We start from the raw sequence: 141,272 nt of genomic DNA, 5'->3' as shown, positions 1-141,272 counted from the left end.
TTTTTTTTTTTTTTTTTTTGAGAGGGAGTCTCACTCTGTTGCCCAGGCCAGAGTGCAATGGTGCAATCTCAGCTCACTGCAAGTTCTGCCACCCGGGTTCATGCCATTCTCCTGCCTCAGCTTCCCAAGTAGCTGGGACTACAGGTGCCCGCCACCATGCCCAGCTAATTTTTTGTATTTTTAGTAGAGACGGGGTTTCACTGTTAGCTGGTATGGTCTCAATCTCCTGACCTCGTGATCCACCCGCCTCAGCCTCCCAAAGTGCTGGGATTACAGGCATGTGCCACAGCGCCCGGCCTCTCTTTTGTTTTTAATTGAATAGATAGGGTCTTGCTATGTTGCCCAGGCTGGTATTGAACTCTTAGCCTCAAGGGATCCTGCAGCCTCAGTCTCCCAAATTGGGATTACAGGTGTGAGCTACCACATCTGGCCCACGAACAAGGTTTTATTATAACATTGTCTCATTGTAACTTAGAAAGAAAGTCAACCACGGAAAAACCTACGATGTGCTCCTGAGTTACCCATTGCTGGGGCTTTACAGATACATAAAAAATGGAACACCTGAAAAATGGTCTGCTTTTATTTACTATAATGAAAATAGGTATACTTCCCTAGGTGCTGCACAGAAGTTGACAAGCAGTCTTTGTTTTCCTTATTATAATGAGGCTATTCACATAAGGTAAATTCGTAAGAGCTTACAGAGCCTTAGGAACATTCTTTTGTTGTTTATTATCCAGGAGAGATGTGGGATAGTGATGATCTCATCTAACACATTGAGTCTTTCTTTGAACTTGACAGCTGTTAAATGGGTTCATTAAGAAAAAAGGCCCATTACTCAGGACATAATCCCATTGGCAGTATCCTGACACAACTGTTAGGGTTAATATCCACCTAGATGCTAGGGTTCAAGGTTAGAATATTTGTCTTGTATCTATCTTTTTGTATAGAGCAGATAACTTCTTCAGTTAGGATTTCAAAATGCAAAGTGACCTGTCTTAGCAGTTGGTTAGATATTTTATCTCTTTCTAATGTTACAAACTATGAGGTCCTCCATGTTTTTGGCACATGGTTTTATAACAGGATTTTACAAGGAAACTGGAGGGGAATCCATCATTCTACTCCTGTGGCATCAGAAGCTACATTCTGGGGCACTTCGAATATTCTCAGAGTTTCTGTTCTGTCCTGGCTGACAGTGTTTGATTAATTGAGAAAATTTCACTTGAGGCTGGGCACGGTGGCTCATGCCTGTAATCCTAGCACTTTGGGAGGCTGAGGCAAGAAGATTGCTTGAGGCCAGGAGTTTGAGAAAATATTTCAGTTGATAAGAGCCAGAACAGAATTGTTAAATCAAGATTTTTCTTATAATATTGAGTATAAAAATCACAGAATATGCACACATACACGCATACCCATGCTACAGAAAACAAAACAAGAATTGCTTTTAATGAGTATTTCTGGGATTTTACTCCATGAGACTAATTTCAATGACTTCTAGTATCACTGGTCTTACATATACTATATTATACTATTGCTACAATTGACTTTCAGTTAACCATAAATTGCAGCTTAGCTTATAGGTAAGGTAAGCTGCAATTTCATTTATTTGTATATATAAAACATTATGTGTATAGTATATGTGCATGTATCTATGTGTATATATAAAATACATATCTTGCTGTTAACCTTATTACATCCTGTCTTTGGCATCACAGTGAATTGCGATCTGGGTCCCTGCGGAGCTGTGTTTGGATGCTAGTAAAAGACATTCCAGGCCTGGTGTGGTGGCTCATGTTTGTAATCCCAGCACTTTGGGAGGCCGAGGAGGGTAGATTGTGAGATCAGAAGATCGAGACCATCCTGGCTAACATGGTGAAACCCCGTCTGTACTAAAAATACAAAAAATTAGCCAGGCACAGTGGCGGGCACCTGTAAGTCCCAGCTATTCAGGAGGCTGAGGCAGGAGAATGGCGTGAACCCAGGAGGAGGAGCTTGCAGTGAGCTGAGATCGCACCACTGCACTCCAGCCTGGGCGACAGAGTGAGACTCTCAAAAATAAAAAGACACTCCAAACATAAGAACTTAAATCACATGGGAGGTCATGTTCTGCTGTGTGGAAGAAGTCAGGAGGCAAGCTGTTGAGGGTTTGTATGGCATCTTTGTGGGCCTCAGGACCCAGGATCCTGTCTCTTTCTGCCCTGTCACCTTTGTCTCTGGCCCCCACTCTCGTGGCATCTCACCATCCCAAGATGCTGCTGGATCTTTCTGCATTCTGAACAGAAAGAGGGAAGAAGATGGCAAGGGCAAAGAGTGGGCCTCCTAGCCAAGCCAGCCCCCTTAAGTTATTTAGGGGAGTGGCAAGGGGACCAGTGGAAGGTGGAGAGCATTTTTAAAATTGTATTTATTAACAATTAAAACGCATGCCAGTTGGGCAGCCTAGTGTACTAATATGAGATGTAACCATTGTTTCTGTTTCTTAGGACCTGACAATATAAAATTTGGAAGATACTTGATGTACGTATATTTAATATGAGTTCACAAAAAAATAACACTTGGTAGTATACTAATACTGGAGTTAACTGGCAGAGAATGATGCTGAAACATTCTCTGCATAGATCAGGGTGGTAGTTCCAGTGTTTGCCACTGAGGAATGAAGCCTTCATTTATTACATCCATCACCCTTCATACCACTGGACCCAATGTTTCTAAAGAAGGGACAACCACAGAAATTGCTTTCATAAGAAGATTTAATGTTCTCCAATTTTGTCTTAGCCTAAGATCTGTATATCTTTTGTTGAGTGAGTTTACATATTAATTTTATATATTGTAATGATGTATTATGCATAATCATATGATATAATATATACCAATATAATATTATATTCAATGAATATATTTACAGTGAAAAGCAAAGAGACTATATTATTGTAACTTATGAAACCTAATGCTGGGTAAACTCATGATTTCCACTGAGAGTTTTCAAAAATTATTAGTATCAGTCCTCACATCATTAACTTATGTTGGTCACGCTGAACATTTGCTACTAATGGTCCCAAAGCAGATAAAAGAAACAGTCCTGCCAAACAATCTCTCCGTAATAATAAAGTAGAAGATAAACATTGTTTTCCTTTTTTTTTTTTTTGAGACAGAGTCTCACTCTGTTGCCCAGGCTGGAGTGCAATGGCATGATCTCAGCTCACTGCAACCTCTGCCTCCCGGTTCAAGCAATTCTCCAGCCTCAGCCTCCCGAGTAGCTGGGATTATAGGCACCCACCACCATGCCCAGCTAATTTTTTTTATTTAGTAGAGACAGGGTTTCACCATGTTGGCAAGGCTGGTTTCAAACTCCTGACCTCAGGTGATCCACCCACCTCGGCCTCCCAAAGTGCTGGGATTACAGGCATGAGCCACCACACCTGGCCAAATATTATTTTCTTATTATGCTATTCTTTGTGAATAGGCAACTATCTTTGCTTACCACAAAGGATATTTCCAGCAATTGAGCTGAAGTATCAGAATGTTTTTGAAACCATTTTACGTATCTTAAAAGACTGAGTTTTTTATTTTTTACATTTATGGACAAAATGAGGAGAGAAGGGGTAAAAATTCATTCAGTGTGCTCCTTTTCCCACGTCCATTTGCTTATAATACATTTGTATGGCTCCCACACATATTTCACATAACAATATACTCTTTTTTTTTTTATTTTACTCTAAGTTCTAGGGTACATGTGCACAACGTGCAGGTTTGTTACATATGTATACATGTGCCATGCTGGTGTGCTGCACCCGTTAACTTGTCATTTACGTTAGGTATATCTCCTAATGCTACCCCTCCCCTCTCCCCCCACTGCCTAGCAGGCCCTGGTGTGTGATGTTCCCCACCCTGTGTCCATGTGTTCTCATTGTTCAATTCCCACCTATAAGTGACAACATGCGGTGTTTGGTTTGCTGTCCTTGCGATAGTTTGCTCAGAATGATGGTTTCCAGCTTCATCCATGTTCCTATAAAGGACATGAACTCATCCTTTTTTATGGCTGCACAGTATTCCATGGTGTATATGTGCCACATTTTCTTAATCCAGTCTATCATTGATGGACATTTGGGTTGGTTCCAAGTCTTCTATTGTGAATAGTGCTGCAATAAACATACATGTGCATATGTCTTTATAGCAGCGTGATTTATAATCCTTTGGGAATATGCCCAGTAGTGGGATGGCTGGGTCAAATGGTATTTCTAGTTCTAGATCCTTGAGGAATCACCACACTGTCTTCCACAATGTCTGAACTAGTTTACAGTCCAACCAACAGTGTAAAAGTGTTCCTATTTCTCTACATCCTCTCCAGCACCTGTTGTTTCCTGACTTTTTAATGATTGCCATTCTAACTGGTGTGAGATGGTATCTAATTGTAGTTTTGATTTTCATTTATCTGAGGGCCAGTGATGATGAGCATTTTTTTCATGTGTCTATTGGCTGCATAAATGTCTTCTTTTGAGAAGTGTCTGTCCATATCCTTTGCCCACTTTTTGATGGGGTTGTTTGATTTTTTTTCTTTCAAATTTGTTTAAGTTCTTTGTAGATTCTGGATATTAGCCCTTTGTCAGATGGGTAGATTGTAAAAATTTTCTCCCATTTTGTAGGTTGCCTTTTCACTCTGATGGTAGTTTCTTTTGCTGTGCAGAAGCTCTTTAGTTTAATTAGATCCCATTTGTCAATTTTGGCTTTTGTTGCCATTGCTTTTGGTGTTTTAGTCATGAAGTTCTATACTCTTTTTTAGTAATTTCCAAAAGAAATTGGTCCTAATGATTTTCTAATTTTCTAACATGCTTCAATATGACTGTCAGCATTTAGTTATCAGAAATAATTTACAAATATTTTTAAATGTTATATTTATAAATATGCTATTAATAGTCATCTGTAAAGGCTGAGGTGAGAGGACTGCTTGAGGCCAGGAGTTCCAGACCAGCCCGGGCAACATAGTGAGACCCAATCTCAGTCTCTACAATTTTTTTTTTAATTAGCTGGGCAGTGGGCATGTGGCAGGGCAGGGGTGTGATGTGGTCCTAGCTACTCGGGAGGCTGAGGCTGGAGGATCACTTGAGCCCAGGAGTTCAAGGCTGTTAGCCATGATCATACCACTGCACTCCAGCTTAGATGACAGAGTGAGACCCCATATCAAAAAACAAAAACAAAAAGAGTCATCAATAATATTCGTAAAAGGGTTAAATAATTCAATACCTGTAGGAAGACCGCACACATCCGTGTCTCATCCTCTAAGACAAGCAGCCTGCAGGATGAGAACCTATTCCAGGATGAGCCTCCAACTGCAGTGACTTCCTTTCAGCATCACCTTTCAGGTAAAGCTACCCTTCCTCTCTAAATTCAAATTATCTACCTGAAGAAATTGTCCCATTTTAAATATTGGGAACTTTTCCTCCTAGCAGAAGACTACCGTTTAAACAAAACTGTACTGTTTAAGGTCATTTCAATTTGGATTCCTCATCTCTCAAATCAAAGCATGACATCCCATTAGCAGCCTACTCTCGCTCACTGGTTCCAATTACAACCGTGTTTTAGAAATAGCCTCCTTTGGAGATTTCTGCATGCTGCTTACAGAAAGCATAATTTCTAGCATCCATTATCCATCTTATTTCATCATTAATCTTGAAAATGTGTTTATGTCTACATGGGAAATGTTTTTTTGATTAACCAAAACCTAATGTTTTTGGTTATATTCATGGTATGAAATATTCTGTCTTAACAAGTATCATTAAATGAATGGAGAAAGATGGGCTGTTCACTCAGTGAGGGTGAGATAATTGGTTACTTATTTGGAAAAATAAATTAATTCTTATCTTGGGCCTTATGTATATTGGTAAGACTAGGATACACTATGTGACTTTGGATGCCAAAGATACAATTTTTGGCATTCAAAGTCACATACTATTTGCCAGTCGTGTATTGCCTGGGGCTCTTCTCATTTTCACCCAGGCTGACAAAGCAGCTACCATTAGAATAGAGCTCGCTGATCTGCCAAGGAAAAGAGAGCTAAGACAGGTCTTGCACTGGCAATTAAATGCTTCAACCCCAATTTGATGATCATCAGACATTAACAATTCATTGGCCAGAACTGGTCATATGGCCCAGAACCAACATGGCCCTATCCACAAGGAAACCAGAACATGCAATTTCACTATGTGCCTTGAAGGAAAGAGCTGGATATATTTGTTAAATCAAATATTTGGCCCACTTTGCTAACAGAAATAAAATAGTGATTACATAGTGCACAAAGATCAGCTCCAGATGGAAGAAAACATGAGAAAATGTTTTTAAGACTGCAGAAGGAGGCCGGGCGCGGTGGCTCAAGCCTGTAATCCCAGCACTTTGGGAGGCCGAGACGGGTGGATCACGAGGTCAGGAGATCGAGACCATCCTGGCTAACACGGTGAAACCCCGTCTCTACTAAAAAATACAAAAAACTAGCCGGGCGAGGTGGCGGGCGCCTGTAGTCCCAGCTACTCGGGAGGCTGAGGCAGGAGAATGGCGTAAACCCGGGAGGCGGAGCTTGCAGTGAGCTGAGATCCGGCCACTGCACTCCAGCCCGGACAACAGAGCGAGACTCCGTCTCAAGAGAAAAAAAAAAAAAAAAAAAAGACTGCAGAAGGATTTTCCAAACAAGACTAAAAAGCCCAGATCCTCAGCAGCACTATTGATATCTTTGACTAAAATAAACACTTACATTTCTGTACAACAGGTTCATAATTAAAACCATAATTATAATGTTTAGAAATATGTGGACTAGTTTTCCTGAAGTGAAGTCTTTTATAAAACACCTACAGATGTGAGATAAAATGTTATAAGCATATTTTACAATGTGTGGCTGAAATGGCAAGAAAGTAATGGATATTCTCAAGAACCCAAATATAAAAAAAAAAAACAAAAAGAACTACCAAAAGCAAGTAAAACCTCAACAGGCAGGTAAATGGCACTGAAGCATAAGATTTCCTCAAGGTCATTTAATAAGCCCTTATAGAGCACCTGTGTGTAGCTACATGTGGATGTGGAGACTAAGGCATAGAGACTACCATATAAAGATGGAAACCTGGAAGACGATATCCTCAGTGGAAGGATAGTAGGGGAAAATGCTTCAATGCAGGTGGCGATCCAAGAGAAGATTTCCATACTGGGTATGGGATAATGAACTAAAACAAAACTAAACTAATAATTTATGACCAGTAGTTAGTAGTCAAATGATTTGTTTCCCATATTCATACTGATTGATCTAAAATATACCAGTTCAATCATCCTGCTAAAAACAGTAGTTATTTTAGATATAACAAATTGTATTTCTGAAGATATCAAAATGCTCATAAAATAATAATGAATAAACAGACCAAAATCTGTGAGAATAAGAACCTGGAGAAGAAAGCAGAGTCCTAAAGCTGCTTTTCCGCCAAGGGCATGTGCTGAACCCAATCCTGCATTAGAGCTCTATTTTTAATGGCCTCATGGTTGTTGGGGGAAGTGCAGGCAAACCACATTACTTTAAAGGTGAGTACTGAAAAGGTTGTTAACTAGAGCTAATGGAGCAATACCTGCAACCACTTCTTACTCTTACTTCTATCTTCACTCCACCCCCAGGCAACAGCTTGCCAGGTTCTATTGTTGTTATAGAGTATGAAAGAGGGAGGTCTTTCCCAGAAGCTTATCACCACTGGCATACCTATTCAGCCTACCTTAAAGCCAGGACCTCAAAGGGACCACATTTAGAGGGTGAACCAGAAAAACAAAACAAAACAAAACAAAAACAAAGCCCCAAAAAATCTATCTAAAGGCAACTTGCCTATCTAGGACTAGGTTATAATTGCAACATGGAAAGACAGAGTGACAGAGAAAGAAGAAAAAGAAGAAGAAAATAGGCCGGGCGTGGTGGCTCAAGCCTGTAATCCCAGCACTTTGGGAGGCCGAGAAGGGCAGATCACGAGGTCAGGAGATCGAGACCATCCTGGCTAACACAGTGAAACCCCGTCTCTACTAAAAAATACAAAAATCTAGCCGGGTGAGGTGGCGGACGCCTGTAGTCCCAGCTACTTGGGAGGCTGAGGCAGGAGAATTGCATGAACCCGGGAGGTGGAGCTTGCAGTGAGCTAAGATCTGGCCACTGCACTCCAGCCTGGGCGACACAGCGAGACTCCGTCTCAAAAAAAAAAAAAAAAAAAAAAAGAAAATAAAAATGAGGAGGCAGAGAAAAGGGAAGAAGAAAGAAAAGAAGACAACATTAAGTTAAAGATGAAGAGTAGGGGGCACATTGGTACATGCTTGTAATCCCAGTACTTTGGAAGGCAGAGGTGGGAAGATCTCTTGAGGCCAAGAGTTTGAGACCAGGTTGGCCAGGCAACATAGCAAGGCCCTGTGTCTACCAAAAAAAAAAAAAAAATTAAAGCCAAGTGTGGTGGCCTGTGCCTTTAGTCCTAGCTACTCAGGAGGCTGAGGTGGGAGAGTGGCTTGAACAAAGGAGTTTGAGGCTGTAGTGAGCTCTGACTGTGCCACTGCACTCCCGCCTGGGTGACAGTGTGAGACCCTGTCTTTAAAATTAAATTAGTGAATAAGTAAATATGAAAACAAGGAGAGAAAAACTAAGGAAAGAAAAAAATAGAAAGGAAGGAAGGGAGGGAGGGAGGAAAAAAGAGAAAAAACCCAGAGTATCCAACCACATGCTCTCAATTATGCAGGTTTGTGGCTGACATTGGCATTATTTATGTGTGAAAACAAGTAAACTTAGGAAAAACGTAACTCATACGCATATAATCTGAAGGATCTATGTTCAAAAAAGCATAAAGAAAGTCAACCAATCAATAACCACAAAAGGTCAATAAACACATAAAAATATATAAAGTAAAACCACAACGAAATAGTTTTTATACTTGTAAGGGCCACTCTTTCCAACTGTCCAGGATACCCGTTTCTCCCAAGCCATTAGTGCTTGAGACAACTTAACTTCTTCTAATGTCTAGAAGGATGGAAATAACTAAGACTCAACCAAACTCTATTCCTCATTTAAAATAAAATGCCTCTTAAAAGGATAAAAACAGGAAATATGACATTTCTCCAAACAATGTAATAGTAATAGATGTAATAGTCTAAATTACATCTATGACAAATAATGAAAAAATTCCAGTTGAGAAGTACTTATTGCTTCCTTCTAGGTTGTGATTAGTTACCCTTGAGAGAAAGGAACAGGAGAGAGTTCCTCAAGATGACCCTGTGGGTTGGAAAATATCCAAAGGTTGTGGAGATGTCAGGACATTATTCTGCAGATTTTTTTTTTTTTTTTTTTTTTTTTGAGACGGGGTTTCACTCCTGTTGCACAGACTGGAGTGCAATCGTGCTGTCTTGGCTCACCACAACTTCCGCCTCCCAGGTTCAAGCAATTCTCCTGCCTCAGCCTCCTGAGTAGCTGGGATTACAGGTATATGATGCCACGCCCAAATAATTTTTTTTTTCTTTTAAATTTTAGTGGAGATGAGATTTCGCCATGTTGGTCAGGCTGGTCTCGAACTCCTGACCTCAGGTGATCCGCCTGCCTCAGCCTCCCAAAGTGCTGGGATTACAGGGATGAGCCACCAAGCCTGGCCTATTCTGCAGATTTTATTGGGATATTAGGGGGGATTGGAAGTTAAGATTTTTATTAAGTCCAGTGGCAAGAAAACACAAAAAAACACCAAAGCCTATTCTTCTGGCCACAGTGAAGGAGGGGGCCTGAACCCAGCAGATGCCATTTGCATTGGTGTTTACCATTCTGATTCCCAAACTTGCGGGGAGGGTGGGGGTGATGAGTGTGCAAATGTAACATTTAGCATCTTGAACAAGACCTGAACTTGTTTTGCTGTGCTGTGCCTCTTTTAGCATCTGACTTCACAGGAGACCTGGAGAGAAGTTTTAAAGAATGTATTGTCTCTGAAAGAATGTAAGATATTTTAACAATGCACTCATTGCAAATTAACAAAAGCTGTTCTAATCTCCAACCACTGCTTTTCATTCTATCCACCAAGAGATTAAGCCATGTGGGGACTGCATTTCAGAATTTACCTACTAAGATGGTACTCCAAATCAACTGTTGGGCTGCAGTAGTACAAAAAGAAAGTGGATTTTTTTTTCATATTTAATCTTCTTATGTGTGTATGTGTCTTATCTAATTCAACTCAAGACAAAAAACCTGGTGTTCCTCCATTCATCGAAGCTGTATTATTTACAATAATTCAACAACAAGACCCTGTACAGAGCATTAGCCCTCTGAAAACTTCCAGAAATGAAGCCAATGGACTATACTCAATGCATAATACAGTCAAAGGAACATCAACTCTCCCAGATACAAAAGAATCAGTGTAAGAACTCTGGCGGTTAAAAAAGCCAGTGTTTAAATGAGCCCACTAGCTTTCCAGCAATGGTTCTTAACCAGTGTGAAAGTCTGAAAAGACAGACATAGAATTCAGAATCTGGATGGCAAGGGAACTCATTGAGATCCAGGAATAAGTTAAAACTGAATCCAAGGAAACCAAGCAATCCAGTAAAATGATTCAGGAGTTGAAAGACAAAGTAGCCATTTTAAGAAAGACCTAAACTAAATTCCTTGAACTGCAAAATTCAGTACAAGAATTCATAAAACAGTTGTCAAGTATTAACAGCAGAAAAGAACAAGATGAGGAAAGAATCTCAGAGCTCAAAGACCAGTTCTTGAAATCAACTCAGTCAGACAAAAAAATAAAGAAAAAGGAAATAAGAAAGAGGAACAAAACCTCCAAGAAATATGGGATTATGTAAAGAGACCAAATCTACAGCTTGTTAGCATTCCTGAGAGAGAAAGAGAGGAAATGAATAACCTGGAAAATATATTTAATGAAGAGAGAATTCATGAAAATGTTCCTAATCTCTCTAAAGAAGCTGATATGCAAACCCAAGAAATACAGAGAACCCCAGCTAGATACTATTCAAGATGACCATTCCCAAGGCACACAGTCATCAGATTCACCAATGCCAATGCAAAAGAAAAAAATCTTAAAGGCAGCTGGGAGAAGGGGCAGGTCACTTATGAAAGGAACCCCATCAGGCTAGAAGCAGGCCTCTCAGAAGAAACCTTACCACCCAGAAGAGGTTAGGGGTCTATTTTCAGTGCCCTAAAAGAAAAGACATTTCAAACAAGAATTTCATATCCAACCAAGCTAAGCTTCATAAATGAAGAAAAAATAAAATACTTCTTAGATAAGCAAATGCTGAAGGAGTACATTTCATTAGAGCAGTCTTACAAGAGGCCCTTACGGAGTGCAAAATATGGAACCAAAAGAATGACACCTGCTGCCACAAAAACATGTGTAAGCACATAGCCCACAGACACTATAAAAAAACTGTACAATTAAGTCTATGTAACAACCCGCTAACCACATGATGACAGGATTAAAACCACACGTATCAATACTAACCTTAAATGCAAATGTGCCTCACTTAAAATACATAGAGTGGCAGGCTGGATAAAAAGATAAGACCTAATCATCTGTTGTCCTTTAAGAGACCCATTGCACATGTAATGACACCAAAGACTCAAAGTAAAAGGAAGAAGAAATGTTTACCATGCAAATGGAAAACAAAAAAGAGTAGGATTCACTATTCTTATATCAGATAAAACAGACATTATTCCAATAAATATTAAGGACAGTGAAGAACATTACATAAAGATAAAGGGTACAATCCAATAAGAAGCCTTAACTATCATACATATAGAAGCACCCAGTCTGGAGTCCCCGGTTTAATTAAGCAAGTTCTTCTTGGCCTAAGAAAAGATTTACCAACCCCACACTAATAGGGGAGAATTCAATACCCCACTGAGAGTGTTAGACAGATTATCAAGGGAGAAAACCAACAAAGAAACTCTGGAAAAAGTCAGCTCTTCACCAGTTGGACCTAATAGACATCTACAAAACACTCCACCCAACAACCACAGAATATATATTTTTCTCATCTGCACACGGAGCATGATCTAAGGTTGACCACATACTCAGTCATAAAGCCAGTCTCAATAAATTGAAAGAATTGAAATCATACCATGCACACTCTCAGACCACAGTGCAATAAAAACAGAAATCAATATCAAAATAATCTCTCAAAACCACCCAAATACATATTGGTTAAATAACTTGCTCCTGAATAACTCCTGAGTAAACACTGAAATTAAGGCAGAAATAAAAAAATTCTTTGAAATTAATGAAAATAGGGACACAACTTAGCAAAATCTCTGGGGTGCAGCCAACACATTGTTAAGAGGAAGGTTCATAGCTCTAAGTGCCTTCATCAAGAAGTTAGAAAGATTTCAAATTAACAGACTAGCTCTACACCTAAAGGAATTAGAAAAAAGAATAAACTAGCCTCAAATCTAGCAGAAGAAAAGAAGAGTTAATTAGAGAAGAGCTTAAAGAAATTGAGATGCAAAAATACAAACAAACATCGATGAAACCAAGAGTTGGTTGTTCAAAAAAAAAAATTAAAAAAAAAAAAGATTGATAGACTACTAGCTAGACTAACAAAGAAAAAGAGAAGATCCAAATAAGCATAACCAGAAATAACAGAGGCAATATTACAACTACAGAAATACAAAATACAAAAATACAGAGATACAAAAGATCCTCAGAGACTACTAGGAACAACTCTGGGATACAAATTAGAAAATCTAAAGGAAATGGATAAATTCGTGAAAGTGCACAATTTCCTGAGATTGAATTAGGAAGATACTGAAACCCTGAGCAGACCAATATCAACTTCTGAATGAGTAATAAACAACATACCAAGAAAAAAATAGACCTGAACCAGATGGTTTCACAGCCAAATTCTGCCAGATGTGCAAAGAAGAACTGATACCAATCCTACTGAAACTATTCAAAAAAAAATTGAGGAGGGGCTCCTCACTCGTTGTATGAAGCCACAATCAGCCTGATACCAAAATCTGGGGAGTCACAACAGAGAAAAAAAAAGCTTCAGGCCAATATTACTGATGAACATAGATGTGAAAATTCTCAAAGAAATTTTAGCAAACTATACCCAACAGCACATTGAAAAGTTCATACACCACAATCAAGTAGGAAATACATTCAAAATCAATACATGTGATTCACCACATTTATTATTTTAATAATTTAAATTAAATTAAATTAAATTATTCACCACATTTTAATTTTAATAAATATAATTAAAAGCAAAATCTATATGATTATCTCAATAGATGTAGAAAAGCATGAGATAAAATGTAACATCTCTTTATGACAAAAACCCTTAACAGATTGGGTATTGAAGGAACATACCTCAAAATAATAACAGCCATCTATGACAAACACACAGCCAACCTTATACTGAATGGGCAAAAGTTCAAACCATTCCCCATGAAAACTGGAACAAGACAAAGATTCTGCACTCTCACATTGTCTATTTAACATAGCATTGGAAGTCCTAGCCAGAGGAATCAAACAAGAGAAAAAAACTAAAAGGCATCCAAATAGGAAAAGAAGTAGTCAAACTATCTCTGTTCACTGATGATATAATTCTATGCCTAGAAAATCCTATAAGCTGTGCCAAAAGACTCCTAGAACTCATAAGTGACTTCAGCAAGGTTTCAGGATACAAAATCAATGTACAAAAATAAGTCACATTTCTATACATCAACAATGTCCAGGATGACAGTGAAAGCAAGAACACAATTCAACTTACAACAGCCACAAAAGAAATGAAATACCTAGTAACACAGCTAATCAGGGAGGTGAAATTGCTCTACAAGGAAACTATAAACCCTGCTGAAGGAAATCAAAGATGACCCAAATAAAAGGAAAAACATTCCATGCTCATGGATTGGAAGAATTAATATCATAAAAACAGCCATACTGCCAAAAGCAATCTACAAATTCAACACTATTCCTATCAAACTACCAATGTCATGCTTCACAGAATTAGAAAAAACAACAGCAACAACAACAACAACAACAAAAAGAACTAAAATTCACATGGAACCAAAAAAGAGCTCAAATAGCAAAAGCAATCCTAAGCAAAAAGAACGAAGCTGGACGCATCACACCACCCAACTTCAAAGTATACTATAAAGCTGCAGTAATCAAAATAATACGGTACTAGTACAAAAACAGACACATAGACCAATGGAACAGAAAAGAAAACTCAGAAATATGCCACATACCTACAACCATTTGACCCTTGGCAAGGCTGACAAAAGCAAGCAATGGGGAAAGGACTCTCTATTTAATAGATTGTCCTGGGATAGCTGCCCAGTCATATGCCAAAGACTGAAGCTGGACCCCTTTCACCATATACAAAAATTAACTAAACATGGATCACAGATTTAAATGTAAGACCTCAAACTATAAAATGACTAGAAGACAACCTAGGAAACACTCTTCTTGACATTGGCCCTGGCAAGGAATTTTTGGCTAAGTTCCCAAATCAATTTCAATAAAAACAAAAAATAGTAAAGTGGGACCTAATTAAACCAAAAAGCTTCTGCACAGTAAAAGAAACTATTAACAGGGTAAACAGACAATCTACAGAATGGGAGAAGATATTTGCAAATTATGCATCCAATAAAGGCCTAATATCCAGAATTTATAGGGGATATAAACAAATTAAGAAGCAAGAAACAAATAACCTCATTAAAAAATGGGCAAAGGATATGAGCAGACACTTCTCAAAAGAAGACAGACAAGCAGCCAAGAAACATAAAAAAATTATCAGCATCACCAATCATCAGAAAAATGCAAATCAAAATCACAATGAGATACCATTTTATACCAGTCAGAATGGCTATCATTAAAAGGTCAAAAAAGCAACAGATGTTTGAGAGTCTGTGAAGAAAAGAGAATGTTTATACATTGTTGGTGGGAATGTAAATTAGTACAGCCACTGTGGAAAGCAGTCTGGAGATTTCTCAAAGGACTTAGATAGAGCTGCCATTCCACCCAGAAATATCATTACTGGTATATACCCAAGGGAAAATAAATCATTCTACTGAAAGGACACATACACTCATATGTTCACTGCTGCAGTATTCACAATAGCAAATACATGGAATCACCCCAGGTGCTCTTCAATGGTAGATTGGATAAAGAAAATGTGGTACATATATACCATGGAATGCTGTACAGCCATAAAAAAGAATGGAACAATGTCCTTCACAGCAACAATCCAACATGGATTATTGGAGGCCATAATCCTAAGTGAATTAATCCAGGAGTAGAACACCAAATACTGCATGTTCTCACTTAGAAGTGGAAGCTAAACATTGAGTACACATGGACATAATATGAGAACAACAGACACTGCAGGCTACTACAGTGGGGAGGGAGGGAAGGGAGCATGGATTGAAAAACTACTTATCGAGTACTGTGATCACTACCTAGGTGACAGGATTTGTACCCCAAACCTCAGCATCATGCAATGTCCCCAGGTAACAAAGTTGTATATGTATCCCGGTATCTAAGATAAAAGTTGAAATCATAAAAATGAATAAGCCTCTTAAGAAAAAAATCCCCCTTTACATTCCGTCTCGCATAAACCATGGTCCTCAAACAATATTTGGCATCATATCACCTGGAAGGCTTGTTACAGCACAAATAGCTGTAGAATCTCTGATTCAGTAGGACTAGGATGACACCTGGAATTTGCATTTCTAATAACTTCCTAGGTGATACTGATGCTGCTGGTTCAAAGCCACACTTGGAGAACCACTGGCCCTTATGTGTCTTCTTTAGTTTCACCAGGACTTGACCTGATAAAGAATATTAGATTGCCTCCTCATTCTAATTACATTAGTTGCAGGATGCTAATTGTTTTGATAAATGCTAAATTTGCACATAAATATGCAAATAAAAGGTCATGCCTTAATCTTTAAATTTTGAATCGGTTATAAGCCATAATTAAGATCCCTTTGACCACATTTTCATAATAATTTTGTTAACTATGAGACTGAGTTATTTAGAACTTGCTTATCCTATTAGCACATTTTCCACATCCTAATAGCAATTTTAATATGTCATTTTATCTGTCACTACACTGATGCAAAAAGTAAGCATTTGTGAACTTTGAGAATAAACCTATTACTATAAAATTCAATGTCAATTTTAACAGCATATAACCCTTTGATTAATTTAAACCCTTTATTTTTTATATACTATATCTATCATTACTTCTGGGAAAGACCTAATGGCTTATATTTTTGGTTCTGGTTTCATTCCCAGTTTGCCCAATAGGCTGCTATGGAGTCTGCATCTTTCGTTTCTTGTTGCTTTGTCAGTAGGAAAAATAGATTTAATCCATATCCTCTCTCCTGCTCCTTTTGGTGACCCACAGCATGGGAATTTCATATAACTGGTGACTGTGCTCTGTGTTCACTCTGTGACCACAGGTCAAAACTAAGTCACAGATTACATACTGAACCCCTTAGTATTGTTCTTCATCTTAGATGATTTTCCTTCTCCAAAATAAACTCAAAGGGTCCTTACCCACTGTAAGATATGATTTTACATCCTATCCTTTCTACCATATAAAGCCTCCTGAAGCATGGGATAAGGCAATTTTCAAAAAGGTCTGATTATATAAATATACATTATTTATGAAAGGCACTTCTCTTGAGGGTGTAGAAAATAAATTGGACTAATTGCAAATCTAGCAAAGAAATACTTGAAGGGAGGCCGGGCGCGGTGGCTCATGCCTGTAATGCCAGCACTTTGGGAGGCTGAGGCAGGCAGATCACGAGGTCAGGAGATCGAGACCATCCTGGCTAACAGAGTGAAACCCTGTCTCCACTAAAAATACACAAAAAATTAGCCAGGCATGGTGGTGGGCGCCTGTAGTCCCAGCTACTCGGGAGGCTGAGGTAGGAGAATGGCGGGAACCCGGTAGGCAGAGTTTGCAGTGAGCCGAGATAGCACCACTGCACTCCAGCCTGGGCGACAGAGCGAGATTCTGTCTCAAAAAAAAAAAAGAAAAAGAAAAAAGAAATACTCCAAGGGATTAACTTACTTAAGAAAAATGGCAATGGCCTTCCAGAAGCCCGAGAATCCCTTTGTCCAATTTCTTGTACATTAGGGAATTGTCCTTATATAATTGACATTAAACAAATGTCTTTTGGAAAAATGTGTTGGTAAAGTATATTGAGAAGATGAGAGTGAGTACTATTAATGAAATACAGTTTACCATTGAACAATATGGGGGTTAGAGGTACCGACCCACTGTGTATAACTTTCAGCTCCCCCAAAACTTAACAACTAGTAGCCTGCTCTTGACAGGAAGCCTTACCAATAACAAAATCAACTTACACATACTTTATATGTTACATGTGTTATGTACTGTATTCTCACACTAAAGCAAGCTAGAGAAAAGAAAATGTTATTAAGAAAATCATAAGGAAGGGAAAATATATTTACTATTCATAAAGTGTAAGTGGAACATCAAAACTCTTCATCCTTGTCATCTTCACATTGTGTAGAATGAGGAGCCAGAGGAAGAAAAGAAGTTGTTTTTGCCATCTCAGGGGTGGAAGAATCTAAGGAAAATCTACATATAAGTGGACTCTTTGTTTTTTGTTCAAAGGTCAGCTGTGCCTACTGTATGCCAAGTGTTTCATCAACGATATATCCTTTGTCCTCACAGTCACTCCTCAGGGTAGGGATGACTATTTCTCTTTGTCTTGGTTTAAGTTTCACCAAAAGGAGACTGAGAGGCAAGCATTCAAACACAAGGAGTTTATCTGGGAGGTGAAGGAAGCACCAATGAGGAGTAAGAAAGTCTGACTGGAAGGGAAGGCAGCCAGGCAGGGCGCAGTGGTTCATGCTTGTAATCCCAGCACTTTGGGAGGTTGAGGCAGGTATATCACGAGGTCAAGAGATGGAGACCATCCTGGCCAACATGGTGAAACCCCATCCCTACTAAAAACACAAAAATCAGCTTGGTGTGGTGGCATGTACCTGTAATCCCAGCTACTCTGGAGGCTGAGGCAGGAGAATCGCTTGAACCTGGGAGGCAGAGGTTGCAGTGAGCCGAGATCGCACCACTGCACCCCAGTCTAGCGACAGAGCGAGACTCCATCTCAAAAAAAAAAAAAAAAAAAAAAAAAAAAGAAGGTAGCCAATACAGCATAGATTATGTAGATTATCAACCAGCTCACACTGTGGGCAAATGAAACCCGCAATGTAAAGGATAAGCCTAAAAGTAATCCCACCAGAAGAATGAGAAATGTGGGGTGTTTAATGCACCAGCTTTCTTGGGCTTGTGGTTGAGGGCTGTTCCACAGGGCATGGAGATATACTACTTGGCAGGCTACGTTTATGAAAAACAGGCTCCAAGTTCAAGAGTGAGTTCTCCTACAGTTGTAGGTGGTTGGAATTTAGATAGTGAACAGCTGGCAACGGCTTTAAGTGGAGGCTCCTAGATTGAAACACAGGTCTAGCTGTAGTTACAATCATTGCTTTCTTGAGCATGTCTTACTAATGTGAATCTTCCCCAGGTGTTCCATGATTGAGTGACATTATAGATTGAGACCATAGGTCTTTTGGAATAGCACTTCCCTATACCCTCTCCAGAGCAAGATAAGACTCTAAGAATTAGTGGTAGGCCAGGTGCAGTGGCTCACATCTGCAATCCCAGCACTCTGGGAGGCCAAGGCAGTTGGATCATCTGAAGTCAGGAGTTTGAGACCAGCCTGGCCAACATAGTGAAACCCCGTCTTTACTAAATAAAAATACAAAAATTAGCCGGGCATGGTGGCACATGCCTGTAGTCCCAGTTACTTGGGAGGCTGAGGCAGAATAATGTCTTGAACCTGGGAGGTAGAGGCTGCAGTGAGCCAAGATCACACCACTGCACTCCAGCCTGGGAGACAGAGAAAGACTCTGTCTCAAAAAAAAAAAAAAAAAAAAAAAAGGAATTAATGGGAAACCTAAATGCTCATTAAGAGACAAATGGGTAAGGAAAATGTATAGATATATACACAGTGAAATATTATTCAGCCTTATAGGAGAAGGGGATCCTGTTATTTGCAGGAGAACCCAGAGAACATTACGCTAAGTGAAACAAGCCAGGCACAAAAGGGAAACTATTGCATTATTTCACTTATAGGTGGCATTTTGTTTTTAAAAAGACTTCAAATGCACAGAGCTAGAGAATAAGAGAGTGAATACCACTGGTGGGAAGCAGGGAAGAGGAAATGGGGTGATACAGGTCAAAGGATACAAAATAGCAGACATGTAGGATGCATGAGTCTACAACAGGGTCCGTAACCTTTTTGGCACCACGGACCAGTTTTGTGGAATACAGTTTTTCCGCAGGTGGTGGGGGTAGGTGGATGGTTTTGGAATGAAAGTGTTCCACCTCAGATCATCAGGCATTAGATTCTTATAAGGAGTGACGTAACCTAGATCCCTCGCATGTGCAGTTCACTATAGGAGGCGGAGCTCAGGCCGTAATGCTTGCTCACTGGCTGCTCACCTCCTGCTTTGCGGCTCAGTTGCTAACAGGCCACAGACAGGTACCAGTCCGTGCTGGGGGGTTTGGAACCCCTGGTCTAGAGAGCTAATGTGCAACATGAGGACTAAAGTTAATAAAATTGTATCATATTAGGAATTTTTGTTAAATAAGTTGATTTTAGCTGTTCTTGTCATACACACAAAAAAGTAAATATGTGAGATGATATATTTGCCTCCCTATTGTAACCATTTTTCTATGTCTATGTATCTCATAACATCATGTTATAAACCTGAAATATATAGAATGAGTAAAAAAATTAGCTGTAAATTTGGCCTTAATGTTCCACGTTAAAGCCAAATGTTTATGTTTGTAATCAGCTAAATATTATATTGTACAGAAGTCCTGAATTTCATGGATGCCCGGTATTTCATGGATGCCTCATTCTGATCATAAGCTCTTGTTTATATGATTTGTGCATGATCCAAATGTGGAAAGAAAATGGGTGGGCAGTCCATTCTGGGTATCAAGCAAACAGCACAGGCACAGACCATGTGTAAGAAGCAGCCTTAGGCAAAACTGAACCAAGAGTGGTTTCATACAGGTATTCCTCTAAGTCTTTAATTTTTTACTTATTCCTTTGCCCTTTTTAAGGTGATAGACACATCATCACCTTCTGCTGCCTCCCCAACCTCAACTTCGGTGTTCTTTGGCAGAGTGTGACTTCGGTGTTCTTTGGAAGATAGCCTACAAATGAAATTTCAAAGGCTCAGCGTATAATGTTTGCTCACTAAATGTAAGCAACAGAGAACTAAATCTGAACTTTGGCAAAAGTCTATTAATAATTGACAAATAACAGAACAGTGAGGATGTAGAAAGCAATACATTAAAAAAAAAAAAAAAACTCCATCTGGGATAACAATAACCTGTGAAAATGCTCCCCCGGCTAGTTTGTATCAATGATTATGAACAACATGCTAAATCAGTACTTCCAAAGTCTATATATGACTATTATAGGTCTGGAGCAAATGATGAAGAAACTTTGGCTGATAATGTTGCAGCATTTTCCAGGTAAGAAAATTTCTTTTTTTAAATCGTGTTTTAAAATTACACAAAGACTGTACCAAAATAAGATCTCCTAGTTTTACGTTGGTGGTGTGTAATTACTTGTTCAGATTTAGGCTTGGTAGAGAGGGGAAAGTTCTTGGGGCTGTAAGAAATCTTGGGCCTTTAAATTGTTAAAAAATATTCCAAGCCTGTGAATCTTGAACAACTGACTGCAAGAGTCAACCCTATGTTAACTTCACTTGGAAGTATGATAACAATAATTTAACTACATATAAAAATAGCGATAAATTCGGATGACTTTTCTTTTTCTTAGTATGACAGTAAGTGCTTATGTTCATGGTGTAGGAAACAGCATTAAATGCCAGATAACCATCTTATCCGGATGACCCAGATTGGATTGTTGGCTCAAATGTTCTTTCCCTGCTGGCTTTTCGTGTTATCATTCATTTTGATCACTGTTGTCTAAACTTTCACTTTAGATTTCAATTTGTCTATGTAGCATTAATCTTTCAACCTTGCTGTTTCATCTCTCCTTCAAAGCACTTCATCTCTCTTCCCAAATTAGTTTTCCCTTGACTTTCATATTTCAAAGCACAAGGTGGTGGGTGACATGGTTTATGTTTTCTGTTTGTAATAAAAACAAGAAATAAAATCATTTCAAAGGGTTTTTTTTTTTTGAGTTATAAAAAATGGTTTATTTTCTGGAGCAAGACAGGAGAGCCTTCACTACACTCCACTCAGTCTCATCCATCTAACATTATGGCTCTTAGTAAAGGCACTCAGTATTGTGGGTACTCACTGATGGTGATAAATTAAAGACAAAAAGGCAGAAAATATGCAGTGGGGAGACAATCAGCTTTCCTCCCTGATTTCTTCTTTAGTCTACAACAAAATCACTCAAAATCAGTTTTCTATATTTAAATTAGGAGAAATAAAATCATCCCGGCCAAGGTAGCCTCTGGTAGGCAGCACTGATTCACCCACAAATTCATGTAGAGACTAAAAATGGTGATGGGGTGAAGGACAGGGCCTCTCCCCAATCCTTTCAAGCCTTGACTTTGTCTCAAGTTTTGCCTGGGACCCAAATGAGCTCAACAAACGCCAGGGAAGTCAGGGGAAGGGAAGTTGACTGAGAGTAGAGGGGCTTAAAATTCTGCACCATTATTTACTATTTTGGACTCATTTAAAAGTTTCTGCTCTTGGAAGATGCCCCTTCTTGGGCCAACATTAACTTTGTCCACCAAAATTTGCCTATGAGTGGTCTCTTGAAAACACCTTAACCCAAATAGGTTATTACAACCAAGGAAATTTCAGACCCTTGACAGATTTATATGGTTAGTGTCTCAGCATTGCTAGGCCTCCAATGCTCAAGTGATTATTTCATGTATACACAGCCTTCCTCACTTCTTAATTCCCTTTGTCCCATGCTAGCTAATTAACTAGGGCTTATTAGGAGTCTCCGTGAGCTACACTGTGTACTACATACTGAGGAAAAAGCAGTGAGCCGGACAAAGTTCCTGTCCATAGGAGCTTACGTTCCACCGTATGCCTATCAACCTCCAGTATACTGTTGGATTGAATTGATGCAAAATGGGCCCCAAATAGTTGGCCAAGTGGAGGTCTCAGAGAGGATGCAAAGGGACGCCCCAAGGCAGATGGATCACCTATGCAACCCTATAAATTGTAGAAACTTTGGCAGACATAGAAAGTTTGGTGACTTCTAAGTTGTGAACTGGAAAAGTGCTTCATGCCTTATGTGAATTACATGGTATTCCAGTGAGTATTCCCATCCTATGTGTGTAGCGAGTAACTTAGGGATAGGACACAGACAATGAAAATGAATTTGCAGTGCCACCTTTCCCAGGAACCTTGATCATTCTCTTTTGTTCAGCTTTAAATTAAAAAAAAAAAAAGTATTGATCAACTTTCTTTGGAGGACAGCTGATGCTATTTTATTATCAACTACTTGAGTTTTTATTGCGACACATTTTAGGGGTTGTTACCTAGCTAATATCTCAATTCCTCTTTTGCTTTGTGACTTGCTAGGAGACCCTTGATTCCTCACACTGCATCATGTAGCTGGTCATGTGAAACCAAGAGTAGAATTTCTGCCAGGGTTGTGGAGACTTTGGGTTGGTGGCATGAAGGAAAACAACCTGAAATTTCACATTCTGATTCTAATGAAAAGTGCAAAACAATCAAACCTCAGATAACCCGTTGTGATACAAGGTCAGAGTATTTCAAACACATTTACAAAATTTATACACCTCCCCATCTCACAAGTACAACAAAAGGTCATTCACAGTGACAGCTTTTATTTCTCTGTACTCATCTCTGATAACCACATTTTCGAGTTCTGGGGACATGGGCCACTCATGTCACCCAACAGTTGCTTGGAGATATTTTTGGGTAAGACTTGAGACTTTAATATTACTGTGGCAATAGAAAAAAAATGTTAAAAAGGACAGATAAATGGAACCACCCAGAAGAACAAAATTTCTTATTGCAGTTATAACAAAACAGGGCAAATGTCAACTTGCTACATTTTGCATGGCTGGAATTGATTGCGATTAATTCAAGGAAGAACAGTAATTTGTTTCTCTTACACATTTATTCAAAGTAGCCTTCTCAACAATGGTCTTCACATGTGTCATAGCTTTTTTTCCTGAAATTATCATTGATGGAAGATAATTCAACAATTTGGACACTTAGAAGCCAGCATGATTTCAGAAAAGGAAACTCTTTTCTGCTGCGTCACCTATTGATACTGAAGATTGCGTCATTTTCTTTTAAATAACAGATAGGTAAAAGTGATGTCATTCTCTCACTTTAATATTTGAGAAGTGATGTAAACTTACCAGTGACATTGTGTTCTCATAGGCATAAATGTCACAAAATCATTTATCTAGTATCCACAACAGGTGAATAAGGTGTTTTTGCTTTATATATTTTAACTGTTCAGAGTAAAAAATTAATGTGGAGAAAATTGGAATGCAATATTATAGTATTACACACTTTATAAAACATGAACCCACAATGTTCAGTTGGTGTGATTCAGAAACAGCATACAGTTATAAAGCTGGGTGAGGCACGGGTGTCTTCCTTCAACAGGGCAGCTACTTTGTGAGGAGTGTGTATATCATTTGATTTTTTATAAGTTAAATTTGAGGCCCTTGTTAGATGTGTGGGGTGGGCCAAAATTCCTGTGAACAGATTCTCATCTTTACCCCACTTCCTTTACTCTGGCATCTCATTTTCTATCCTTTGAAAACGGTTTATTATTTTCCAAAGTGGAGGCCCAGGAGAGCACAGTCCGAGAATATGGTGAGGTGCTATTTTATGTATGATTGTGGGAAAGTTACTTAAATTTGGGGTGGGGTTGGGCAAGGCTTGGAAAGCTAGTGAGCTATCTGACATAGTTGCTGTTATTACTATTTGAAAAATATCAAAACATGGAGGACTCTTTAGATAACATGCATGTTCCTATTCCATTGATTTTACCTAATTTTACGTAGGAATTACGTTTTGTGCATTGGTTGACAAACCTCTGTAACATCCTCAGAACAGAAAATACTGTTTAAGGGAAAGTAAGAACCCACAGTTATTAAAGTGACTGCGCCACCAAGTGGACAAGCATAAAGCCACTGTTTGGAGATGGAAGGATTTAGCCTTGCTTTATAAATGGGAATTTGACCTTTAAAAATGTCCCTTTTGGCGCGCGCGCGCGCGCACACACACACACACACACACACACGCACACACACACAGAGCTGCTGCCCTGCAGTGTTGTGTGTTCTTTTCATAAAGCTTTCATTGTTTCTCTAGCTCTAAGTAAATATTAATGCCTTCCAAGGCTGGCTTGCCAATGGCTGCTATTAAGATCGTTTTCTCTCATTCTAATAACGCACTTAGAGATGATTGGTAATAAAAACTCTCTTCAAGGCTTCTGCTTTTCCCCCTTCAAAATGGAGATCAAAGAATCATGCTGTGAGGGTCCGTCAAGAAGAAAAGACTTTCAGCAACAGAGCATGTGGTGTGACATAAAATAATGACAATTATGATGTTCAAAGGAATAGCATAGAAAACACAGTAAAACTTCTTTATTATGCTTTTCAGGGACTGGATGTTTTTACTTTATTATGTGAGGAGGGGTTAGATTACAGACCCTTAGCTATTCCACAAAGCACCATAAGGCAGAATTTCTTCTTCCGCTACAGGAAGTACACTTCAATTAAGGGCTTTTTCTTTTTCTTCTTCTTTTTTTTTTGTTTTCAAGTTACTGCGTTACTATATCGTACTTCACTATATTTACTAAAAAGTCATGCTGTTTGTGGAAGCAGAGTTAAATCTAGGTAATACTAGGTGAATGCTGGTTAGATATATATGTGTGCCTGAACAACATGTTTATTATACTGATGCATATTAGAAATAGGGCTGTATTTTCTTCAATTTTAATCAGCAGTAATGAGGAGAATAATAAATCAAAACAAACAGGAGATATATATTTTAACAGGAGGAAAGAGAACTAGTTCTCCTGTAAATCTTACTGGTGAATTTTTGGTTGCTGGTTTATGGATAATTTTCATTCCAACACAGAAGAAGCACAGAAACAGTCATTTAAAATAATTTTCAGGAGTCAAAACCTTTTTAACTCCCAAATTTCAGTTTTTGTCAAATAACATTTTTGAGAAAAGTGTTAAGTTAAACTAATAAAAAAACCTTCCCTCTTCATTAGACTTTAATGAATACAGCATATAGCTCAGTAATTTTGAAGAAATCAAATTATAATTTTAAAAGTAATTGCTTGAAGCTGCTGTTGATCACATAAAAAGGAGACAAACTAGACATAGCATATCTTCTTAAACTCTAAACTCTACGTATTTGTATACCATCTTGATTTTCAAGATTGGGGAAGTGTAATGAAAACTACGTTCACACAAGAACCTGTACGTGAATGTTTGTAGTGGCTTTATTTAGAATTTTGCCCCAAACTGGAGGTATTCCAAATGTCTTTTAGCTTGGGAATGATTGAACAAATGATGGTGCCCCTGTTCAATGGAATACTATTCATCAACCAAAAGGAACAAACTATTGATACATACAACAACATGAGAAAATCTCTAATGCATTATGTTAAGTGAAAGAAGCCAAACTCAAAAGGTGACATACTGTATGATTTTGTTTACATGATATTCTTGCAAAGTAAAATTATTGGGACAAAAACAAAATACATCTGTGGTTGTCAGGGGATTGAATTGGGGAGAGTTTCACTACAAAAGAAAATGGAGACATTTTTGGGAATGATTGAACTTTTCTAGATCTTGATTGTGATGGTAGTTACACCATGCATTTGTATGCATTTGTCAAAATTCACAAAAGTGCAGACTAAAATGAGTGAATACTATTATATATTAATTATACTTAAATAATTGCTTGGGAAATTAATTACCCTCTAATTGTCAACTTTCTATCCTAACAGTAAAATTGCCTCTTTTCCATTAGCTTTGTAAAGTCATTTGCTTGTTGGGAAAAAATCCAATCATATTTTTTCTTTTTAACCAAAATGTAATGTCAAAGTTTTGGTTATATTTTTGAAACTCTAAAGCCTTTTATGTTATTTATTTATTTTTTAATTCTAGATGGAAGCTGTATCCAAGGATGCTCCGGAATGTTGCTGAAACAGATCTGTCGACTTCTGTTTTAGGACAGAGGGTCAGCATGCCAATATGCGTGGGGGCCACGGCCATGCAGCGCATGGCTCATGTGGATGGCGAGCTTGCCACTGTGCGAGGTAGGAGGAAGACTGTCACCACAGGGACAGAAGGGGGCTAACGTTTATCAACTTCCTTCTCTGAATGCACCAAGCAAACGTGTTCCTTGATGTTTTTACACTCAGAAACATTAAGCTCATAGACTCTATCATCAAAATGCTTGTTCTTGCATGTCCTGCTCCTCTTCTTTCCAGCTGTGTGACTGGGCAAGATACCCTCTCTCTGCATTGGTTTCCTTGGCTGTAAAATGGGGACAAAAACTGTACCTGCCTCATTGGGTTATGGTGAGGATTGAATGAGTTCAGGTATACAAAGTTCTGGCTCAGTAACTGTTGGTTATATTATGGATATTAATAGTACTGTCTCAGGAAATGGATCTCTGACAAGTAGACTCACCCAAGGTCACAGCTAGGTAGTTACAGAATTGGAATTCAGCCCTGTGGCTACCCTATCTCAAAACCCTCCTGCTTCCCCCAAATCAAAGTTGTTCTCACAGCCAAAGAGTACATGGAGCAACGCTGTTGGTTGTGTTTTCTTCCATGGTTTTGGATCATGATTCTTTGTTATGGATGAGTTATATTCCCAGTAGAGCAGTTCCAGCTGCCTTAGGAGGGAGTAATGAGAAAATCAAATAAGATGTAAAGAAATCTCTTATTAGGGCTAATGTATTAATTTCCAGTTCTCTAGCAACTGTGAACATTTGAAAAGCTATGGAGAGTAAAAAATCTCCCCAAATTCTGCTTCAGAAACTCATACAAAAGTTGGAAATGAATTCTTTTGATGCTAAGCAGGGCAGAAAAATAACACGACTACATAATATTTTCAAACATTGTAGTTTTAAGAATTAAGGATCTTGTGAATTCACCTCCCTTCTTGAAATGTCTGACATAAAATTCTGTCAGGGATATCAGAATGGCACAATGAGGTTTTGCTGGACAGACTTAGCAGCTTTCTTAATTCTAGGACCACACACAAATAAGTGGCTTTGGGGCCCCAGCCTTTTGTCTATGGTAATCCTGAAACATAAGTAGAGAGAAGAAAAAAAAGGAAAATACTAAATAGGTTAATATCTATACAAAATCAAGATCATAAAGGCCCTTTCAGGCTTGAAACTATAGGCAACAACCTTAGAACAAAAGAAAACAAATGAACACCAAAAACTAAGGCTTTAGTGTTCTTAAATCTCAACGAAAATAAAAAGTAAATGGTAAACTGAAATAAATGGAAAACAAAATATGAGACTGTAAAGGGTTAATGTCCTTTCCAAGTAAAAAGCCCTTATATTTGAAGAAGAAAATAATATATTGCTCAAAGGGACAAAGAGAAATACATGAACAAAAGATATAAATAGGAAATTTACAAATGGAGACATAAAAGTAACCAATAAACATATGAAAAATATTCAATTTCATTAATAAGCAAAGACATGTAAATTATGACCATCTGTTTTATTTTCTGGATATTGAATTTTTATTTTAAGATCAGGCAGTATGATTAGGTTAGGGAGAAAACGTGCATTTTCAAACAGTGTTGAGAGAAGTGTAAAGTGAAATAATCTTCCTAGAAAATAATCTGGCACTGTATATCGAAGCTCTAAAAATGTAAATTCCATGTGATGCTAAAAATTCTCTTCTAGGAATTCCAAGGAAATAATTATGATTTTTGAGGAAAAAAATCATTTCTGCAAGGATTTTCATGCTTCTTATTTTTAGCAGGAGAATAACTAGAAAAAAATACTCAAACATCTCATAATTAGAGATAGTTTGCAAAAAATATGATGCATAAAAATGGCATCAAATTAAAAAATTATACTATAGGAAGAGTGCAATAACATAGAATGATATTTTAATTTAAAATTGTAAGAAATCAGTTGCAAACGAGAGTCAGGTCCTAAAATACATTTAGTTTCAAAAATCGCAATTTACAAATGTTTCTTTATAAGTGATGAGATTACTCCTGACTTTATACTCTTCTGATTTTTGGCTCAATCTTATAAACTCTTCTTTGAATTATTTTGTAGGGAGGAAATGATAAAAATTAGATTTGAAAGAGTAGAGATAAAGGAACAAGGGACCATGAAGAGAATAGAAATGAAGAAAGGAAGCAGAGAAGGCAAAAAGCAGAGCTCACTTAGTAAGGCACCCTGGAACCAGCAGATTATTTTTACCACATGTATTAGTTCCTTCTCATACTGATTTAAAGATACTCTTCGAGACTGGGTAATTTATTAAGGAAAGAGGTTTAACTGACTCACAGTTCTACATGGCTGGGGAAGCCTCAGGAAACTTACCACAATGGCAGAAGGCAAAGGGGAAGGAACGACCTTCTTCCCATGGCGGCAGGAGAGAGAAGTGCAAGCAGGGAAATGCCAGATACTTATAAAACCATCTGATCTCATGAGAACTCACCCACTATCATGAAAACAGCATGGGTGAAACCACCCCCACGATCCAATCACCTCCCACTAGGTCTCTCCCTCAACACCTGGGATTACAATTCAAGATGAGATTTGGGTGGAGAAACAAAGCCTAACCATACCAACACATGTTACTTTATTTGATATTTGCCAGGTGTTTCTGTCCCCATTTTGTGGGCAAGTAGCTAGAGTTACAGAGAAAACAGTTTTTCATAGCTCGTCAATGACAGATTTATTCTCCAAGTCACTTCTGATGGTTCCAAGACCAGTCTTTATTCTTGGTGGAGTTGGGCTGAGAAGAAAGAGGAGAAGAAAGCAGAAAAGAAAGCTTCTTTAGAAACTATGATTTGACAGTGTAAGTAGGACTATTTCCTTCAGAAGTAACCATAAGAGGATATTAAATGCTTATTACAGTCTTATCCCCTTAGATTTATTTCACACTTATAAAGCAACTATCGTGTTCCAGACACTATTTTAAGTATATTATGAGTATTATAGCATTGAAGCCTCAGAGCAGCCCAAATAAATAGGTCATATTATTAAACCTATTTTACACAGGAGAAACTAAGGCACACACCAGATGAATAACCTTGCCTAGGGATGCACAATTCATAAGTGATAGAGATGGGATTCAGATAGAGGTATTCTGTCTCCAGAATCTGGGCTCCTTCCCACTTTGCAAGAGCTTTAATTTCAGAAAGTCCTATGAAGTGTCATGAGGAGAAGCCCATTATGATCCCCTAGAAGTAATTATAGTTTTAGAATCATGCAAAACAGGCCCCTCGGCAGAATAAGTTACACAATAGACATTTGGATAAGGTGGATCCAGCAGAACAAAGAGAGGGTGGTGACAACGAGATCACAGAGGAACTGGAGAAGGCAATGGAAGTGTGCACATGCTGCCCTCAAAAATCTAGGATCCTCCATTGGGTTCCTATCAGGGAAGCAACATCAGAGTTTCTATTCTGTATTTGTACTAGAAACCTTTCTCCAGGGTTTCTAAGTTTTCTCCTATGTTTCAAAGACCATTAGGTTATTAGTCTATTTAATATTTAGGTGTATCCAGAAAGCTGACGGTCATCAGCTAATAGTAGAGTGCTCTTTGGCAGGTGTGTTTTGGTTGTGGGACAGAGGGTTACTTGCGAGGAAAGAATGAATGCCTGGAGTAGATGGTGCTTGCGCTCTGGATGTATTCCCGTCTTACTTCCCATTTCCATCGGACCTACCACTTTTTGCCTGACATTATCTCTTGCAACATGAGCCCATGGATAGGTGTGTTTGAAGTAGGGGAATGGGAGAGAGGGTTCCCTAGCTAATGATGTACAGCAGTAGGTGGATAAATACCCCAGCTCTCTTTGATCAGGGTAACAGAAGCATTTTCTAATATGGTCACCCACTGATCCTTGGAAGGATTGAATCACATTGTCCACAGTAGTTGCCTACCCATGAACATACCCTCTTTTACTGGCTTCCTTCCCATTCTTCTCTCACTTCCCCATTCCTTCGATTCACTGAGATCATTTCCAAATAAGATGACTTGCTCTCACATCTCTGTGTAATTTTTGGCTTCTGGAAGTATGCAAACCAGGATAATAGCTAACTGAAGGCTATAGATAGCCATAGGCAAATTTAAGTAACAGTGTAAGAATATTCATACTTGGCAGAGATTTATTTATGAAAACTGAGAAAATTTACATGGAATTATGAAGTTATTATTGGATTTATTCCATCATTCCCAGAAAGAATATGGAAATCCTCTCAAGCAAGTCAATCCTTGGGAATATGGTGAAATCCATGGAACTTGTTGTGGAGTATTTTTTTTGTTACCCTCCTAAATATCTGGCCCCTAAGCATTCCTGTCTCCAAGGACTTAGACCCTAGCAAGGAAGAGAAGTTGGGGCCAGGTTCAGAAAACAGGGGTTAGTTATCAATCTCTCTGAAGTGTCCCCCTCAGCATGGTCAGTGAGAATAAGTGAAACCCATTGGTGTCCACAGGCAATGGTCTGGCCTGAGTAATTAGAATGGGCCTCCAGAAAGTTCTGGGAATTGCTATGGTGCCATAGTCTCATTTTCCCAGTTGACTCTCCAGATTTATTCAGAGTTCAACTTCGAGGGCCTTTCTGCCCTTCCTCTCACAACTGTGGGGCACATCCACCTTATTAACTGGGACTGAGGACTGAACTAGACTCTTTTTTTTTTTTTTTTTTGAGACGGAGTCTTGCTCTATCACCAGGCTGGAGTGCAGTGGTGCTATCTCGGCTCACTGCAACCTCTGGGTCCCAGGTTCAAGCGATTCCCCTGCCGCAGTCTCCTGGGTAGCTGGGACTACAGGCTTGCACCACCACGGCTGGCTAATTTTTTGTATTTTAGTAGAGACAGGGTTTCACCATGTTGGCCAGGATGGTCTTGATCTCCTGACTTCGTGATCTGCCTCCCAAAGTGCTGGGATTACACGTGTGAGCCACTGCGCCCGGCCTGAACACTACTCTTTTACACTGCTACATGGTTGTAGAGTGACCAATGAAGCTATACTTTTTTCATTTTCAAAATGATGATGAATACAAGGTTACCAAATAAAACACAGAGGGCCCATTATGTTTGAATTTCAGATAAACAACAAATCATAGATGTCCTGTATGTTTGCTCAATCAGAGCTCTCACCTGTAGGAGTTCTTGTGAGGATTCATGAAATAAATGCTAGAAATGCTTATATACGATCTTTACTTGCTCCTCAGAGCCCAAAGTCCCCAAAATCTTTATCTTTCACACACAAAAACTCAGTTTCAGTAAAGAATATTCCATTTCATCTTAGTGGAAATAAAAATTGTTCTTTTTCTTTGCTAAAAATATTTTTATTTTAAGCTTTATGCAGAAACCTTGGGGGAAAAAGGTACCTTTAGGAGCCAGGCTTGTAATGTAAATGTCCAAAAAAGATGAAAGTGAAACAAACAAACAAACACACAAACAAACGAAACAACAGTGCAAGCTCCTGGGTGGAGACTGCAGCGAATCTGAGATTTCGTGTTCCATCAGAAGGGGGCAGCCACATCTTAGCTCTTGATGACCCAAGGGAGCAGGGATGTGGGGCTGCCAAATCTTCCAAAATTTTAAGGGAAGCCAGAAATCTTGATTTCTACGTACAATCTCCTGGTTTTTAAATGTGGGCAAATAAATCAAAATTCCCTGAAACACTGTTTGGGGCAACAATATGTGGGCCAAAGTAAATACTTTTGTGGGCTACAAGTGTCTCCTGGGCTGTCCATCTGGGACATCTGATTTATGTGGAAATTTACCACGAACTAGTTTTATTTCTGTGGCAGGTCATTTTCACTCTCTAGGATTACGTTTCTTCATTGATAAAGTGAGCTGCTTGAGCAAGACCAGTGGTTTGAATGCCACATCCCAAGGAGGCTGGGGTTGTTCCCAGGGATCTTACAGAACTTAGGTGTGACACTGAGCATGCAGCTACTTGTGTTGCATTTTGGCGTTCAAAAGAAAAGTTCTTTAAATAGTTCTGCTGGTAAAAAAAAAAAAAAAAAAAAAAAAAAAACCACACACACACAACAAAAAACGTTCACAACAAAAATCTCCAAAAACAAAAACCCCGAAAATTGACATAGAAGTGGATGATCTTTGCAGTATTTTCAGTATACAAATAAATGATTTTGATCCCATTTAAAATTTTATCAAATGCAAAAAGAGAGACAATTGAAAGTATAGAGCTACCTTTTCTAACACTTCTGAAATTTACACTTTATGTCAATCCTTGAGGTTTTAGATGCACTTTATGTCAGGCCACTTCTTTCCACAGAGCTGTGTCAGCCCTGGAGGGTTTAGATGAGGCAGTGAGCATTTGAGTGCATTTGATGTCCATTTCTCAAAGTACATTCTTGGTCTATAGGAGAGGAACAAGATATGTAACTATCTCTGAATATTGCTAATAACATAAACATGTGTTTAATAAATGTTGCATAAACTCTGAAAGTGATACTTCAAAGCCTTGTGAAAAATGATGATCACCAGCATTTATAGAGCAATTAGTATGTGCCACACAATTTGACTTTATTGTTTATTCATCTATCCTTACCACCATCTTAAAATGTGTGAGTGCAAAACCCTAAGAAACTTTCTCCAACTCCTGTGGATGTGGAAATCAAGGCTTAGAAAGGTTAAATGCCTTGCTCCAGTTATTAATCACTTAGGCAGTGCTACCTATAACATCCTGCTCCGTTACTGGTATTTTCAAATGTCATTAACTATAGCAAGAATCCTAAGGCAAGCACCATGCTATCATCTTAAAATATTTACTGCAAACATCCTATATTTTAATTGTTTTATCTTTTTAACTTTGAGAAGATAAAGCAAGCCACAGAAAGTGAAATTAATTAGGAAATACTCGCTTTTTGCAAAATTTGGGAGCATAAACAATGGGTCATGAAGTACAATCGAACAAAAAATAAAATTCTAAGTCTTTTAAAGTGGAAGAAAAGTATCTGAAAAATACTGAATGGAGGGCAGTTTTTCATGTACTGTGTTACGAATAAAAATTTTGATTCAATAGATTAATCAACCTTTTAATAGTTGTAAATGTTATAATATTTAAGATGTTTTATAAGTGCCTCTACTTATAATGGCACATCCATTTGAAACTCTAGCAGATAATTTTTATTTATGTTTTTGAATTTTTTTCTTTATATTCTTTAAAGAAGAATTATTTCTATGAATATTTAACATATTGAGGGAAATAGCAATAATAAACATAAATGCTAACACATATAAAATAGGTAGTATCATTAGGCTAAATTTTTGTCTTCCAGGATAAGTAGATCATCTCTGAAATCTCTGACTTCTCAAATATCCAATTAATAAAATGCTTACTATACCACTTGGTGCTTTAAGAACATTATCATGGAAACCTCTCAGGTTTTATGAACAGTAGCTATAATAATATTTTCCTTCATGTTTCATGGAGCTACTTGAGATGGTTTTTTCTCCCTTTAAACATGAGAAATCAAAAAGAAAGAGAAAAAATGATTAAATATTCATTTATCCTTTTGCTTCTGACTTGTCATGTGGGCAAGTGCCACATGAGGGAGTGCTGGGACCTCATATCAAGAAAAATTAAAACCTACCTAATGCGTTCCAGGAATGCTCAGCATATTAGCAAATTCTTATTAAACTGTCAAAAAAAAAAGAAAAAAAAAAGGAGTTTAAAAGAAATTCCAGCCCCTGGATGCAATTAGAGGCTACCACACAGGATTTGATGGGCCATAAAACCATTAAATCTAAACACTTTTTTTTTGAGCCTAAAAGGCCAGAACATTCCAAAGTGAAGTTTTGGGACTCAGCTATGACTTGACCACCTATTAAGATGCAGGTGGAACAGATTGCAGAGTAATACAAAGAGCCACACAGACCCCAAATGACTGCATTAGGGTGTAGGTGAGAGTTTTAGCTGTTGAATTTTCTGGATTTTCCAAGATTAAGTGATCAACCTTAACATTGAGTGAAAGACCATTCAACAGGAAAAATTGTCATTTCCTTTGCTCCAAACCCAAACGATGTATTTTTTGAAAGCTTTATTAATTTATATATTTATGTGTTGTGCTAGGTGACCGACTAGATATATGTTTTAGCATACCTACTAGGAAAATATCCCCATTATTCTCAATTTTACCTAATCCAGGCAAAGCACTGGACTTGCTTTAAGGAAAATTTTTACTCTTTCTGAAGTGGAGTGCCTGTCATGTATCAGGTGCAATGCTTGGACTTCATGTTCTTGTGATTAATCCTTACCATAGGCCTGTGAAGTAATTCTCATTCTGTTTGACAGTAGAGAAGAAGGAAGCCCTTGACCAAGGCCTAGTGCCAGTAATGTTGGTGATGGGGTTTGAATCTAAGTCTGTTTCACTCTAAAGTGTAACCAAATTTTATGATTTAGACTTGCTTTTCTAACAATAAAAAGTCAGTGATATGCTCTTTCTATGTGTAAGCACACACACGCACACACAAACACACATCCATATTACATATGCTTATAAATGTATTAAAAGATTATGGACATTTGATATATATACATATACTAAAATGTGTAATTCATTTTATTTTCATTGTATAATTCATTGTAAAATGTATGCTTCATTGTATAAAGTATTTGCATATAAACAGTGACTTCAGTGTTAAAATCACTTTGCAATGAAACAAGATTGTTAATTAAAACACCTATTAAAAATTAGAATCTAGCCATATTAAAGACAGCCATCAAATGGTATGATTTCTAGGATTTTGCACCAAAATTTAAGCTATTGGGTGGTTTTGTTGAGAGCATGAGATTGCTTCTTCTTGGAATTATTAATGTACCTGATGACATTTTAATGTGACAGTGAAAAAAGTCAGAGGCTCATGTGTGTATCCCAACACTGAAATTGTTAAACACTGGGAGGTTGGTTGAATTTGTTGTGCACAAACTCAGTACTCCTTAAAACCATTATTAAAGGGCCTATCACTGTGTTGTGGTCTCCATATGATCTGCCATTTATGCCAAGACTTGACAATTCAGTAAAATGACAGAATAATAACACAGGAATCACTACAGTAGAGTTAATGTTTTAATCTGTTGCAGATTAAAACAAGGAAATACAGTGAAAACAAGGAAGGGATAGCTAAGATGTCACTGGGACTAATTGTTCCTTGCAAATATTTTCATACAGTAAAAAAGAGATCTAGAGGTATAGTGGCAGTATGATCACTCAAGATTATATAGCTCCAGATTCGTTCAATGGACCATGATGAAAGCACTGGAAAGATTAAGTCTGGTTTCCTGGTCTTTCTTGGCGTGTTTAAATTGGTTCAGCTCCATAAATTGTAAATTAAGATTTGTTTGACAACTTTTTTTTTTTTTTTTTGAGACTGAGTCTGGCTCTGTCGCCCAGGCTGGAGTGCGGTGGCCGGATCTCGGCTCACTGCAAGCTCCGCCTCCCGGGTTCACGCCATTCTCCTGCCTCAGCCTCCCGAGTAGCTGGGACCACAGGCGCCCGCCACTTCGCCCGGCTAGTTTTTTGTATTTTTAGTAGAGACGGGGTTTCACCGTGTCAGCCAGGATGGTCTCGATCTCCTGACCTCGTGATCCGCCCGTCTCGGCCTCCCAAAGTGCTGGGATTACAGGCTTGAGCCACCGCGCCCGGCTGTTTGACAACTTTTAAGTATTTCAAGCATAATTGTAGTTGAAGGTTTGTTCTTCTTTTAGATCACTGACTTCAGAACTTTATTTTTCTGGTTAATCTCAATTGTAATTTTAGACATTCATAAAACAGTGTTGACTGCGTCTATACCATGGTAGATCCTCTGTGAAGACCTATATGATGGTAGCTCCCCTGTGAAGACAGGATGACACACTCAATGGACATTATGGTGCACAGTTATACAAACACTTCACTATGACAGGCCCTGAGTTTAGAACCACACAACTGCTTGGTATTTGGTCATTGCATATTTTCCCTATTACGTAATGACTTCCTGTGCAGATGACAAAATGCGTTTTCTCAACAAAATTATTTTCAGTGCAGCTGTTTTGATGACTAAATTTTGTAGGAGCTTTTTAATCAAATGCACCTAAGAAAACCCCAACACTTTAGGCCCTTTGAACATATTACCCTTTTTTGCTTCCTCTTTCCTCTTTTTCCTTAAAACCATAATTTTGGAAACTCAACTCTGCCTTCTCATAAAAGAGAGTTATTTTCAAAGAAATTATTTGGATCTAAAGTAACATGTTGCTTAATTGTTCTGTTTGAATCTAGGTGTATGATTAGTCCCACATGAATTTTCCAAATAATTAACTCTCACCGATAACTAATATTTTCTATTTCCCTCCATTGTTGTTTTGCGGTGGTGGTGGTGGCTGTGGATGAGCATCATTCTCAAATATATTATAATTCCCTTCCTCATCAAGCCCAGCATGATAAACTTTAGTTTTGCTTGATGGTTCATCGTCTTATTTCTGTGTGTAAGATTGTTGAACCTGACATTAAACATTTGGAAACTATTTTATAATTGGTAAATTGTGTTTTCTCAGCTTTGAGTAAGCGCTCTCGTCTTCTTCAACTTATACCATTTTATTTTTATTTGCCATTCACTTCCACTTCTGATCTGAGAACTAGGAAGCTGGACAAATCCCAGATAAGCAAGCTAAAACAAACAAACAAGCAAACAAACCCAAATCATGGGATAATGGTTAAGTGTACTGAGGGGCCATCATGAGAACACAGTTTAATTCCTCGGCTTGAAAACTAGTAAGAGAAGAATGCATTAAAAAATGTGGCACGTGTACCTGTGCCCCTCTCCAGAGGGTGCCAGCAGAGAAGAAAGGCGATTTATCAGCAAGGCATGGCTGGCCATTGGCAAACCATGTGACAACCACTGCCAGCTTCACTGCCATTGCTCCATCTTTCCCTCCCATTTTCAATGAGCCCCAACTTTGCTCAGGACATCACACATATTCTACTAATTTGGATGAGTCCTTTTGAAAGAAAATATCTACCTCAAGGTTCTCAAAGCATAGTCTTTGGAACAATAGCATCAGCAGGACTCTGGAGCTTGTTAGAAATGCATATCTTAGGTCCCACTACAGACCTACTGAGTCAGAATCTGAATTTTGTTAACATACCCGTGTGATTCCTATACACCTCAAAGCTTGAGAAGCCCTGGTCAGAGCCTGTGATGAAAATTCCTATTGGTTCCAAGTCAAAGGCATAGTTCAGTTCTTCAAACATGAACAGTATTAGATGTAGATGGATATTGTTCCCTTCTGAAGACCCTCAAGGTCTTTTGAGAGCCTGTCAAGTTGAGAATGACTGCCTGAAATGAGTGAGAAGTCACAAGGAGACTCTAGATAACTGAGAGATGTGTTCACAGTAGTCTTTGATAAAAACCTGGGATGGGCAGGCTTAGTATCCAGGCCCCTAAAATTTATGTATACAATGGATTTCCTATTTTTGCTTCTTCACATCCAGATTACCTGGATCAGAAATAAATGTTTTTGTTAAGGCTTGATGTGACAAACAAACAAAACAAAACTCTGCCAAGCTCTAGAAGAACAATTGCATTTCTCAGCCACAGGGAGAACACTGCCAGTTTATGCTGTTTTCCAAAGCTATTTACCTGTCCTAGCTCATTTAAATCACTGTACATTGGAGTTTAGGATTTGTGTCAACTCTAGAGGTAGCTGCATTCATACCTGATGAGTTCTTTTTAATCTCAGTAGTTGATTATAGGTTCCATAGTATAGGAAATTTTCCAACCCTCTATTGAATGGCAGTTTAGAAAGGTCGATCTACACTTACCTTACGTCAGGTTATTGCAGACCCTTGTGGCATTTTTCCACCCTAGGACATGTGATTTAACTCTAATAGGAATCTTCATTATGGGTGGGTCTGAGATTAACTTTTATTCTGTTAAACAGAAATCATTCCACTGGCCGTAGCTCATTTTTTGAGATGGAGTAGGGGGAATAGGTGATAGTAAACAATGATATTAATCTCACTTATTTTTATATTATTATATTTATAGTTACATTGCAAATGGAAGAGTAGAGAAACCAAAAATATATACTAAGAACTTTACAATTTTTCTTCTAAGTATTATTGATTGATGTTTGGATTATGCAAGTGCTGCCAGCCCCTTAGACTCGCTCTGCAGTTCCCCCCACGGAAATTTGTAAACAGGTTAGGGTGGGGATAGGGAAAAGCTTGTTGTTTTTGCACTTCTTGGATTATTTGTTCCAGGCTCTCCAAAGTAATGTGTACCCTGGGAATGCAGAAATTATCTCCTTAGATATTCTCTCCCTATATAGGTCCCCACAGGGAGTTCTTGGGCCTGGAGAAGATTCCACTCTCCTTTAGGAGCTTTCTCCATAAAGGTATTGAGCACTGGACACTATATTTGCAAGGGAAAAGAGGAATGTGTCTCTTGAGCATCAAAATCATTGTAGAAGAATCTCCATACTGTTTTTCAAAATGGCTGTACTAACTTACTTTCCTGTCATCTGTAGGTTCCCTTTTCTCCACAAGGGTTCCCTTTTCTTTGCATCCTCACCAACACTTGTTATCATTGGTGTTTTTGATAATAACCATTCTAACAGTTGGAGGTGATACTTCATTATGATTTTAATTTAAATTTCCCTGATGATTAGTGATACTGAGCTTCTTTCATTATGTCTATTGGCCATTTATATCTCTTCTTTTGAGAAATGTCTGTTCAGATCCTTTGCCCATTTTTTTTTTCTTTTTTCAACTCTTATTTTAGAATTAGGGAGTACATGTGCGGGTTTGTTACAAAGGTATATTGCATGATGCTGAGGTTTGGAGTGCAAATGAATCCATCACCTAGGTAGTGAGCATAGTTCCCAACAGGTAGTTTTTTTCAGCCCTTTTCCCCCTCCCAACCCCACTGTTGTATTCCCCAGCATCTATTGTTCCTATTTTTATGACCATGTGTATCCAATGTTCAGCTTCCATTTATAAGTGACAACATGTGGTATTTGGTTACTACATTAATTCACTTAGGATAATGATTTCCAGCTGCATCCATGTTGGTGCAAAGGAGATGATTTTGTTCTTTTCTATGGCTACATAGTATTCCATGGTGTATATGTACCACATTTAAAAAGTTCAGTCCACCATTGATGGGCACCTGGACTGATTCCATGTCTTTGCTATTGTGAATAGTGCTGTGAGGAACATGCAGGTGCATGTGTCTCTTTGGTAGAATGATTTATTGTCCTTTGGGAATACACCCAGTCAGTGGGATTGCTGGGTCGAATGGTAGAATAACTCTCAGTTCTTTGAGAAATCTCCAAACTGCTCTCCATAGTGGCTTATTTAATTTACATTCCCTACGGCAGTATATCAGCCTTCTCTTTTCTTCACAGTCTCACCAACATAGTATGTTTTGATTTTTTAACAAAAGCAATTCTGGCTGGTATGAGATGGCATATCTTGTGGTTTTGATTTGCATTTCTTTGATGCTTAGAGATGATGAGCATTTTTTCATATATTTATCAGCCTCTTGTATGTCTTTGTTTGAGAAGTGTCTGCTTATGTCCTTTGCCCACTTTTTAATGGGGTTATCTGTTTTTTTCTTGTTGATTTGTAAGTTTCTTGTAGATTCTGGATATTAGACCTTTGTTGGATGCATAGTGTTCAAATATTTTCTCCAATTTTGTAAGTTGCCTGTTTATTCCTTTGATTGTTTCTCTTCCTGTGCTTTGTACATTTTTTATTTGAGTTATTTTTTTCTTGCTATTGAGTTGTTTGAGTTCCATATATTTTTTTGGATATTAGCACTCATTAGATATATGCTTTACAAATATTTTCTCCCAATCCCTGAGTTGTCTCTTGATTCTGTTAATTGTTTGTTTTCTTTGCTGTGCAGAAATTTTTAGTTTCATACAATTCCTCAAAAAACTAGAAATAGAATTGCCATATGATCCAGCAATTCTACTTCTGGATATTTATTGAAAGGTGTTGAAATCAGTATGTTGAAGAGGTATCTGCACTTCTATGTTCATTATAGCATTATTCACAATAGTCAAGATATGGCGTCAACCTAAGTATCCATTGACAGATGAATGGATAAAGAATGAGGTGTATGTACACAAAGGAATACTATCCAGCCTTTAAAAAGTGGAAAATTCTGTTATTTGTAACAACATGGATTAATCTGGAAGATAGTATGCTGAGTGAAATAAGCCAGGAACAGATAGACAAATACTATATGATCTCACTTATATGTGGAATCTAAAAAGGTAGGTCTCACAGAAACAGATTGTAAAAAGGTGGCTACTGGAGGCTGGGAGAGGAAGGAAAAGAATGAGGAAAGTGATAGATTGATCAAGATTGTACAAAGTTTCAATGCAACTGGAGTAATAGGTTTTAGTGATCTATCGTACAGAATGGTGATCACAGTTAATAGTAATGTATTTTATATTTTAAAATTACTGAAATAATAGATATTTAATGTTCTCCCTACAAAAAAAAAAAAAAAACGGTAAGTTGGTGTATTAGTCCACTTTCACACTGCTATAAGGAACTGCCCAAGTAATTTATAAAGAAAAGAGGTTTAATGGCTCACCGTTCTGCATGGATGGGGAGGCCACAGGAAGCTTACAATCATGGTGAAAGGGAAAGCAGGTATGTCTTACATGGTGGCAGGTAAGAGAGCCTGTGTGTGAAGTGAAGGGAGAAGAGCCTCTTATAAAACCATCAGATCTTATGTGAGCTCACTCGCTAGCACGAAAACAGCATGGAGGAAATCACCCCTATGATCCAAACACCTTTTGCCCTCAACACATGGGGATTACAGTTCCCTCCCTCGACATGTGGGATTACAATTTGAGTAAGATTTGGGTGGGGACACAGAGCCAAACCTTACCAGTTGGTGAGGTGATGAATATGGTCATTAGCTTGTCTAAATTTGTCCACAATGTATACATAGATCAAAACTTCACATTTTACCCCATAAACATGTCCAATTACTATTTTTCAATTAAAAATACACATAAATAAATTAAAAATAATTGCAAAGGAAAGCTGGCTTTGGTGGGAGGCCAAGGTAGGCAGATTACTTGAAGTCAGGAGTTTAAGACAAGCCTAGTCAACATGGTAAAACCCTGTATCTACTAAAAATACAAATATTAGCTGGGTGTGGTGGCACATGCCTGTAATCCCAGTTACTCAGGAGACTGAAGCACTAGGATTGCTTGAAACCAGGAGGCAGAGGTTGCAGTGAGCCAAGATCACATCACTGCACTCCAGCCTGAGTGACAGAGTGAGACTCCCTGTCTCAAAAAAAAAAAAGGAAAAAAAAATGTCCTGAAGAGGATGTTACCTAAGGTCACACAGAGATGAGCAACAAAGTAGGAGAACTCAGCATGGAACTCACCACTCTCCCAGGGCAATGATCTTTCTAGACTCCCTGCATGCCTAAATGACTCCCTGGTACCAAGCATAGATAAATAGACTCCCTTAATATTTTAGGGCAATGACATCCAAGAGGGTAGGTTTGCCATGTGCATGAGAGACACTGCCATGCATTGGGAAGGCATGGAATCTTAGAGTCCGGTAGGAAGGTCCTCTGTATACTGGAGGTGCAGAGTGTGAATGCACAAAGGAGTCTGGCAAAGAGAAGATTAATAAATAATGACATTAAGAAATCCAGGTCCTTGGCGAAATTAGAAAAATATACAAAGCTATCCAGGACTTATTTTTCCAAATTCATTAGGCATCCTCTCACCTAGCCCTTTACAATTGCATGGCTTCGGGGATTACACAGAAAACGTTCACAAACATTGCCCCAATAGATGATCTTGCAATGCAATGAAGTGGGCAGAACAGCTGTGGCTATAGCCATTGTGCAGATAGAATGTGCTTCATGGATGGCAAGACTGGGACTGTAGGACAGGCTCTCAATCCATTCTACCCTGTTATTGTTCTGAAATGGAAGTTTTATCTCCCAGCTTATATACGTAGCCTTGTCTTTGATGCTTCAATATCTGAGACCTGACCAGTGTCCCTTTTAGTGATTGTATGTGTGTGTGTGTGTCATATGCAATTTCCTTATAGCAATGGCATAATGTATAACTGTTTAATTAAAGAAGAGAAATAAATGCCAAACATATGAATAAAGTCTGAGTATATCTGTAACATTAAAAGTGTAGGTGTCTATCTTTGAAGATGTATCTTAAAGACAATGAAAAGAGTCAGTGAGTAAAAGTAAGATAAGAGAGTCCTGGGATTTCATACAAGATCAGTGTTTACTTGATGGTGTATGAACCATAGTTTAACCAATTCCCTAGTGCTGGACATTCAGGTTCTTAATATTTTTTGCCTGTATTTACAGGCACCTTTGACTATTGGACTCATTTTGTTCTTCAGGAACAATATACAAAGTGTGGAAAGAAATGTGTATTTCTAATCATTGGAAAATAAACACTGAGCAGCAATAACTCCAGTAGCCATTTGTTCCAGAGGAGGTAAAATCAGGAAATAGATGGTATGGACTGAACTTGCTTCTCTCTTTAAAAAATTTGACTTCATATTGCCAAATTGCCCTTCTAGATGTCTTTACTCCATCCAACTGCAATTCAAAGGCTTGGATGAGCAATGCCAGGCCTGGCTTGATTATCCCCTGTCTTTCTCAGCCTGTCAGTCCCTGGGAACGGGCATGATGTTGAGTTCCTGGGCCACCTCCTCAATTGAAGAAGTGGCGGAAGCTGGTCCTGAGGCACTTCGTTGGTTGCAACTGTATATCTATAAGGACCGAGAAGTCACCAAGAAGCTGGTGCAGCAGGCAGAGAAGACCGGCTACAAGGCCATATTTGTGACAGTGGACACACCTTACCTGGGCAACCGTCTTGATGATGTACGTAACAGATTCAAGCTGCCACCACAACTCAGGTAAACATGAACATGTGGGCCCTGAACTGAGCTGAAAGGGATCTTGTCTGGGAATGATAGGGTCTGGATTCTACTGATACCATCATTGCTAAATATCTGGTTAATCTTCAGCTAATCAAATCCCTTTTGTAGATGTCACTTTTTTGAGCTACACAACAGAAACAGAAATGGCCTCTATACTTACAAAAGTCAAAATAAGTTTTCAGACCAGAGTGCATTAAGGCCTTTGGCTTTAGGAAGTATGAATTGCTCTACAGATGGAAGATACTTAATTTTGCCCAAGCAACAGTTTATTAAGATCATCCTGGTGCCCTATTTCTCTGTTAAAGTCAAAGAGCCACCTTTACATTTTATTTTTAATTGTACATGGAACATCTAAGGATAAGAAGATTAAAGAAAGAAAAAATAATGGAGATTTTAAAAAGCCACATCTTTGATCCCTCATTGTCTACTTCTTCTTTCAGCAATATTCCTTTCACTGTGGTTTGTCCATAGGTCAAGATTCATTCATTTATTCACTCAAATCATTCATCTTAGCAAAAACAATGTATCACATAATCTGATGTTGAACTATAATGGTTTCATCAGGTCATTCATTCACCCTGTTCACAAGCAGTGAATTATTATCTATTTCCTGGTAGTATTTTGGGATTACAATCATCTTGAGTCAAAGCTGGAAACTGAGCGGAAGTCTCTGGGAAAGACCCAAACCTCCTTAAGCTATACACCTCTTTTCCCCATCATGTTTTCCTTCCTTTAGTTTCCACCAAAATGTGCTCTTGGATTTTTCATATGGATGTATTATGTCCCTCAGCCCTATAAGTATTTGAAAATGGATCAAAATCTTAGTTTTAATGGAGGACATTTTTATGATGGACTCCTACAGCATCCATCAGAATATGTAAGATTATGAGGAATATCTTTCTGGGTTCCCAGATCTCATACCACAGAGGCCCTTACTTATTCTGTCTATGTTTGAATTGTATTTGAAAAAAAAAGAAAAAGAAAAAACAACCTAGGGCTAGCAAGATTGAAAAAAGATAAAAGACGAAAGAAGCCACAGGTTTACTGTGTTTGCTCTTCCAAAATATTCAAAAATGAAAAGATCCAAAATCAAATTCATATTCGCCTGGAATTTCATATCCATTACAGTGACTGCAGAGTGTATCTCACCATGGAAGTTGGAGCATGGCCTTGTGTAAGTTTCACATAGTTTTACTGTGTATGTACCTATGTGAGAATAAACTACTGTGCATAAAATCTTGCTGTTGAGCCATGTGTGAATTAGCTGTGTGATGTTACCTCCCTGTTACTACCAGGCCAGTTTAGGATATTATTTCTGTATGTGGCACCAGGATTAGGCCAATGACAGAAAAAGAAAGTGCTCTCCCTGCCAAACTTGCCAATAAAACTGTTCCACATATCCCAGACTCAGGGTTACCTAAACACCCCGTGTTTAAAGAGAACAAAAACAAAAGCCTCTGACATAGTCTTATTCCTTGCCAAATTCATCAGAAAGCTGAGGGATTCAAATTCCCCCAATATGAAACCCATATTTACATTATTTCTCTATTTTGATTACTTTTTTTTTTTTTTTAAAGACTTTCTAAATAGTTTCCCGCTATCGAGGTTTCTGACAGGAAACATTCCTCATTATTTCCCCTTGGCCATTTGAAAAGGAATTTGTTCTTCCTTTTCCTCCATCTCTTAATACTACTACTACTAACAATAGTAACAACAATAATAAGTACAGTAAGGTTTTTTGTTTTGTTTTTAACTTAAGACATGCTTTCTTGCTCTGGATAGCAAAATGTGTTTCACAGAGGCATCTACTTAGATGGGGTGGGGATGACACAGTTGTTAATTCTGGCTGGTACCTCTTGCTTCTTCACGGCTGGGGCTACCCCGTGAGTGGCGGGAAGGTTGATTTGCTTTCCCCCCTTTTCTTTTGCTCCTGGGCTCCTTCCCAGATGACGTGAAGGGCCATGAAACAAAGACCCTTTTCAGCTGTCGGTGTGCATGGAACTGGCTGCGGCTTCCTAGCTTGTCACATCTCCGGTCTGAAGATGATCAAATAATGAGCAACACATCCAGGTTATAGGGAAGACGGGAAACACCCCACAGCTGGGTGTACCCCAGCCCCTCAGAGTGCACATTGGCGTTGTTTGTCCTAGTGGACTTCGGAGTAGGCCAGTGCCTTCTGGTCAGTTCCTCAGTGGTCCACATTCAGCTCTCAAAGGCAGAGCACGCTAATGGGAGGTCCAGGCTTCCGCCTGAGGCCACATACACCCGAAAAGCTCATCTGTTATAGCCTGATATGAAATCGGTTTCTTTCCGCAACTGACCTGACTCACAGAAGGTGAAGCCTGGCTTTTCATAAGTGAGGTTTGGCAGGCAAGGGAGGCAGGAAATCCAGAGGAGAATGAGCCTGTAAAGCATGGCTCCTTCCAGCCCTTGTTACTTCCTCTGCCCGGGTGTGGGGGAGGGTCCCGACTCTTGGCATCTGAGCCCAGCAAGAGTTCAGAGGTTTGGTAGTCTCTGCTTGGTCCATATGCAAAACACATGCATGTGTATACATTATTAATGGCACGGGGGTTCCTGAAACTGAGAGGGAGTAAGGAGACTTCTCATCTGCTCTTGGAAGAAGCAAGGAATGAAACCAGTTCAGTAGACTGATTCCTGAGGCTTTGGGGCAGAAACTTTTTCTTTCTCCATATCCCCACGGAGATGGTTCATTTACCCTGAATTAAGATTTGGCCCTTCAGTGCAGTGCCAAGGCAGTTTATAGAGAAGAAAAGTAATTTCTGATCATTGACTAAGATCAAGGTAAATCATGACACTTACCCTTTCTATGATTTGCCCAGTGACATGTTTTCTTAAGCCCAGAAGTGATTTATTTATTTATTTATTTATTTATTTATTTATTTATTTAAGACGGAGTCTCGCTCTGTCGCCCAGGCTGGAGTGCAGTGGCCGGATCTCAGCTCACTGCAAGCTCCGCCTCCCGGGTTCACGCCATTCTCCTGCCTCAGCCTCCTGAGTAGCTGGGACTACAGGTGCCCGCCACCACGCCCGGCTAATTTTTTTGTATTTTTAGTAGAGACGGGGTTTCACCGTGTTAGCCAGGATGGCCTCGATCTCCTGACCTCGTGATCCGCCTGCCTCGGCCTCCCAAAGTGCTGGGATTACAGGCGTGAGCCACCGCGCCCGGTGTCCAGAAGTGATTTATTGATCACAGTAGCCAGAATATATCATACTGAAATAGATTGGCCTGCCACTGTCTTCTCAGGTCTCTCATGATGAAAGTGGCCTGCCTTAAAGTAGACTCAATGTGAATAGGTCTCCATGACCTCTGCCTCACTGCCTAGCACTCACATCCTCATCTACTCTTCCACTCTGGCTTCCCTGCTGTTCCTTCAATATGCCAGGCATGCTGGAACCCCGGGGCCTTTGCCCTGGCTGTTCCCTCTGCCTGTAACAGTAATTCCCAGAATCCACGCATGACTGATAACCTCGCTTCCATTGAGTCTTGACGTTAGGAATGGGTATACATGTCTCTATATTGGGAAGCCACAATAAAAACTGATGGTAGAGATGCAAATATGAGCAGAATAACAGGGTGGGGGGAGGGGCAGGGAGAGAGGTCAGTGGAAGACTTGGCACAATAGCCTCTTAAATGGCATAATAGCCTCTTAAATTTTTGGTTAGGAAATCATTCCCATCCATAAGTATAGCAGGAAAATGAATCCCTGGAACCTGTTCCTTTACGTGGCAAAATGGACTTTGCAGATGTGATTAACTTAAGGGGCTTGAGGTGGGAGGATTTTTCCTGTTTTATCTCAGTAGGCTTGATGTCATTAAAAGGGTCCTTATAAGAGGGAAGGAAGCAAGAGTGTCAGAGTCAGAGAAAGAGACGAAATGACAGAGGTAGAGGTTGGAATGATGTGGTCAGGAGCCAGGGAAAGCAGGGGGTATCTAGAAGCTGGAAAAGACATGGGAATAGGGCTTCCCCTAGATTCTCCGGAAGAAATGCAGCCCTATTGATATCTTGAGTTTGGTCCAGTGAGACTCATTTTAGACTTCTGACATTTGGAACTGTAATATAATGCCTTCATGTTATTCTCATTGTTGTTGTAACAAATAACCACAAACACAGTTCTACTAATTTCCTCCTCAAGGTAGCGTCTCAATTTTGCCAATACTGGTTACCAAACATACTTAAAGTTTGATTTTGAGTCTCTTAATCTGCTTTACTTTTTTCTTGACTTTGTATAGTGCTTATGTGCTGATACACTTTGTAATTTACTTATTGATGATGTTTACCATGGGCAGGGATTCTCAACTGTTTTGATATTTATTGATATATCTTAAACATTGAAAACACTGGCACGTAGTAGATGCTCAACAAGTAATTTTTGACTCAATCAACAAAATGTACTAGAGCATACAAGATTTTCCCAATGTAACATAACTAGCAAGAGGCTGAACCAGGATTTGAACTCAAAATTCATTCCCTGAACCTTCTTCTAGCGGCCACATTGAGGAAGCAATTACCAGGGCTGTGTTCTCAACACAAGTATTCTCCTAACCACAGAATTAAAGGCTGGTGGCCCAGGTATCAGTGTCTGTATTTATGAGCCCCTCTTTCAATCTCTTTCTTTTCATATTGTGTTGATACTGTAGCCTCTATTGGTCATTTTATTTTTTCGTTTCCCAAGACAGAATTATGTGGCTTTATCTTTAATGCTGCATTATCAATACTTATAATACATAATATTATGTATTACTCAATATTCGTGATTATTAGTGTTACTATTGGTTATTTAATAATGTTTAACTTACATTAGCAGTTGTTACTATTTTTATGATGCTAAATTACTAACAGCTAAAACAACTTCTATATTAAAAAGTATATTTGAGTGTCACTCAAGAGATAATGAGTACCTTACAAAGAAGAAATCTTGTTTCTTACCTTTGCGTCATTAAACAGATCAGGATTTGGAGAATTAAGCCCTAAGTAATCATGTTATTATTTTGATTTCGCCCCTTTTTTCCTTACAAAATGGAATACTTTGGTTATCAAAAGCCACTTTAAGCATTTATATATATATGTCATAATCCGAATAAAAATAGCATTCATGGAGGTTTCTTTCGGAGCTCTTGGTAAAACACTCCATCGTGGGTCTCTGTCAAGATATCTGAAAACTTTTTCTTGGCTTCTGACTTTGAACAAAGTTTCAGAGTAACAACAAGGCTTCATTGTGCACTGAAATTTCTGTAAGGCAACATTCATTCAAGTGTTGATCCGCATTTCACCATCCAAGAATAACAACAGTTATTTATATAATTTTATCCATGTTTCTGTTTTTTCCTATCCATTTCACCCTTTCACCCCACCCCTGCTGAAACACTGGAGCTTGTTTGGGATGGGGGTGGGGTGCCATGCAGACTATATACACATACAGATGTTTTTCTTTTTCTTTTCCTGGTCTTGCTATGGGATAGACAGATCGGACTTTTTCTTATTAACAATATTATTTAAAGGTTTGGAATTTATTATCATTTAATCATCTGTAAGTAATGAAGTAGGTCTCCATGATAAGGATATGTTTATTTTATTTTATTTTTTTTTAATTTATTTATTATTATTATACTGTAAGTTGTAGGGTACATGTGCATAACGTGCAGGTTTGTTACATATGTATACTTGTGCCTTGTTGGTGTGCTGCACCCATCAACTCGTCATTTACATCAGGTATAACTCCCAATGCAATCCCTCCCCCCGCCCCCCTCCCCATGATAGGCCCCGGTGTGTGATGTTCCCCTTCCCGAGTCCAAGTGATCTCATTGTTCAGTTCCCACCTATGAGTGAGAACATGCGGTGTTTGGTTTTCTGTTCTTGTGATAGTTTGCTAAGAATGATGGATTCCAGCTGCATCCATGTCCCTACAAAGGACACAAACTCATCCTTTTTTATGGCTGCATAGTATTCCATGGTGTATATATGCCACATTTTCTTAATCCAATCTGTCACTGATGGACATTTGGGTTGATTCCAAGTCTTTGCTATTGTGAATAGTGCTGCAATAAACATACGTGTGCATGTGTCTTTATAGCAGCATAATTTATAATCCTTTGGGTATATACCCAGTAATGGGATGGCTGGGTCATATGGTACATCTAGTTCTAGATCCTTGAGGAATCGCCATACTGTTTTCCATAATGGTTGAACTAGTTTACAATTCCACCAACAGTGTAAAAGTGTTCCTATTTCTCCACATCCTCTCCAGCACCTGTTGTTTCCTGACTTTTGAATGATCGCCATTCTAACTGGTGTGAGATGGTATCTCATTGTGGTTTTGATTTGCATTTCTCTGATGGCCAGTGATGATGAGCATTTTTTCATGTGTTTGTTGGCTGTATGAATGTCTTCTTTTGAGAAATGTCTATTCATATCCTTTGCCCACTTTTTGATGGGGTTGTTTGTTTTTTTCTTGTAAATTTGTTGGAGTTCTTTGTAGGTTCTGGATATTAGCCCTTTGTCAGATGAGTAGATTGCAAAAATTTTCTCCCATTCTGTAGGTTGCCTGTTCACTCTGATGGTAGTTTCTTTTGCTGTGCAGAAGCTCTTTAGTTTAATGAGATCCCATTTGTCAATTTTGGCTTTTGCTGCCGTTGCTTTTGGTGTTTTAGACATGAAGTCTTTGCCCATGCCTATGTCCTGAATGGTACTACCTAGGTTTTCCTCTAGGATTTTTATGGTATTAGGTCTAACATTTAAGTCTCTAATCCATCTTGAATTAATTTTCGTATAAGGAGTAAGGAAAGGATCCAGTTTCAGCTTTCTACTTATGGCTAGCCAATTTTCCCAGCACCATTTATTAAATAGGGAATCCTTTCCCCATTTCTTGTTTCTCTCAGGTTTGTCAAAGATCAGATGGCTGTAGATGTGTGGTATTATTTCTGAGGACTCTGTTCTGTTCCATTGGTCTATATCTCTGTTTTGGTACCAGTACCATGCTGTTTTGGTTACTGTAGCCTTGTAGTATAGTTTGAAGTCAGGTAGCGTGATGCCTCCAGCTTTGTTCTTTTGACTTAGGATTGTCTTGGAGATGCGGGCTCTTTTTTGGTTCCATATGAACTTTAAAGCAGTTTTTTCCAATTCTGTGAAGAAACTCATTGGTAGCTTGATGGGGATGGCATTGAATCTATAAATTACCTTGGGCAGTATGGCCATTTTCACAATATTGATTCTTCCTATCCATGAGCATGGTATGTTCTTCCATTTGTTTGTGTCCTCTTTTATTTCACTGAGCAGTGGTTTGTAGTTCTCCTTGAAGAGGTCCTTTACATCCCTTGTAAGTTGGATTCCTAGGTATTTGATTCTCTTTGAAGCAATTGTGAATGGAAGTTCATTCATGATTTGGCTCTCTGTTTGTCTGTTACTAGTGTATAAGAATGCTTGTGATTTTTGCACATTAATTTTGTATCCTGAGACTTTGCTGAAGTTGCTTATCAGCTTAAGGAGATTTTGGGCTGAGACAATGGGGTTTTCTAAATATACAATCATGTCATCTGCAAAGAGGGACAATTTGACTTCTTCTTTTCCTAACTGAATACCCTTGATTTCTTTCTCTTGCCTGATTGCCCTAGCCAGAACTTCCAACACTATGTTGAATAGGAGTGGTGAGAGAGGGCATCCCTGTCTTGTGCCAGTTTTCAAAGGGAATTTTTCCAGTTTTTGCCCATTCAGTATGATATTGGCTGTGGGTTTGTCATAAATAGCTCTTATTATTTTGAGGTACGTTCCATCAATACCGAATTTATTGAGCGTTTTTAGCATGAAGGGCTGTTGAATTTTGTCAAAAGCCTTTTCTGCATCTATTGAAATAATCATGTGGTTCTTGTCTTTGGTTCTGTTTATATGCTGGATTATGTTTATTGATTTGCGAATGTTGAACCAGCCTTGCATCCCAGGGATGAAGCCCACTTGATCATGGTGGATAAGCTTTTTGATGTGTTGCTGAATCCGGTTTGCCAGTATTTTATTGAGGATTTTTGCATCGATGTTCATCAGGGATATTGGTCTAAAATTCTCTTTTTTTGTTGTATCTCTGCCAGGCTTTGGTATCAGGATGATGTTGGCCTCATAAAATGAGTTAGGGAGGATTCCCTCTTTTTCTATTGATTGGAATAGTTTCAGAAGGAATGGTACCAACTCCTCCTTGTACCTCTGGTAGAATTCAGCTGTGAATCCATCTGGTCCTGGACTTTTTTTGGTTGGTAGGCTATTAATTGTTGCCTCAATTTCAGAGCCTGCTATTGGTCTATTCAGGGATTCAACTTCTTCCTGGTTTAGTCTTGGAAGAGTGTAAGTGTCCAGGAAATTATCCATTTCTTCTAGATTTTCCAGTTTATTTGCGTAGAGGTGTTTATAGTATTCTCTGATGGTAGTTTGTATTTCTGTGGGGTCGGTGGTGATATCCCCTTTTTCATTTTTAATTGCGTCGATTTGATTCTTCTCTCTTTTCTTCTTTATTAGTCTTGCTAGTGGTCTGTCAATTTTGTTGATCTTTTCAAAAAACCAACTCCTGGATTCATTGATTTTTTGGAGGGTTTTTTGTGTCTCTATCTCCTTCAGTTCTGCTCTGATCTTAGTTATTTCTAGCCTTCTGCTAGCTTTCGAATGTGTTTGCTCTTGCTTCTCTAGTTCTTTTAATTGCGATGTTAGAGTGTCAGTTTTAGATCTTTCCTGCTTTCTCTTGTGGGCATTTAGTGCTATAAATTTCCCTCTACACACTGCTTTAAATGTGTCCCAGAGATTCTGGTATGTTCTATCTTTGTTCTCATTGGTTTCAAAGAACATCTTTATTTCTGCCTTCATTTCGTTATGTACCCAGTAGTCATTCAGGAGCAGGTTGTTCAGTTTCCATGTAGTTGAGCGGTTTTGATTGAGTTTCTTAGTCCTGAGTTCTAGTTTGATTGCACTGTGGTCTGAGAGACAGTTTGTTATAATTTCTGTTCTTGTACATTTGCTGAGGAGTGCTTTACTTCCAATTACGTGGTCAATTTTGGAATAAGTACGATGTGGTGCTGAGAAGAATGTATATTCTGTTGATTTGGGGTGGAGAGTTCTATAGATGTCTATTAGGTCTGCTTGCTGCAGAGATGAGTTCAATTCCTGGATATCCTTGTTAACTTTCTGTCTCGTTGATCTGTCTAATGTTGACAATGGAGTGTTGAAGTCTCCCATTATTATTGTATGGGAGTCTAAGTCTCTTTGTAAGTCTCTAAGGACTTGCTTTATGAATCTGGGTGCTCCTGTATTGGGTGCATATATATTTAGGATAGTTAGCTCTTCCTGTTGAATTGATCCCTTTACCATTATGTAATGGCCTTCTTTGTCTCTTTTGATCTTTGATGGTTTAAAGTCTGTTTTATCAGAGACTAGTATTGCAACCCCCGCTTTTTTTTGTTCTCCATTTGCTTGGTAAATCTTCCTCCATCCCTTTATTTTGAGCCTATGTATGTCTCTGCGTGTGAGATGGGTCTCCTGAATACAGCAGACTGATGGGTCTTGACTCTTTATCCAGTTTGCCAGTCTGTGTCTCTTAATTGGAGCATTTAGTCCATTTACATTTAAGGTTAAGATTGTTATGTGTGAACTTGATCCTGCCATTATGATATTAACTGGTTATTTTGCTCATTAGTTGATGCAGTTTCTTCTTAGCCTCGATGGTCTTTACATTTTGGCATGTTTTTGAGATGGCTGGTACCGGTTGTTCCTTTCCATGTTGAGTGCTTCCTTCAGGGTCTCTTGTAAGGCAGGCCTAGTGGTGACAAAATCTCTAAGCATTTGCTTATCTGTAAAGGATTTTATTTCTCCTTCACTTATGAAACTTAGTTTGGCTGGATATGAAATTCTGGGTTTAAAATTCTTTTCTTTAAGAATGTTGAATATTGGCCCCCACTCTCTTCTGGCTTGGAGAGTTTCTGCCGAGAGATCTGCTGTGAGTCTGATGGGCTTCCCTTTGTGGGTAACCCGACCTTTCTCTCTGGCTGCCCTTAAGATTTTTTCCTTCATTTCAACTTTGGTGAATCTGGAAATTATGTGTCTTGGAGTTGCTCTTCTCGAGGAGTATCTTTGTGGCGTTCTCTGTATTTCCTGGATTTGAATGTTGGCCTGCCCTACTAGGTTGGGGAAGTTCTCCTGGATGATATCCTGAAGAGTGTTTTCCAACTTGGTTCCATTTTCCCCCTCACTTTCAGGCACCCCAATCAGACGTAGATTTGGTCTTTTTACATAATCCCATACTTCTTGCAGGCTTTGTTCATTTCTTTTTCTTCTTTTTTCTTTTGGTTTCTCTTCTCGCTTCATTTCATTCATTTGATCCTCAATTGCTGATACTCTTTCTTCCAGTTGATCGAGTCGGTTACTGAAGCTTGTGCATTTGTCACGTATTTCTCGTGTCATGGTTTTCATCTCTTTCATTTCGTTTATGACCTTCTCTGCATTAATTAGTCTAGCCGTCAATTCTTCCACTTTTTTTTCAAGATTTTTAGTTTCTTTGCGCTGGGTACGTAATTCCTCCTTTAGCTCTGAGAAATTTGATGGACTGAAGCCTTCTTCTCTCATCTCGTCAAAGTCATTCTCCGTCCAGCTTTGATCCGTTGCTGGCGATGAGCTGCGCTCCTTTGCCGGGGGAGATGCGCTCTTGTTTTTTGAATTTCCAGCTTTTCTGCCCTGCTTTTTCCCCATCTTTGTGGTTTTATCTGCCTCTGGTCTTTGATGATGGTGATGTACTGATGGGGTTTTGGTGTAGGTGTCCTTCCTGTTTGATAGTTTTCCTTCTAACAGTCAGGACCCTCAGCTGTAGGTCTGTTGGAGATTGCTTGAGGTCCACTCCAGACCCTGTTTGCCTGGGTAACAGCAGCAGAGGCTGCAGAAGATAGAATATTTCTGAACAGCAAGTGTACCTGTCTGATTCTTGCTTTGGAAGCTTCCTCTCAGGGGTGTACTCCACCCTGTGAGGTGTGGGGTGTCAGACTGCCCCTAGTGGGGGATGTCTCCCAGTTAGGCTACTCAGGGGTCAGGGACCCGCTTGAGCAGGGAGTCTGTCCCTTCTCAGATCTCAACCTCCGTGTTGGGAGATCCACTGCTCTCTTCAAAGCTGTCAGACAGAGTCGTTTGCGTCTGCAGAGGTGTCTGCTGCTTTGTTATTGTTTTCTGTGCCCTGCCCCCAGAGGTGGAGTCTACAGAGACAGGCAGGTTTCCTTGAGCTGCTGTGAGCTCCACCCAGTTCGAGCTTCCCAGCAGCTTTGTTTACCTACTTAAGCCTCAGCAATGGCGGGCGCCCCTCCCCCAGCCTCGCTGCTGCCTTGCCGGTAGATCACAGACTGCTGTAATAGCAATGAGGGAGGCTCCGTGGGTGTGGGACCCTCCTGGCCAGGTGTGGGATATGATCTCCTGGTGTGCCTGTTTGCTCAAAGCGCAGTATTGGGGTGGGAGTTACCCGATTCTCCAGGTGTTGTGTGTCTCAGTTCCCCTGGCTAGGAAAAGGGATTCCCTTCCCCCTTGCGCTTCTCAGGTGAGGCAATGCCTCGCCCTGCTTCAGCTCTCGCTGGTCGGGCTGCAGCAGCTGACCAGTACCGATCGTCCGGCACTCCCCAGTGAGATGAACCCAGTACCTCAGTTGAAAATGCCGAAATCACCGGTCTTCTGTGTCGCTGGCGCTGGGAGTTGAAGACTGGAGCTGCTCCTATTCGGCCATCTTGCTCCGCCCCTCAGGATATGTTTATTGACCAGTGGTTAGCTTTATTCAAATTAGGGTGACCACAGAAGACCAAGGACTATGATATAACGTACAACCCTAAGTGGTTTGATTTAAATAAAAAGGAAGTCCAGGCATTTCAGCTAAAATCCCCACCAAAGGCCAACAACTAGATGGGCATCCATATGACTCACTGAAATTTTCTATGATCTTCAATGGCCATCTGAGTCCGTGAAACTATAGGACTAACTATTCAATCCTTATTGAGAAAACTTTGTTAATAGCTTGAATTGAGTTATATGGGATATGAATGTTCATATCTTTGTGATAATATATGCCACCCAAGCTACATAACCAGTTATGTTAGCTAAAATACACTAAAGTGTAAAAAATCATAGTTTTCTATTAAAGGAAGTCATGATTGTGCCTAGATTCTTCTAGTATGATATACAATTTTTTTTTTTTTTTTTTTTTTTTTTTTGTGATGGAGTCTCACTTTGTTGCCTAATCTGGAGTGCAGTGGCATGATGTCGGCTCACTGCAACCTCCCCCTCCTGAGTTCAAGTGATTCTCATGCCTCAGTCTCCCAAGTAGCTGGGATTACAGGCGCCCACCACTACACCTAGCTAATTTTTCTGAAATTTTAGTAGAGACTGGGTTTCACCATGTTGTCCAGGCTGGTCTTGAACTCCTGACCTCAGATGATCTGCCCACCTTGGCCTCCCAAAGTGCTGGGACTATAGGCATGAGCCACTGCGCCTGGCCGATATATAAATTTTTATATGGCTCCATGATCTTCTCTACATTTAATGACAGAACTGGTGGAGGGGAAGAAAGAGATAGGACTAAGCCAGAGATCGATATACATACCACTATACTTTGACCCCCAAAAAAAGGAGATTGACTGGTAGGGGAATTAATAGTATGCAGAAGAGCAAGGTGAGTCCGGTCACTGTCATTATTCAAAAACAATCTTTCAGGAGAAGAATTTTACAACTGGATTTGGGGCTGTGGGCAGATAAGTCACAGGAATGATTCTATTGTGTATCCTGAAGTCATCCATCCAGCTAGCAGTCACAGCTGCAGGCTGAAAAGACATTGCCCCTAGAGTGGGGAACTGCCAAAGTCTAGCCAGGATATTAGGTCAAGAGAAAAGACCTCAGGCACAGGGGAAGCCAGCTGCAGAATCTTAGAGGTGAGTTAGAGAAATACTGGGCTAAGCTGGGTCAACAAAAATAGACATACGGGAAGGAAGCAACTCAGTGGTACTTTGTCTCAGTTTGGGTTCTCCTAGAAGCAGGCTGTGAGCCTGTGATTTCAGTGCAAGTAGTTTATAGGGAAGGTGAAGGGAATACTGCTAGAGGAGTAGGAAAGTGAGGCAAAGGAGGGAAGGCATTGAACAAAGGGCATAATACCAAGACAGCTACAGTTGTGGGCAACTGAAGCTTAACCCTGCTGGAAAATTCTGGGAGCTTAGGCAGAATTTATCTCAGAGTTAGTCTACCTAGGGGTGAGGGAGCTGGGGTATTTACACTTCAACATCCCTAATGCTTCCAGTCTGCTGTGTGGGTGGTGACTCAGGCCCAGGACCAAGAAAAAACCACTGTCAGAGAAATGAAGGTATTGATAATTGAAAAGTTCATGTCCTTGTCAAACTTGTTTTGAGTCAGCAGACCGAGAGGTTCAGAGAGAACAACTAAAAGGGGGAGGGAAAGGCAAGAGGTGACAACTTATCTGCTGGGAAACACTTCCCACTTCTCCCATGCCCACCACCACCATCAATACTGCAATAGCAGGGCAAGAAGGAGTCTAAAGGGGCAACAGACATTCATGTTAACACTTGTTACTGCAGTTGCAACCTCTTCTAGAATTTTCTACAAGGGCATTGGAAGGTTTCATGAGGTCAGGTGCAATAGCCAGGAGGAAACTGAGATCTGAGCAAAGAGAATATAATTAGGAATAAAGTCAAGGGACCCAGATTGGAACTCAAATACTGCTATTAGCTAGTTCTAATTTGAGGCAATTCATTTTGTACCTCTGTTTTTATTTTCTATGGGAATCATAGAGTATCAGTGTTACTTTCTAAGAGTCTTTTAAGGAAAAATCGTGATAATTTTGGTATACGAAACCCTTTGTAAATTATAGTGCACCATAAAAATGTTTTTAAAATTGTGATTAATTTGCATTGCTGGCTAAAAATAGTGTCAACTCTATTGTCTATACCTATAAACTGGCTTAAAAAGGGATATTTGAATATGAACACATTTTTTTTCCTTGAAACACATTTGTTTGTATAAACATAGCCTAAGATGTAAAATAAAATTTAGGTCACTGATTAAGACCACTAGTGTATAACATTTAGTCTAGAGTCCTACATTAAAATATGGAAAATATGCATGCAATTGACTTAATTGACTTATAGATGAATGAGGAGTGAACAGCCAATTGATTTGAAAAGGGTAACATTTTTCATCGAATGAATCATTGGAAAGATATTTCTAACTTTGGCAAATTTCTTGTTTTATGCATTTCTTATTTTAGGATGAAAAATTTTGAAACCAGTACTTTATCATTTTCTCCTGAGGAAAATTTTGGAGATGACAGTGGACTTGCTGCATATGTGGCTAAAGCGATAGACCCATCTATCAGCTGGGAAGATATCAAATGGCTGAGAAGACTGACATCATTGCCAATTGTTGCAAAGGGCATTTTGAGAGGTTCGTTTATTTCTCTACTTGAATTCATACAGATTTTATGATCCTTTGTGGATATGGTCTTCATATTCTTAAAGGAAAATAACAAGGAAATATTAACATGGAAATTGAGAGAGATATTCCAACTCTCAATTCTCTCTTTTCATGTCAGTGAGTAAATATTTCTTCATTCTTAGGTAATATTCTGAAGTAGAGCTAAACTCTCATGAAGTAGAAAGTTAGCCTTTTCAAAGAATTGGGATGCCATTGCCTTATTTCAGAGCTGTTACTGAATCATGAAGCCTGGCAAGATCTTGGTAGAACATCACGAGTTCATTGCTTTACCTGAAAGCTACAACAGCTGCTCTCGGACCAAAGAGAAACCCCAAGGAGATATTATGACAGACAGACTTGTTTTAAGAGCTTTCCCTCTTTTCCTTGTGTTCCCTCCAGTACAAATGGCTAGGACTAATTTTTGAGTGTGGTCAAACCCACATCACCTCTCTGAAGAGAATGGCTGACTAGTATGGTCAAATGCTCAATTATCAAGCCATGGGTAACAAGAAACTTAACTATTTCCTCCAGCATCCCCATATATTCAGATCCCACAGGGAGGTACCAATGACTATAATAATTTTGGAGTGTAAATGTGTTTACCCACAAAAATGTTTTCTTGCCTTTGAAAACATTTTTTTTTTTTTTTTTAGTGTGGTTATATAGATAACTGCCAAAAACTTTTTTCTTTTTTCTTTTTTTTTAACTGAAATGTTTGAGTAAGTGACTTTGGGATGAGAGTCTGTCCGTTAGTGTATGTCTATTAAATGACTTTGAATCAAAACTTTTTCATAGATTTTACTTGAACGTGTCTGAGTCATGTGGTCTCTATTTATAAAGTTCTACCTACTTTGACTATTTAATTTTATGTCTGAAGAAATGAGCTTATAAAAGTAAAAGAAATAAGCCCAGTGCAACATTTAAGTAGTGGAGATATGTTTAAATCCAGATGTTCTTATTCTGTGCTTAAACAAATTAAAGTAGTTTTTAAAATCGATATATAATAGTTGTACATATGCATAGAGCATATAGTGATGTTTCAATACCTGTAATGTATAGTAATCAGGTAATTAGCATATCCATCATCTCAAACATTATTCTGTACTTCTAAAAATATTGTTCACTGTTTCCTACTGATCATTGTACTAGTTCAAAATTTCTGTGGATTATACTTCAATGAATATGTATTGGTTTGGTTTACAGACACCTTTAAACAATGGTTTCACTTCCTTTACTTGCATCCGTGTTGTCATGCATGATTACTAGTGCTACTTACTGTGGCCGCATTCAACTGTGGGGACTAAATAATATTAACCTGAAGGTTCTGTGCCATTCATTTATGTATTCATTCATCCATTCTCTTATTCACTCACTCATTCATTCCATAAATATCGTAATTACTGTGTGCTAAAATATTTTTATAAAATAAAACAATCTTAGATCCTTGGATGAAAAGACAGTCTATTCTTGTAGGAGACAGATATATAAGCAAGCATTTTGGGTGCAATAAAATGTTATATAGAAATCTGTGCAATGTAAGGGCATGGCTTAAAAAAGAATATGGACAATAATATAAGAGTGAGTTAGAAAACACTTTTCAGAATGAAAGATGATGCTTGAGTTTTGCCATGCAAGCCAATAGACTCTATTTCAGACTGAAGTACTGGCAGAATAAAGCAATTATGCATAACAATTTATAAAACATGTAAGCCATTTAGAGAATATAGGCCTTAAAGTGGCTGAGAACCACTGAAGTGTCTTGATCAGAGAAGCAACTTCATCAAATAAGCATTTTACAGAAATAATGCTTTGCACAATGGACCTAATGGATGGAGGTGGCAAAATTGTGGTCAGGGAAGACATTTAGGAACTGTTGTTGCCCAGAAAAGAGATAATTGTAGAGATGACCTAGAGTAATAGCAGGGAGGGGACTGAGAAGGTATAATTAAATTCGAAAATTAAGACAGTTAATCACAGAGATGGCCCAGGGGATCTGGCTTTAAAACACTAGGGAAGAATAAAATTTTAGTCTTGTTCCATAATTGTTTCGAATAAGGAACAAAGGTGATTTTATTTTTTAACTACCTTTTCAATTTAGGATTTCCAGTGTATATCATTTTCTACAACTTTGTCCCCTAAGATATGATGCAAATCAATTGAATTAGATTTACTATCACATGTTATGTTGAAAAATATTTTGGTTTCTAGAACTTCATTCTGTTATCACTTTAGCTAGGACCACTGCCACTACCATCACCACCACCACCACTACCACAACCTCCATTACCAGGACAACCACCACCACTGCTATCACCATTACCACTCCCATCACCACCATCACCACTCCCATTACCACCATGACCACCACCACCACCATAACCACAACCTCCGTCAACACCACCATTACCGGGAACAACCACCACCACTGCCACCATCACCACCACTACCATAACCACAACTACCATCAACACCACCATTACCAGGACAACCACCACCACTACCACCACCACCAATCCCATTATCACCATGACCACAGCCACCATCAACACCACCGTTACCAGGAACCACCATTCCACCACCACCATTATCACCACCACCACCACCACTACTCCCATCACCACCATGACCACCACCACAACCAGCACCATAACCACAACCACCATCAACACCACCATTACCAAGACAACCACCACCACCTGCACCACCACCACCACTATCACCACTACCACCACTACCACTCCCATCACCACCATGACCACCACTACCACTACCACCATTACCACCACTACCACCATCATCACCACCTCTCTTTTCTTCTCATCCATATGGATTTCTTGCTTGTTTCTAAATGTTTTTGTGACATTTTACACATAGTAGATAGTCCAAATATTTATTTACTGAACTTCTTGATGAAAACTATGAGTCTATCTAATTAGAGAAAGCTAAAAAAAAAAAAGGATAAGTAGAGATGGGACATTTGACATTTAAAGGGAAATAACTTATTTATACATGTACAGTTTACATTGTCTAGTTTTCTGTAACCATTTGGTTCTTTTATTTAACAAACAAGAATCATCTCTATGACAACAATTGCACCAAGTAACACATATGCTCAATTTGGATCAGAAGGGAGCAGTGGCAGGACCAGTTCTGGGAAATCCAATTTTCTCCATTTCACAGGTCCTCATCCAGAAATCACATGGGTTGACTAAGAGTCACCCATCCTTTCATTTTCCTTTTTCAGAAAAGTGCAGATTATATTTGCAGGAACATGAAGCCATGAGCAACTGTGAAGATCTAGACCAAACATCTGACTGTCCCACCATTTTAAGAATTATATTTTAATGAATGCAAATTGGAATGGAAGATGTAATCTCTTACTGTGTGTGGTTTAACTGACCTTAGAGAATGTCAACGCAAGCTCCTAACATGTACTTGAGACAGGATTTGGTCTTTGTCAGAACTCACACTAGCAAACAAATGGCTTTTTTGAGCAAAAGCATAGTGCTTTTTAGAGTTTTTTTCTTTTTCTTTTAATTTTTTTTGAATTAGGCTGTCTCACTTCCATTGTGGTTTTGTGTTTCTGAGAAACTTTTCTCTAGTCAGCTCTTCTTATACAGGCATACCTCAGAGACATTGTGGATTCAGTTCCAGACCACCACGGTAAAACAAGTCACATAAATTTTTTGTCTTCCCAGTGCCTATGAAAGTTATGTTTTTGCTATACTGTAATCTATTTTGTGCAATAGCGTTATGCCTAAAAAACAATGTATATACCTTACTTAAAAAATAAGTTACTCCTAAAAAATGCTAATCATCATCTGAGCCTTCAGCAAGTTGTAGTCTTTTTGCTGGTGGAGGGTCTTTTCTGGGTGTCGATGGCTACTGACTGAACAGGGTGGGGGTTGCTGAAGGTTTAGGGTGGCTGTGGTGACTTCTTAAAATAAGTCAAGGAAGTTTGATGCATTGATTAACTTTTACTTTTAGGAAAGATTTCTCCGTATCATGAGAAGCTATTTGATAGCATTTTACCCACAGTACAACTTTTTCAACATTGGAGTCAGTCCTCTCAAACTGCCGCTGCTTTATATGTGAAGTTTATGTAATATTCTAAATCCTTTGTTATTTCAGCAATGTTCACAGCATCTTCACCAGGAGTTGATTCCATCCCAAGAAACCACTTTCTTTGCTCATCGATAAGAAGAAACTCTTCATTCATTTAAGTTTTATCACATGATTGCAGCAATTTAGTCACAGCTTCAGGCTCCACATCTAATTCGGTTCTGTTACTGTTTCTGCCACATCAGCAGTGACTTTCTTCACCGTAGTCTTGAGCTCCTCAAAGTCATCCATGAGGGCTGGAATCAACATCGTCCAAATTCCTGTTAATGTTGATATTTTGACCTCCTCCCACAAATCACAAATGTTCTTAATGGCATCTAGGATGATGAATCCTTTCCAAAAAGTTTTCAATTAATGTTGCTCAGATTCATCAGAGGAATCATTAACTATAGTATCTATAATCTTATGAAATATATTTCTTAACTAATAAGACTTGAAAGTCAAAATTACTCCTTGATCCATGGGCTATGGAGTGGAGGTTGTGTTAACAGGCATAAAAACATTAATCTTTTTGTGTTTTTCCACCAGAGCTCATGAGTCACTAGGTGCATTGTCAGTGAGCAGTGATATTTTGAAAGAAATCTTTTTTTTTTTTCTGAGCAGCAGGTCTCGACAGTGGGTTTAACATATTTAGTTAACCATGCTGTAAACAGATGTGCAGTCATCCAGACTTTGTTGTTTTATTTATAGAGCACAGGCAGAGTAGATTTGGTAAAATTTTTGGATTATACTTTGAAGCCATGCATTGACTTCTCCTCTCTAGCTATGAAAGTCCTAGATGGCATCTTCTTCCAGTATGAGGAAGGCTTGTTTGGAAGAAGATACCATACAGCCTGTTTCATCCACATTGAAAATATATTGTTCAACGTAGCCATCTCCATCAATTTTCCTAGCTAGATCTCCTGGATAACTTGCTGCAGCTTTTCCATCAGCACTCAGCTGCTTCATCTTGCACTTTTATGTTATGGAGATGGCTCCTTTCTTTAAACCTCAGAAATCAACCTCTGCTGGCTTCAAACTTTTTTTCTGCAGGTTCCTCACCTCTCACAGTCTTTATAGAATTGAAGAGAGTTAGGGTGTTGCTCTGGATTAGGCTTTGGTTTAAGGGAGTGTGGTGGCTGGTTTGATCATCTATCCGGACCACTCAAACTTTCTCCCTATTAGCAATAAGGCTGCTTTGCTTTCTTATCATTCCTGTGTTCATTAGCATAGTAGCTTTAATTTCCTTTAAGAACTTTTGCTTTGCATTCACAACTTAGCTGTTTGGCACAAGGAGCCTAGCTTTTGTCCTGTCTTGGCCTTTCACATTCCTTTCTCAGTAAGCTTAATAATTTCTGGTTTTTAATTTAAAGTGAGAGGTATGTGACTCTTCCTTGAGCACTTAGAAGCCATTGTAGAGTTATTAATTGGCCTGATTTCAATATTGTTGCTTCTCAGGGAATAGCGAGGCCTGGGGACAGGGAGAGAGATGGGCGAATGGCCAGTGAGTGGAGCAGTCAGAACACACATATTTATTGAGTTCCACATTTTAAAGGCGATGGTTCATGGTACTCCCAAACAATTACAATAGTAACATCAAAGATCACTAATCACAGATCACTGCAACAGATGTAACAATAATGAAAAAGTGTGAAATAGGGTGAGAATGACCAAACTGTGACACAGGGATACAAAGCAAGCACATGCTGTTAGAAAAATAGTGCTGGTACACTTGCTTGTTGCAGGGTTGCCACAATGCCACTAGAGCATTGTATATACCTTAATTAAAAATACCTTACTCCTAAAAAGTGCTAATTATTATCTGAGCCTTCAGTGAGTTGTCGTCTTTTTGCTGGTGGAGGGTCTTTCCTAGATGTTGATGGCTGCTAACTGATCAGGGTGGTGATTTTCAATTTCTAGAAAACTTAGTAGCTGCAAATTGCTATAAAGCAAAGTGCAATAAAACAAGGTATGCCTGTATACATTGTTCAAGATACTCTAAAAAAATTCATTTAATGTTCCTGGATTGTGTTTAAAATTGCTGTCATGTGTCTGGGATTTAGTTACTACTCTCCTCTAAGTCAGAATAGATTCCTAGACCAAAAGCTCCAAGAGTTTGAAGGCTGAGCTCAGATCTTGAGTACTTACATTTCATTTTTATATTTTAAATTAAATACGGAAATAAAATATTAGTAAGATAGCAAACAGTGCCACTGCCCATTGATGACTGTGTTTCTCAATCAATGTACTTAATGGCAAATTCACAAATACGGAATGCCACACTCTTAAGTTCTAAGAATTAATAAAAATATCCAAGATTCGCGAACATTTTGCTAAGTGGGAATATTTTGGCCCTTTCATTAAGGCAAAATTGCTTTTCTCTCTGTGTTAAAATAAAACGTAAAACTGTGGACCAGACTGCATAAGCAGCTAATAAAAGGGACTTATGTCTGGTTATAAATTATCCTTATTGTCTTTGCTTCTCTAGAAATTCACAGTCCTATCCTCTGAGCAAATCATTCTGTCATTTCTCCCTATATTCCCAATACTACCTGCAGAATATAAAAAACCACTTGAAATGATGGCAGATAACAGACTGTTACTTAAGAAACATTTAATTCAAATGGGAGGCACTTTATCATTGTAATCCCAACTAGGATGAAACTGTTATAAACACAACTCAAATAGAGTTGCCAAATGCATCCTGCAAATAAATCTTTCTCCACCTACTCATCGTCTTAGTTTATACTCCCTGCACCATCAGAGGAAAAGAGTAATAATAGTTAATATTTATCTGAGTGTTCGACATGTGTCGGGCACTTTCTAAACACACATTCAACTCATTAAATCCACAAGCTCATCATATATGGGTCGCTATCCTCATTTTGTGGCTTAGGACCATAATGCACAGAGAAGTTAAGTAACTTGCCACTTACACAGCAAGCAAGCAGCAGATGTGGGATTTAAGTCCAGGTGGTCCGATGACTTAGTCTAAACAGTGAATCACTTCTTCCTCCTGTACAGGATCTGTTTACTGGTAATATTTGACTTCTCATAATGCAGGTTGTAGCTACATGGTGGCAGACATAGGAATATAAACTGGAGAACTATACACATGCTCAATTATGAGGTTTGAAAAAATACCATTGTCTATGTTTTTTAAGTGTTTTTTTTTTTTTTTTACATTTGACTTGAAGTTTAGTATCATGTACATAACTAGATAACCAGAGCAAACTATAGCAATTCAGAATGTAATTTTACACTGTTTACTAAGGTTATTTATGACTACACCTAGGTTTTAAAAATAAATACCATGCTATGTCTATTAGGATAGGTAAACTTATGGGAACATTGAAGGTGAGCTGTGCAATACGGCAGCCACTAGCCGCATGTGGCTATATAAGTTAATTAAAATGAAATAAAGGCAAAATTCCAGTTTCTTAGTCACACTGCCGCATTTCAGTTGGTCAGTGTCTACATGACTAGTGGTACTGTATGATGGAAGTGCACAGATCTAGAACATTTTTATTATCACAGAAAGTTCTATGGTAGTTCATTGAGGCCCTATCTTTAGGGAATCATTTATGAAATATGTCTGAGATGAAAATGTATTGGGCTTCTGGTTTCAAATGATGGCCTGAGTACATATGAATCCTCTCATTAAAGCCAAGACCCCATTGAAATTAAAGTACAGAAATGCAAATATGTATACACTAATGACAGCAAAGCAAAGGAGGATGAGGGACAGAAACAGCAGAGAAATTTTAGGAAACTTTTGAAAGCATGTTGATAGCAGGAAAACATACAGAAAACTGTACCTTGAGATAGGCTTTCAGGAAATCCTAGAGGACGTAGGGGTTGATTATGTAATAGAATGCTTGAGAGGCTATAGGTATATAGTCTGCAAGGATGGCAGAGAGGGTAGTGAAGACTAAATGCAAGGGGACTGACTGAAGATCAATATAGGAAGCGATCATGCCTGCCAGCAATCCTGCTCCCAGTCTACTTCTTATGCAACAATGGACACTTGGCACTGACTTCTCAATAATAAAGTAGCTGATCCTTTCTAAAGAAATGAATGAATGACTGGGATGAAATATAGGTGGGTGACATTTCCAATATGACATGATGCTGTCCTCATTCTGACACTTGAGGAACTCACAGTCTAATTGCCTCTTAGTTGACATTCCCTGCGTTTTCTTACATAGAGTTCCAAGAAAGAATTTCCACTCCAGCCAAGGACTTGGCAAGAATGAAACTAATTTACAAAACAGGGCAGTTCCTCAATCTTTCTTCCTTAAATACAAATGGAAAATTTAGCATCACTAGGCATATCAGAAACACCAAAACATAAAAAATCAAGATGAATCTATAGAAAAGCTTATCCCAGGAAAAAGAGATGAAACAAGAAAAGGAACTTTAAAACATCCAAATGAGACACTCAAAAAAGTTGAAAATATATATATAAATAGGAAGAGTCTGCCATGAAAAGAAAATTAGAGCATAAAGAAGAGTTCCCAATGATTAGAAAAATGACTTCTGATTTTTTTTTAAAAAAGGGAAAATTGAATATAAAAAAGAACTCTCAAAGATTAAAAACATGATTGCTGAAATGACTGAAAGGCTGAGCAATAAAGTCAATGACATTTCCCAAAGGGTAAAACAACAATGAGAACAATAAGATAAATAGAAAGAAAAACGTATTACATGAATGTACATGAAGACCACTTTAAAATGTACAATATCCAACTGATAGGAGTTTCAGGTAGAAAAGTAAAAGAAAGAGGCCTAGAGGAATTTATTAAAGACCAACAATTTCTGAATGCTGTTGTTGTAAGTCATTAGAGTGAGAAAACAAATCACAACTTCTCACGTTCCTTATGAAATTTCAGAAAAATAATGTGTATAGATAAACTAAACATAAAACTGTTTACATATAAAATAATTCAAACTGGCATCAGTCCTTGCATCAGCAATGGGTACTAGAAGACAATGGACTGATGTCTTTAAGGTTCTGAGGAAAATGGTTTTTCCACCTAAATTATTATACCCAATCTAATTGTCATTCACACACAAGAGAAGCTATTTAGGTGGTCTGTAAGTTTACCTCCCTTGGGTCCTTTTTAAGAAAGTTACAAAGGAATCTACTACAAACAAATGAGAATATAAACCAAATGAGGGCATACTCAGACAGCAAGATATTCAACTCAGAGCGAATAAGAGCAAATTCAAAGCTGAAGGCAGACATCATGTCTTGTGAGTAACCACAACAGAATGGATCAGGAAGGCAGAGGGCTCCAGGGGGAGAATAAAGTGACCTAATAGGTCAGATCAAATAATTGAAATTTTGAAGAACTTGATAATATTCTGAAGTCTGACAGTAAATGGAAAAAAGAAAAGAAAGGCAATTAGAAATCTAATCTAATCCTAATCACCTCCCAAAGACCCCATCTCCAAGTGCCATCACGTTGGTGATAAGGGCTTCAACATGTGAATTTTGAGAGGATTTAAATATTTAGTCTATAACATATAGGCTTAACAGTTTCCTATACCTATAATTTTAGAAGAAAAATATCACTATCATCATTTGAAAAAAGTAAGAATAGTTGAAAAATAGCCTTGTATAACACAAAGTTTGGAAAATGATAGCATATAATTTAAAAAATAATTATCTTATCTTTTAAAATAGTTCTTAGTCAAGTCTGCTCATTATCTCCATTGCTGAATTTGTACAGATTACCAATGACCTATATTCATTTGCTTAAATTTCCAAGGCCTGATTTTTACTACACTCTTGAACCGATTGGTTTTGCTTAGTATTGCATTTTGAATGTTAAACCTGAGAACCAGTGTTGTTTTCATGATTCTTTTAGCAAATGGTTTGTTACTAGGACATGCTAAAAATAATAGTTTAGAATATAAAATATGTTTTTAAATGTTGCAAATAGATTTAAGAGAACAGTAATCTATTTTAAACTGAACTTTCAGAAATTAATATATTTTAAAATATGATTAGAGATTTAATGTTACATTTTTTATATCTTTCTTTCTTTTTTGTTTTTGAGATGGAGTCTTTATCTGTCTTCCAGGCTGGAGTGCAGTGGTGTGATCTTGGCTCACTGCAACTTCCGCCTCCCAGGTTCAAACGATTCTCCTGCCTCAGACTCCTGAGTAGCTGGGACTACAGGCACCTGCCACCAAGCCTGGTTAATTTTTTTTTTGTTTGTATTTTTAGTAGAGATAGGGTTTCACCATGTTGGTCAGGCTGGTCTTGAATTCCTGACCTCGTGATCCACCCGCCTTGGCCTCCCACAGTGCTGTGATTACAGGTATGAGCCACCGTGCCTGGCCAATTTTTTATACATTTCAATGAGCAAACATATATTTAATTATAGAACAATATTACTTAAAATAGTTACTAAAGCTATTATGACTTAGTATTAAAGATTGTTTTTTGAAATAGGTTTGTCCACTGTCTGTTACATTAACAGTGTTTGCCATTTTTATGTGCTTTTTTGCTATCCAAATTGTTGAGGAATAATTTTGCTAAATGATAAAGTGGTATAATCTTATTTATTAAAAATACTTAGCAAGACTACACCCTTATAAAGATAAATACGTTTTATGTCAATGTATTATCTATTGATACTTTTATGTATTTTACAATTAAATTGCCGTCAGTGGTAACATTTTGTTGTTGTTGTTGGCCTAGAAAACTACCACTACTATTCTAGCGCTAACCCTAGGGTACACTTTTATGCTAAGATTATTGATCCAGGTATGCAGGTGGGAGTCAGCTTCCATTTGACTGGAATGTGGAGGCCTCTAAACCCAAGCCGCATGTTAAGTTACAGTTTCCTTAAGATGCTTGTTTTACTCTCTCCAGGTGATGATGCCAGGGAGGCTGTTAAACATGGCTTGAATGGGATCTTGGTGTCGAATCATGGGGCTCGACAACTCGATGGGGTGCCAGCCACTGTGAGTTTTGGCAAACGCTGCAATTTCCTTTTGGAGTTCCCATTTCCATCACTGTGTTACTATCTCTATGTCTGCCTCCTCTTTGTGTGTAGTTTGTGTGATCAGTCAAGGTGAAATACGTGCAAATATGTGAGATCTTGGATTTTAAGTTTAGTGGCACATAACTACCCAAATTAACAAATATATTTATGTTTAATTAGCTCAGTGCATTTATTTGTAACCTATGAAAGTCTCTGTTAAATAATAAAGACATTTGTGGGCAAGGATTATTCTGGAATTCACAGATACACCAATAAGTACGTAAACGAATGTGAAAGAAAGGATTACGCCATGAATGTCCATAGACATGAACTAGCAGAGAATTGTGGGAATTCAAAGGCTGTGGTAGAATCTGAGATCATTGGTACAACTGAGACAAGAAATCAGGAGGAGGGACATATTGGAATTTCCTGTGGGGTGGCGGTTGAAAAGCTGCAGAGAAACGGTGACGAGTTGGGAAAAGGAGAAAAAAAGCTTAGGCCCAGGCAAGGGGAAGTGAGCTGTAAATAGGCTACTCGCTGGGTTGTGAACCACCTTGGCTGCATATTGGAATCATCTGGGAACTTTAAAGACTCCTGATCTCCTCCCCAGGTCTATTTATCAGAATCTCTGGTTGGGGCTTGGGAGTGTATAGGCGCTAGTATTTTTTAAAAGATATCAGGAGATTCCAACGTGCATCTTTGGTTTTTATGCACTGGAGTAGGCAAATCAGAGTCCAAAATCTAGGTATAAAAGTGAATCAAACTGGCCTGAAAGGTGTGGGACTGAGTGGAACTGTATTGAAGAGCAGTTAGAACCTGAAGATCCTAAAACCATGAAAACCAACAGACACTTAGAGCAGATTTTAAGATCAGGGACTGGGAGTCCAGAAATGGATGCAAAGCCATGGAGATGGACACATTTCCTGGGGTGGATTTTATGGATCCGTGATCCAGAATGGGGGCCAGGAGCCATTGGTGGGGTGCTATCAAGCGGATTCCCTTACGTGCTGTCCACTTGTGGGGATTTGGCCAAGCCTCTTGTAGATGGGGCAATGATGTTGCAGATACTTTTTGCTTCTGCTCTGGCCCCATGTGGCCCCCTCTTTGCAGTGTGATAAGCCTAAGTGTAAAATGGCAAAGAGTGAGATGTGCTCAGGAATACTAAATAATCCATCTTGTTTGCAGTGTCTGATGCTGTAACCGCCCAACCGGCTCTCCTTGTCCACCGTATAGACAGAGCCAATTTATCAAGACAGGGGAATTGCAATAGAGGAAGAGTTTAATTCATGCAGAGCCAGCTGTACTGGGAGCCTGGAGTTTTATTATTACTAAGATCAGTCTCTCTGAAAACCTGAGGTTCCGGGTTTCTAAGGATAATTTGGTGGGGAGGGAGTCGGAAAGTGGGGAGTGCTGATTGGTCAGGTCGGAGATAAAATCACAGACAGTCGAATTGTCCTTTTGCTCTGAGTCAGTTCTTCGTTGGAGGCCACAACACCAGATGAGCCAGTTTATCAGTCTGGGTGGTGCCAACTGATCCAGGTACAGGGTCTGCAAAATATCTCAGGCATTGATTTTCGGTTTTACAATGGTGATGCTATCCCCAGGAGCAATTTGGGGAGGTTCAGAATCTTGCAGCCTACAGCTGCATGACTCCTAAACCATAATTTCTATTCTTGTGACTAATTTGTTAGTCCTGCAAAGGCAGCCTAGTCACCAGGCAGGCAGGGAGTTTGCTTTGGGAAAGGGCTGTTACCATCTTTGTTTCAAAATTAAAGTATGAACTAAGTTTCTCCCAAAGTTAGTTTGGCCTACACTCAGGAATGAACAAGGAAAGCTTGGCAGTTAGAATCAAGATGGAATCAGTTAGGTGAGGTCTCTTTCACTGACATAATTTTCTCAGTTATAAGTTTTGCAAAGGCGGTTTCAGGGGGAGTGGGAGAGTTCTGGGAAATACATCTGCCTGGATAGATAAGGAAGGAGATCCTTGACTATTATGAGTCATTGGGTGTGCACTAGAAGAGCCTTGGCTTAGCAGCAATGAGTCTTATAAAGTGGATTTTGTCATGACAAGAAGCAGAAAGGCCAATGAGGTGGCCTTTACAATTACCATAGCCAAGGAAAGAGAGAAGGAGGGCCTGAACTGCAGAGGGACAGAGGGAATTGCTTTCTGCTCCCTACCTTGGTTTCCTCATCTTTTAAAATTTAAACCTTTAAACTGTAATGTTTTATAATGTGATTTACATAGGCAAAGTAACTAGCATCATATAACAAAACTTTATATATCTAAATATATTTACTAAATATATATATATATATATTTCCTATCTATCTATCTATCTATCTATCTATCTATCTATCTATCTATCTATCTATCTATCTATCTATCTATATTTACTAGGTAATGTGGGTCAACTTTCCAGACTACCACCTCTCTCAGAACTGGATTCTTATATAAATATTTTCCCTTTTATCAGAACCCTTCAGTGGTAGTTATTATATAGATTGTTGGAATTGAGATGACCATTTGAATTTATCCACACAACCAGAAGAAGAGTAGAACAAATACTTTAGTCAACTAGTAGTGGTCTGTTGTTTCATTGAACTAGCAGGTTGATTTAGTGACATTCATAGACCAATTGTGTGGCTGTGATGGCGGAGTAAATGATGGCAGGGAATATTGGGTGTGCATATTGCACTGAGTTTTTCCTAAAGCACTAATGGTAGGAACCAAGCAAGTCTTTGTACATTGTAGGATTATACAGTCAAGTGGTGGCTCACGCCTGTAATCCCAGCACTTTGGGAGCCCAAGGCAAGGGGATCACTCGAGGCTAGGATTTCAAGAGCAGCCTGGCCAATGTGTGAAACCCCGTCTCTACTAAAAATGCAAAAATTAGCTGGGCATGGTGGTGTACACCTGTAATCCCAGCTGCTTGAGAGGCTGAGGCAGGAGAATTGCTTGAACCAGGGAGGTGGAGGTTTCAGTGAGCCAAGATCCATGCCACTGCACTCAAACCTGGGCGACAGAGTGAGGCTCTGTCTCAAAAAACAAAACAAACACACAAAAGATGAAAAGTAATGAAACCGGAAGTTGTCAGCTCTTTGCAACTCAGTTTTGCTCCCAGAGACACACCATTTTAGGTGATATTAAATGTTGGCTGCAGGTAAACAGAGGTGGAAAGTGAAGACCTCCTCCTTGTAGGGTGGAGAGGTTGGTCACAGCAGAAGGCTTTTTCTCAGATTTATGACTCACCTGTGTATGGATATGCAGACTTAGTGGGTGGGCCAAATTGTTTTCTAAAAATAAAATATAAATCTACTGAAATAAAATCTAACTAGATTTTAAGGGAAAAATAGCCAAATGGTGTTGCTTGTTTCCCTCTCACTGAGAGAATATGGACATATCTAGAAGGGTCTTTGAGTTGTGTTCCCTGAGACTGTTTTTTAAAAAACAATAACTGAACCTAAGACCTGGAACTATAAAAATTCTGGAAGATAACATTGGAAAAACCCTTCTAGACACTGGCTTAGGGAAGGATTTCATGACCAAGAACCCAAAAGCAAATGCAATAAAAACAAAGAGAAGTAGCTGGGAGTTAATTAAACTAAAGAGCTTTTTGCACAGCAAAATGAACAGTCAGCAGAGTAAACAGACAATCCACGGAATAGGAGAAAATCTTCACAATCTATACATCAGATAAAAAACTAATATACAGAATCTACAATGAACTCGAACAAATAAGAAAAAACAAACAATTTGATCAACAAGTGGCTAAGAACATGAATAGACAATTCTCAAAAGAAGATATACAAATGGCCAACAAACATAGGAAAAAATGCTCAACATGACTAATGATCAGGGAAATGCAAATCAAAACCACAATGCGATACCACCTTACTCCTGCAAGAATGACCATAATCAGAAAATCAAAAAACAGTAGATGTTGGTGTGGATGCAGTGATTAGAGAATACTTCTACACTGCTGGTGGGAATGTAAACTAGTACAGACACTATGGAAAACCACGCGGAGATTCCTTAAAGAACTAAAAGTAGAGCTACCATTTGATCCAGCAATCCCACTACTGGATATCTACCCAGAGGAAAATAAGTCATTATTCGAAAAAGATACTTGCGCAGGCCTGTTTATAGAAGCACAATTCACAATTGCAAAATCGTGGAACCAACCCACATGCCCATCAATCAATGACTGGACAAAGAAACCGTGGTACATATATATGATGGAATACTACTCAGTCATAAAAGGAATGAATTAACAGCATTTGCAGTGACCTGGATGACATTGGAGACTATTATTCTAAGTGAAGTAACTCAGGAATGGAAAACATCGTATGTTCTCACTGATATGTGGGAGCTAAGCTATGAGGTCGCAAAGGCATAAGAATGATATAATGGACATTGGGGACTTGGGGGAAAGAGTGGGGGAGTGGGCAAGGGATAAAAGACAACAAATATGGTGCAGTGTATACTGCTCAGGTGATGGATGCACCAAAATCTCAAAAATCACTATTAAAGAACTTACTCATGTAACCAAATACCACCTGTACCCCAATAACTTATGGAAAACAAAATAAAAAATTAAAATTAAAAACAAAACAAACAAAAACCAATAACCAGCTTGGTGCGGTGGCTCATGCCTGTAATCCCGGCACTTTGGGTGGCCGAGGTGGGCAGATCACCTGAGGTCAGGAGTTTGAGACAAGTCTGGCCAACATGGTGAAACTCTGCTTCTACTAAAAATACAAAAATTAGCCAGGTGTGGTAGCGGGCACCTGTAATCCCAGCTACTTGGGAGGCTGAGGCAGGAGAATTACTTGAACCTGGGAGACGGGGGTTGCAGTGAGCCAAGATTGCACCATTGTACTTACTCCAGCCTGGGCAGCAAGAGCAAGACTCCATCTCGAAAACAAAACAAAACAAACCATAACCCTCTTCTTTGCATGTCATATACATAAGAGGGATGCTTGCTTGAGTTTTGCCTCACACTTTAGAGCAAATTTGAGGCTCATAATGATGAGAGAAATGTGAGAAAGGATTCGGTGTATGGCACAGTACAAAGTTCTCTCAGTGTGTGGGTTTTGCGGTGAGTGACAAAAGGCTTGGAGGAGGCTGTGGTGTCCAGGTCTCAGTACTTGCACAGAAGAACTTGCTGTACTGCAGATTTTGTTATGTCATAAGTCAGAGCCACGGAGGCAGCATGATGTCATGGGAAGAGCACTGAAATGGAGTCTTGTCTCACCTTTCTTAGGGGATAAGAGCTAGGTGAGTAAGTCACTGAGACTTTTAGCCCAAACATCTTCACAGTATTGCGTTACTTACAAAAAGAAAGTGGACAACAATATGAATTCTACATTTCTGCTAGGTTGGTGCAAAAGTCATTTCACCATTACTTTTAATGGCAAAAACTGCAATTACTTTTGCACCAGGCTAATAGAAATCACAGAATTTGCTTATATGGAGAAATACTTATTATCACTAGGAGTCCTAGAACAGTAATTTAACTTCAGTTCATCTTAATATGTTGCTTCTGAGAAGAGTTGTCAGGCCTCTGCTACACCCCAGAAAAACTAAAAAATAAGATCGTATTAAAAATACACTTGTCACCTCATGGTTATAATGTGATCCAGATTGGCTTTGAAGTAATTAGAGAATAACAGGATGGAATACAATTGAGTTCTAAAATACATAGCATTAGATCTTCTCAAATTAAGATTCTCTGGAATATTTGAATCCTAAGAGCATTTTCTTTTCAATTTTGCATTTTCATTTTGATGCTATCTGGACACAAACTACTTCAAGCTTAGAAATATGACTTTCTTTCACAGTGAAAGTTATCAACAGCAAAACATTTTTATAGAATAAGCATTTGGGTTGTTAAGTTCTTGGGGATGTTCTGTGAAGTACTACAAGGGATTTAAATTTTCTTCTAAACAGTCCATGCAATTCTATCTTGGAGAAACATTTAATGTATCAGCTGGCTTTTGCTGCATAACCAGTCACTCTGAAACTTACTGGATAAATCACCATCATCATTACTACAATCTACAATTTTGTGGGTTGGCAATTTGTGTTGAGATCTGCTGAGTGTTTCTCTGGTCTTGGCTGGACTCAGTCACATGTGTCCGTGGCCAGCTACTAGGCCTACTAGGAGGCTGTCATAGGATGAGCTCTGCAGGGATGGCTCTGCATTGTCTCACATCTTCCAGCATTCTCATGAAGTGGCAGGTCTCCTAGAGAGTGAGTGTAAGCATGCAAGGCCTCCTGAGATCTAGGCTTGGAATGGGCATCCTGTCACTTCTCATATTCCACTGGTGAAAGTAAATCACAAGTTCAATTCGGATCTAAGGTGTGGGGGAACAGAACCCTCCTTCCTTTCCCTCTCTCCCATAATGTTGCAAGGAAATGAAGAAGAGGAAATCATTGTAGCCATTTTTGCAGTTGCAAACAATCAGCAAAATGTATACAGACCAGTGATTTTGTAAGTGTGCTTAGGTTATGGGCAGTGACTTGGACTCTGTCTCCTTTGCGTTTAACTAAGCACCTCTGGTTCCATCTGCTTTTATTTACTTTAAACTATTTTGATTTGAACAAAGGTTTCCATACCTAAAATGTCAGAAATCGAGAGTATAACAATGGATGCAATAGAGGATGGAAAGGTGAGAGCTCCTTGCCGGTAGAAGTTGTGTTTGGGGGAGGGGTTGGGGAAGTAAGTTGTGCAGGGAGCATTCTGGAAGAGTGTGACTCGAACACAAATGAGAAAGAGGATTCTCTTTGCGAGTCAGATCCCTGTGGGTTTCTTTCTACATCCCCTACTCTGCCTGACATTAGTGCCTTAAATATACCAGGTCCTTTATAAAGTGTTTGATAAAACAGCGAATAGAGGGACGAATGAGTAACAGTATACAGGGATCTTACCATATTTTCCTGGAGATTAACTCCAGTGGAGTTAAGCCCACAATTAGTTGCCCGAAGAAGCACTAAGGAAAAAGCTAAAATGAATGATCTCACAGATGTATAGAAAGCTGAAAAGAGGGAAACATAAACAGGGCCATAACATAGTGAGTCTGTCTACTGTATTTATTTATCTAATCTGTTTGATCAGAATTATTTTGTGTAATATACACCTAGTAAAACTGCAGCTATTGAAAGAAAAAGGGGAGGATTGAAATGCCTAGCAATAGATGGAACATTGTTGTTCACAGACACATGAAACACCAATCTGGGCTCTGTTTTTTAACCCAGGATTCGCATTTTTAAGTATCTTTATTAGTTTACTTTTAGGCCAGGGTAGGCATTGGAAATTACCTAAACACACTTGATTTGACTGACTTTGAAAATGTGTATTGAACCCAAGCTAGCTAATATTTTTCTTTGGTTCTGGTTTCAAATGGGGAAATATGCTTAATTATAGCTTGCATCATCGCTTGGAAATTGTAGCATTTATATGTTGATGTAACTTGCCTGAATGCAAAAAGAGGACTATGTATAGGAAAAGGGACATATGTAAATAGATCCAAAGCATGTTTGGCGAGGCTGAAAAGCCAAAAGGAAAAGAGGAAAATCACATTACGTGCCAAACATTTAGGGGCCACATGCCAAGAGTTACCTTCACTTCCTTCCAATCTGTAGCCCTATTTGGTCTTCAGCCTCATATATAAAACTCTCTTTAAGTTTAGCCTCTAAAATTTTAGGGTAGAAATGGGATAACCTTTGAGTGATTTCAGCACAATTATTTCTGGAAAAGGTGGACTTGAGTGTATGGCAGCTTCTTCAGCATACATTTAAAATAGGAACTATACTAATTTAGATTTTTACATTTTGGGATGAATGTGGGTGATTTCTACAGATTTCAATCTCTAGCTCACCTTGTAAATTGTTTTCATTCTCAAATGCAGATTCACATTAAAGTAGCCGATTGTATTAGTTAGCTACTGCCATGTGACACTATAAAATGAACAATCCCAAACTCAGTGATTTAAATCAGCAATCACTTATTTCCATGAAAGTTTGTGTTGACTAGTGTCTACCGATCTAGGCTTGGTACTAGCTAGGTGGCTGGTATCCAGTTGTCAGCTCCAGCTGGGCTTGGCTGTGCTGGCTCTGCTTCCTGAATATTTATCCTGGGGCCAAAGATGAGGGGGAAATAATACCTGGTGGATGGTCTTCTCATGGCAAATGACAAGGTGCAAAAAAGTAAGTGGGAATACATGAGGTTGCTTAAGGCCTATGCTCAGAAATGACATTCTGCCAGCTCTGCTCACATGTTATCGGCCAAAGTGGCCAAGGCTAAAGCGCAGGCAAGTGCATTTTGATGCCAACCTATGTCCATCATCACCAATTGCCAATCAAGACCAAGATCTTCATGGTGCAAGTGGTCATATTCCTTAAAAGCAAGAAAAATGTTTTCACAGATTGTTCTTTAATATACAGCTGGATGCAAAATATGTTGGATGACAAAATAAGAGACTAAGTTGTTTTATTATTAGTTGCGTTTGCATTTTATACACCGCTTGCACTATTATCTGAGCATGAATTTTAACAATTGACTTGCAATGAATAATTTATGTCAATAAAATACTTCATTTACTTTTATACATTTTATAATCCCAGCACTTTGGGAGGCTGAGGCAGGCAGATCACTTGAGGTCAGGAGTTCGAGATCAGTCTGGCCAACATGATGAAACCCCATCTCTACTAAAAATACAAAAATTAGCCAGGCACGGTGGTGGGCACCTGTATTTCTAGCTACTTGGGAGACTGAGGCAGGAGAATCACTTGAACTCTCAATATGGAGGCTGCAGTGAGCCGAGATCATGAAACTGCACTCCAGCCTGGGTGACAGAGCAAGACCCTGTCTCAAAAATGAACAAAAAAAAGTTATGGAAGATCAAGTGTTTTATGTTTATAATTTTTTGATGACAATCTTTGAATATAAGAAACAGAAAAAAAGAAAACCTTGCACTTTAAAATAAAAATAAGCTACTCATTTCCAAATTTAGTTGGTGTTTTAGTTACTAGCATTTGTACCTCTCTTCTTTCAGGAGGAAATAATTTTACCGTTGACCCCAAACCTACTTGGCTTCTTTCACTCTAAGCCCTAGCTGGATGTGTCCGTGGTTTTTGGAGGTGGAGTTGAATAACAATTCAGTGTTAATAGAGTGACATTATTGAACTTTTCTTTCCCCAGATTGATGTTCTGCCAGAAATTGTGGAGGCCGTGGAAGGGAAGGTGGAAGTCTTCCTGGACGGGGGTGTGCGGAAAGGCACTGATGTTCTAAAAGCTCTGGCTCTTGGCGCCAAGGCTGTGTTTGTGGGGAGACCAATCATTTGGGGCTTAGCTTTCCAGGTAATTGGACAAAGAAATAAATATATAAAATAGACAATTTGACAGTAAAACAAATGAATAAAACAAGTCAGACTGATTTACACAATAGTTCTGTATTTTTTCACTCGGTTAGGGGGAGAAAGGTGTTCAAGATGTCCTTGAGATACTAAAGGAAGAATTCCGGTTGGCCATGGCTTTGAGTGGTAAGACTCATTCTTGTTTACAATTTTCTTTTCTTTTATGATCTGTAAGTCAGGGTCCTTGGTGGAGAGAAGTGAATTTGAAAGAGAAGAGTGTGGGATCATTGAGTATATTAAATTTGACGTTGACTCCATATCTACAGTTTTGAGGAGCTCTGCATGTGCATAGTCTCTAGTAATTACTTAACCTCTATATTTCACAGCTTTATTAGGAATATTTTGGTGAGTACGACTACTTAAAGGTGGTTGCAACATCATACTCTTCCTCATCTCATAACACATGAACACATACATCTACCTGGATAGTCAACAGCTCCCTTTGGATATCTAAGTGGCATCCCAAACTCTTACCTGTCCAAAACTAAGCTGCTAACATTCCACATTAAACCTGCTCCACCTGCAGTTTCTCCATCAGTTCATGTTAATCCCATAGTTTCAGTTGCTGAGTCCAAAAATCTTCAGTCATTCTTGCCTCTTCTTTTCTGTCACACCTTCTTACTCACAGGGGCTCGATCTTCAAAATATAATCAGATTCTGACCTCCCTGTCATCTCTACTGCCACCGCCCTGGCTGGAGCCATCATTGTGTCTCATCCCATGGACATTGCGAGTGGGCAGGTCTATCCTCCTGTACCTCCCCTCTCCCAGTCTATTCTGATCATGGCAGCCAGAATGGTTCTTTTAAACATTAATTGAGATCATCTTACTTTTCTGATCAGAAAACCCCCAAAGGCTCCTGGTTTACTCAGAGTAAATGCCAAAGTCCTTGTAGTGGTTTACAAGGCCTCTTATGGTTTGACTCCCGTCATCTTTCTGATCCCAACTTCTAATAATGTCACCCTTACTTATTCTACCCATGTGACATTTGCCTCCATGATGTCCCTTGACTGTGTGAGATATGTTTTAGCCTTGGGGTATTTGCAACGATTGTTCCCTCTGCCTGGATGCTCTTCCTCCAGATAGTTACATGAAAAACTTCCTCTCATCTTTCGTGTGTTCATATAAATTACACTTTCTTAAAGGTGCCTATCCTGATTACTGTGTTTAACATAGCAATTTACCCTCCACCGATCTATTCAACGTTCAGTTTTCTTTTCCAGTTTTATTTCATGCTTTTTCCATAGCACCTATTGTCTCCTATATATCATCTATCATAGAATTTCCTTTTAAAATTATATGTGTTATATATTGTCTGCTTCCCCTTTAGAACAGAAGATGCATGAGGCAGTGTGCTTTGTTGTCTTGACTGCAGTATTTTCAGTGCATAGAGCAGTGCCTGGCACACAAACGATACATATTTGCTGAAAGAATGAATAAATAAATAAATAAATAAGCATTAAAATATTACTAGTGACTATTTCAAATTTGGCTCAGAAAGAACCTGTAGCTAGAAAGAATGGCCAGGAGTTAATTATCAGCTACCCCATGTTTGAAGGCAAAGAGGATTTCCTTTTCTGTAATCCATATGATCTGGATTGTCCCCATAGATAGAACTCCCCAGATAAATGGTCTACTCGCTACTGTACTCAGTCTGCAGACAGAGCCTCAACAAGAAGAATGCCATTCTGTGAATCCTCACTACGCATTTTAATTTGCTACAGACATATCCTAAAAGAGAGCTTTCAGTCACTGACTCTCTATTAAATGTGGCAGAAAGAATATACTCTTTGTGTTAATAAAAATATGTGCCAGTCATTTTGTGTTAAGGACTGTTTAGGTAATAAAAAATGGTCTCATGCCACATAAGATTTGGCAAGCCTACCTTGAATCATAAACCTTACATTTGTCAAATTTTACATTCCTTGGGAAAACGATTACCTGCCTGATTATTATTGCATTCAGTTCATATTAAATGTATGCATTATTTTTTCAGGGTGCCAGAATGTGAAAGTCATCGACAAGACATTGGTGAGGAAAAATCCTTTGGCCGTTTCCAAGATCTGACAGTGCACAATATTTTCCCATCTGTATTATTTTTTTTTCAGCATGTATTACTTGACAAAGAGACACTGTGCAGAGGGTGACCACAGTCTGTAATTCCCCACTTCAATACAAAGGGTGTCGTTCTTTTCCAACAAAATAGCAATCCCTTTTAGTTCATTGCTTTTGACTTTTCAATGGGTGTCCTAGGAACCTTTTAGAAAGAAATGGACTTTCATCCTGGAAATATATTAACTGTTAAAAAGAAAACATTGAAAATGTGTTTAGACAACGTCATTCTCTGGCAGGCTAAAGTGCTGTATCCTTTAGTAAAATTGGAGGTAGCAAACACTAAGGTGAAAAGATAATGATCTCATTGTTTATTAACCTGTATTCTGTTTAGATGTCTTTAAAACAGTGGTTCTTAAATTGTAAGCTCAGGTTCAAAGCATTGGAAATGCCTAATTGACAACATTGAGAAGGTAGCCCTGGATATAATTGGAATGGATGGCAGTAACTGGTGATACTTCTTTGAATGCAGCTTTCCAATCACATCTTTAGTGTCTGAATATATCCAAATGTTTTAGGATATATGTTACTTCTTAATCAGAGAGAAATAAAGCATTTTTTGGGAAGGATATATCTAGTCCATTTGTAACAATATGAAATTTTAATTTTATTTTCTGAGCCCTAATTATCTCGTTTCCTTTCTGCATACCTCATTGGTTCTCCTGTACCTCCTACTTCCCTTTCTTTACTCTTTTGATTCTTTACCATTGATAGCCATGTGCAAGGGTTGCTACATAATGTGTGAGGACTATGCCACATTAAAATGGGGCCCCTTGTTCAAAAAGCAAGACAAAAACCTTTTCCTTCCTTCCACAGTTTTTCTCTTAAGCTGTCATGGAGACGTTTGCTGTTTCATGTCATGCTTCCTTGGGATTGGGGATACCCACATGGCAAGTAGTAGAGCCTTCCAGGTGCCTGGGGTATTGCCTTGTAACTTGCCTTGATCCTACCTGTGCCCATGCCCAGAACCCTGCTGGGACTGAAGGACAAAAATACTAAGCAGAATGCCTGAGCCAGCAACCAAGAACTCACTTAGCAGACATGGGGAGGTGGCAGGAGATGGAACAATGTATGATGCTAGGTTCTCAGTGTCCCCAGCACAAGTTCCATTGTTGCATCATGCTTCACTTATAAAACACAAATTGAATGATTACATTATTAAGTATTTCAAGCCAATAACCACAGAGCATCAAGCCCTAAGCCCGAGTCCCTTTTCTGAGCATGGAGCCCTGTCCACCGCACTAGGAGCACACCCATGAAGCCCTGATCACGTGACTTTTAGATTCATTCCCAAACCAAGTATTTGACAAATTGGAGGTGAACTAGGTAGCCAAAGTAATTTTGAAGTTGGTTTTTCATCATCTCTCTGGTCGTTCAACCACTGTGAGGTACTGAATGAAACAATTCAGAGAATCACCACCTGAAAATATAATTATTATATTATGTTTTATTATTTTTATTATGCTTTATTATTCCCAGAACTCTTTCTCTCTCCCTTTCTCCTTCTAAATGCTAGGACATTCCTAAATATTAGCATGAACACACAAAAAACTGTTTTCTGAAATTATATACCATTCTGGTAAAAAATAATCACTTAACTTTATGAAAAAGAAAAGTTATCCCTTAAGTTTTTCGCAAAATACACAGAATAAATATTTCTATCATATCATGTCATTGTTTTATGCTTTTCCAATTAATATTAATCAATGAATAAGTGTATAATAAGCACCTCTGATTCCCTCAACAGATTCAAAATGCCTTCTCTGTTGGCACAGAATTTCCAGTTTGACTGCATCACACTGTGTGGTTGTGTGGGCGCTTGCTTAAAAGTTGATAACTTCCCAGAAAATAGAGATCTCCAAGTAGTGTTTTATGTAAGGTTTATGCAAGTAACGGTGACAATGGGGATTACTTGTCTTAATTCGTGAGTTTCTCGTAATTTTTAAGATTCCCTGAGCCACAATAACTCCTTGAATGTAGATTTTCGTTTATATTTTCAAAGTTGGAATATATCTGAATGCTTTTTGTTTGATAATTTTTTCATAATCGAAGATATACAGCTGTTTGCTTTTACTTTTTTTTTTAATGAGTGATATGGACCCAATTGTAACAGTGCTGAAATAAAAAGTGTCTAATGGTTAAAAGAGGAATGGTGTGTGTTGGTTGTACAATCCCTTTCAAGAGTTTTGAAACTTAGGCTTGATAGATAGAGTTCTTTGAGGAAGCCAACAAAGTCCTCTCTTCTAGGTTTCTTGAAATATGTTGGGGGGAGGGGTAACAGGGCTTCATAAGGGCCGCCTCTGCCTTTCATGTATGTTATTTTATGTCTATAGTGCTCTAGAGCAGTTTCTCAAGCTTTAATAGTGCATCAGAATCAACTTCAGGACTTCAGGGCTCGTTGAAACAGGTTGCTGCGCCCCATACCATGGATTCTGTTGCAGCCATCTAAGTGAGCCAGCTATTGGGTATGGGTTCCAGGCAGGGAGGGCAAGCCTCACCTTAAAAGGCCAGCTGTTCCTTAGCCAATTGACACTTTTTCATTAAATTTTATTTCTTATTGACATATGAAATTCATACAGCGAGGTGTGTAAGGTGCTGAAACCTGAGTGTATCAGTGTCTACACTTTACATTTACACCCATATGCCTACCTCCCCGATCAAAATATAGAACATTTCCATCATCTCCAAACGTACTCCTTCCACCAGAGATAAACCTATGCTGATTTCCATTGCCATTGATTGATTTTCACTGGCCTTACCCTTTACATAAGTGGAACCATGCAGTGTGCACTTTTGTGTTTAGTTTCTTTTGCTTGGCATACGTGAAGTCCATTCATGTTGCTGAGTGTATCAGCACTTAGTTCTGATTATTGCTCTGTAGTAATTCATTGTAGGAATGTACCACAGTTTATCTATCTCTTCTCCTTTTCTGCTGGAAGTTGATTCTAACTGATTTTTGCAAAAATGCAAATTCACTGTTATTTTATAATTTTTCAAGAAACGCAAGACATTTAGATTTTTATGTAAAAAATTTTAAATGTTGGACAATATTTAACATTTTGAACACTGAGCAGGTCGTGTTAAACATGGACATGGCCCACAAGCCACAAGTCTCAACCCTGAAACATTTTTTTCCTCACAGATGTTTTCCTCATGGCTGAAATCACTCTTACGCCCTGACACAAAATCATGCCTGAGACCTGTAGCAGTGATGGGTGCCTGCCAACAGAAATTGCCAGAATCTCCTTTGTTTAAGCTTATTTATATTCAGCTACCTGGAAGAATGTGGGTGTGAAATAAACTTTCTTCTCTTTACGATGCTCGGGAAACCCAGGTTCCCAGGTCTGTAGGAATGAATTGAATGGTATTGATGCTTCTTAGCGTGATGTTTGCAGACTGCATTTGGGTCATTGCTGTGTTATTCATTTGCTTGTTTATCTTGCCAAAACACTGGCGTTTGTGAAACAGCTTTAGAGGGCTGTGGTGGATTAGGAAAGCATGAAAGGAAGTTGTGGCTTGTTCTCAAACAGAGAGAAAAGACTTTTCTCTTCATTGTAAAATTCATAACTTATTTACTGTCTGATGGACTATGTTGTATGTCAGTTGCATAGCAACAAAATAAAGTTTGTCTGTTTAGGAAAGTCCAAATATTTCTTTTAACATAAAGACGGAGGATGCTTTCTGAACTTATATTTGCCTCAGCGTGCATTCTGTCACAAGCCAATTATAGAACAACATCAGGATGAGAGTTTATTTTAGGTAATGTAAATGTTAGCCCAAATGATAGAAGGCTATTATTATATGTTTATGTGATGGGAAATCTCATCTATTCTAAAAGATGCAATTTCCTGTCCTTACCCAAATCAAACTTGAGCAATAGGTGTCTTCTTTCCTCTCTAATGTGGTTGCCTATTGTTGAAGGAAATAAAAAGATACTTTTTTATTTTAAATCCAGTTATCTATTTGCTTCTCCACTGACACTTTTCTGCTCTTAGATAATGAGTATAAGTTCTATTGAAAGTTTTCCAGGACCTTCTAAAAATTAAGAATTGTGTTACCCTGAATGATGCCAAAAGAAGAACTGGAATTCAAGTGAGCAATAGGCTTGATTTTGTTCCTTTGATTTAGCATCACGGGGGAGAAGAGCCTTGCTTGGTTTCTATCTTTTCTGGTTAGATCATCTGTCTTTAACGCTCATTTATTTTCAATTACAGTCAACATCCTGAGTCTGTTTCTAACAGTGGAATCTTCCTATTGATAGAGTCTTTTATGGTAAGATTCTTTACATTGTATATTAGAGCTTTCTTACTAAACTTACTCGATGAAGATCAAGACTAACCTGCTCAAAAGCACTGGATTAGAATCCTGAGAATCTGAATGATTAGCAATGTGAACTGTTATTTAATCTGAGGACCCTCAGATGCTCAGCTGAGAAATCAGGCTGGCAGCATTTGCTTACCTCTCCGGGTCATTACGAACATAGCATGGTGAAATATGTGAGAATTTATCATGAACTGTAAATCAACAGTCAAAGGAAAATATTATTTTATATTAATATTTTAATAATGATTATTATCAGGAAAGAGAATAAAAGACATCCCAAAAAGTCTTTTATTTTATAGCATTTATTTAGAGAAAAGTTAAATATTTTACAGAGTAAAATAAACATCACCAAAGATTTTACCACAGAGAGATAACTGTTATTTATATTGGGTGAATATCATCTCAGACTTTGCTGTGTGTGAATAATCAGTAGCAACTGGAAAGATAGAAGTGGTTTTGAAGTCACCTTTGCAAAAATTATAACAATGAGAAAATTATGACAGTGAAAAAGACCTGATCTAATCAACTTCCATCTTACCTTTAACCTCCTAACTGTCCATGGTCATTCCTGGGCTTGGGCTAACATTGGGAATATTTAGTTTATAGTTTAAATGATAACAGCCCTTCTTAAAAACTAAACAGCCCTTGTAAAGCTAATGAAGGATCACCACGTTAGGAGGATGAGAGGAGCCTAAATTCTGCTAAGATGTAGGCCTAAATGATGATCAGCCTTTATTCTGGGGCTGGGGGTCACAAAATTTGGAACTTCCCCAATTACTCCTGAAGATAACATCACCATTGTATACCCTAAGATTGGCCTTTTGAGATGTCTTTTCAGGCTTTGGCATTTCTGAGGACTGGGCGGCCCCACACTGATCCATGACTCTTGACTCAGCTGGTCCTGTGGCCCCCACCCAGAAGCAGACTCAGTGCACAAGGACCATTTTCCACAGTCCTATGATTACATCCTTAGCCAGTCAGCATTACCCATTCCCCAGCCTGCCAAACTACCCTTGAAAAATCCTAGCCTCTGGATTTTCAAGGAAGTTGATTTGAATAATAATAAAGCTCTGGTCTCCTGTTTAGATGGCTCTATGTGTATTAAACTCTTTTTGTATTGCCAATTTGTGTATTGAAAATTTGGCTCCATCTGTACAGTGGGCAAAATGAACCTCTTGGATGGTTACAGCTTTACTAAAATAGGCCTATACAATAAATGTTATATTTAAGTAAGATATTCAATTTATTTTTACATGAATTTGTAGAAGGAAACGTAAAGTTGGAAACATTTAAAATTAAGGTAATTTTTTTCAAAAAGAGATATTGTAGATTAAGAATGCCTGCACAATGTATTTGGAAAATTATGAAAACTTAAAAGATTAAAGTAATTTTTGATTTATGGCATACACATGTTTTAATTTTAGCACCAGTTAACTCGTTAGTAATTAGTAATGACATGAAGTAATTAGTCTCTTACATCTACTCTCCTTTTTTCCTCTTCTCTTCCCCTTTAGTGTATATATATATGTGTGTGTGTATATATATATGTGTGTGTGTATATATATATGTGTGTGTGTGTGTGTGTGCATATATATATACTTTTTTTTATTTTTGAGATGAAGTCTCACTCTGTCATCCAGGCTGGAGTACAGTGGTATGATCTTGGCTCACTATAACTTCCATGTCCCGAGTTCAAGTGATATTCCTGCCTCAGCCTCCTGAGTAGCTGAGATTACAGACATGTACCACCATGTCCAGCTAATTTTTGTATTTTTAGTAGAGGAGTTTTACCATGTTGGCCAGTCTGGTCTCGAACTCCTAACCTTAGGTGATCCCTCCACCTCGGCCTCCCAAAGTGCTGAGATTACAGGAATGAGCCACCGCACCTGGCCATTAATATATTATTTTTAAATTATCAAAGTATAAATCATTGTCTTCTCTATCACTGATTTCCAAAATTGTTTAATACTGGTTTTCATTTAAATGGGCTTGGTACTTATAATTCTCAGAGCTTCTCCATTCTCTGGTTCTTAACTTTGATTCACCTCTTGGTTCCCTAGATTTCATTGGCCAACTGTAATTTCAAAAATAGCTGGTGTTCCTTCAGTTTGTGCATGTTTAAAAATCTACTTGATGTTTTTGTATTTTAACGACACCATGGATAGGGATACTACTTTGGGGTCACGTTTTCTGTTTGTAGACATTTTGGATTGCTTTCTGGCATTGAATTTTATGTGAAGAAACAAAAACTGGCTTACTCTTTTGCTCGTGATGTTTTAACATAATCTCCCCACATCCACTTCCCAAACCCAATGTCTAAAAATTATTTCTTTATCTTTGAATTTCAATGACTTAAGCTAAGTTAAAGCTAAATGTCACATGACTTACCATTGTGACGCAGAGCTATGCCTAACCCATTGTATTTTATTTTAAATTTGAATATACAAAAAACAACCAGCATAAGTCTCATATCAATTATTGACATTTATTTTTACAACATTGTTCTCGCTTTTTTATGTTATCCTTACCAACCACATTATAATGACATTAACAGCAATGGTTATCATATTATAAATTATTGAACATTTTTTCCTTGACAACAAACTTCCTTAGAGGTTTTTGTTATCCAGACCAGTGCTGTCTGGTGAATGTGCTATAATGATGAAAATGTTACTTGCACTGCCAATATAGGAGCCATCAGTTACATGTGGCTATTGGGTGCTTGAAATGTGTCTAGTTTCAAATGCTTCTTTTTATTTAATTTTAATTAATTTAAATTTAAGTAGTCATATGTGCCTAGTGGGTGTGTATTGAATAGCACAGATCTAGATGTTATGAATAAAATTTGGTACTGGGGAAACTTAATCTAATAGACTCAAGACTACTTTAAGTTGACGAGCCCTGCTACATGATTATCCTGGGGAAGTCATATAAAGTCTTTTTAATGTAGCTTTCCAATTAAAAAAATAAAATTTTACCCTTATGGTAAACATATAAACTGCAATGATAAATGTAATACAATTTATGTTATTCTGTATAGCATGTAAATTAATTGCAATAACAAATGTAATAAAATTGTAAAATTATTTGGATAAATGCTATATTTATCTAAAGCTGCTTTGTGGAATTATTTTTGGCTTGTTTTTCTTATTAATCTTTCCATTCAGTTTACCATTACCTTGTTGGTAAGGATAACCTAGAAAAACACAATAATGTTGTCTAAAGTTTAGAGTTCATGGCACAGCCCAGCTATTGAATGGACAAACTTGAGAAATCTCAAGTCAAACTTGACAAATCTTGAGAAAATAATCTTGAATGTTACATTTCATCCTTTAGGTGGAATAGCAATATAGCTAATCAGTAAGATGTAATGACAAGTAGTGATACGGTTTCAAACAGTAAAAATAATGCACTTGTAATATTTGGCATGTAATGTAATGACTTATATCTTGGAAATCTGGAAAGAATGAACAAAACATTTAGATATAATGAATATTTCCAGCAGAGTGGATGAAACCCTGTATCCTAAACAGCAAACTGGCACCAATAAGAAGTCTTTCTCAAGAAATGTTGGCATCTCCTTGACATAAGAGCACAGGTTTCTTTATCATATGAACAAATAGCATTGCCAAAGTCAATAACATATTTCAGCTCTGAGTTTTCTTTATTTTTTAATATTATGTTATTTAGTTTTATTATTAATGTGCAAACCACTCAGTTTTTAAAAAATATTCTGAATAATAGTAGACGATAGCTATCCCATATACAAAAATATAGTTTTGATTTGAATTTTGTTTCATTTTGTAATCCCTTTAAGCATTTATCCTTGGTGTTAAAAACAATCCAATTACACTCTTTTAGTTATTTTAAAATGTGCAATTAAGTTATTATCGACTATAGTCATCCTGTTGTGCTATCAAATACTAGGTCTTATTCATTTTTTCTACTCTTTTGGTACCCATGACACATTCCCAACTGCCCTTGCATCCCCTACTACCCCTCCCAGCCTCTGGTACACAATGTTCTATGCTCTATGTCCATGAGTTCAATTGTTTTCATTTTTACATCCCACAGATACATGAGAACATGTAATGCTCATCTTTCTGTGCCTGGCTATTTCACTTAACATAATGATCCTCCAGTCCTATCCATGTTGTTCCAAATGACAGGATCTCATTGTTTTTAAGGTTGCACAGTACTCCATTGTATATATGTACCACATTTTCTTTATCCATCCATCTGTTGATGGACACTTCGGTTGCTTCCAAATCTTGGCTATTGTGAACAGTGCAGCAACAAACCTGGGAGTGCAGCTATCTCTTCGATGTACTGGTTTCCTTTCTTTTGGGTATATACCTGTATTAGTCCGTTTTCACGCTGCTGATAAAGACATACCTGAGACTTGGCGATTTACAAAAGAGAGAGGTTTAATTGGACTTACAGTTCCACGTGGCTGGGGAAGCCTCACACTCATGGCGGAAAGCAAGGAGGAGCAAGTCATGTTTTATGTGGATGGCACAGGCAAAGAGGGAGATTGGGCAGGGAAACTCCCCCTTATAATACTGTCAGATTTCATGAGACTTACTGGGCTATCATGAGAACAGCATGGGAAAGACCCACCACCATGATTAAATTGCCCCCTACTGGGTCCCTCTCACAACATGTGGGAATTCAAGATGAGATTTGGGTGGGGACACAGTCAAACCATATCAATACCCAACAGAGGGGTTGGTTTGAATTTTAGTTTGAACATTATTTGATACTATAACCATACTATCTAGTTGAAATACTAAAGAGCAATATCTTTCAAGTTTTTTTTTTTGAGAATTTCTGAATAATAGTAATTTTATATAATATGTGTCATGGTGTGAACATCCCTGTTTTAAGTAGTAATATCTTGGTTTTAATACACCACAAAAGTAGTCAGGAAGAAACTCTTTTTAAAAATTCTTCAATTATTTGACTTAATAAAGCTAACATTCACTGTTTCCAAGATTCCCAGCCACATATATGACTAAATAAATAAATAAATAAGCACCACCACCACCAACTGGACAAAACCACAAAAAATATTGGAAGGCTCAGAAATTAGTAAAATGTGAATCTATCAAAAAATTTAGTTTATGCAGTTATTATAAATTCATCATTATGGGCAGGGCAGTGTATTAGAAAGCCAGAATCCACAACTTGAAAAGGTAATCACTGACGCAACTGTTGTGTCTACATAACTGCATAAACAATTTGCCTACTTTCCACTGAGTTAATCTGATACGTTGTTGTCATGTAAACACAATCTAAATGAAATACACAGATTTTCCCCCAAAATCTTATTTTAGCTAAATTTTTCTTGGCTCATCTTATTCCAGGTCTGTTAACAATTTATCCAGAATTATTTGTTTGGCTTTGAACTCTTTTGCCATCTCTTGTCCATCCTTTATTGGGCAGGCAAATGATGGAGAAAATGATGCAAGTGCAAGCAAATAAACACATAAAGAAAGTCTGCAGAAAGCAGAGCACTCCCCACAGTTTTGGGCCTTTCTCTGGAAGGGAGTGGTTAAAAGGACATGGGAGGTTAATGTCCAACTGCCTCCCCATTGGAGAGATGTCTTTTTTCCAGAAGTTCAGGAATGAGAATCTCTCCCTCCTCTACTAAACGTCCTCTTTGTTAACACTCCTACTTCCAAAATTCTTCAAGGCTTCAGGTTAATAAAATAACAACATATATTTTAAATGTTAAGTAAAATTATATATGATGAATCAATTACAACTATTCAGTCTCTAGTTGTTTTCACAAATATTTACATTCCTATTGCTTATTCAAACCTTCCTGACGATGAAGGTTTACATGATCCTCTAATGTCTTCTACCTTGCCCAATAGAAGGGGAAATGAGAGATGATACAGCTGCAACAAAAATAACAACAAAATAGGACTCACATCCTGCAAGAATCTAACTCTCCTATCAATTATAATTTATTTTATGTACTCCTGACCATTCTGTCTTTTTGACTCTTGTTCAGGAATAAAGCATAAATCAGGTATTCTTAGTAGTCTATTCAATATAAAAGCCAACATTATTTTCCAGTCTAGATTCATTTGAAACTCAGAAATATTGGCCCATATCAGAAAATGTTCATAATCAGAATTTGTCTACACTATTAAAGCATTTACTAAAATCAATAATTATGCCTGTCCTCTGCTATCGCGTGATAGGATGTCAATTGTTAAAGCAATATACTATTTTTTAAAACTTGTAGGCAGGTTCATATAGAGAGTGACAGGAAAGTTTGCAAGGGTGGAAGTTTTTGGACACAACCTATAATTTTCTAGAGGTTGTCCAGATGCCATTAGATATTTCTCTGAGCACTGAGGTCATTCCCTGATGAGTACTGGAGTAAGAGCTGCCTTCCAAGTCTTTGGACTCCTGACAAAGAGCTCTTCCTGTCAGGGCACATTGCTTTCTGCTCTGCACTTTGGTAACAGAAACACAGCGTCTGGAACAATAGAAAGACCATCCTTCAGTGGCGGTCTGTCTGCTTATGTGGCATTGCCTCCAATTCTGGCCACACTGAAAGCTTTCAGGGGTGAGAAAGCATGTGGGAAAGATGCCTGGAAATCAAGTCATGCTTGTAGAATGCATCCTAGTCTTGGGGTGGACATGTGATGATCTTTACTTCCTTACATGCTCTTAAGTAGACATATGAGTAAACTTAATGTCCTAAGAACGGAAGAAGCATCAATATAGAAAAAAGACGAGGAAATAGTGCTAGAAACTAGACTGTCATTTTCATGAAGGGAGGAAATGTATCTTTTTTGCTGTCTTACCAATACCTTGCATAAAAATTATAGGTATTCAGTAAATATTTGTTTTTGTTTGTTTGTTTTTTGGAGACGGAGTCTTGCTCTGTCGCCCAGCCCAGGCTGGAGTGCAGTGGCCGGATCTCAACTCACTGCAAGCTCCGCCTCCCAGGTTCACGCCATTCTCCTGCCTCAGCCTCCCCAGTAGCTGGGACTACAGGCGCCCGCCACCTCGCCCGGCTAGTCTTTTGTGTTTTTTAGTAGAGACGGGGTTTCACCGTGTTAGCCAGGATGGTCTCGATCTCCTGACCTCGTGATCCACCCGTCTCGGCCTCCCAAAGTGCTGGGATTACAGGCTTGAGCCACCGTGCTGTGCCCGGCCTCAGTAAATATTTGTTAACTTAACTAATAAACATTTGTCATGGATATTATTGACTTTTTAAAGAACTAACTCTAACATTCTATGCTTAGAATCAAGTACAGCAAAGACTTAGAAGTATGCCATTGAGAAAATGTAAAATCACAATATTTAATGGAAAATTTTAAGAACACCAATTTTATAAGAATTTTTCATGGTCATAAACTGCTATTGTAAAAATGTGCTTAATTTTCATAACAGAAATAAATAGGGAATATTATAATATGAAAGTATGATTTTCTCAAGTATAGATTTCAACATTTAAATACTTATTTGATTCTATTCTCATAGCAAATAACTATCAAATTGAGATTAATAAATAATTGAAATGTCACAAAGTCATAGAATTTTAAAGTTAGTTAAAATATGTCAGATTATGTGACTAGAAGTTACTCATGTGTATTCCATGAAGCAGTCTTACAATCCAGTCTTTGAGAAAAGAATTCTGTGGGCACATCAGTTGGATGAAGGTACATGCTGCATCTCAACTGTGCAAGAGTTAGTTCCTAAAAAGTGGTGAGTAATTAACACTCCTTTAGTCTTTGTGATAAAGCTAATTTTTATCTAAGCATCCTAAACAATGTTCAACTACAATTTCATAACTCATGATCTTTTGTTGGAAAGAACAAAATACAACTTGAACCAGGTGAAGGAAAAAGAGGAGTGTTTAGTGTCTCAATCACAAGAAGTGTTGAAATACCAAGGCACAGGAAAAGCGTGGATGTGATTTGGCCCAGGGAAACTTGGGACCATGGGTTTGAAAGCAACAAGGACTATTTTTGCTTTTCTCCAGGTTAGTTCCCTCAGAATGTAGGCTTTATACTTTTCCACACCAGGTTGGCATCCTCCTCCTAGTGAAGCACATGGCCGTCTGCAGCTCCCCAGATTCCTATCTCTTGGTTCTGCCACAAGGAATAATTCACTCTCTTGTTCCAGCTCCAGTTCAATATTATCTGAGAGCAGAACGCTAATTGAGTTTCTTGCCCATCTCTTGACCAATCAAACTTGGTCAGGAAGAAAGGGCACTATATGAATTGGGGGCTACTACGAGTTCTAAATGTTGTAGTGTGGAGAAGAGGGAAGAGAAGCGGTACCATTTTTCCCAGAGTAGGAAAGCTTTATTGGAGACAGAACAATATGTGTTTCCCACAGAAACAACAAATAATTTTTAGTATAAAATATTTTGGACATTGGCAAAATTTTGGACATACTTGCCTAAAAGAGTATCTCTTTTTCACCGGGTGCAGTGGCTCACGCCTGTAATCCCAGCTCTATGGGAGACCAGGCAGGTGGATCACAAGGTCAGGAGATTAAGACCATCCTGGCCAACATGGTGAAACCCCGTCTCTACTAAAAATACAAAAATTAGCCAGGCATGGTGGTGTGCGCCTGTAGTCCCAGCTACTCAGGAGACTGAGGCAAGAGAATTGCTTGAAACTGGGAGGAGGAGGTTGCAGTGAGCTGAGATCACACTATTGCACTCCAGCCTTGGCAACAGAGCGAGACTCTGTCTCAAAAAAAAAAAAAATTACCTGTTTTTCTATAATTTAAATGTACTTGGCACCCTGTATATTCTTTGACCTTAGTCTTATAACACCTGATGAATACAGCATCACATTGCAACTGGGAAGTTACATGCTTCGGAAGAAATGGCCTGGAGACCCACTATGAGTAGTGTCTTATTTTGTTTGCTTAACCACCTATCAGTGATCCAGAACCATAATGTCAGTTTGAGACCAAGAATGTTTGATGGGAATTTAACATGTTATTCTAAAGTTAATGTGTTTATTCTTGGAAATTTAACTTCTTGGTTACTTTATTATTGAAGTGCATAAATTAATCATGTAAACTTAAAGTTGAGTCTTGTGGTTTGAAAAGACACTCTGTCCATTAACGTGTCTTAAGTCTTATAGTAAGAAAATCTAATTTGTTAAACCAGGGATTTCCCATTAGTCCTTTGTGAATGTGTACAATTAATATGGGAAATAACTAGACTTCTGTGGAATGCTGTGTGAGAAATGTTAAAAATCCAGCCCTTTCATCTGTAGTTTGGGGAACTGACCAGAAAGGTTATGACTTACCCCAGGCCAGTCAACTAATGGTCACAGAACTGGAGATAATTGATAAAGTTTTAATAACAAAATTCATCAAGGTTTAATGGTAAGAAAAGTAAAAGTTTGTTTATGCAAATTCCTGTTAGAATTATCTTAATCAGTTTAAATTGACTGTAGACTTTCAGTCAATTATTACTTCAAAAAACTATCAACTTTGAAGTGGCATAATTTTGTTTTCCACGTTACATTACAGAAGGAACTATATAAGGCAAAAAAGTACAGTGGGACACTTCAAGATCAACAAACAGTAAAAGGAATTCACCACAGAGGAGTTGGAAATCCTCAGGCATCATGGAACCCTCAAATCCAAACCCAATGTGTTAAAGTGGTGGTTCTACAAAGGTGCCCTTTTCTAACAGGTGTAAACATTGACCCCATGGAAATGATCTGAGACCCTTTTGTATCTTGCTAATCATCTTGATTCTATCAGGAGCCAAGCATACTTCAGTATAGAGAGCCAACACTGTACCCTGAATCCACCGAGTAATCTCTCCGAAGCAATGGAAATAAATAATCTACTTTTCTTGAGTTAGTGTCAGCTCTACACATAGGCAGAACACACAACTGTCTATGTGATATGCTATATGATATGCTTTTGAAATCACTAAAATCATTGAGGAGAAGACAGAAGTAAAATAACGTTTCCCATACAATCTCAGGAAGATGCAGGCTAAGTGAAGCATATTGATGATGACTTGGTATAGCTGTGATCACGCAGCCCGATAAGGTGTTAATAAATCTCCTCATAGAAAAGCAACATATTATCTAGATAGCAAAAGTGGCAACTGAAGATAAAAGTAGAGAGAATCAGCAAGAAGATTCCATGTGTAGGATGGTCATATGTTACTGTGTGTTCATAACAATCTTGGTTTTATACTCATTCTCCCAGTGTAATTAATAATGCCCTGTTTACTGTCAAAAATCTCTCAATTTAGATTATAAATTGCATAGGCCACATTGATGAGCTATACTTGTGGTATGCATCAAATGATCTGATTCTGGGTTTCCAATGTTCTCTTGTCTTGTTGAAGACTCTAGCTGTGTATTTGAACAGGGGAGGTATTCATGGGGGAAAACGCAGTATTTCCAGAGAAGGCAGAAGGATGAAAAAAATATATAATGTAGGTAGTGGTCTTTAACATGTAAATATCCCTTTCAAAACAAAGAAAAATCACCAAATGCGAGATTTTGTTTACTTCTCTCCAAGATCAAAACATAGAATTGCTTGTAAACAAGATTTTATGGGCCACTTTTGAACCAGGTGACTTTCTTCTCTGATAACATAAGTGTAATGAGTATCAAACTGGAATGCTTTTTGACATTGTGATCTGATGTGATTTGCAAAATGAGTTTCATAGGGAAGGATGGACAACTAATTCTGCTCTCTGCTACTTCTAGCTCAAAATATTCAGTCCTGGGCAAGGAACAGAGGGAGAGGAAATATTTTCCTGCCTATGCTTACTCAGCTGGCCTCCCAAATGTCTCTGGACGTGCATGACAATCCATCACTCCTGTATGCTGCCCAGTTTTTCCTGCAGAAGGTCACGGCCTTTGACATTGTCCCATAGCTCTTCATCAGGCCTTATTCTGGTGAGGGTTGTAGCCAAGGAGAACACAGTTGAGCACTGGCCTCTGGCTTCCATTCTGGCACTGGCAAGGCTTCTCCAGAATGGAGAAAGATACAGCAACCAAGTCACAAGCATTTGTTCTAGTCAGCTCTCTTGCCAGTCTGGGAACTGGTGCTTATTTGAACACCTGAGATCCTTTTCTTCATCTCTTTGGTTTGGTGGTTTAGAGAATTATTTCCACTGTCAGGTATAGGTAATATGGCTAACCCCATAAAAAATACAGAACAATGATTATAAGAGATCCTGATCTGCAATAGTGAAGTAAAATTCAAAACTAGAGAATATTCCTAAGAATATTTTGCCAAGTAAGACCTTGTAGTTAGTGACACTTCTTACAAATAATCTTCCAACCCTAAAATTACCCAATAAACCCATCACGTAGGTAACATTTCTACAGAGACAAGGAGGGACCAAATATTGAGCTTTGAATAAAACATACTGATGAGCAAAGTCAAAAGGAGAATATTAAACATTGACACATATATTCTTTATCTATAAAAACATGTCTCACTGTTTATGTTCACTAATAATTGGGGATTGATCAATTAGCTGTTGTGTTGTTGACATTTTTGCTGTTCCTTTTTTTATTTCACAATTAGACATTTTAAAAATATTATTTGAAAGTCATTTTCTATTAGAATCACAAACTTCTTTCTGGTATCAAAAGTTGTGCCACAATCCTGGTTACTTGTGGATTCACCAAGCAGTCCAGCAGTCATCTGTAGAAATGAATGCTTGAGAGGAGGCTGTAGTACTATTTGAATCAATTTGTTCCACAATTGCATTCTCACTGTTACTCATCACTTGTTGCCTCTTGGCACAATGCTATTTTCAGAAGTGTTGTCGACAGTCTTTACCAACACTTTCAGATATGCCTCCTCTGTCTGAAGGTGGTTCTTCAGACCTCTGTGTTACAGGAACCAGATCCAGGAAGCTCAAAGACATATGGTTATGCTGAGCCCAGAACAGGTTTTGTTTGTTCCCAGACACTGATGGCTATTTGCATTTGTTATACAGTCTCTTCCATTCACAATTCACCTTCTACTAAAGTTTTATTTGAGTGACAGACCCTGGAAGATGACAAGATTCCAGATTTTAAAGCATTAATTTGTGAGGAATCTGGACTACAGAAAGACCAGCTCCATCCCAGATCCTATGGCAGGCACAATTTTCATTCTTTTTGTATCTCATCATTGAGGACCTATCTGAAATCTTATTCAAAAGTGTTTTCCAACATCTGTCTCTAACACCTGTCCAGAAGCGAACAAAGTGGTAGAACCAGATCAAACCAATGTTTTTTTTTTTCTCTGCTCTTCACACAATAAATGCCTCAGGTATCTCTCTAGTGTTTGATATTAAAAAACCCTGACACCATCATATCCGTTGATATATACTACCAATATTTTGAGCTGCTAGCAGTTTGCCTGTTACGTCAAGGCATCTGAAAGTTTAAAACTTGGCAAAGCAATGTTTTTCTTTTTCTTCTTCTATAATCCTAGGGTAAACATTAAGCAGACAGCATTTCTGCTTCGAGCATTAAAGGGAAAAAAAAAGACTGAATTTGAAAAGACTTCTAGTACACTTTGGGGATTTCGGAAAGTGTCGTTTGGCTGGGAGCTGAGTGGAGAAGCTGCCATTCTGTAGATGGGATAGGAGGAAAGCCGCATGGCCTCATTCATAACTTCACAGCTACTGCAAATATCAGCTGATGAATATTTATGTTTTCCCTGGCTTAGGCCCGAAAGACAAACAAGGGGGGAAAAAAAAAAAACGAAAGTTAGGAAAAGGTCATCTGAACTCTGTGGGATTTTTTACCAGCACTTTCCATGCGCGAGCAGTAGCCCTGAATGAAGTCATTCTGTACAGGGGCCCGGCACAGGAAAATACCGTCTGTTCATTAGCGTCCCGCACTTTGTTTGAACCTTGTACATTCATGGGGTCCTGAAAGGGAAACTCTTTTTTAAAAAAATCAAACACACAAGATATAGAGCTACCTTATTATTATTTTGGTAAATTATTGCAAATTGCTCCTCACCATATAGTGACTGCAGTGGTTCATTGAAAGAGCAAGTTAGTGAAGGAGAGTTTAAAAAAAAAATTATATATTTTTTAAAGAGGGCCATTCCAGTTCAGGTTAATACTTTACAGAGTTACAGTTTCTAAAAATATTTTAAAGTCTATATAAATAATATCAATACATTACTACATATCATAATAAAGCAATTTTTTAAGTGTACTCTAGATTTTAGTCTTATTTCAGGAAAAATAGCCCTCAAGCCCCACTGTAGAAGAAATAATCACGTCTTGATCACTTGGAGTTTATTATTTAAATTCTGTTTTCCTCCTTTTACTTTTTCTTGGCCCCTCAGTACTGCTTTCACTCTCTGCTGCCATCACTGCCACATCCAGGTTGACCTGAGGCTATGGAAACAACACAAAAACAATCAACAAGATGAGGGATTTTTCTACTTGCCAATATTTCCATTATCAGTTTTGTTTCAGGAGAGGAGGCTCAAAAATTTGGCTGAAATCAAATTGGTGACTGCCTTATGGATTTCAGTGGTAGATACATCGTGCAATTTTCTAACATTCATGGAGAGGCAGGTGTCCTCAGTGGGGATCCCCAGAAATGTTCCCCTATGACAAGAATGGCTGTCTATTTTTGGAGTTTGGTGTGGGGGTGCATTGGGTGACCAGTTGTCCCGGTCTTTCTGGCACCATCCGGCTTTCAGCACTCAATTATCTTGAGAAATCTTTTAGTCTTAAACAAACTAGAATTGTTGGTCACCCTTGAAGGCTGTAAGTTCCCAGGTACTTCTGACTTTCTGGGCAGCAAAGTGGCTCCAGTTGCCCAAGGTCAGTCTTCTGAATGGAGTCACAGGTGCAAGCAATGTGAAACAAAGTCCATTGAAGCTTGTGGATGGGCATACAACATGACAAGAGCCTCTGAATGGAGCTCAGCCATCTTCCCTGTAGCAGGCACTATCCTCTACCCAGTTTTCTAAGAAACAACCTGGGATCGATGGAGACTATTGTAGATGTGGAAATGAGGGCAGGAGTTGCAGATGAGGAATACATTTCATTCTGTACATCAAGTTCTTAGTCCTAGTGGGACTTAAGAACTACGATATGTAGGTTCAGAACTAGTCAAGATTTCCAAGCAGATTTGTAGAAGGCATTAGCACTGAATTAAGTTGGGTACCAGTCTGTAACTGTGACATTTACAGAGTGGACTTGAACAAAATCTCTGTAGTTATTGAGTGGGGAGAGGTAATGAAGCAATTGCCCATCAGTGAGTCTCTTGCAACATGCTACTTCTCTGGCTACTGCGAGGTTCAGTTCTGGATATATGTAATGAAAATTGAGGATGTGGGGTGTGTAGCTTCAAAGAGGATATAATGAAAATGAGGATGAACATTCCCTAGCCCTGCCCAAGATAGGTGGAATCCCACATTTCTTTTGATTTAACTTCTAAGAGTTAACAATAACTACCCAAAATAAATAGCGAATATTTGTCAAAATTTACCTTTTTCTTGTCCTCTGTTCTTGCCTTATAAACATAAAGGTGAGATGTTTTTTCTTGTGTTTCCCTCTTGGCTTATACAAATAAAAGACAGTGAGTGAGAAGTTGGTCCATTGGCTGGCTTGGGCAGACATACTTGGTAGTGATTTCATGTATTTAACTGTGTGTTGGCATTGATAACGGCCTCAAGTTTCATGCTTGCTTCTTGCATTGTTTTGCCCAGTTTTTCAAGTTCCTTAGGGAGCAGCTCACGTAGAGGATTTATTGTAGGAGTGCTTTCTTCTGCCCAAAGCAATACATTATCCACATGAAAGGATATCTCACACAGCCCCATGCTGCATCACTGCAGAGGAGAAATGAGGAACCGAAGAAATGGTTTCTAGCTAAATAGCTGTAGAAGAATTGCCTAAACAGTAAACATAGTACCCAGTACATAGCTTTTCAATTCTTTCCCCACCTTTCCCTCCTCCCTTTTGGAATCTTCCGTGTTTATTGTTCTCATCTTTGTGCCTCTGTGTACCCAATATTTAGCGCCCACTTAAAAGTGAGAACTTGCCGTATTTGGCTGTTTCCGTGTTAATTCACTTAGCATAACGGCCTCCAGCTGCATCCACGTTGGTGCAAAGGACATGATTTTGTTCTTTTTTATGGCTGTGTAGTATTCCATGGCATATATATACCACACATTTCTTTTGTCCAATCCACCACTGATGGGCATCTCGGGTGATTCCACGTCTTTGCTATGGTGAATAGAGATGTGACGAACATGCAGGTGTAGGTGTCTTTTTGGTAGAAGAATTTATTTTCTTTTCAGTGTGTACCCAGTAGTGGGATTGCTAGGTCAAGTAGTAATTCTATTTTTCATTCTTCCAGAAATCTCCAAGCTGCTTTCCACAGTGGATAAACTAATTTGCATTTCCACCCAAGTATATAAGCATTCTCTTTTCTCTACAACCTTGCCAACATCTGTTATTTTTTTGACTTTTTGATCATAGCCATCCTGATTGGTTTGAGGTGGTATCCCATTGTGGTTTTGATTCTCATTCTTCCAATGATTAGCGATGTTGAACATTTTTTTCATGTTTCTTGGCTGCTTGCATGTCTTCTTTTGAGAAGTGTCTATTCATGGCATCAACTCACTTTTTAATGGGATTTTTTTTTCTTGTTGACGTGCCTTTTCCCCATTGTTTATTTTTGTCGAGTTTGTTGAAGACCAGATCATTGTAGGTGTGAAGACTCTATTTCTGAATTACTTACTATGAATATTTTGGAAAGGCAAATACTGATGGTTGAAGACATACAAATTCACTAAAATTGAGTACGATAAAATTATGACTAAGCTATTAAAGTTATAGAGAGGTGAATTTATGGCATGGTAAAAGAATAATATTTATTGAAACGCCATCTTAAAAATGGCATGGATCAAAAATACGGCTAGCTTTGCGACATTTTAGTTCTCATTTTATTATAGCTTTTGAGGTCTGAGGGAGAGCTTACCTAAGCAATTAAGCTACTGGTTAAGAAATTTTGTGTACATCTTAAGACTTTATATGACTGATGAGAGTTATTACTCAAGTACATAATACAAATGAGGATTTTGAATTACAGCGCATTGTAGGCAGTAAATAAAGACTTGCTGAATGAATGGATATTTTTTCTACCAATGATGAACTTCAATGAACTTCAATGAACTTCAATGCAAAGAAATGGCAATGTCTAAATGTTCAAGATATTTCTGTTGCAGGAAATTCATGAAAAGTAAGAGAGTAACTATCTATTTCTAAAACAACATCTATCAGAAATCAGTCCGGTCAGATTCTACCTTCAAATGTACAACGTCAGAACTAGAAAGGTTATGAAGACTATCACACTTTGCTTTTTACTCCACTGACGACATTCTGTGAAAATTCAGTTTTCTAGACTGTCACTCTAATACCAAAGTATTTTCCCCAATTAAAGACCAAGTAATTATATCATTTAGGGATAGCATTTTCTCTAGATAAACTTGGCCTCTCTGTTTTCAGTTAACACCAATTGGATGACTTCAAATGGATAGCTACAGATCAATTAAACCAAGCTTTGAATTTTTTAAAAGTTTTACTGAGTTTTTATATTTTCCAAGCATAATCTTTATCATGTGGCAAAGCTTTAATTACAAGATTACAGAAAGCCAAAGACTTCTAAGCCTTTAAGTCTTTGCTCATGTTTTCTTCTCTTACTGCCCGTTTTCCTCAATCAACCTGGTGAATGGATGGTTAGTGGACATAAACCAGGTTAATGCTTATACCCTCATAATTGTTTTTTTCTTACTGACCATGTTCTATACCCCTCCCTTTGGTGACCCTGACTTCCTCTCTTGTGCTCCTGAAGCTTCCCATCATCATTCTGATACTATTGTGCCATACTTTCTGAATGTATGTGTTTATATATCCTCCCTAGGATGGTGAGCTGTTTTAGGATAGTTCCTTTGTCTTTCAATTCGCCACAATATCCTGAGTTTATTTTTAGCACAATACCTTACATAACAGATATGCAGAAAAGAATTGTCAAATAGGCAAACTTTAATAGTGGACTAGAGACCTTGGGAAGCAGCAAGGAAACCACTGATAAGATAAATATTAATGTGGCAAACTGGCTTTCATTGTTGTGAGAGTTTTTTTAACAGTTTTTCTCCCACTTCTTGTCGGTTTACTATCACTCCTGGCATCCTAAATTAAAGTCAATAAATGTTCTGCCTATATGGGGCAACATTTGAACTCTTTGGAGCAGAGATGTCACGCAGGTTGTAAGAACAAATGTATGGCTCCATGAAGGCTGATAGGAATGTAATTTTTAAGCTTGAAAAGAAAGAAACAGCACTCAGAACTGTATATTCACTTATTTGTATTAGGTAAGCTACCAGAAAAAATTTTTAGAGCCATTTCATATGGATAAAAATTCATGTTAAAAGCATATTCAAAGATTGCATCAAATGTAAGCCCAATCCACTGTCCATAATTTTTTGAGACAGGGTCTTGCTCTGTCAGATAGCCTAGAGTGCAGTAGAATGGTCGTAGCTCCCTGCAGCCTTGAACTACCGGGCTCTAGCAATCCTCCTGCTTTAGCATCCCAAGCAGCAGCTGGGACTACAAGCATGAGCCACCATGGCTGGAAAATTTTTACTTTTTGTAGGGATGGGGGTCTCGCTTTGTTGCCCAGCCTGGTCTGAAACTCCTGGCCTCAAGTGAATCTCCTGTCTTGGCTTCCTGAAGTGGTGAGATTATAGGCATAAGCCACTGTGCCTAGTCTTACCCTTTATAATAAATTTAGATTCTTAAAATATTCATAATGTAACCAACTATGCATATTGCACTAAAAACTTACCAATTAAGTTTCCGTTATTTAAAACTATAGGATATTTGAGGCATGAATCACTATTCATTTTATTTTCTTTATTTCCTTTTTTTGAACAAATTTATTTATATAAACAAATAGTGTATGAGAGTAGAATATACTTTTAATTCCATGTTTTTGAAAAATGTATTCCAGACTACAGACCATTTTCAACATTTTTTTGTTATAATCTACATACAGCAAAATTTACTCTTACTGTTGTACAGCTCTGAGAGTTTTTTTCTAATGCCTACAGCTGTGTAATCATCGTCTCAATCAAGATATGGAACAGTTTTTCTCACCCCCTAGTCGCCTAAATTCTCGTATGTCCTTTTGTGGCCAACGTCTCCTCCCACCCCAGCCCCACCCACCACTGATCTGTTTTTTATCCCTATAAGATGTCCCCTTTCCAGAATGCCATTAAATGGGATAATACAGTATATAGCCCTTTGAGACTGACTTCTTTCACCTAACATCATAGTGCCTTTGAGAGTCATCCATGTTGTTAGGTGAGTCACTAGCCCCTTCATTTTTTATTGTTGAGTAGCATTCCTTATGCCATAGTTTATCTACCTCTTTACTTATTGAGAGACAAGGTTTTGGTGATCACACCTAGAGGAATTATAAACGGTCATACACAATTTTATTTTGTTCTGTTTTGTTTTTTGAGACAGGGTTTCTCTCTGTTGCTCAGGCTGAAGTGCAGTGGTACGATCACAGCTCACTGCAGCCTTGGCCTCCTGGGCTCAAGTGATCCCCCCATCTCAGTGCCCCAAGTAGCTGGGACTACAGGTGCACACCACCACTGTCTATTTCTTAATTTTTTTTTTGTACAGTGAGATCTTGCTATGTTTCCCTGGCTGCTCTCGAACTCTTGGGCTCGAACAATCCTCCTGCCTCATCCTCTCAAAGTGCTGGGGTTACAGGTATGAGCCACCACTTGGCCCAGAGTTTTTTTAAAAAACATAAATTTTCATCGCTTTTGTGTAAATACCTAGAAGTAGGATTGCTGTGTCATATAGTAAATGTATATTTAGCTATATAAAGAAATTGTCAGACTTTTCTAAAGTGGTTGTGCCATTTTTTTTTTAATTATACTTTAGGTTCTGGGATACATGTGCAGAAGGTGCAGGTTTGTTACATAGGTATATGTATACCATGGTGATTTGCTTCACCCATCAACCCGTTGTGTGCATTAGGTATTTCTCTTAATGCTATCCCTCCCCTAGCCTCCCACCCCCGACAGGCCCCAGTGTGTGATGTTCCCTGCCCTGTGTTCATGAGTTCTTATTGTTCAACCCCCACATATGGGTGAGAACATGTGGTGTTTGGTTTTCTGTTCTTGTGTTAGTTTGCTGAGAATGATGGTTTCCAGCTTTATCCATGTCCCTGCAAAGGACATGAATTCATCTTTTTTATGGCTGCATAGTATTCCATGGTGTATATGTGCCACATTTTCTTTATCCAATCTAACCCTGATGGGCCTTGGGGTTGGTTCCAAGTCTTTGCTATTGTAAACAGTGCTGCAATAAACATACCTGTGCATGTGTCTTTATAGTAGAATGATTTATAATCCTTTGGGTATATTTATAATCCTTTGGGATTTATAATCTTTTCCTAACAGGATTGAAAGAGTAAGAAGAATGTTTGTATTTATTGATGAAAAATTTTGATATATAATTGAAATAGTTTTTGTCATGTGAGGAGGAGCATGCCGGATGTCAGAGGAGTCCCTTGAGTTACTTCCAGAACTCGGAAGTGGAAGGGGGTTATTCCTAACTTTATTACTGGAGCTACTATGGGAATGCTGGGTCAAATGGTATTTCTGGCTCTAGATCCTTGAGGAATCGCCACACTGTCTTCCACAATGATTGAAGTAATTTATACTCCCACCAACAGTGTAAAAGTATTCCTATTTCTCCACATCCTCTCCAGCATCTATTGTTTCCTGGCTTTTTAATGATCACCATGTTTGTGCTATTTTTTATTACCAACAGCAATATAAAATATTTCCAATCACTTTGAATACTTTAATATTGTAAGGACATTAAACATTTAAACCTTCTTATTGGTAGGTAGTGGTATCCCATTGTGGTTTTAATTTCCACTTTCCTCTTTACTACCGCTATTGAACATTTTGTCTATTCCAGTCTTTTAGCCATTTTTAAATGCAGTTGTTGACTTTCTCATTACTGTGTTTTAAAAGTTGAATATATCTTGGGAATACAAGTTATTTATCAGATGCATGATTTATAAATATTTTTCCCAGTTCATAGCTTGTCTTCATTCTCTTCACAGTGTCTGCTAAAGAGCAGAAATTCTTAATCTTTGATAGTGTCTATAATTGTTTTCTTTAATGGTGTTATATCTAAGATTTTCTCTTTGATGTTATATCCAAGATTTCTTTGCCTAACTCAAGATCATGAATTTTTCCGCTTATGTTTTCTACCGGAAGTTTTATAGCTCTATGGGTTATTTTATTTTATTTTTTTTGAGACAGAGTTTCACTTTTGTTGCCCAAGCTGGAGTGCAATGGTGCAATCTCAGTTCATTGCAACTTCTGCCTCCTGGGTTCAAGCAATTCTCCTGCCTCAGGCTCCCAAGTAGCTGTGATTACAGGCATGGGTCACCACACCTGGCTAGGGTTCTATACTTTTTGTTTGGGTTTACAATACATATTGAATTTTTATACAAGGTGCATAAAAATTTCACACAAGATGTGAACTATGAGTTGAGGTTACATGTGTTTTGCAAAACTGTTTCAATAAAGTTTGCTGTAAAGATTATCATTTCTCTATTGAATTCCCTTTGTACAAAGGTAGAAAAATAATGGATTCAACATATGGGTCTATATCTGCACTCTCTAATGAGTTCCGTTGATATATGTTGGTTAATTTCTCAAATTCTACATCAGGATAGCTCTTTTTTAAACCTCAAAGATGTGAAAATAATTTTCCTTATAAATAGGAGAACTGAGAGCCTTTTGTATCCTTGGCGAATTCAGCTAAACTTTCTGAGCTCTGTTTCTTTATCTGTGGAATGTGGAATTGCATTAACAGAAATCTAAAGTCCTGTTTTTTCTTTCTTTTCCTCTTCCGTTCTTTTCCCTTTCCTCTTCCCCTCAGCCTTCTCAGTCCTTCTCACCCTTTCTTTCTCACTCCCTTCTGCTCCCACCCCCATATTCTTTCTCTGTCTGGTCAGTAGATGGTGCTGTGCTGCAAGACATATATTTGCTGGTTTCTTAAAACTTTTAAATATCACATTATGTCATCTGTTAATTCTACGCCTTATGACTACACTTTGAGAACTGATCCTTAAATTGTTAATGGAACAACAATGTTCACACCCATCCCTCTTTGAGAAGCGAAACCCCAGGCATGAGTCTGGCTACTTAAACTAGGTACACTTCTTCACTGGAAAATTTGTCAAGAGATAAAGGCCTTTGATTAAGAAGAAATATTTTTTAAAAGCAATAGTGGGTAGTGACCCTGAAAACTCCAAATGTCCTTCAGCCGTGTGTGACATTTGAGTTGGTGTGTGTTTACCCAAAGGCAAAAAAATGGATGGCCATGAAGGACATAGGATAGGAAGCCCCTTTGCTCAAAATAAAATCCCAAGGTTAATTTGTTTGTGAATCACAGAGCCAGCTGTCTGTCCTGGCCCAGTATGACTTTTGTGGTGACAGCTGTTTCTACCAAGATTTGACGAGTGGGAATGAGGGCAGAGCTGGTGGTTGCGAGATGGGATGGAAGTGGGAGATGGATTTCAAGTATGGACTCTGGTTTCTTTAAAAAGGAAACCCATGGGTTTTTACATATTCTCAATTGAACTTGTAGTTCCTTTAGTTGCACATAATGCTTTTACTTCCCAGGAGAGAAGAGGTGGGTGTGCACGGTTAGTTGTTTCTTCATGTCCCCTTAGGTTACAATTTAATGATGGGTGTTTAATTTTCCAAAAGTTTAGCAAACTGTGAAGGTTTCCATAAAGGGCACTATATTTGCTGCAAAAATCCAGTCTGTATTCCTCTGGCCCAGAAACCCTGAGGTACAGTGAACTCATGTTTCTTAGAGCCTGATTTTCAAAATACCAAATGAAAGGTCCTTCTTGGGGTTTATGGCATCATCCTAGTATTTCCATGTATAAATAATAATAATGTTCATTTGATAGTGCTTTATGGTTTCGAAAAGCAATTTTACCAACATATGCAATTATGCTTTTGCTTAGAAAGTAGATATTTGAATTAGGGCATTGGAGGTCAAAGCCAGAGAAGATCAGTGAGGAAGAAACACATAGGTTACTGATGACTTCTATCCTCATTTAGGTCTCCAATTGGGTGTTTCAAATTAACACAACTGAGCTTCTACATCCATCCCCTAGCCACTCAATTTCCTATCTCCTCCATCGGGTTACATGAAAATGCCATCCTTTCATTTGCTCAGCCCCCAAGCTTTGGAGTTGCCTTTGATTCTCCTGTTTCTTATTCTACACCTGAGCTACAAGCAAAACCTATTGGAATTGCCTTTAAAATACAATGTATTTAGAATCTGAAAACTTCTCAGCACCTCCATGGGTACACCCTGGTCTATTCCACTAGCATCACTTACATGATTTAGGACAAATGTTTTCTAATAGAATTCCCTGCATCAGCCCCTGTCCCCACTTTAATTTAGGCACAGTAGCCATAGAAATGCTGTTAATAGGTAAATTGGACCTTGTCAAGTCTTGGCCCAGAACTCTTTAAAGGCTTTTCGTCTCACATTGAGGAATTGCAAAGACCTTACGGTGGCCTACACAGTCCTGTGTGATGTGACCTCTTCCATGCTTTGGGATCCTATTTCCTATCACTGACCCTCTCTTACTCACTCCTATTCTCCTGAGTCCTCCTCAGACGTTCCAGGGGTGCTGCTCTCCTAGGATCTATTTACTTGTTCTTTATCTTTGAATGCTCCTCCCCCAAATATGATTCTCACTCTCATTTCCTTCAGATCTTGAATCAATGACACCTTCTTACTGTGGCCTTCCCTGGCTGCTCTACCTAAAATTGGACCCTCTTTAATGCTTTCTGATCCTTTCCTAGCTTAATTTTTTCTTCAGCACTTATTACAACATAATCTGCACTTAATTTGTTTTGCTTAACTTTCTAGAATATAAATTTCATGAGGGCAGGGATTCTTGTCTATTTTATTCATTACTCTACTTCCAAAGCCCAGAGGAGTGCTTGATACAAAAGGAACACTCAATAACTATGACTAAATACATAAATGAATGGATTCTCCACCTTGTTTTCATGGTATGTGTGAGGTTTGCAAGTACCAACCACCAAAGAAAGACTAATGCTTGACTAGATTCTTGCAGAGTAAAACTTGATGCTCCACCATCACTTTGTGAAAAATAACAGTTTCATCGTCTAAATTCTAGATCCTGACTCAGTAGGTCTGGAAGTCCATATTTATGTATTCCTCAAGAAATTTTAACTCTTAACCAGATCTGGAGGCCCTTTCGTCTAGAGAGCAGTTTATCTTTAACTCAACAAATATTTATGGGATATATTCTGTATTCCAGAAATTATGCCAGGAAATGGCCCTGCACTGAAGTCTGGTAGGAGAGACAGATGAGTAAAATTACACTTGCCATATAGTATAATAAGTGCTTTCCCGAGGCATTTATTAATTGCAGGGGTTGTGAAAGACAAAGGAAGAATAGATCTGAAATGGATCTGAAGAATTCTCAGAGGAAGTGACTCACATTGAAGAGGAAGTGACAAAGCAGGTAAGGAATATAGGGCACTGTAGTTAGGAAAACATTTTGGCCTCTGAGTTCAAGACGATTGCCAGGTTCCTGAGTCATGCCTTGTACCAAAGAAGGGGGCAAAGTTAGACAGCCATCTATTTTTGCAAGACCTTCCTACCTTTCTTTTTATAGCCCTCTCTTCCAGGTGTCTAGGATTTTAACTATCTTGAGAGAATAAAAATATATTTCTGGCTTATTTGTCTGGCTCTCCTTTAAAAAGAGTATAATGAGATCCTTTCTTATACTGAGTAGCTAATGATTTTCTGGGGTGTTCACATTTCAACAACAAGGCAACCTTTAATAATAAAAAAAAAAAAATGAGGCAGGTATCAGTGACAAGCCAGCAAGGAGATATTCTTTTGGGTTTGAATCTTCAATTTTCCTTGAGTCACATCACATGAGAAGGACCTTAAGGTTGGTGCTAGAATTGGTCTGCGGTAATTCTCTGCCAATTCATCACAATGCTGGGGGAAATGATAACCACTCTTGTCGCTTCCAAGCTTTGCTATAGGTCTTAGACCGATGCCTTTGTTTTTCCATGCTGCAATTACTCAATTTTTAAATATCATATTTGTATAGAGCATTGCGCTTTGTTCATTTATATTAGTCAAGGTAAGTAGTGTTTGCTGCTATAACACACAATCCCCAGGTCTCAGTACCTCAACACAATAAAGTTTTATTTTTTTGCTTGTATCATGGTCCAATGTGAATTCCAAGAGAATGGGGATGGGTCTGTTGTTTGGACAGGAGCCTCTGCTTTGTGCATCCATTCAGCGACACAATTATTTTCATAATGGGGCTCTGCAAGATCCAGTCGTGGCTTCAAAAACTGGCCTGACATCTTTCAGATAGCAGAAGAGGAGCAAATGGAACAGGCACTCACTTTAATATGCCTTAAACCAAGAGTCAACTAATTTTTTCTGTAAAGGATAGTACATATTTTAGGCTCTGAGAGCCACCTAATCTTTGTTAAAAACTACACAGTTCTGCCGACATAGTGTGAAAGGAGCCTTAGACAATACGTAAATGAATAGGGTGGCTATGTTCCAATGAAACTTTATTTACAAAGACAGGTGATTGGCCACATTTGCCCTGTAGGCTATAGTTTGCAGACCCCTGCGTTATACCAAAAGGTGTGTCTTCCAATCACATTCCATTGGCAAAAAACAGTCATATGTTCCCACCCAGATGCAGAGTATCAGGGGAATGTATTGTGGCTGTGTGCCTAAGAAACTGGTGAGAATTTAGCCAGCCTCTGATGCATCATATATTAGGGGTAGGATGTTCATTGATTATTCCCCAGATGGTGGACACACTGTTCTCTACTTCCAACTTGTTCGAGGTCAAAAATTTTCCTGTAGAAGACATGATCTCACAAGTGTTCTACGCTTCTTTATCCTTTATTCTGGGGAACAATGAGGATGGTTTGCTGAAAGTGGTCTTGAAAAATCCTGTGTAGACCAGGTGGGAGAGTTTGCTCCCGGGAAAAAAATAAGTATTATCTCAAATAGGTGATTGAAGTACAACATGCTATCCACTGGTAACAAGTAATCATAACTGGATGGCAAGGTAAATAATCACTCTATGTTAACTCAACTTTCAAATTCACCCAGGAGCTAAAGCTCTTCTATGTATTGATTTCCTTTTTTGTCTTCTTCCAAAGTCCCTGGAGATGGATGAAAACCTTGCTCTGCAAGTATGCATCCAAAAATCTAATTATACCAGCAGTAATTTAGTGTGTGGTAATCTGTTTCCTTGCATCTCAAAAGGCCTCCCACTTGATCTACTGTGGACTCAGAAATAAAGGGTTCTTTCAATAGCCCTGTGAATTAAGCAGAGCAAACATTTGGCTAAAAATAAGGTTAGGGAAGGCTTACTATATAGAAGTTGCAAATATCTCACAATCCTTGTTCTCAAACTCTCACACTTTACAATTGTTTGACAGATTGAGTGCAAGCGGTCATGCCTCCAGTACTCCACGGCTCCCCTTGCATCTGGCTGGCCTAGTTACTCATTTTGGCCAATAACATGGTAGATGTGATGGTGGGGACTTGCATGCTCCACATTCTCTTTAAACTCTTCTGCTCCCATGTGCGAAAGCCTAGGCTAGCCAGGTGGGAGATGACAGAGAACATGGAGTAGAGATCAGCTGTCCCAGCTGAGGCCTTCCTAGTCTAGCCAGCCTGGCAATGTGGCCTCCAGATGTTTGGACAGCTCAACAGAAACGTGGACCAGATCAGCAGGACTACCTAGGTGACCTGCAGATTTGGGGGTTGTTACTCAGCAATAGCTAACGGATAGTGTGTCAATTATGTATGCTTTTAGTTTCAAGAAAAGACTTGCTCACAGGGGTTGGAAAGCAGGGACTTATCTGTCTTTATAATAGGAAGAATAAAATTAGGTACAGGGCTGCTTCAGTGCTTCAAAATGACATAAATGAATCTACTGATCATATCTTCCACAACTTAGTTTGCTGGATTTCATTCTGTCATTGGTAGCAACATGGTTGCCAAATGGCTGATTTATCTCCAAAATTATAATGGTGTTTGAGGTGGTTTGAAGAAAGAAGGAAAAAGGGCAAAAGAGTGTGATGGCTGTTACTTTTAACCAGAGAAGTAAAAGGTCTTCTTGAATCCCCATTTCAAAAGATTTCTGATTATGTGTCATTGGGCTAAGCCATATTACATGGCTATCCCTTGGCTGGAAGGTGTCTGGGAAGGCAGAATTGTATCTGCCACAAGAAATCAACAGACAGGTGATTGGTAGGCTATGTTTCCAAAGGATGATTTTTCAGAGAAAGTCTCACAGAGGTGGTAACTTTGGGCATGACAAAGGGCTTCTCGGGTAGACAAGATGGAAAAGGGCACTCTGCTAGAGAGAGCTGCATATTCCAAGGTACAGAGCAGTGAAGGAGCATACCTATGTGAGAGCTTCAAATTTATAACTGAGGCCCAGAAAAGGGCAAGTACTCACCAGAGGTAATAAAACTAGAGATTGAGCGAGCAGGGTCCATCTTTAGATTGTAGTACAGGGTCTCACCACACCTGGCAAAAGTAGAATCAGTTCTTACGACCTCAGAGTTTCTTGTTCATGTCCACTTCATGGCCCTTATCACATTGAAATAGAGTCATCTTTTTACTAAAAAGTAGATCTGGAGGTCACATTATTAGTTGGCAAAATTGTGTATATTACTCAACCTTTTGGCCTTAGTTTTTCCCAAAATACTGCTAAAGACATCACTCAGTTACTCAGAAAAATCACCTCTGATTCACCCTGTTTATAGACATGAGGTTTTGAGATCTATTCATTTCACATCAATAATCCCTCACATTCATCCTATTGGTACCAGCCAGTATAAGCCTCTATTACGTCTCAAATATCTAGTGTAATAAACTAAATATCTACCTATTTTCTCTGGCCCCTCAAATCCAGCCTGCATTTGAATTTTGTGTGGCTCTTTCCAAAGCTCACTTCAGCCAGGCAAGACTGGGCTCAGTCCTCTGTCTCCCACTGCCTCTCTAAGTACAAAGTTCTGAAAGTCACTCCAGAAATTATTATCACTTTACCTGGAGAGAGACCTCCCACCTTCAGGTTTGTCTGGGAGAGTCCCAGATAGAGGCTCTTGTCCTGGTGCCCAGTCCAGTTTAGTATTTGTTCTGACCTCTGACTCTCTCAAAACTTAACCAGCTGGGATGATAAATTGCATGACGCTTCTAACTATTTCCTTTTTTATAGCCTTTATTATTCTCTGAAAGTACTGAGTTATTTATTTATTGGAGGCACTTACACTGAACAGTCTTCTCAATGCCTGAGTTTCCCTCTTGTAAGATTTAAGTGAAAATGAAAGATGTGTGTTTGCATGTGGAGAAAAGGGGTGAGAGGTGCGAACCGGCAAGCAGGAAACAATTTTAAACTTTTACCCAACTGATGGAGACAGTGCATCAACAATTCTTATTTAAACATTGTGACTGGTTGGATGTTTTTCATTTTTATCTCATAATGTTGCTCCTACTATTATAAATAAAGAGAGGCATTGTTTTTCTTGGTCAAAGGAAGAATGATGATTTGCTCCCTTCTTTGGGGGGTTGAAGAAGGATATAAACTGACAGACGTGATGAGAAAAGAGGATGAGTTCTCTTGTCCTCTTTGGTGGGAGGTGCAGGTTTGCTCTGCAAATTCATCTGGGAGATTTTTACTAGCAGGAACTTCCAGTCATCTGCAGTTTTCAATATCTGGAGAGAATCTGCTAGAACATCTATCTGTCTCAAGTTGTGGAGCATGAGATGAAGAGCATCCAAGGACAAGAGTGTCACAGACCCTGAGTTGTTAGAACCTTGACTATTTCTCCCCAGGGATGTCCTTTGCTACTCGTGGTACCTGGAGTCTTAATAACCCTGGCCAATTTCCTCAGCAATACTGTGGATCACAGAAGGCTAACTCTGGTTTACCATTATGCAAAATACAAAATGCATTCCCAGTTCCAGTCAGCAGACTTACACGCATACCTGAGTAGTGTCTATGCCAGTACTTCTTTGAGAGAACTCTAGGCAAAGATGCTCTAGGTCCCAAAGGCAGTCTACATTTGCAGAGGAGGTGCACTCTCCCCTTGCGAATAAGCTGTAGGCAGTTGCAATTATTCAAATTCATAGGATGAATTTGAAAAATGGCCAGGAAGAGTCAGAATCGTACCTGGTACTGGAAGTCATCCTAGATTAGAAAATTAAGTTTGAATATGAATAAAGTGCTTTCCTTAGCAGAGAAACCCAGAAATAAATAAGCTGCTGATTGCCATCTGCTAAGAAATCATTGCTTTTTCCTACTTCTGGCATCTTTTCTTTTTCTGATTTACTTATTTTTTTGAAAGGGAAATAACTCAGTACAGCCAGAAAACAGATACATAGGAAAGGGGATTTACCAAAGGTAACAGATGTTTTTGTACTTTTGAAGAGGTGTAAGGTTGAATCATGTCTTTTAAAACTAGAGATATGCACAGATTACCACCCTGTGGGGGTTATAGGCACTTGGGGGCTTCTTGTCAATTTAATATTTTTTTGAAGTATAATATCTCAGCAGTGAAAGGAAACAGAAGCAGCTAATTCTGAACCTAGAGGTTCTTTCCTGACCCCTTGGTACCTAGGCACAATAGGGTGAGTTCAGGACTGAGTTAAAGTCTAACTCCTTATTTCCTGCCTTTTGTTAGTTTTAATCTGACACTTAAACATACTTCAATGTGGACCTTTGTGTGGGAATGCCTTTGATTTTTTTTTTCCACTCCCAAGGAATGCCAGCTAAGAGAGGGAGAAAAATAGGATAAAGTTTTAATCACATGTAATATGTATCTTAAGAAATGATGTAGTGCTTTAAACAAAACAAAACAAAAGTGCTAGACTGCAAGGTTGACCTTGCGGTACCCTTCTCTTAAAGTTAGAGAGAATCTAAACTTTAGTCTTAGAGAAAGGTGTATTCCCAGTCCTCTGAAGCATGCCTGTGTCCATGAGAAACTCCCACCACACAGGTAATGAGCCACATGGCTCCTGGGTCCATATCCTGTTTTTGTGAATGGAGGCTGAAGCTGTGGTCCTTGGGTTTGGAAAAGTGAGAGCTGTGTGGTAAATGCTTCCCTTGAGCTAGCTGACCTAGTTACCTGGTCAGTCATTTCAGTGGATCATCGGTTGAGTGTGACTAATGGGCCATTAGATTTGAAACGTTTTTGCTTAATGCCGTCTGTTCAGCTGCCTTTATTGGGAAACTTCCTATTTCCACTCAAATAAGTGGAAGGGGGATGTCTGGCAGGAGGATGATACATAGGCTTTAGTTAAGGAAAATGATGGAAAAGCAAATAACAGGGAAGTATGAGTAAGAGTGATTAAAAGAGTTAAGCAATAGAGTTAACATTGTGCTCTCATGACCACATGTTTAATAGAGTGTGATACATACTTGTGATGCAGAAACCTATAAACTTGTAATTACTTTATGGAAAACATATTGACTTCACCGTATCAGTTACATTTTAACACATATACATGCACATATTTATTTGTAGGTATATATGTAGTGTGTGCATGTGTGAATGTGTATATGTAAACCTGGAAACCATTTGCTTTAAAGGACCTTATTATATTATTCTGTTGGTGTTCTAATGTAGTATTATGATTTTAACAGATACATTAATTTCACTTCCACATTGCCTTACAGCTATTATGTTAAGTTTAATAGAAAACATTCTCTATATTCTATTAACACACCCTCAACCTATGCTATCTGGTAGTTTATGCACAGACATATTCAATAAAAATGTTCTATTACAGTGTTAAAGCGTAATTTTCAAAAATAGTAAAATCATGACTCTCATCCAAATATAAAACGAATGCATGTCAAAGATTTTATTTGACTCATTAATAAATGAGGGGACCAGTAAGATCTATTTTTTTTTTTGTTTTGAGAAGGAGTTTCACTCTTGTTGCCCAGGCTGGAGTACAATGGCATGATCTCGGCTCACTGCAACCTCCGTCTCCTGGGCTCAAGCGATTCTCCTGCCTTAACCTCCCAGGTAGCTGGGATTACAGGCGTGCACCACCATGCCAGACTAATTTTTTTTTGTATTTTTAGTAGAGAGGAGGTTTCACCATGGCCAGGCTGGTCTTGAACTCCTGACCTCAGGTGATCCACCCACCTTGCCCTCCCGGAGTGTTGGGATTACAGGCATGAGCCACCGCACCCGGCCATGGGGACCAGTAAGATCTTCACTGGTTCAAATGAAAATTTGACTTGCAGGGGTTTGTGTAATTCATTTGCATTGCTATGGGCAGGAATCATTCACATTGCTATTCATTTTCTGCAAATTAACAGTCACCCCTAAATAATTTTAAAATAGCCAAGAAATTTTTTATGTCACTTTCAAGTCTTGAGTGCATTTTCCAGAAAATAGTTTCTGTTTCCTTCTTCATTAATTCAAGTACTTTTAAGGATAAACTTATGAGTGTACATGGGAGACTGGTATATATACATGCTGGTAAATATGAGAAGGTGCTTGTTCCTTAGGAGCTCAATATTTACAAAGAGAGAGAGATTCACTCAGACAACCACAGTTTATTTGATATACGCCAATAGAATCTTAATGAATCATTCTCTTATGAAGAGGCGTGTGTGATTCTACAGAAGAAATATTGTTTGAACAGTGTCTCACTGGTTGAGACAGCAAGACAAAAGGGGTGATGGTTGCGGGGGGTTGAAAGGCAGACTTTTCATTCTACCTAGAGCGAATAGAATACCAAAAGCCTCAAGGGTATAAAAAAGCAAGGCATACTGCACATATCAACAAAAATCCAGGGCACCACGAAGGGCCATGGCTGGGAAGTGAAGTTCTGAGACAGGAAGGCAAACTTAACCAAAAAACCCCATTGTCCTAAACAAGGTGGAGTGAGCTGATAACTTCCATATTTAGATTCACACTACAAAATAGTGTACATTTGTATCAGGAAACTTGTTTAAGAACATCATTACAGTATACCAGAAGAGAGGATCATTACCCTGCCCCGACATTCTAACACTTTGAGGGGCAGAATTATGTTTGTTTTTGGAGAGGGGGATTTTCCTTCCTTTTTGCCTCATTTCTTTACCATTACTCTTTCCCCCTCTGCCCTCCTTTCATTTGTCACTTCCTTTTTCCATCCTTTCACTCATTTCTCCCTCCCTCCTTTCTCTCTCATTGTGACCCCATTTCCACTAAGTTTAGTGGTCTAGGAAGCACCTGTTGCCTGTTTAAATTACTGTGATCCCTTGTGTAGAATCAGAGTGATCCTGGGTGGTTCTCTGATTCTCAAGACAGTCCTGGACGAACAATAATACACTATTACACTCTCTTATTTTAAAGTCAGTTGCTAAAGCACCATGACATCATCCTAAGCAAGGTAAAATACAACTGCAGAGTTTACTGCTTTATAATTATGACATGCCGTCCAATTTTCCTGAGCCCTCTCTGAACTGGAAACCCTTTGCTCCAACGACAAGGCATTTGCAGGCCAACTCCCAGAATGAACTATTTCCACAAATGGCTAATTTAGTCTATTTGTCTTGACTTGTGCTAATTTCCTTCCAGGGGATAAATTTTTTTCTGACCATATTAATTTTTTTCTTTTTAGGTGGTAGTGGCAGGGAAAGATGAAGGAGGGAGCTACAAGAGTATTCCTACGTGATGTCCAATAGTCTACATTTATCACAGTTCCATCAGAACACCCAGCTCATTCACTGAGAGGGATTTTATCCAAGTGTCTGCCTACATTTAACCCAATTAAGGGAATTCACATTCAAGTGTGATCAATAACAAATCCATCTAAGCTTGACTTTCTTTTAAAAGTAGGAGATTATTAACCAGCAAAAACTTCAAGTTGAGTAAATTTGGAGTATGACGTAGAAGGAGAACATGTAAGGCAACTTCACAGGAAGATGTTTGATCACTTAGTATCACTGCATTTAAAAATAAGATCATTATTTTTAAGACAGGAACATTATCAATAAGATTAATTCTAGGCTGTTCTAAAGCAATGATCTCACGGTAGCTGTAAGATGGTTGGCTGTGCCCTAACTACTCTAGGATCAGTTTGTATGTCTGTGAAATAAGGGAGCTGGACCAGGATAGGAACAAATGCGAGCCATGAAAAATCAGAAAGCTACCATCGTATTATTCCTTTTCAAATATGACAGTACACACACACACACACACACGCACTAAACCTAGCTGAAAAATGTATGCAAGTAATACATGCTCACTGTGTGTAAAAATGAACACCCCAAATCAGACTACACTCTGAACTGGAAAGCCTTTGCTCCGACAACTCTTTGCTCCAAACCATAACAATGCAACATCCAGGCATACACATTGTTATGAAGTAACAGCAGAAGTTACCTTCTACACCATTAGGACACCTAGTTCATTTCTCAGAGATAATTAAGGTTAATTTCTTGCATATCTTTCCGAAAATGTTCTTAGGGCGTTGTGTTAGTTAAGGTTCTCTGGGTTTCAGGCCACAAAAAATAAACTCTGGCTGACTTAAGCCACAAAAAAGAGTTTACTGGAATGATGTTGGGGTATTTTGCGGAATCAAGGGAGGATTAAACCCCTTAGCCTTTGGAAAGAGTAGTCTAAAGGAAAGTTATGAGACACCCCAGCACCACATGTCAGACAATTGCCATTAATGTGACTTGGCTACAAAGAATCCTAGCCTCAGTATTTCTGTTTTAAATTTTAAATAAGACTGGCCAAGCTAGGTTGGACCTGTGAGATGTAGTATAGCTGGATGTCTGGGAGTGAGGAGGTTGGAAGACGGGCAAGTCTCATAGTGTAGAAAGTTGGGGAAACTTTCTGGACAGGGTGAAAAGTCACTTGCAAGATAGCAATCTCCATTTGCTCACAAACAAAGCATGTTTCTACACTGTATATGTTTGAATCTGAATCCACTGTCTTTCACTTTTTAATTATCTTTGAAGTCAGGAATGCATTTTATGATTGACTCTGTCTTAGCTTTAGCTAATAGTTTTATGCAGACCACGTTTTCTTTCTCTGTGGCTTACAAGATAGTGAAATTTCTCCAGCTTAGCATTCCAGTAACTTCCACACAGGTGGGAAAAATAGTTTGTTCCCTAGTCAGGTGTTCCTTACAGGCATGTTAGAATGGTACACCTGGTGCTATTTTTTAGGAATTCCTAAGTTGAAGACTGGAGGCTGAAATCACCTTCATAGAAAAGCCTTTTAGCTGTTACAATTAAATTAAACATTATATAAACGCTGTAGAGCTTATTTGAGGAGCAAAGTACAATGCTGGATGCTGTGTGTTAGAATAAAATGAAGACATTCGAATTGCCTCGAGGTAATTATAAATTGACACCATACTTTTGGACTTCTAGCCTTCAGAACTGTGAAAGAATGAAATTTTGTTGTTTCTGGAAATTTGTGATAGCAGCCCTTGGAAACTAACACACCCAAGACGAGGTCACTCTCCCTGAGCAAGACTGTACACTATGATGAAAGCACAAATCATAGTGAAGGTTATGGGATTTTCTTTGAGATCGGGTTCTGGTGGCAGAAGGACTGTTATATATCTGAACCTGTGGATCTTTAGCAATTGAGTTCAAATATAGCCTGAGTTTCTGTTAAATCCATAGCTGGTGGGAATTTTCCTTCTGGTTGAGATGGATTAAGAACTGTATTTACCTGTTTAACTGAAATAATCAGAACAATCAGACAGCCAGGCACGGTGGCTCACACCTGTAATCCCAACAATTTGGGAAGCTGAGGTGGGCAGATCACCTGAAGTCAGGAGTTCGAGACCAGGCTGGCCAACCTGGTGAGAGCCCATCTCTACTAAAAATACAAAAAATTATCCTGGTGTGGTGGTGCACTCCTGTAATCCCAGCTACTCAGGAGTCTGAGGCAGAAGAATTATTTGAATCCAGGAGGCGGAGGTTGCAGTGAGCTGAGATCATGCCACTACACTCCAGCCTGGGCAACAGAGTGAAACTCCATCTCAAAAACAAACAAACAAACAATCAGACAAAATATTTGGGTAAAAAAGTGTTTAAGACATTGGTCACCAAGTGCCACAGAACAATGATTCTTGAGCGATAGCAAATTAAAATGTGGGAAGTCCTATAATTGCCACAGCTTACTGCCTTGAGAAAGTTTCCAGGCTCACGAGGAGAGAACCTTAAGGCAGGGGTTGGTGGGCAACTTGGGTAGAGGAGAGATAGCTGAAAGTCTGGGGAAACCAAGGTATTGAAAGAACAGAGTATTGGAGGAGAGGAAGATATGCATGAGAATCATACACACAAATGCACGTTGCTCTAATGCATTAATTTTCATTGAATGCCATATAGTCTACTTCAAGATAGAATACTTGACAATAACTCATCGAAGTTTAGGGCATCTATTTGGAAAATCCTTTGGAATATACTATATATTTTAAAATATCATTTCCGTTTAAGATCATGCATGAGCCATTGTCAAAACAGACATGTGAATGACAGATGCACCTGACAGCAATAACTTAAGCATATTCTTAGGAGTCCTGCTTAGGAGAACGACCCTACGGTCTAAGAAGAAAGTGTGATCAGAGTCCCAGACTAGGGAACCCAGCAATGGCCAACCTGAAGATCCACTCCTTATCTATGAAGGACATCTGAATCTCCAATCCATCCCTTGGAATGCAGGCCATACAGGGAACAGAGGGCCTTTGTTTGGCTTAAATGGAGGTTGCTAGGCAGAAGTTGCTATGTGAAAATGCTATACAACCTGCATGCTTTTTACAAATGATAGCAGTTCTCTTGTCCAGCAATTGCCACTGGACTGTCTCTGTATGGAAGTTCCCCTAGTAAACTCTATGTCTCAATTTCTGACTCGGTCTTTTCTTCAGCCTCTCATACATGGTGCCATCCCTATTGGAAGCAATGGAGGTCTGGCATGCCAATACAAAGCATTGCTCTATGCATGTTCACTCTCTCACATCCACTGCAGGACAAATAGGACTCTGGCCCCCTTCGGTTCTGTCACCTAAGGAGGGTCTGCCCAGTCCTTCTGGCATTTGCGATGGAGAACCAGAGCAAGACCATAAAAGGATGGGATCTGAGAGGTGAGAGGAGAAGGGGAAAGGATTAGCAAAAAGCAGCCAACCAATTGTCATAATAAAGTGGTGAAGTGGTGAAGAGCCAAAAGTAGGAGTCAATTTTTGGAAGGCAGGAGGTTTAGAGGGAAATATTCTTTTGCTGTTTTGAAGAAAGTATCTTGGAAGTCTCTTCTATGTCTTTCAGTGGATAAAAGTAAAGAGGATTTTTAAAAAAGTATTACTGGAGATTCTCTGTTCTCTTCAAGAATTTCACAAAAATGCAAATAAAGAATTTATTTTGAGGAGTCTTATTTTTGTATAAACGATGTCCCTTTGACTGCATCACCTCTCTGAGGCTGAACTCAGAAAAGAACATAGAACAGTACATCATCCATGGGATATTATATTATGAGACTTTAGAAATAAACAGTTCTGCTTGAGGTGACATGTCTCATTAGAGACAGAATTATTGTAAGAATTTAGATTCTCATGTAACTCTTTCCTCTGTAAGTCACATTTCATCATTTTAGTCTTTCTTCAACTCTTTGAACGAATGAAGTTTTCCTGCAATCACTTCTGTTTCCTACTAGACTTTGTTATTAAGTTTCTTGCTCTCTGATTGATTGCTTCTATTCCTTATATTTCTAAACCCAGACTGTCAGATAAGGTCTGCAATGCCCCAACACCAAGCCACAAAACTTAGTTTGGTTGAGTTCCTTTAAGATCAATCTGTCTGCAAGGAGATTGGCATTCAAATGTTCAGAATGGACATGTGGGGAAAGACTGAAGAGCACATCTCATCTGAACAAATTTGAAAAAAAGAGATGGACTTTCTTGAACCTGGTGCTTATGAATGTGTCCTCTTCTCCCCTGTGAAAATCTCATTCTGAATATCATTTTTAAATAAGCATAGAAACTATTTTCCAAGACTCTTTTCACATACAGGTGGGTCAGTATTAACACATTATTTATATTAATAATTCAATGTTATCTCTCATAACTAATATGCTGCAAATATTGAACGGGGGAGCAGCTGTGTAGCTGCTCATATCTGAAATAAACAAAGAGCCAGTGTCTGTAAAAAGAAAGAGCTCAATTCATAACAAAACTGCATATATTTCTAATATAGGAACGATAGCTGCTTTGCAAAGTTCTCTCTAGGACAGTGAGGGACGTTATTTTACACATTCAGCATTCACCAGCTTTAACTTTCCAAACAGAACCTGTTTCAAATATTTTAGGGATTTTTTTGGTTCTGTTTTGTTTTTACTTTCCTTAAATTGGAAAGCCAAAGACTGAAGACTGCCTTCTGGAGGTCAACGACTTGATTGACAGTAGAGCCCTGGTCTGAGCAATCAGAAGGTATCAGGTGATGGTGTAGACAGGAAGAAGCAGAGAATCATCAGGTAGAAAAAAGGCCAGGGGCCCTGGGCTTGAAGTCTTACCCCATGTTAGAAGTGAGGTCTGAGTAGGCTAGGATGAGGGCCAGGGAAAGGCATATGATGGTGGGAGGTTGTAAGGGAGTCAGAAGGAGTTGGGAAAGGGGCATACAGAGTGTTAGAATTGTCTTGGGTGAGACAGACTTTCTATTGGGGTCTGCATGCAAAAAGCCTGCCAAGTCTCAGTCCTAAAGTTAAGGAACCAGATTGGTGGAAGGAAAAACTATGAAGGAGGTAAGGATCGCTGCCAACATTCTGCCATGACTTTTCAACACCCCTTGGCTCTTTTGGCAGATTCTCTCCATCCAGGTGTTCAGACCCCCACCCTCCCTTTTCCTGAACTACAGCTTCCAAGGTCACCCACATTGCAGTAATCATTAAGTATGATAAGCTTCATATGCCAGACTTTTCTCTCCTAGTTTTTCTGCTTCCCCAAAATCTGGTTCCTTCTTTGCTTGTGCGCTTGATCTTTGTTGAAGTTAATTTGACAACTGATGGGAGTTGGAGTATCTGTGAGTGATAATGTCTCAGTGTTTCCTTCCTCTCTGATCAAATCTGTACTCTTCATCATGCAGTAAAGCGGGAATTCTGGAACTGGGCAGGAGAGAGGCCTTTCCTTAATTCCTTCAGATTGCAGCTTATTATTTTGCCCATGAATGGGGCCTGAAAGGATTAAAAAAAGTACCTTTCCCTCATCCATCACAAGAGTCATGATTAACACTCCTATAACAAGAGACCAGTTAGCAAGAGCAACACATCACATATTTATTTAACAAAGTTATACATGACATAGGAGCCTTCAGAAATGAAAAGCTGAAGACCCAGAGAAAGCTGTGTGTTATTATGCTAAGTCTAATGAAAGAAGTGGATAGTTGTGGAGAAACACGATTGGACAAAACAGGTATGATCTAATGGTAATAAACTTGAGGAAAGAGGATACCGTAGCAAGACCTATTTGTTCAGATTCCTCCAGAGCAATTCTTCTCTCTGCGTAGCATTATTTCCCCCTGGATATGGGGTAGGACCCTCTGGAATGAAGGTCTTATGGCCTACTTTCAGGGGAGGTAAGTCAGAGAGTGGCCTTTCTAAGTTTTATGGTTTGCTTTGAGGTAGAGGAGTTCTAATTTCTATGACCCACCTTTGGGAGAGGAATCTGGTTTCTATGACATGTCTTAGGCGAGAGAAGGAAGAGGGAAAAGGTTGGAGAGACCTTGTTGCAGAGGCCTTTTCTATCTCCGCCATTTCAAAGTACTCAGCATGCCAAGGTGTCATACTTGGTAGTTTTCTGTTCTAAGTCCCTACAGGGCAAACTTTGAGAGTATGAACTTAACTGTTAGAGGGGCTGTGGTTTAGGAGAAGTAGAGGGAAGGATGGAGTTTATAAGTGGGGGGGAAATCATTCAGAAACTGGATGGAGAATAAAGACCTGTAGAGCTGGGGTGGGAACTAGATTAAGAGTGTATATAGACAAGCTTTGTGGGATAAACACAAAATATTGTAAGGACTTCACGAGTGGCTGAGGAAATTCCATAAGCCATTTTTTAAAAAACCATAGCTTGAGCTTTTGGATTTCTATAGGATGGTTTTTCTCTTCTACTCTGAGAGTATAGCCCAACCTTCCATTCTTCTAATGCTCATTGGTTCTGTTACAGAGTCTGGGGATGGAAAAGGTTGCTTAGGTGTCAGCCAAGACACTCCCTCTGCTTGGGGGAGAGCAAGCTGCCAGCCCAACTATCCGCTTCCTGCCAGCTTAAGGAGCTTATGACTCAGATTCAAGCAAAACACTGAGCTGAAGTAAAAAGGGAGGGAGGGAGGGAACTTTAGCTCAGATGAAGGCTCTAGGGCCAAACTGCATCACTGAAACATCCAAGTCAGGGAAACCCATCAGACCAGGATGCTATGTGATTTTGTGTTTGTCCCCTGCTTCGAAAACCGCACACATATGCTTACACACAACTCCATCTCTCTCCTACTCATACAGACATATTTCTCCTGAGCTGAAATCCTGAGGTCGTTTCACCCTCCTGTAGAAAAGTTACTCTTAGGAGCTGGTCTGAGTATTAGCCATCTCTCAGATTCTGTGATAGCAGAGAAGTCTTCACCGGATGTTATGATTCAGCTGGTGTGTCCAGTTGTCCCTCCTTGCCTTGTGTCTCCAGAGTTTCCATTTCTCATAGAAGGTGTTGAGGGAAGACTACAAATTTATTCAGGAATAACACTGAAATCCAGACACATGTGTTTCAAAATGCTCTGTGATTCCAGTGGCTTCCTGGATATTGCTCTGGTGGCTGAGTTGCTGCCAACGTTGACTTGCTGGTCATTTGAAAGCCAACTCTACCCCTGAGGAAAGGTACTGGATGAATTAGAGAAATCTCTATTCTTTCTTTTCTTTCCTCCTTCCATTACTCATGGACATACCCACATCCCTCCAGCTCCTTAAAGTTGTCTCCTTGTGAGTAAACATTAGTCATTTTCTACAAGTTCCTTACCTCCATTCACTAAAGGAGAATGTGTAATCTCCTTGATTGAAGTTCAAAGTACTGACCTATGTACTTTTGTGTTAAGTATAGTTTATAGTTAATACTACACACATACTGCTTCATGTATGGTTGTCTTTAATATACATAATCTTCCTAAAATTCAACTTTTGTCTATGTCATTATTTTTCAAGAAATCCTAAGAACTCTCATAGTCAACTGCCTGGGGCCAGATTCCTTAATGCCATTTGGAAATCCTTATGATCTGGACATGGCTTAAGCTTCTAGTCTCACCTCACTTAGCATCACTCCTTAAACTGGCTGGGGCTGGTCTACTTAATCCGCCAACCCAATTTAATTGCCCCTCTCTTTGAAACGCCTTCTTCGAACATCTATCTAATCCCAAATATTTTTAAAACCCAAGCCCACGTCAGTTCATTATCTTTATTGGGGCAAATTGAAGGAGATGGAAGAGGATAAGAATAAGAAGAAATAAGAGCCAACAGAGATAAAGAATAAATAGACGTGTTGAAGTTTGAGGGGAAAGAAGCCCAGTTATGATGTGTGATTTTCTTGGGAAAGTCTGGCATTATTATAAGGAGTTCATTATAGACAGCCCCTTCTTCCTGCCAACATTTCAAGAAGCTCAGAATACAGATTTATCAGTGCACCAAGGACTGCTAATCCCAGTCAGAAAAATCTATTATTTTTATTCTAGGGGGATTATATTTTCCATGCTTAACAGTGACAGATATGTGGGATGTCAAATTAGAATCAGAGGGTAGTTTAGTGGGCATGGATACCATGAAAGTGGAATTAGTTGGAAGAACTAAATTCTAGTTACAAGTTATCCTGATAGTTATAGCTCTTTTATCCTTGAGGACTCTTCAAAAGGGGTACTAGTGGATCTAAATTGTGCTAGAGACAGGTTCTCAAGGTTATATCTCTGTGCTTCTAAGTCTGGCCAATGCTGTTGCTGTCAAATGCATTTCTTTCTCAAGTATGCTAACATTGTCCCTCTGGGTACTATCCAGGCTTAGATGGAGAGTCTCCTGCCTCTTTAAGGTGTATATCTCTATTCTAATCCATTACCTGGGAGCTTCACTGTTTAATAATATTACCAGTTATGCCCCATAGTTGGTTCCAGTGAGGCTCTAATACTAATCAGTTTTATACAGTACTTTGTCTCTAGTAGTTTCTCAGTAAGTATTTGTTGACTAATAATTTGTTTACCACATTTGTAGGCTATTGTATATTCCCTTGTCTGGAAAAGGCCAGGAGTATAATTAATAATTCAGTTGTTGAAATTTTCCAAAAAGCTTCAGATCAAGAATGAGATCGTTGGAGAAGGGGAAATGGGTAAGGCACACAATATAATTTTGCTTTAAAAATACAACTAAATGGCCGGGTGCGGTGGCTCACACCTGTAATCCCAGCACTTTGGGAGGCGGAGGCAGGCGGATCACGAGGTCAGGAGATCGAGACCATCCTGGCTAACATGGTGAAACCCCGTCTCTACTAAAAAAATACAAAAAATTAGCCAGGCATGGTGGTAGGCACCCGTAGTCCCAGCTACTCAGGAGACTGAGGCAGGAGAATGGTGTGAACCTGGGAAGTGAAGCTTGCGGTGAGCCAGGATCGCACCACTGCACTCCAGCCTGGATGATGGAGTGAGACTCCATCAAAAAAAAAAAAAAAAAAAAAAAATGCAATTAAACAATTTATATTTTTCTTGATGTAGAGGACTTCAGATATATTGAAACCAACCATTTGTTATTTCATAAGTACATTTACTAAGGCTCATTTATGTTGATTGTGTTGCTCAAATTCAAAAGAATGGTCAGTGAGAAAGTGGGACAAGAGTCCATATCTTCTAACTTCTAGGCAAATGGGAAGAATCTTATTAAGTCATTTTTCAATTCTGGAGTCTAACTGAGGATGTCGTTACCTGTTCTTTGTATTTCTTCATGGCCTTCCGGGAGCCAGCAGAACAATAGTCACCAGATTTAGGAAATTTCACTATTGTTACCAAATATTTATGTCCAAAGTTCTTTATGTTGATTATTGTAGTTTGTAATGAAATAAACATTGCTATAGTTACCATGGAGTTAGACTAAAATTTCAACATATGCTGCTTGAACGGATTGATCCAGCCACTTCAGATGTAATTTCCAAGGTAAAGATTGTGGTAAGGGTGACTCTTATGAAAGAGTCAGCTTTTGTGAACATTGGGCGTCCAATTTGCAATGTCATCTCATACATTTATTTATTCTGGGATGGGTGAGGTTTGGAAATATTGTAGGATTAGACTGCCTGATACCATGGAGGCAAAAGAAACAGTCACTTTTTTTTTTCTCCAGGGTGATACATTGTGTAGCGAACTACTTTTAGAGCAATTTGGGGGTAAAGTTTTCTCTATGTGCTCAAATATGAATCAATTATAGAAACTTTAATTGGAAATGCTTTGGAGTGACTTTAACCTAACAGTGCTAAGAATGATATAATTTGTTAAATACTGAGTCATGTTTGCTCGGTGCCTTTTTATACTTAAAATAAGTTTGGAATAAAAGTGGATTTTTAAAAAGCTTAACCTGGTTGTAGTAAGTAGCCAAGATTACGAAGACATATTTTGTGTCTTTTCAGTTGTTTTCAATATTTTGTTCTGCTCTTTCTTTCAGTAGACTTTTCCTTTATACTTATAAAAGACAAAAGAAACGTATAAATTTTATTCACTGTCTTGTGATTAACTCAATAATTTACTATTGAAAACATTTCAGTAATTTCTTGAACTGGTATTAATGTACAAAGAAGGTCAAGAAGATACTTTAGTTGGTTTTATCATTGAAGATAATACACTGGAATGGCCAAGGATCATAATGACAAAGGATGCTTCAAAGAAATATTAGAACAATGAATATAATTTCTATCTCCTATAGCTAATTAGACTACATATAGATTCCTCACCCCAAAGCTAAGAGGTACTATGTTTCTAATGACATATTTTTTTTCCTATATCCTAAAGACCTGAATAATAGGTTGGCTACTAAAATAAAACAAAACAATACAACCAGTAAACTACCGACTAACATGTAACCATGATATTCCCAGGCATGAGTCATTTTGTAAGTATTATATTCTGTATGTTTTGTGATAGCAATTCTAGAAGAACACATATTTGTGAAATATTTAGTCTTTTTGGTAAAAAAGATTTAATTCCTTTTTGTGGGATCTTGGATTTGTTTCCTATCAGTCTTTCTTTCACGAACTCATCTGTACTCTTATAACACAAAGAAGTTCAGAAGACGTTTTGCCATAACAGAAAAAAGATGAAATGAAAAGTATAAGAGTAATAGAATTCTCTAAATATTATAGATTTTGTGAATAAAAAAGTGGGAGGAAGAATGAGATAAAACCATTTTAATTCTGTGGACAAGCATGAGATCAAAGGGAAGAGATGAAAAGTGCTTTGTAGTCATTATTCTTATTTATCTATAATATCTAGATCCTTGATACTTGAGTGTGGTCTGTGAACTGGCAACGTGATGTCTCCCAGAGCTTGTTAAAAATTTAGAATTTGATTCCACTCATGACTCAGAATTTGCATTTTCACAAGATCCCAGGTAATTCATACACAAGCTAAAATTGTGAGAATAGCTGATAGCTAGACCTTTTTTTTTCCATAAATACCTATGAAGATAGACATATGGAGTGTCTCTGTTTGATGAGATGGTGTAATAAAGTGAGACACCTCTCTTCTGTTTATAAGAGCAAAGATTATGAAGGTTTGAAACCACATAGATAGAACTGCTAGCGCTAGTCCAGATGACTAAAATAGAAGTCGTCTTCTACTACTGTTGTTTCTCTTGCAAAATAAGCCAGGTCTTGAAAGGATCAGATATGCCTTAACATCATCATCTTGAAGTGATTTATTTATTATTTCACAAGGAGCAGGGTTAAGGTCTCGTTAACAGGAGGAACTTGTTTTCTTATGTTAAATAGGACTGTGTTGTTTCAGGTAAATATTAATTTTCCCTCTGACAAGGTGTGGTTATTTCTTAGGTAAATAGTGAGAAAATTATTTACAGCATCCTGCATTCAAGGCCTGAAGTGGATTCAAACATTCTACTTTCTTCTCTGGTCTTAAAGCCAGAACCAGCTTTTGCCCCTTGGGATTCTGTAAGGATGAGTTGCATCCTGGGTTAATGGAGGTAATTAGATGCTGAAAGGGACCAAGGTATTCTCCAAATTTTGTGGGAAGTCAAGAGTTTTCTCAGGAATTTTGTTGAAAAACAAGGTCCAGAATTTGGAAACTAAGGGTTACAAAGTATGATGAAGCACTTAAAGAAGGAGAGGAATCACAGAAGAGAACATTCAGAAGGGTCTTCCTCTAACTGGTGGTTCTCAATTGTCACTGAACATTGGAATCACCTGGGGAGCTTTTTCAGCTTTCTAATTCTTGGATTGCATGCAGACAAATTATATTATAATCTCTGGTGAAACCTAGGTATCAGTAATTTTTTTAAAAAGACCTCCGAGACATTCCATTTTGCAGCTAAGGTCAAAACAATTTTTTTTTTTTTTTTTTTTTGAGACGGAGTCTCACGCTGTGTCACCCAGGCTGGAGTGCAGTGGCGCGATCTCGGCTCACTGCAAGCTCCGCCTCCCAGGTTCAGGCCATTCTCCTGCCTCAGCCTCCGAGTAGCTGGGACTACAGGCGCCCGCCACCACGCCCGGCTAGTTTTTTTCGTATTTTTAGTAGAGACGGGGTTTCACCATGTTAGCCAGGATGGTCTGGATCTCCTGACCTCGTGATCCGCCCGCCTCGGCCTCCGAAAGTGCTGGGATTACAGGCTTGAGCCACCGCGCCCGGCCAGGTCAAAACAATTAATGGTCCGATTTTGTAAAGTTTCCTGCCCTTAGGTGGTAAATGTGTTGCTTATGGGGAAGGCTGGTGAGTAGGAAGTGTTCTGGTATCTTGATCATTTGAGGAAAGCTCAAAAGGTGAATGAAACATGGAGCTTCCTTTGGGGAATCACTAGACAAATCTATGTTCAGACAGAAGACAGTGTGACTAAATTCCTTGGTAATGTTTTTCACTTTTTGTGCTTAACCCCTATACTCTAGCAAGAAACACTGTGGGCTGAGTGTAGGGTAGTAGTTGGCCTCCAAGATGGCCTCCATTGACAATTGTGCCCTGATACTCATGTCCTTGTGTGCCTCTCGCCACAATGAATCACTTGGGGCTGACCTTTGTGACTAATAGAATATGGTAGAAGTGATGGTATAAGACATCCAAAGCTAGGTCATAGAAGGTACAACAGCTTTTGCTTTAGTATTTGGGATTGCTAGCTCTTCCAGAAGCTAGCCATGTTGTGAAAACACTCAATAAGTCCCATGGAGAGAAGACAATTTGCCATTTGTGAGAGCCACCTTAGAAATGGATCATCCAGCGCCACTGAGTCTTCAGATGGCTAAACCCCAGCTGGCATCTGACTGCAACCTCATGAGAGATTCTGAGCCAGAACTGCTCAATTTAGATGCTTCTGAATTCTTGGCCTATAGAGATCATAGGAGATAATTAATGACTATTGCCTTTTCATACTATTAAATTTTGGAATGATTCCTTACACAGCAATAAATAATGCGGCATGGCTAATTCAAACCGTGGTTACCCAGTACAGCAGCCTGTTTGCGAGTATATTTGTAGATAACTTCTAGAGTGTGGCAACAGAGTGGAATATTTTAGCAACAAGTTGCATTTAATTCTACCTTAAATTACATCAGCTACCTTGTAAGCCAAATATTAAAGGTTATGGCAAAACTGCACTGTTATTAAAATCTTAGCTTTAAATTAGCTTTTAACAAGTAACTGGACAGCATTTGATATATGATTCAGCACTATCCAATAGAACTCGCTATAAAAATGCTCCCCCAATTATGATAGCCACTAGCTATAGTTGGCTATTGAGCACTGGAAATCTGGCTAGTGCAATTGCTAAACTGAAATTTTAATTTTATTTAATTTGAAACTACAGCTACCATATTGATAGCACAATTCTATACATTTTTGGGGAAGAATATAGACATGACAAAAATGTTCTGCTCTAGTTTGTAAAGTTATGAACTGAGAAGTGGAAAACTCAGTAAGGGGGAACAATTTATCTCTGGAATAGTGAATTAAAATTCTTTCTATTTTACCCCCAAATATGTGTCATTTGGAGTGATGAATGACAAAAACAAAGAAACAGATCACAAAGTATTGTGTATATCCAAGATGTAACTGAATTCAGGCTCTGTAACAACAAAAACTTTTGTACTAGAATTTGAGAGGAACTTTAAGATATTGTCAAAGCACAGTTATCTCTGTGGCAGGTACTTGATGAGGTACTTTTCAAAAGTTTTTTCCCTGCTGGCTTGCATCTTATTTCTTTTGCTCATTTTATAAAAATTGACTAGATACTACTATAAGATATGCTCAGGAAGAATTCTACATAATCTACCACCAACATAATCTGTTTATAATTTCTAATATTTTATTGTCACTTACTTATGATGGTGTGATGATAATGATAATAAAAACACTGATAACTATTAAAATCAATTATTATTTTTGAATCAAGTGAATTTATTAGGTTTACTTAATCTGTATTTTTTTTGTATTTAATCAGCACAAATGCTCAAAATTAGGGTACAGAAATAAGGTAATACAAATTCCTGACACCTTTTTTGTTCTCTACCTTATTCTAGAGATGTAGAACATCTATGAAAAACTGGGGATAAACTAAATATTGTAACCTAAATTTTACTTAAAATGGACATGAAATAGTGCTAGTTTGAGAGGTGAAGCCAGCTGGACTTCCTGGGTGGAGAGGGGACTTGGAGAACATTTCTGTCTAGCTAAAGGATTGTAAATGCACCAATCAGCACTCTGTGTCTAGCTAAAGGTTTGTAAACACGTCAATCAGCACTCTGCAAAAACGGACCAATCAGCACTCTGTGAAATGGACCTGTCAGCACTCTGTAAAATGGACCAATCAGCAGGACGTGGGTGGGGCCAAATAAGGGAAAAAAAGCTGGCCACCCCTGCCAGCAGCCACAACCTGCTTGGGTCCCCTTCCACACTGTGGAAGCCTTGTTCTTTCACTCTTCATAATAAATCTTGTTGCTGCTAGCTCTTTGGGTCCGCATTACTTTTATGAGCTGTAACACTCACTGTGAAAGTCTACAGCTTCATTCCTGAAGTCAGTGAGACCATGAACCCACTGGGAGGAGCAAATTACTCCAGACGTGCCACCTTCAAGAGCTGTAACGCTCACTGCGAAGGTCTGCATCTTCACTCCTGATGTCAAGCGAGACCACAAACCCACCAGAAGGAATAAACTGCAGACACATCTGAACATCTGAAGGAACAAACTCTGGACACAGTATCTTTAATAACTGTAACACTCACTGTGAGAGTCTGCGGCTTCATTCTTGAAGTCAGCGAGACCAAGAAACCACCGGGAACCAATTTTGGACACATTTTGCCAACCATGAAGGGACTATTAACTATCGCTAAGCAGTGAGCACCATCAGACCCCTTTCACTTGCTATTCTGTCCTACTTTTCCTTAGAATTCGGGGGCAAAATACCGGGTACCTGTCGGCCAACTAAAAACAACTAGCACGGCCACTGGACTAAAGACATTGGTGTCAGGCTTTCTGGGAAAGGGCTCTGTAACAACCCCTGATTCTTCGGAGCTGGGAGCATTAGTTTGCCTGGAACCAGCTTCTGCTTTTCTTGTACTTCTGGGCTGAGCCGAGGGTTGACAGAGAGGAAAGCCATTCAGCTCTGGAGTCCCGACAGTAAGTTGGTTGTCCCTGCGACCATTAGCAGAACTCTCAGAGTCATGTCGCCCAAGCAAGACTTGTCCATTTATCCTATCTATCCTGACCCTTGCCTCCTGGGTCCTGATGCCTGTCAGACAAACTTCTTCTCGCCTCTCTTCTCTGAGTTTAGTCCTGCTTCTAAAAACCACTCCTTGTCTCTGGTGCTTTTCTAGTTTCTCCTATAAGAATGATTTCTAGTATAAACTTCAGGACTGTATTCCCTTCTTTAGGCACCCAGGCTCACCAATCAGAAAGACATAATTTTTACCAAAAGCCCCATCTTAACGGGGACTACCTGGAATTTTAGGATCCCTCCTCAGACAAGCAGACCTAACAAAAGCTATTCCTGAAGCTAGGACATGGGGAGCTTAGAAATTGTTTCCTTCCTATTCATATAAGTGAGCACAAAAGGCATCACTCTTCCAACTCTGGAGATCCCTTCCCTCCCTCAGGGTATGGCCCTCCACTTCAATTTTGGAGCATAACATCTTTATAGGACATGAGTAAAGTCCCAATACTAACAGAAGAATGCTTAGGACTCTAACAGGTTTTCGAGAATGCTTCATAAGGGCCACTAAATCCGATTTTTCTTGGTTCTCTTTGTGGTCTAGGAGGACAGGCAAGGGTGCAGGTTTTCGAGAATGCATTGGTAAGGGCCACTAAATCTGACATTCCTCAGTCCTCCTTGTGGTCTAGGAGGAAAACTAGTGCTTGTGCTGCTGCGTTGGTGAGCGCAACTATTCCGATCAGCAGGGTCCAGGGACCATTGCGGGTTCTTGGGCAAGAGGTGTTTCTGCTGCTGCGTTGGTGAGCACAACTATTCTGATCAGCAGGATCCAGGGACCGTTGTGGGTTCTTGGGCATGGGGAGAAACAAACAAACCAAAACCTCAGGCAGTTTTGTCTTTCAGATGGGAAACACTCAGGCATCAACAGGCTCCCCCTTGAAATGCATCCTAAGCCATTGGGATCAATTTGACCCACAAACTCTGAAAAAGAGGTGGCTCATTTTTTTTCTGCACTATGGCCTGGCCCCAATATTCTCTCTCTGATGGGAAAAATGGCCACCTGAGGGAAATATAAATTACAATACTGTCCTGCAGCTTGACCTTTTCTGTAACAGGGAAGGCAAATGGAGTGAAATACCTTATGTCCAAACTTTGTTTTCATTGAAGGAGAATACACAACTATGCAAAGCTTGCAATTTACATCCCACATGGAGGACCTCTCAGCTTACCCCCATATCCTAGCCTCCCTATAGCTCCCCTTCCTATTAATGATAAGCTTCCTCTAATCTTCCCCGCCCAGAAGGAAATAAGCAAAGAAATCTCCAAAGGACCACAAAACCCCCGAGGCTATCCGTTTTGTCCCCTTCAAGCTGTAGGGGGAGGGAATTTGATCCAAACCGCATATATGTCCCCTTTTCCCTCTCTGATTGAAAGCAGATCAAGGCAGACCTGGGGGAGTTTTCAGACGATCCTGATAGGTACACAGATGTCCTACAGGGTCTAGGGCAAATCTTTGATCTCACTTGGAGAGATGTCATGCTATTGTTATATCAAACCCTGGCCTTTAATGAAAAGAATGCAGCTTTAGCTGCAGCCTGAGAGTTTGGAGATACCTGGTATCTTAGTCAAGTAAATGATAGAATGACAGCCGAGGAAAGGGACACATTCCCTTCCAGTCAGCAAGCCATCTCCAGTATGGATCCCCACTGGGACCTTAACTCAGATCATGGGGACTAGAGTCGCAAACATCTGTTGACCTGTGTCCTAGAAGGACTAAGGAGAATTAAGAAAAAGCCTGTGAATTATTCAATGATGTCTAGCATAACTCAGGGAAAGGAAGAGAATTCTTTTGTCTTCCTCAAGCGGCTATGGGAGGCCTTAAGAAAATATACTGCCCTGTCACCTGACTCACTTGAGGGTCAATTGATCCTAAAAGATAAGTTTATTACCCAATCAGCCACAGATATCAGGAGAAAGCTCCAAAAGTGAGCCCTGGGCCCTGAACAAAATCTGGAGGCATTATTAAGCCTGGCAACCTTGGTGTTCTATAATAGGGACCAAGAGGAACAGGCCCAAAAGGAAAAGCAAGATCAGAGAAAGGCCGCAGCCTCAGTCATGGCCTTCAGATAAACAAACCTTGGTGGTTCAGAGAGGACAGAAAATGGAGCAGGCCAATCACCCGGTAGGGATCGTTATCAAATTGTCCAATGAGAAACAAGCCACCCCCTCGTCCACGTCCACTATGCCGAGGCAATCACTGGAAGGTGCACTGCTCCAGAGTGCAATGGTTCTCTGGGCCAGAAGCCCTCAACCAGATGATCCTACAACAGGACTGAGGGTGCCTGGGGCAAGCGCCAGCTCATGTCATCACCCTCACTGAGCCCTGAGTACGTTTAACCATTGAGGGCCAGGAAATCGACTTCCTCCTGGACACTGGTGTGGCCTTCTCGGTGTTAATCTCCTGTCCTGGACGACTGTCCTCAAGGTCTGTTACCATCCGAGGAATCCTGGGACAGCCTGTAACCAAGTATTTCTGCCACCTTCTCAGTTGTAATTGGGAGACTTTGCTCTTTTCACGTGCCTTTCTTGTTATGCCTGAAAGTCCCACACCCTTATTAGGGAGGGATGTATTAACCAAGGCTGGAGCTATTATCTACATGAATATGGGGAACAAGTTACCCATTTGTTGTTCCCTACTTGAGGAGGGAATAAACCTTGAAGTCTGGGCATTGGAAGGACAATTTGGAAGGGTGAAAAATGCCCGCCCAGTCCAAATCAGGCTAAAAAATCCCACCACTTTTCCTTATCAAAGGCAATATCCCTTAAGGCCTGAAGCTCCTAAAGGATTAAAGGATATTGTTAAACATTTAAAAGCTCAAGGCTTAGTAAGGAAATGCAGCAGTCCCTGCAACACCCCAATTCTAGGAGTACAAAATCCAAATGGTCGGTGGAGAATAGTGCAAGATCTTAGACTCATCAATGAAGCAGTAATTCCTCTATATCCAATTGTACCCAACCCCTATAACCTGCTCTCTCAAATACTAGAGAAAGCAGAATGGTTCACTGTTCTGGACCTCAAGGATGCCTTTTTCTGTATTCTCCTGCACTCTGACTCCCAGTTTCTCTTTGCCTTTGAGGATCCCACAGACTACACGTCCCAACCTACACGGACGGTCTTGCCCCAAGGGTTTAGGGATAGCCCTCATCTGTTTGGTCAGGCACTGGTCCGAAATCTAGGCCACTTCTCAAGTCCAGGCACTCTGGTCCTTCAGCATGTGGATGATTTACTTTTGGCTACCAGTTCAGAAGCCTCATGCCAGCAGGTTACTCTAGATCTCTTGAACTTTCTAGCTAATCAAGGGTACAAGGTGTCTAGGTCGAAGGTCCAGCTTTGCCTACAGCAGGTCAAATATCTAGGCCTAATCTTAGCCAGAGGGGCCAGGGCCCTCAGCAAGGAATGAATACAGCCTATACTGGCTTATCCTCACCCTAAGACATTAAAACAGTTGTGGGGGTTCCTTGGAATCACCAGCTTTTGCCGACTATGGATGCCTGGATACAACCAGGAGATCTAGTGTTGGTCAAATCTCTCGCCTCTACCTCCCCATCTATGGACTCTTTGTGGAAAGGACCATACTCGGTAATCCTCTCTATCCCCACTGCAGTTAAGGTGGCAGGAGTGGAATCCTGGATTCACCACACCCGAGTTAAATTTTGGACACCCCCTGAGGAACCTGTGGGACCATCAGCTCAGGAGTCCCAAGATCAGCCATACCAGCCTCGAAACACCTGCGAACCACTGGAGGACTTGCATCTCCTATTTCGGAAGGAAACATCCCAAACTAAAAAGGCTCCTACCACTGATACTGAAGACACACCCCTTCCTCCTTAAAAAAGATAAGGGAAAACCTACATAATCTTTATCTTTAACATCTCTCCTTGCCCCTTTAATGGAATCCTTTTACTATTTCATCATATTATTAAGCAGCATTCTAACCATACTCTTTGCAATAGGACTATATACTGTAGCTCCTGCCAGGACAAAAATCCTAATCACATCAGCCTTCTTTCTATCTTCTTTCCTTCTGACCACAATTTACTCCTATCTTTAACTCAGCCTGAATAAAATGATCTCATCTTCCAGAGCACCCTCTTTACCTTCCTATTTATTCTTTGCCTATCTATTCCTCCTGCTTCCTTGGATACCTCATACAATCATCCCTCCCCTTCCACTAGCTCCTAATTACCTCTACAAGACTCTCAACCCACTCTCTGTTAAACCAGTCCAATCCTTCGCTGGCAAATGACTGTTGGCTTTGTATCTCTCTATCAACCTCTGCTTATGTTGCCACTCCCATTCTAGCAAAAAATTGGGTCTTTACCAAATTAACCTACCACCCTCGTTATGAAGGAAAAGACTCTTTCTGACTTCTAAATATGCAATCATTAGCCAACTTCCCCATCTCTGATAGGACCAAGAATACCCTAACAGGATGTGCAATCCAACTTTTATGTTCTTACATTTCCAACCTCACCTATTACACAAGCAATGAAAAGCCCATACGCAGCCCTGTAACTATGAATACCATCTTAACTTTCCAAGCCCCTTTATGCATCCAATGCAACCTGTTATCAGGCCTGCCCCTGGGGCACCTGCTACCCCATCAGTGTAATTACACCCTATAGCGTCAAGCCCCAACTGATCATAGTAACTTCTGAGTCACCCAAACAGCTCCATTCAGATGGTTTGTCTACTTCTCAGGGCCCCCCAAAATTATCACCTCCTCCCTACTTAACAAACAGTCCAGGTTTTGTAATGACAAACATACTCCCTGCATAACCATTCACCCCTGGACTCCCTGCAGCAGCGCCCCCACCACTAGTGAATGCCTTCTCATCCCTTCTTTCAATCACTCTCTCAAATGATTCCTAGTAGATACAAAATGATTTTTTTCTCCAATGGGAAAATGGAACATAGGGAGCCATTCAGTTTGCTCCCAATACCCCTTTCCAGCTGCTCACTGGATCTGCCTTGGCAAGTACTCTAGGAGTAGGGGAAAATGAAAACAACAAACTCACACACGTTTTTAATATACACAACCAGTTCTGTCTACCATCAAGGCATATTCTTCTTATGTGGAACATCGACCTATATCTGCCTCCCCACCTACTGGACAGGCACCTGCATCTTAGTCTTTCTAAGTCCCAACATTAACATTGCCCCAGGAAATCAGGCCCTATCAGTACCCCTCAAAGCTCAAGTCTGTCAGTGCAGAGCCATGCAACTAATACCCCTACTTATAGGGTTAGGAATGGTTACTACTACAGGAACTGGAATAGCCAGTTTATCTACTTCATTATCCTACTACCACACACTCTCAAAGGATTTCTCAGACAGTTTGCAAGAAACAATGATATCTATCCTTACTCTACAACCCCAAATAGACTCTTTGGAAAGAGTAACTCTCCAAAACCACCAATGCCTAGACCTCCTCGCTGCTGAGAAAGGAGGACTCTGCACCTTCATAGGGGAAGGGTGTTGTTTTTACACTAACCAGTCAGGGATAGTACAAGATGCTGCCCAGCACTTACAGGAAAAGGCTTCTGACATCAGACAACACCTTTCAAACTCTTATACCAACCTCTGGAGTTGGGCAACATGGCTTCTCCCCTTTCTAGGTCCCATGGCAGCCATCTTGCTATTGCTTGCCTTCTGGCCCTGTATTTTTAACTTCCTTGTCAAATTTGTTTCCTCTAGGATCGAGGCCATCAAGCTACAGATGGTCTTACCCCAATGAGCTCAACTAACAACTTCTACCAAGGACCCCTGGACCAACCTGCCTGGCCCTTTCACTGACCTAAAGAGTTCCCCTCTGGAGGACACTACAACTACAGGGCCCCTTCTTCACTCCTTTCCAGCAGGAAGTAGCTAGAGAAGTCATCGCCCAATTCCCAACAGCAGTTGGGGTGTCCTGTTTAGAGAAGGGGATTGAGAGGTGAAGCCAGCTGGACTTCCTGGGTTGAGTGGGGACTTGGAGAACTTTTCTGTCTAGCTAAAGGATTGTAAGCACACCAATCAGCGCTCTGTGTCTAACTAAAGGTTTGTAAATGCACCAATCGGCACTCTGTAAAAACGGACCAATCAAAGCTCTGTAAAATGGACCAATCAGTGCTCTGTAAAATAGACCCAATCAGCAGGATGTGGGTGGGGCCAAATAAGGGAAAAAAGGCTGGCCACTGCAGCCAGCAACTGCAACCCACTTGGGTACCCTTCCACTCTGTGGAAGCTTTGTTCTTTTGCTCTTCACAGTAAATCTTGCTGCTGCTCACATCTTTGGGTTTGCACTACCTTTATGAGCTGTAACACTCACTGCAAAGATCTGCGGCTTCACTCCTGAAGTCAAGTGAGACCACAAACCCACTGGAAGGAGGAAACTCCAGACACATCTGAACATCTGAAGGAACAAACTCTGGACACCCCATCTTTAAAAACTGTAGCACTCACTGCGAGGGTCCGCACCTTCATTCTTGAAGTCAACAAGACCAAGAACCCACCAGAAGGAACCAATTCTGGACACGAGTTTATGATCCTCTAATGTTATTTTAATAAGAAAAATGGTAAGAATGTATTGTTAATGTAATTAGTAGTAAGTGGCATGTTCTTTCATAAAGTAAGGACATTTGCTGCCAATAGGTTTCTATGAATAACATCTTTTACTTGATCGGCTTTCTTGTTTCGGACATTTGCTTACACCAATTGCCAATATTTTTTGCTTATTACAAAATAATTTGATTTTATTTTAGAAAAAGAAAATCAGACATATAGATAATTAAAAGTAGGAAAAAATGGGCTTTGCGTGGAGTTAGTGAAGTCTCATGAAAAGAGGTGGATGGCTGTGGCAGAGCCTTCTGGGCTATGTGTGTCTGACGCTTGGCCGCCAGAGCCACAGTCAGTTTGCTGAGCCCATTAGTGCACCTGACTGACAGACACGCCGTCACCATGTCTCGCTACTTGTGTTCCCCCAACACATCTCTGCTTATCAGAAATGTGGCCGACGACACCAGGTCTTAAGATTTACAGAGTGAATTTGGTCACTATGGTCCTATAGTTGATGTGTATGTTCCACTTGATTTCTGCACTCGCTGTCCAAGAGGATTTGCTTATGTTCAACTTGAGGATGTTTGCAATGCTGAAGACGCTTTACATAATTTAGACAGAAAGTGGATTTGTGGATGGCAGATTGAAATACAGTCTTCACACTATGATGATTATGACAGATGCAGACGTTCTAGAAGCTGAAGTTATGAAAGAAGGAGATCAAGAAGTCAGTCATTTGATAACAGTTTAGAAGATCGTATCTAGAAATAGATCGACTGGAAGACGACGGCATAGCAGAAGTCATTCCAACAATGATAGACCAAACTGCAGCTGGAATACCCAGTAGGTTCTGCTTACTACACTTCAAGAAAGATCTGAACGTGGAAAAATAACAAAAGAAGGGCAGTTCAAGCGACCAAACGGTGGGTGGAGGGTGCTGCAGTATGAATACTGTATGGATATTTTGACTCTGGTCAGAAAAGATACAAAAATGTTATCGAAAACTACATGGAATAATTGAAGTCCCTTCAAATTTGAAAGTAAGCATTTTAGGACAAATAAAAGGAAATTCAAGTTTGTACTTGTGGAAACTTTTTCCTCAATATGAATAGGTTTATATTGATTCATGGGTAACAGGTCCATAATAAATTATTGGAAACTAGGATGTCTCAGTATCAAGGAAGACAGCCATAGTGTCTTACAGTGCCTCTGTTGGTGTGTCTCAAACTGAATTGAGTGGGAAAAAGTATGGTCCAATGTAAAAGTTCCATTTTCACCATTACTGGCAAATCTTGCTTTTGTTTATTTTGGTGCCAGTGTTTTCTGTTTAATCATTTGCTGGGTTGGCACCTGCGCTTATTTACTTGTACACCACATGCAGTTTACATCTTCCTAACTACTCTCCTTCCCAGGTAAATTCCAATTATATTTGATATCCAGCTAAGAGGGCCCATCTCTTCTCACCTCTTTCCTGGTCACTATGTTCAGCAAGTATTTACTGAGCCCTTACTGTGGGCAAAACATTGTACTGGATAATTGAGAAAAATGGATAATTCCCTTAATCAGTAAATGTCTACTGAGCACAGTCTAGTGAATTATTACAGTATGGCCTCATTGTTTTGTTTGAGGTGTATTATTCATAACAATAGTTTTCATCATTCATATCCTAATATAATTATAGAACCCAATATACTATCAAAGATAAGTAATTGTGTGGTTATCTGCCATTTAAAAGTATCCCATATTTCTTTGATCCTATTATTGTAAATAATGAAAAAATGATTTGTTTTAATCTGTAATAATCTGGTTTATTGTGCAGTGACTGTAATATACTAGAGTTAAATTATTTACTCTGCCTCACCAAACATAAACTAGGAGATAACCCCCAAAATAAGTACTTAACTTTGCATTAGATATAAAGAAGACTGGGTGCTATAATTAGATTATTTTGAGGAAGAGCTGTTATCTCAACTGATTTAGTATGTATTGTAATTGAGAAAATGTTGACCAAATTATACTTTTTAGTGATTTACATATACATTTTATAGGGGACATGAACATATTCCATGTATAGTGAATAAATAACTTTCTTAGTATCATAAAAAAGTAGAAAAAAACACTCGAAATTCTACCATCTATACCGTTATGTTTACACACACATACACTCACACATATGCACACACACACTTTTATTAGAATATGCATATATTATAATGCTACCTTGAAATTATTCTTCATTTAAAATAAAAGAACAGTAATTATATTTCATGCCATTAAATGTCTGATGCTTATTTTACACAATAGTGACATAGTTACTTATAATTATGAAGTTTTTAGAACATTTGATACAGATTTATCATATATTAATATTCTAATTTTAGCATACTAATTTTCGAAGAATTTCTTTGAGAAATAATGAGTCAATGGCAAAATGGGGAAAATAATAGATGTAAAAGATTACAATGAGAATCTTCCTATTTGAAATAAAAGTCAGATGTATACAAATGTTTCACTTTAATGTATGTCAATCTGCTGGGGAGAAGTCAGTCATAACTTTGGTTTGGAAAAGTGGGGAAAATGCTTGAATGTGAAGTCACTGAAACGTTTGTCATGCCACCAACCTCTTGAGGTCTACCTGAATGACTACTTCAATTCTGAAGATTCAAGGAGGCATTCTTGAATGTTCTGGATGGAAGAGTTAAACTCTTCATTCTTCTTTTGCCTGTCTTGTTTCCTGAACTTCCTTCCCAGTGTTTCCTGCCTGGGGTCACCTCCAAAATAAATTGCTTGCATGGGAACTTAAAGTAAAGCATCTAGTTTTGAAAAAATATTTGGCATAAGAATAAGAATAAATTGTTTCTTGGAAATACATTAACAAATGACAGACAGAAAATGGAACTCCTATTGTGGATTAGTCTTCTTCATTAAGGAAAATATTTTTTCTAACTGGAAGAAGTAAAATGAATACGGC

At 38.9% G+C, this 141,272-nt stretch overlaps 1 protein-coding gene and 1 pseudogene across 1 annotated transcript; both read left to right on the top strand.

The window, feature by feature from the left end:
• Positions 1–20,340: 20,340 nt before the first annotated feature.
• On the top strand, positions 20,341–80,918 carry HAO1 (hydroxyacid oxidase 1). The gene is made up of 8 exons (XM_025399802.1): positions 20,341–20,571; positions 26,208–26,359; positions 42,950–43,205; positions 57,518–57,693; positions 68,711–68,802; positions 78,026–78,184; positions 78,297–78,366; positions 80,236–80,918. Exons 1-8 carry the CDS (start codon positions 20,435–20,437, stop codon positions 80,304–80,306), a joined length of 1,113 nt encoding a protein of 370 aa, XP_025255587.1. The 5' UTR covers positions 20,341–20,434; the 3' UTR covers positions 80,307–80,918.
• Positions 80,919–138,703: 57,785 nt separating this feature from the next.
• Positions 138,704–139,180, top strand: LOC112633341 (annotated as a pseudogene).
• Positions 139,181–141,272: the final 2,092 nt, after the last annotated feature.

The sequence above is a fragment of the Theropithecus gelada genome, chromosome 10 (assembly GCF_003255815.1).
Source record: "Theropithecus gelada isolate Dixy chromosome 10, Tgel_1.0, whole genome shotgun sequence".
NCBI classification, from domain to species: domain Eukaryota; kingdom Metazoa; phylum Chordata; class Mammalia; order Primates; family Cercopithecidae; genus Theropithecus; species Theropithecus gelada.
Note: the sequence above shows the minus strand (reverse complement) of the source record. Positions and strands in the feature narration are given on the sequence as shown.

Coding starts and splice junctions, on each gene's coding strand:
- HAO1 (XM_025399802.1), top strand. CDS start 20,435: ATGCTCCCCCGGCTAGTTTGTATCAATGATTATGAACAACATGCTAAA. Junction 78,185..78,296: donor TTTGGGGCTTAGCTTTCCAG/GTAATTGGACAA, acceptor TCACTCGGTTAG/GGGGAGAAAGGTGTTCAAGA. Junction 78,367..80,235: donor GTTGGCCATGGCTTTGAGTG/GTAAGACTCATT, acceptor TTATTTTTTCAG/GGTGCCAGAATGTGAAAGTC.